This window comes from Hesperophylax consimilis, chromosome 24 (assembly GCF_061612785.1).
Source record: "Hesperophylax consimilis isolate HC1 chromosome 24, BYU_Hcon_1.0, whole genome shotgun sequence".
Classification (NCBI taxonomy): domain Eukaryota; kingdom Metazoa; phylum Arthropoda; class Insecta; order Trichoptera; family Limnephilidae; genus Hesperophylax; species Hesperophylax consimilis.
This window is the reverse complement of record NC_142859.1, coordinates 22,462,129-22,606,307: the sequence shown is the minus strand read 5'-3', so window position 1 is coordinate 22,606,307 and position 144,179 is coordinate 22,462,129. Positions and strand designations below refer to the sequence as shown.

The following is a 144,179-nucleotide window of genomic DNA, read 5'->3' as shown; positions in this document are numbered from 1 at the left end:
TAAGGTAAAAATTGCAAGGCGCAAATGACGCCGTTCTATTTATAAAGAACATTAACTTTAAATTCAGTAAATTTAAATGACTATTTAAGAAATATAAGAATCTAGTAAATAAAAAAATTTCCCATGAGTGCGTTGTTAATTTTAAAATAGGTTTTAATAATTACCCAAAGTAAACTATATATAATAATATTATAAATGTGAAAGTTTATCTTTGTGTTTAAGTGTTTGTAAATTCTTCGCGTTGACACTATATTTAAAAGAGTTATGAATTCGAAATTTGTTTATCTATTAAAATTACAAAAAAAATGTGACAGGTTTGTTTGGTGAAGTATCAAGTAAACTTTTAATTTTATTCATGCATATTTTACAGAATACCTAATGATCCTATATATTTTTAGGTAGGTATAGATTTACCTGGTTGTGGGCCACCTTCTGTAATTGATGATGATAAAAATTTAAATTTAGACACAGCGATACCTGCCGGCCATTTGGCAGCGTCTAGGAATGTATCTATCTTATTTTCCGTATTTCTTGTTTATTTGTTAAAAATAATCAAATAAAAATAAATCTCTTTTAACAATGATTTTCTTTTCATTTATATCATTATATTTATGTAGAAAACTATCTTACTTAAATGAATTCAAAATTAAACGAATTATAGGTCCCACAAAATCGAAACATATTTTTTCCCAACTTTTTTGGGAAATACTAGGGAGCTGGTATCACTCAATACGCCTACAGTGACGTTAAGCGCTTACGTCAACGATATAAGTTGCGTGTACTTGTGTGCGTGACACGCACACAAGTATTTCAAATCTGGCCTGTTCTTTCTGTCGGAATAACAGTGCGACACTCTATCTAGACATTTATATAATCAAAGCTTTTAATCTAAAGCTATATAAATAAAAATGTAAACGTATGTTGATTCCTTCTTAAATCTTCGATTTAAGTAGGAAAAAGTTAAAGTTCTTGACCGATTGCTTTGAAATTTTGACACAATGTTTCATTCGAATACGTGTGTGTTTTTATATACCTATATAGTATAGATGTCACCAGTGACAGGTAAAACATGCTTTTTTAAAAACAGCGCCATCTGTTGGACGTAAAGAAAAACACGCGCTTTTTTTTCTATCTTCACAGTCAGTCTGAGCCACAGTAACGCGTGGTGGGGTACAACTAGTAAGTAATAAAAAGTACATACAGGTTCGACAGTTGCATTTAACTGACCAAATAAAGTAATTTTATAAATTTCCAATTAAGAATATACAATCCAAACTTCTACAATATGTAACAATGTGAAAACCAATCAAAATCATGAGACATCACAAAAATACATTGTTCAAACTTTGGCGAAAATGCGTAATTATTCACTATTGAGTTTGCTAGGCCTAAAATACCTGAAACTTTTCAATCTTGAAAGGATTTCGGTCTTCGGAGCATAGACATTAGTTAAGGTAGGAGTTTTGTCCTTGTTCTACCGGTATTTTAGTGAATGGTGCCAAAGAACTAGCGTAATTGATTCCTTCGGTATAGGTGTCCAACATACATGCACTCACCTATTATGTTAACTAGTTTATGTTCAACAAAAATGACTTGTATCCTCTTCATACATTTAACTTCTTTTTTCCTCAGATAGACTCATCACCAGCATCCCCAAAGATGTCTTAATGGAACTGATTTCCTACACTGTTTTTCCCTGGAAACACATATATCGTAAAAATAAATAAAACTTAAAAGTAATGTCTAGTGTAGTGAAATTCGCACTGCCCTTTCTTTCCAGAACTTCAATGCCAACCAAACTTTTTCCAGTCCCCAAAGTAATTTCCATAATTAGCTATCGACCTATTGATATTATAATTGAGCAAAAACCGCTCTGGAATTTCGGTTGTCTGAAGATAGTCGCAAAAAACTGTTTGCAACAGCAAATACATTCACCTAATGATATGTGTTATCCTTTGTGCTATGCATTAAAAACCCTTTTTTATGAACATTACTTTATCATTAAAAAAATAACAATATTTTACAAGTCAAAATATTTCACCAAAAGTGTAGATATAATATGTCTCGACGCCATCTAGTGGGAAATTTAGCACTTACAAAGCCTTTCCTACAAAAATTAAGTTGGTTTTTTACAGGTGAAAAAATATAATAAGCAGTAATTGTTGATTGAAGTACTAGTGCATTTTGAATTATTTAGCGTGTTGGAAATAAGCCGACGTAGCTCAGTGGTCTAAGACACCAGAAGGCGCGGGTTCATTTCCCGTCGGCGGCATTTATTTTTACTCGGGAGATATTTTCAAATTTGTATGGATATTTCAAGAGGCTAATTATTGTTTATAATAATTTATTATCCTTTGTGCTATGCATAAAAAACCTTGTCTTATAAACATTAGTTAATCATAAAAAAATATTGAATTTTATTTACTTTCAATGTATTTCAAACTTTTTGGGGATGTATTAAAAGAAACCGAAATTTCAAAGAGACAAAAAGACACAAAAACACCACAAAAATTATTATTTTTAATAATAATAAAGATTCAGTGAACCCGGGCGAAGTCGGGTAGTTGAACTACATATTTTTGTTTTATAAACAATAGACGTATAATTTATCGATAAGATAATATTAAAGCCTGCTTATATGTTATACTTAATATTGTATAGAACACCCACATGTCGATAGTGTCATTACTGCGAACACGAATCTCTGACGCAAGCACTTATCGTTGGTAGTGCGCTTACTAGCTGATTATTATTTTTTCAAGTCTATTCATCGGGGATATAGCTCAGTGGTAGAGCATTCGACTGCAGATCGAGAGGTCCCCGGTTCAAACCCGGGTGTCCCCTCAACTATATACTTTTTTTACTTTTTATAAATTCACACAGTTTTTCTAAGAATTAAGGTTCCTCAAAATGATAACATTTATTAATGTCTAGTAAAGAATTTAATGAGATTTCTCGTATAGTATAAAATATGCGTAATATTCGGTTTAATTTGATTTTTATTTTATGTTTTTTTCAAACTGCCATGAACGCTCAACTTGTAAGATAAGATGTTATGAGTATAAATAAGTAAAAGTATAAATGGTGATATTATAATGTCTCTCTACAAAAAAAATAAATAAATAAATAAATAATGCGAGATGCCTATATACTGTCAGATTGATTTATTGACAAATCACAGTCAGCTTTACCCCCTTCGTTCTTCAACAGTTGATTTTACCCCTCACCTTTAATTTCTAGTCTATATATTCATATGTCTGTGGTTGTACCCGAAATTTATATCCTCCTTATATTAGCTTAAATACGTTGTGTTTATTTAATTATATTATTCATTTAGATTTACACACAGTACAATATGATACAAGATATAATTATAACATTTTTAGTGATTATAGATTATTGTACCTTATCAGGTCGAAATTGTTGGTTCCTAACTAGGCAAATTGCCCGTTCCAAGGAACCAAAATATGTGAAAGTAAGTGTGTGATTTGTCTATGTCTATAATATATCTCATTAATGTTTTAATTTGTGATGTTTAATCGTTACAATCTTATGATAGAATCGAACTTGAGTTTTTAGTATTTTACGTATTTTTACAAAAATACATAAGTTACCATTAATAATTGACTGAATAATTGGGATTTCTATAGTTTAAAAGCCCATAAGACAGAAAAATGCATGGGGTCGTCGGAAGACCCACTTGGTTACAGACGTTTTGTTTGGCATCTTGGCCAAACAAGAGTTAAAAAAGACTCCCTACACAGCATCCCAAAATATGACATAGGTCCTGAGGGAAATTATTTTCCTCAGGGCCTCCTGTATGGGGTTAATGTAAAAAAATTTAAAAAGTAAAAAATGTTAACAATATTTTGGTGGGCCGGTGACATTTTTGAGGTTTTTTATTCATTTTAAAACACAGAAAATGAATAGATATTGGACAGTTAAGGTCGATATCATAGTTTTGTTTACGTATATTCCGAATAATGTCGGGAATCAGTTGTTAAAGAAAGTCAAGTAACACCCTGTATACGTCAGCGAGATTATAACGCCAATTTGTCAAAATCAATATGTCGAGTACGCCATGGAAAGTCATTCTAGTTATCATTACTTATTTAGCTTTGTGAGTATCGCACGAGAGTCCCAACTTCTCCCAAACTTCTGGAGCCAGTGAGACTATCTCATCCCTAATTGGGTATGTTGTAAGGCTGAAGGTAGTAGAAAAGAGAAACAAATGGAAGGAAAAGGTGGAGAAGTACCTGCAACTATTCAGATCCGTTCACCAAACACGGATAGAGCAACTTTTTTACTATGAATGGGTCTACAACTGGGGCGATACTGAAAGTATCTACTACTATGGCACATGCCGCAAATATATTATATATTATTTCTAATTAATAAATTGTGAAAAAACACAATTAATATATTAATATTTTATTTGCGAACGCCGGGATTTGAACCCACAACCTCCGGATTCTTAGTCAAGGAACGTAACCACTCAACCATGGCCGTCATAGTGGTCAAACTACGCTTTATTAAAGTTTTTATGCAAAAAGCAGGCAAGTGAATATGCTGTTTTTTTCTTCTTACTTTTTCCTTTTATACGAAGTGAAAACATGAACCATAAGTGAAGCGGAAAGGAAAATAAATGACGAATTCCGAGTGCATTGTTGGCGCAGAATCCGTTGCACGGATTCCTACGACAGTGTAAAGGAAAAATTATAATTCACCAAAGACCTCGGAGTCAGAAGAGATCTGTCTGCATATGCAAACTGTCTGAAGTATGTGATCCAGTTTTTCAGCTGTAGGCATTTTTTCTACTGCCTCATTATTCTCCTAAATCCTTGCATCGCTTCCATATTTCAAGGGTTAAAATTAGTCCTGGGTCGATCATGAACTAACCGATCACGAATCACCAATGATCGATCGGGTTACTTTTTCAAAAAAGATTCAATCGATTCGATCATTCGAGTACCCGTGTCCCGTGATGGGTTTGTGCCGGTGTGGCGAGCGACTATAGGTGCACACATTTTGTACACCCGGCATTTCGAAATTCGTTCTTGAGACAGCCAATAAATCTCTCTTCTCCATGACATTCTTTCAAATGTCAAAGTACCCGATCACTTCTCCAGAAGGTCGTGATTGACCCGGTCATGTTGACATCAGACCTCCATTGTCGACGTTTCATTAGCAACTATTGCATTCGATGCGTTAGCAATTAAAACTTCTGCCTTCACCTTCCAGTCAAAGTCCTAATCCAGCTTTCTCATTCTGAACGTTCACAAATATACTTTCCTAAAACCACCTCTTTCTCCAAGCATTTACTTACCTTGCCAAATTATGAAAGTAAATCCTTCCCTTATGAGATACCTTTCATTAATTGCCTATTAGAAAACTGTTTTCTCTCCGTGAATACTATACGGGTACAATCTAATGTGAGCATAAACCGTCTTCTACTTGATTAAATTTCTAGGTAGGTACACGAACTTTATAACTGCAATTTTTCATTTAAGGTTGTCTAATGGACATTTTTATAGCTCATAAAAATACGATATTGCCAAGGGCCTTAGAAACAACTAACGAGCGATAACGAGAAAAGTTGTAACATTGTTAAAGGGATAGAAGGTGTCAATTTTCAGAACTGAAGCTTTGTATCCAGCTTTTCCAGCGACCTAGTTATCATATTTTATAATACGACCTGCATTAGGTCCAGCGCTATAGCTACACGTGCAGAAGTAAATTCATGTTTTGTAACCCTGCAGCGTTAACATGAAAAAGAAAAAAACAGCAACTAAAACGAAATTATGTAAGAAATGTTAACGTTTGTGTGCAACTTTGTAACGTTTGTGTTTTAGCAAAATACAACATCAATATTCCATTGCTAAACAAGCAGAAGTGCATAACAACAGATATGGAATCACAGTCTACAAACACGAATAATGCACAGACCGACCAGAGGGGAGAAATTCCAGTTCTAATTAAGGATAATTTTGCACCCATGTTCTAAAATTAATAATGTAACACCCTAATATTATAGAACTTCCTTCTTCGTCTGGCGCTAGTAAAATTAGAAAGATTATTTATTGATGTATTTTTAAATGTAAGTATATTAGTTGTAAGTCTCTACGTATGTAAATATATGTATAATTAAGACAGTAGTTATAGGCTTTAGTCGTAAGTCACTAGATAAGTCTTAGACGTTTTAAATCAGTAGTTATGAGCCTTAGTTGTAAGTCACTAGAAATAAGTCTTAGATGTAAGTCACTAGTTTTAAGTCAGTACTTATGAGCCTTAGTGGTAAATCACTAGAAATGAGTCATAGATGTAAGTCACTAGTTATTATGAATCCTAGTCGTAAGCCAGCTGTATGTATTATTTTATAAATATATTGGTACAGCGACCTCGTGGTGATTTTTCACGAAAATGGCGCTGTATAACTTAGCCAAATACTATTATTATTATTATAAGGAATCGTCCTTAACCTTATAATAACTAACCACCTTTTCGTTAACTTCGATTCAGTTCCCTCGGATGACAGCAAAAAGTGGTTAATTTAATCCTTAATTAGAACTATTAGGGCGCTCCTTCGCCAAAATACGAACACACTGTCGCTAAGTTAACACCACTGTTTAAAATATTTTAGTCACTCCGTTTATTTATATGCTTGAAATATCAGACAAATCAGTGGTAAAAACGAGAATCAAAAATAAAGACCGCTATTTGCTAACTGTTTTTGTTCGATGGCACTGACTTTATCACGTGACGCGTCAAAATTTTTCACGCGTTAAGGTTATTGTAGTCGGCATTGCATCTTCAAGCATAATGTTTGAGCAAATAATGCCGAAGAATAATGTGGGGAGATCTTTCAGCAGCGGCTGTGTTTGTGACTACAGATCTGGATTCCAGTTCTCGTATATCTAGAATCTAGAATCTTTCACATTCCACTCAGCATTTTGAACATTATGGAAAAGAATTTTCTACAGAGATATTTGCTGCAACTCTGAAAACTAATGGTATCTCATTTCAATGAGAATCTTGGTTACATAACTGTTCTGGTATTATGTCAATACGGAGTAAGAAAAGGAAAAGAAAGTTATGGGAGAAATATTACGATTTCTAGGCTGTTGTTTGATGGTCACTGATGGGGATTTTCTTTGAAATATTTCAGCCTGGTTTCGAATTCGTCTTATTAAAATAACACGCCGTTTACATTGAAAATAAGCAACCACTTAACCCATAGTGTCGGCTACCAGAACCAGCTTAATCCAAATGTTATCTAGATATGGGTGTCTCTGCCAAAAAAAAATAAAAGAACATAATATTTTTGTCGAGCCATAAAATATTACAAGTTTAAGACTACATGCGACATCTGTTAATGAGATTAGAAACTAGATACCTGATTTTTTTTAAACTGTTTGAGTGAGGAATGGTTTGAAACTTGGCTATTGTATTCTGGAATAAACTGATACTAAATGCGACATTTCGATGCAAGTAGTGTTAATTAACTGAAAGTATTAATTTTCGAATCATTAATCTTCCTATATTGAAACAGTATTCGCAACTGCAAACGCTGTGAATTTCATACAACTTTATTATTTATAGAGCACTTAATTCAGAACTGAGTTTCAAAATACGAAATAGAGCCTTCATTAGTTAAAACCCTCAGGCAGGAACTCCGTGCAGCGAAAAAATATTCATTTCAGTTCTTACTTTTTTAATGGAAGTAATTGTAAAAGTAAAACCAGAATAAATTATTTTATATTCAGGCATAAATAAATAGCCAAGTAAAAACTTTGTGGTTTCAAAATCGGGAAAATGGAATAAAAGTCACAGTAGGTAGCTACTTATTTTCATAACAATGGCAATTCTCAAAAACTCTAATGAATGAATGAATTAATTAATTGCTAAAACAATTTAATTTCTGTTTTGTTAACTACTGATTGAGTAAAGGGTTAATTAAAAAAATCTACATCAGAAACGTTAATAATCATGGTAGTTCTTTAAAGAGAAGACCTTGCGTCCATAAACGATGTTATCGCATATTAAAAATAAAAACAGGATACGTTTTGCAAGACACTATCTTGATTGCATTTAGTTTGAGTTGAATCTTGCTATCATACATAAAGATAGCATCCAACAAAAATATGCGTTAAGAAAATGAAAGTTCTTATTCGAAGTATGATACAGTTAAATATGACCAAAGGAAATAGGGACCAATTAGCGCAGTGGCTCAAGTAGCGCGGCGTCCCAGATGCGCCCGTATTTTTTTTTATTTTTTTGTTTCAAATTTTCGCTTAAGGTGATGCACTACGTCATGTAATATTTTAAATTTAGCCGCTATCAATAACAACCCTTACGTAGATGGCGATAAGGTTTAAATTCCCGCTTAACACCATCCGCCTGTTTTGATTTATGCAAGAAAAAACATGGCCAAAAAGTGCCTTTTATTTTATTTTGAGGATGTTCAGGCATAAATATTTAATTTTTATTCTATCATTTTATAAATAACTTAATTTTCCACATTATACAATAAAATAATAACCGAAAATGGGTTCGTAAGTAGGAGATTTTGAACTTTAAAGCAGTTTTCATAGGACTTATACATTATTTTTTTCTGGGCTTATAAAAAGACTAATCTAAAAAATACTCGATTTTTTCAAAGGCTAAGATGTATTCTACTCGCAGTATTTAATTAGAGCATCTGAAACCTTTCTAGGCGACCAAATTTTCAAACCAAAAACACATGATTTTGCATTACTACGTATGGCATGGCCTTAAGAATCGTTAATTTAGTCTTCGATAATAAAAAAATATTTTATTCAATAAATCAAAGTCAAATATTCCTTACAAATCAGAAGATTTTTAAGTAGATACTTAAATATCTACGATTTTAACGTTTTTTTCTATTCAATTTGTCCAGAGACACGTCACTATCTAGTAACAATTCTTTTTTCAAACTTTCTTCAGTCAGGTAGATCTAGGGTTGCCAGCTCCCGTTTTATGAATTAGAGGATTTGATACGATTAAATAAAGGACATAGGATGAAAATAAAGGACATCAATATATTTTTTTAATAAAATGCTGTTATGGTATCAGTAGTTACATTTATTAATTAAAAACAATATGCACAATGTTAATCGAAGCCAAGTAAGTAGTACGACCTTAATTAGTCATTTTGCATTTAAAGTAATAAATAAAGTTAAAACTTGGTATTACTTTTGGCTGCTCTAAGAGCTTCTTCGTTTTCTATAATGAAATTGTTTGCATTTCATGTTGAAATTCGACTCTATTTGTAGTTCTGCTTTTACAGTATCAATATTTATCTTATTTCGGTTTTTGGTCCACGTATCGTACACAAGGAAAAAATCCTTTCGGCTTGGGAATTAGAAACGGGGATGGAAAATACGTTTTGTGTTATTTTTAGCAGATTCTTGTTTTCATCCGTAGATTTGAGAATCTGAATCCAAATTTCAAGAACATTTTCACACTTCTTATCGTCTATAATTTTCGTCAGGAGAGGCTTTAATATACAGAACTCTTCATACAATGCATCAAGGTTAATATTAGGTATCTGTAGTTTTGATACCATGATGACAAAGTATTGTCCTCTATTGAAGATTTTAAATTAGAGGACAAGATCATTTTTTGGGTCTGAAATAGAGGACGTCCTTTAAAATAAAGGACGTCTGGCAACCCTAGTAGATCCCATAAAAACGCAATCGAAGCTAGTTATCTTGTTAAAGACGGCTTGTTTGAATAATGGAGTGGATGAAGCAGATTTTCTAAACAAATTTACAGACAAATGAAATGCCAAACGGTCGATTTAAAACAATTATTCAGTTTTATATAATTAACTCCATTTTTTCTTTTATATATTCAATAATATTAATATTCAATTTACTAAAAAAAAAAACATTTTTAATTTACTAAAAAGTTCACTATTTTTATTAATATTTTACACATTTTACATATACTAGGCAAAAAAGTCCCGATAAACTTTTAAATCTTATTATAATGAGTTAACAATTACATTTTTACAATTATATAAAACAAATTATTAAAAAAATTACAGAAACACAGCAAAAGAAAATTATGAAAACATAAATAACAATTTTAAAAGCCTTTAGAATAATATATCATTGTAAGCTAATACAAATTAATTCTTTCAGTAAGCCAAGTTTTCAGTGAGTTCACCAATTGTTTGTTTTGGGCACAGTTTTTAATTTCAGCAGGTATCAAATTAAAATAACTGGGAATCATATAGTTTAACGTTCTTTGCCCATATTTATTTGTATGCTTAGGTACAATAAGTCCTTCATTAAAGTTAAAACGAGTAGGTATTATGATTGTGTTCTAGCCTGTTTATATAAGGGGTTATTCATGTGCTGAAATATAATTTTCTACCACAGAATTGCTCTCACTGAAAGAATTTTGAGACTCTGATAGAAGTATGGAATATTATGCCTTTCTTTGTATAATTTTTTTTCAGCTAATAATTTAACCAATAAAATCAATTAACCTTTTTCGCTTTCTGAAAGCATTATCAACCTATTCCTAATATTGTCACTATTTTTGTGTGAGATTGAAACTTTTTATGTATCTTAGTTTTTGAAATATGTTTTCAGGAGCGCTTTGCAATTAGCGCTGAATTCATGACATGTAAATGAGCACCAACCGGTAACCAGGAGAGCTGAATTCAAAGGATGTTTAAAACCCATTACATCATGGTTAATTCCCAAAAGCTTTTACCAGCAGCAGAGGTGGACTACAGAATATATTCGACAATTTCAAAACAAACAAAAAAATAATCTGATTTATTTTTACTCCATTAGTTAAGTTGATTAATTGACTCTGCGTAGTTCCTATATTATGCAGCCCGCTTTTTGTTTTATTATTATCGCACCACAGATTAATAATCCATTTTTACAGTGCACGATTTCTTGTTTTTAGCCCCTCGTCCCATGGGTCTGTAAGCAATCGACATATAAACCGAATGTTGTAAGACCATGCGCAGAAAATTAAGTTCATTGTAGTAAAGCAGTTCAGTGTGGATCTTTTCTGAGGTTTATGTCGATTGCTTACCGACCCGTCGGACGACGGGCTAACATTCGGAACATTTGGGAAGTATACAAAAAGTTTTTTATGTTTTTTAAGAAGTAAATCAATATGTCTACCTTTTTCATAGGTATTTATTTAATTCCTCTTATCGCGCTGTGTTGTAATAGAACATTTGTTCTGTCGTGTGTCGTACAAGTCATGGTAACTACTACGGTAAATAAAGGTAGATATAGTATTCAGAGTTTATATGAACACAGTACTTACACCCATAGATTAATTCCTTTTATACAGCATGTTTTAAGCTTGTTATTAGACTTCAGAAAATAAAATTGAAAAACTGTTAAATAGAAAAAATTATGTAAAAAACGTATTTCAAATTTTACCCAACTGTAAATAACCATGAATATAAGATAAATGTTATAAATGTATGGTAATGGTATATCAGTTGTGTAAAATTTAAAACGAGTTTTATAGTAAGGGATTTACTGTCCATTTTTCGCTGAAAGCAAAAATTCAGGGTAAACAAGTCAAATGGCTGGTTCTCAGTGACGATTCGCAAGGGCATCACCCTCGGAAGTATATACATATTTTTTTTTTTTTATATTAACTCCACACAGGAGGCCCTGAAGAAAATAATTTCCCTCAGGGCCTATGTCATCTTTGGGGATGCTGTGTGGAGGGTCTTTTTGTGGAGAGGAAGGAGTGAACATGGGTCTTGAAGAGTCCCATGTTGTAGGAGGGAGGAAACACAGAGGCCGGCAGTTCGTTCCACAGCCGAGCTGTTGAACTTAAGAACGAATCGTAGAACCGACCCGTTCTCATGTGACAAATGTCAACCGTGTACAAATGTTGGGCGCGCGTTTGGCGTGTATCCCGACTACGCACCGGTGCCGAAGGGATCAATGACGCTAGTTCCTCAGAGCATCTTCCATTGTAATACTGATAGAACAAGGACAGCAAACCTACCTGACGCCTGTGCTCTAAAGATTGCAGTCCGTTTGTTAAGATTGGGGAATCTATCAAACGGACCGCCCGTTTTTGCACAGAGTCAAGGGTTTTTTTCAGGTATTTAGGGGCTCCGGACCAGAGATGGCTGCCAAATTTGACAGTAGGGCGCACTTGCGATTTGTACAGGGTCAGCAGTTGTGTACTATTAAAGTATCTGCGGGCCCTGTACAGTACGCCCAGCTTCTGAGAGGCCAGCTTTACTCTGGCTTCGATGGAGCCCCCGTACCTGAGCTGGTCACTTATAGTTACACCAAGCATATCAATGGAAGGCCTGTTCGGAAGATTGCTTCCGTTGAAGGAGACTAGATTATCATTTAGATCCCTTTTAGACGTAATCAGACAGGATTGGGTCTTTGAAACATTAAATTCGACGAGATTATTTTTACCCCAGGAGGAAATACTCTCGAGATAACCGTCCATTCTCTGCTTCAAAGCCCTCCGAGCCGTTAGAGTTTGTGTGCCCTTTGGGGGCTTGTCAAACAAAAAGCTATCATGAACTGTACTGTCATCCGCGTAACAATGAATCGGTGCACATGTCAAAAGGTCATTGATGTGCAACAAAAACAAAGTCGGAGACAGAACCGATCCCTGCACATATGCACCAGGTAAGGGATTTACTGTCCAGTTTTCGCTGAAAGCAAAAAGTAGGAGTAAACAAGTCAAATGGCTGGTTCTCATTGGCGATTCGCGAGGGCATCACTCTCAGAACTGTATACATATGCACCAATACACGCAAGCCAAGTATGAGTTGTTCGTGTCAACTCTAATTGCGCGAACTATACGAGTTAGTACCCACATTCAACTTAGGTATTTGGTTGGTTCAGTTCTGAGGTAAGGTCTAATACCACTTGATTTACAATGACCTGCTTGACTTGTGCATATTATTTATGTTGTGTTCGCTCAAACAGGACTCCAACTCGTCTTGGAAGGAGTTTAATAATAAAATGATTCTTTATATTAATCAGAGATTTATTAATACTCCGCGTATTAAATTGGTGAGTCGATAGTCGACCTAACAAGAAGCTTGCTAATTGGAATCTGGGCCATAAATGATCTGGGCCAGTGAGATTTTCTGAGAGCCTTTGCACTGGCCACTGGCTCCATCTTGCGGACTTCCCCGCAAGCTCTATGCACTGCCATCTGTGCGTGCATCTACAAAGCTTCCTAACAATTTATAAACAATTACCTCAATACCTCGTGGTAATAATTGTGACCACGACACAAAGAATTTACAAGCACTTTCAATATAGTTTTATTCCTTCTTTTCAAAGATTACACACACGATAAAAATCAACGACTTGCTTCCAATGTTTCAATTTTTGTTTCTGTCTTTTCCAAACAAATGCACTCGATATTTGCAAGTGTTTTTGACATTGTTCTAAATTTTAAATCCTTTTTCCAGCAAGATGGTGGTTTTAGATAGGTTTGCACTGGATAAATGACAATCCGGTAAGAACTATGCATATTGTCATTTCAAAACCAAAACCTTGATCTAATTAAATAAACAAAACGAATTATGGCTTTGCCTATATATTTATGTATTTAACAATCACGCCATTTCCATCCAGGGGATCCATTGTGATGAATCTTTGTCCTTGTATATATATTTCTTTCCATTCACATGCATTCAATGCCTCATAATATCTTTACAGTTATTCAAACTATTAACTGATTGAGTGTTTGATTCTCTTGGTTATCCCTGACTTCTTCTGTCATTCATATTCGCGTCAAATATTTCTTCCTCTGTCCATTCATTCCACATGTCTGAACCATCTATTTGTCCCTTCCTTAATCTGGTTCACTACGCTTTCTTCAACCCTACATTATTTCCGAATCTCCTCATTCCGCTGACACACTCTTGGATAATGCCTTCCAGAAGAGCGAAACAGCTGTCTGAAAATATAATAAAACCATCTTTAAATTACAAAGGAAAAAAATGAGATTGATTGTTAAAAAAAACGTATTTTTTCTTTATTATTCTGCTGTCATTTGGCTAAAATTATTCGCCAAAATGAAAATGACAAAACTTGCAAAGCTTCGGTATTGTCGGAAAAAACTGAAACTCGTTTCCTAAATGGGCTGTGTCATTTTTTTTTTCAAACCTAGTTTGATTGTCAGTTTGGCCCTGATTCTAGGATTATGTAACTGTGGAGGAGAGAATCACGACAACACACTAGAATGTACTATTTTATTATTTGACTGTTAAGGCGAATATAAACGCCAAACCTATTTGGGTTTCTACCCCTTCCAACAGAATATAAAATGTGCATATTTTTTGGTCTTATCTGCACGATACAAGTAATTGCAATAGCCGCGTACTATGTACCTGCAATACGTAGGAAGTAAGTAAGTAAGTCATTAATTTTGTTAAATAATGAATAAAACTATACATTCAAAAGTATTTTGAGATAAAAAAGTATAGTATTTTGGTCATGAATAATAACAATATCACACAAAACTCCCTCACCGTTTGAGAACTAATAATACTCGTAACCAAAATAATGCCGACAAGAAAAAACCGTCGAAAAAACTGTCACAGACCGACTTCCGTTCCGTGCCACGTGCCGCGGACTTCTGTACAGATCCTAGAATGTTTGCGTCTTATATCACCACGAATAGAGGCGACAATTGCTTGACCAGCGGAGTGTGGATATCTTTGACGTAAGCGCCAAAGTGAGTTTTATTTATTTGTTGAATATTTTTATATGAATGAAAAAAAGTTAGTCAATAATAATTATAAAAAATAATCTTAGCCATAAAACGGTATTTTTTTAAAGGTGTTTCTTATATGAGTTCTTAGTTACCTCAAGAAAAAACATAATTATCAGTGGTTTACGTTTATATTTTTTGTAACGCAACCAATAATTTTATTTTAATTCCGATCAATAATAAAGAAAGAAAAAGCTTCAATTTATGCATAATATATTTTTTGGTATTCATAATGTATACCGATTCGTATCAAAGATTAATCTAAATAGTGATTTAGCATTTACCTTCCACTTATTAACCAACATATTTCCACACTCACCCTATACATCTGCCCAGATGATAGACCCTGTAGTGAGGCTGAAGGCAGTGGGGAAAGGAGGGAGTGAATGAAGAGATTATTCAGATCTGGTTACCAAACATTAAAATCATTTCAATCAGAGTTTCCATTCTGAACATCGGTCACTCTGGAGTGGTAGAAGTTTTGGTGAGGACACAATTTATAATAATACTAATGTTGCAACGCATTCTTCGCGATTCTTTCACTACCGCCCAAATCCCGAAATTTTTTCTTCGCGTCTGGATAATAATGAATTTCGGCGGCAAAAACTCTAATTTATGATCCGCATTTCTTACATTTTCTTAATGAAAGGAATATTATATTGACATTAGGATGAATTCTTACATTTTTTGAGTTTATGTAAAATATGCTTCTCCTTTCACCTCTACAGACAAATTATTGGTAAAAAATATCAAAGGAAAGACCATTCTTCAACAAAAATATGTAATTGTCAAAAAATCTTAATTCTTAGTTTGTTAACGTTTTTCGGTGCCGTGATTTATTATTTTCTGGTGAAGAATTGTGTCATAACGTTGTTGGTGCAGTTCTAATCATAATAATATATTAGATCATCTGAATTAGATTTTGACAACGGAACGGATAGGCATAATAACCCAAAAACTAAACATGATACTACTTTTGGCCCCGAAAATCTAAAATCATTTCTTGACCGGTCGGTAGCTGAGTCGGCATCGCGTTTAGGAGTCGCACATTCAATTCCTTGGATGGCTAAGTCCTCCATCACAACACAAGCAATATTTTCTGCTTAGGTACTGTGGTGATAGTAAGAGATTTACAAATATTTATTTTTAAAAAATAAATTTGATACATGATTTCGGCATTGGTAAAGTAGGAACTATTAATTTGTTCAATATTAGCGCCAACTTTATTAAAATTCATGATTGTGCATTTTACCGTGTAATTCTGCGTATACATACGCGAGCCGAACTGAACCGCTATTTATGGGAAAGGAACGAGGCAACCACAAATGGCGAGAAACGCCGCTTGCTGTTTCTTCGTTCCTTTCTCATGATTCTTGGCTCGGGTCGCGTTTCGATTCACAAATGTAGACGCAGCATATCTGTTTACTAAAGTCGGGATTTGCGTGTGCGATCGAGAATAATGATTAATTTCAAAATTAAATATTTTGACTTTTCTAGTCTGTCCAGTTTTGTATTCATAATTTTATATTATCTACTATTCACCTTGACAGAATTCTAGAAAAACATATTGACAAATTGACATAATTGTGAAAAAAACATTACATAATAGCAAATAAATAACTTAAATCTTTCATTGAAAAAGAAGATAATACTAACAATAACATCAAAACCAAACATGGAACAGAACAAGACACAGAAAATTTAAAAAATAACGGAAACAACTAGGAATCGAACCCAAGATATTATATTGTCTTAGGTACCGGGACAGCATCTTAGCCACTCGACAATTGGTACCTAATTATTCAACGTCATATTAAAAAATCAGAATGAACAATATCATATTTCAAATAATTTTCCCATATTTTTGACAACTACATTTTTAAATGATCACAAAGTTCTAATGAATAATTTTGTAACCTAGACAGTGTCTCGAATAAATATCCGATTTTTTATTTATATGGGATATCTATTGCAGATATTTTACTATCAATTCTTTAAAAAAGTTTTGATCATTCAAAATGGTAGCTGCCAAAAATATATTTATTTATTAATGGACTTCGTCCAATATATAACAAAGCGACTAAGCGACTAAGATTTAGGACAAGGCTGCCCAACCTTTTCAACAGTTGGGCGAAATTGGCGATTTTGAATCACTGGCGGGCCACTGAATACCTGACGGTTCCTATTTCCATGGGGGGGGGGGTTGTTCGAGAATTTATATAAAACATAATTCCCCACAAAATGAGTGCTCCCCACAAAATATTTGAAATCCATGGGGGGGGGCTGTGAGAAAATTTCGCTGAGAAAAAATTCCGCGCACCCAAAAACATCATATGTGATTCCCCACGACAATTTTTCGAATTCCATGGGGGGGGGGTGGCTACAGGATTCCATTTCAGACGCAAAAAATATTATATCAAAAACCGGTGTATTTTTGTTTAAAAGTAAGTTCAAAAGGTTAGATATTTTCGTCGCTGATTCTCGTTCTGAGTAGCCTAAATAGCGATAAATCGCCTTCGTTGGCAACACTGGTGACCGCGCGCAAACTGCATTGTTTGTTTTACCCCGGGCCCGCGACACTTTTTCAAATTGGCGGGTTTTTTGAAAATGGTTCACGCGGGCCACTTATAATTCGTTCGCGGGCCACAATGTGGCCCGCGGGCCTGGGGTTGGGCAGCCTTGATTTAGGACAATGTACAATGCAAAATTAAAGGGTGGTATATAAAAGCAGAGACAAACAGGAAAAACATAAGAAATAAGAAATGAAATAGAAGTGACGTGATGTCAAGTGATGAAAATGTGGAAAAAAATAGTTTGCTAGGTAATATTGTTAATTCTGAATTTGAAATATGACGTTTACTAACTAGTTCCCAAAGATCCTGCGTTCGATTCCTAGTTGTGAATGTTATCTTTTTATTTTCTGTGTCTTGTTCTGTTTCATATTTGGTTTAGATTTATTAGTATTATCTTCTTCTTCAATGATATATTACATTGATTAACCTTTAAAAGTTAAAGAAAAGTTGAATAATTAAATCAGCATTTTCTTAATATAGACCCTTTTACTTGAGGGTATTTGAGACAATATTTACAAAATCTAAATCAAAATATATTTATGTTCGTACCACTAATACACACTGTTTATGTATTTCTTGCGTGCTACTAATATTGCAATATTTGTATTATCTTCACTGTTTATAAGTTTGTAGGGATGGGTTATAAGTTATAACCCTGACAAACCAATTTGTCCTTTGAAATGAAAACCGGGGGAAGAATGGTGACATGCAACATTATGGAAATATATATAAATATATATATTTTTTTTATTGTGTTTATTTCTTGCTAGAGCAATCTCGATGAGTTACAGAACTCATTTTAGGGCAGGAGGAACTTACAGTTCATATGTAGGAGGTAGTAGGTACAATTTTACAACGGTATTTTGATATCAAATATAAGTTTCACATTCAATACAGCATAAAAATTAAAAATTAAAATAATGACACGTTAAGTAGAACAAACAACAATAGAAAACAAGTACAGAAAGAAAAAAGAAAAACATGGATAAGATACAACAAGAAATGACAACACAGTTACATATTTTCATTTTTAAATGTAGTTAAAAAATATTCTTTTAAAGCATTGCTTTGCAATTTTTTACTATGGTGGATATGTTTGTACATATCTGGAAGCGAATTATATAGTGTATAGGCAATATAGTTCAGTGATTTTAACCCATATTTTGTAGTGTGTGTTTGAGGAATGCGGATTTTATTGTTATTTCGAGTATTGTGGTTGTGGATGTCTTGATTGTAAAGTGGCTTGATGTTGGTGTGAGTTGATTTTTGGGTAATTTGTAGGATGGTGCTTGTGATTTCATATTTAGGAAGGATTGTAATTGGAAGGATACCAGAAACTGAATAGATGTCCCTAACATGAGTGTCCCATGGAAGTTCAAACACATTTTCGTATTTAATATCGAGTTCAATAGTTGTTATAATGCCTGAGGTAAGATTTTCTAGAACAATTCTCGCTACCATATAAGCAGGTACTAATGGAAGACCGAGATGAAGTTGGAAGAAACAATGAGGATGAATTTGTGAACAAAAGTTGACCAGCACTGTGTAATCAGACGTAATGATTTCATCAAACCTAACTTCTGCATAACTGTTGTTACAATTAGACAACTGTTGGAGAACCGGTTTTTGTAATCTAACATATTTTTAACATGTACGATAACATACCCAATACCTGACACTAAGGAAAAATAAAAACCATATTAGATTGTTATTCTCTGCAGGGTGACCAAAATGAGTAGGTAATAACTAGTTCAGTGAAAAGCGACACATTTCTGATAACTAGTGAAAAAATAAAATATAAAAAAATCGACGCGTAAAAAGTTTTTTTTATAATAATACATTTATTTCCAATTTTCGGCCTGGTTGCGCCATCTTTTGGGCCGGCTAGTTGGCGTACTAAACATTTGTTGTTTGTCTGTTAGTTAGCATATTTATTTATTGATTTTCGGGAAATCGATAGTTTACATTTATTTCAGTTTTTACATAAGTATTATATATCCAAAATAAAACCAATTATGAATTTCCTCCTTGTGACTTATGACCAAAACTGAGACAGCATACTGAGGAATAAGTAAATTAAATTTGTAAGAAAGGAATATGAAATCAAAAATTTATACAATAGCCATGGAGAGAGGTTGTTAATATAAATCAAATTATAATAGAAATATAAACAATAGAGACATAACATTATTCACAAACCATCAGAGAAATATTTTTATGTGGACCTCTTATATTTGTCAAGTTTGCAACTGAAAATATCCACCTTGGATAATAATAATACGCTATTGTAATTATTGCATAGTCTGTTTAGGCAAGAATTATTAATTGCACTCGACTCTCCTATGTTAGATGGGCACTGTAAATAATATCGATTCATATTATATTTAATGAATCTGATGAAAGATTCATCTACACTTTTTTTAAATTAGCGTACCTGCAAAACTGAAAATTGTCAATTAGTTTAGTCACCGTCGATTTTAAAATTTCTGAAATCATATTTCCATGGCCGACCCAGTTTTGCTAAAAACATCGGGTTAGAACTTTATACAAATAAATAAATACTGATAACACTGGTCAACACATTTTTTGTCCCTTTAACGAAAGTAGCAAAATCTGACAGGAAATTTCACGCTGATTTCAGATATGTGATTAGTTTTTTTCTATCACGTCAGGTTTTTATGGGTTTTAAGTTTTACTGAAATGTGTATTAATTCATTTTTATTCGTGAGTTATCATTGATTTTTTGATTTTTGACCATCCATTCCATTTGGTCATGCTGCAAAAATGAAAAAGAACTATGAAAACATGAAGCTGCTGTTAACAAAAAATAAATTCGTAAAATACGAATGGAAAATATGTGGTGATCTAAAAATAATAGGGCTCCTACTAGGACTGCAAGCGGGATACACAAAGTATTGTTGTTTTCTGTGCGAATGGGACAGCAGAGACAGGAAAAACCTTTATGCCAAGAAGGACTGGTCTACTAGAAAGCACCTTAAACCTGGCACGAAGAATTTTCAACATGCTCCCTTACTAAAATCTAAAGATATCTTACTTACACCCTTACACGTTAAATTGGGATTGATGAAATTTTTTCAAAAGGCTTCTCTAAGGATGGAAATGGCATGATTTACTTAAAGCAAAAGTTTCCTAAGGTCAGCGACGCAAAAATTAAAGAAGGAATATTTATGGGACCACAAATAAGGGAGGTCTTGACTGATCCGAATTTTATAACAGTGTTGAGACCAGTCGAGCTAGCCGCTTGGTCAGCCTTCAAGAATGTTGTCCAGAACTTTCTTGGAAGTCATAAAAGTGAAGACTATATCAGCATTGTGTCTGAAATGCTCATAGTCTATAAAAATATGGGATGTAACATGTCACTAAAAATACACTTCCTTCACTCTCATTTGAATTTTTTCCCCGAAAATATGGGAGATGTCAGTGACGAGCACGGCGAACGATTTCACCAGGACATTGCGGATATGGAAAAGTGATACCAAGGAAAGTGGAGTCCATCTATGCTAGCAGACTATTGCTGGACCCTGCAGAGAGACTCTCAAAATACTCACAAGCGCAAATCAGGAGCAAAAAAAAAAAATTGAATTAGTTTTGAAATTTTGTTAAGTAAGTACCCGTCATACTATGGAAGAATTATGTAAAAAAACTTTGTTGAATAATAAAAAAACCTGACCTATTAAAAAAAAAATTGTTTCATTTCGTGTTTATGGATACTAAATACACATAAAAAAAATTAGCTATGCTTAAGGGACAGCACTTAAAAAAATAAATGTCGACCAGTGTAATTGTTGTTTGTAAGATGCGATGTTGACTCCATTTTAATTCATCACCATTACTTCATCACCTCCCTATTTATATTGGAAAACCCATTATTCATGACATGGGAATCAACTAAAATAACGCCTTCATCCTTTTCCTCCGAGTCCTTAAATTGGATACAAAAATATACATTCTCCCCGCTATACCGGCAATAAAAAGATTAATGAAATTTCTGCCGTTATACCTAGAGATGGTACCAACCACAGACATAGGAATTAATAGACGAGAAGATAATGGCGAGGGGTAAAATCAACTGTTGAAGAACGAAGGGAGTAAGGCTGACTGTGATTCGTCAATAAATCAATCTGACAGTAAATAGGCATCTCGCATTATAATATCACCATTTACTTCTTAAAAGTAAAACCTGCTTTTGAATGAATAGACATTTTTACATGGGGGCGCAAATTACTCGCCACGTTATGAACAAATTTGCGAAGTCCAAATTCGGCAAAAAAATTCGGTTGTATTTTCAGAGTCAAATATTTCGTTTAAGTATTTAGTTAAGACACTTTTATAAATGTTCATAATTTACTTCCCAGCAACCAACCAGCTTTGTGTTTCGCGTCCAGACGTTTCTCGATGTGATAGTAACAACTGATTCATATTATACGATGTGAATATGCTTAAAATAAAGTAAAATAATGCTTATATATGGAATGTAATACGACAATTGGGTTTATTCTCTTTTTCACATCTATTTTTACAAGTTTTCATAGTACAAGTCAACATTTTGCCGTGTTATTTCGTAAAATGAACCGATGATGCCTCGACCATAGTTCGCACAAGAATGATGACGTCACGTTTTCAAATTTCACTTGAGGCCATACGCGAGCACAGCCGGCTCCAATGGAACCGGTATGGGGAGTGGGGATAATACGCTTTTAATCACTTAGGGCAGGTCTACTAATATTCATGTGTCTATGGTACCAACCTAACGAAAAGCAGTCAACATTATTTGGATACGTCGCGTCAGAGTCGTAAAATGAGAATCAGAGAGTCACCCTTATTTTGTAAGAACTTTAAGATACGTAGCATTTATTAGTATCTCTATCAGAGATGTGCAAAATGGGTACCCAAAACCATTTGAAATGCAAAATGGAAATGGGTCAAAACTTTTCCATTTGAAAATGCAAAATGCAAAATGGTTTTTAGAAATGCATTTAAAATGCAAAATGCAAAATACCTATTTTCAAAATGCATTGAAAATGCAAAATAGTTTCTCAGGTCAAACAATTAAAATGATTAAAGAATTTTTAAACAATTTTGTCATTTAATAATGGACATCAATGCAGAACAAACATATTACATGATGGTAAATCCAAAAACACCACGACTACAGATTATGAACCACAAAAATTTTTCACAGGACTAATGTTGCCAACGTAAAAACGTAGAAACTGCTATCTAACATTTAATATTACAGCGTCATGGCCCCATGTTCAGTATTATTTGTAATGGTATCACTAAATTGCCAGGGCTCCTACCAGGGAGTAACTTGACAAATGTAAATTATCTCTCATAGCGAGGTTGAGGACCGACTGATATTTGGGGCTTATGAAAAAAGATGAGTGGAGATAGTAGGAAGAATGTTGCAAAAAAGCATTTAAAATGGAAAATGCATTGAGAAAAGCATTTAAAATGCAAAATGCAAAATGGTTTTTAGAAAAGCATTTAAAATGCAAAATGGAAAATACCCATTTTGCATTTCCATTTGAAATAGATTTATTTGAAATAAAGCACATCTCTGATCTATATATACTAAGCAACTAAATTCTCTCGAATAGTGACTTTAACATTGTGAAAATCACACATATTTTATATCCAGAATTTCTACTTCATCGCAACTATTTTCAGCTTGTTTCGGAGTACCTACTCTTGTAGAAGTTTGAGAAATTGATTAAACTGACACAAAAGATGAATTTATAAATTTTCTATCGAAATTGCGGGCAAGGCGTAAAAATGTCTGATTGTGTGAATCAGCGAAAGTTTTCCAACCTCGAGCTCGGGTGTCTTAAAAATTGCACTACTTTTCAAGTCAAGTATTTTTCATGTTGAAAAGACATCACCATCATGAGCTATGGAGTGCTGAAATTTCAAATATGTAAGACATAAAGTCATATTCTCCAACTGTTTTAAATGCGGAAAAGATTTTTAAAAAGCAGTGTTGTAACAGTGTGGTAACTACATACTAAAGAGGTTTATTTATTTTGTAATATGTTTATTTACTGTTTATAATATTAGGTATACGTACTGGAACATATAGAAGGGTTTCAAATTCGAAGATTTAGCAAACCGAAGCTTCAAATTTAAGGTAATTTTTTTAGTGCTTCTAATCAATTTATTTTCGGCTGACTGAATTCATGAACCAGAACGATATGGACGATAGATTTCACGAACGAAGAAGCAGTTTGGTTTGTTCCGGTTGAATCCGAAAAGTTCAGAGCTGGAAGCAAAAACGCACGCAAACCTTATTTTTTAATCGTTTTTTTACAATGAAAAATGTTTTTGAAATGATTACAACAAAATTCGGTCCAAATCTATCTTGTGACAATATTGGGTCGTTTTTTTAAATACTATTGTTTACATGAAGAATATTGTGTTCCAAGAATGGGAGACTTCCATCACTTTCGTCGCAATATTGGTATGAGAATAGTGGATACTTTGAATATCGCCCTAGTGAAATACCACCATACCACTGGACACCTTCGAAAGAAAGGTACTTCGAAGAATCTTAGGAGCGGTGCGAGAGGGAGAGGCATGGAGAATCCGCCACAATAAGGAGCTATATGACATCTACCAAGCTCCCAGACTCTCTACTCATTTACGGCTCCAAAGACTAAGATGGGCCGGACATGTGCACCGAATGCCAAGCACACGTGTACCAAAGAAGGTTCTAACAGGACACCCGGGAGGCAAACGAAAGGCGGGCAGACCTAGGCTGAGATGGGAGGACGATGTCAGGAAAGATGCCAGAGGACTACTCCATGTTGCAGATTGGAAGACGACGGCCGAGGACAGAGGGCGGTGGAGGCTCATGTTAAAGGAGGCCAAGGCTCGAAATGGGCTGTAGCGCCATTGAAGAAGAAGAAGAAATACCACCATTCATATGCGAAAAATTGTTGAAAATGCCTTTAGCTATGTTTTGTGGATATTTAAGTAGCCATATACTTCCAAACCTTCCTCTGACGAACTTATTCCTTTCCCAACTCCCTTCAGACTCACAAAATATCCCAATACGTGATAACATAGTCCCGCTGGCTCCAGACGGCTCGGAGCAGTGTGCAAAAATATGATAATATCCAATTTAGAAAGATTGAGAGCAGCAGTTAATTTTTTTAGGTTTCATATAACTAACTAACTAACTAACCCTCATGCCGTTTCTCCGCAGGGGTAGACAAAGAGGACGGACTCACCACACAATCCTTGTCTCATTCACATTTGTACATCGTCTCATACATACTCTTTTATTATTCTGACTCTTGACATGGCCTGACTAAAGTATCTGATTCACTTGATCGTGCCATGTCTTCTTCGGACATCCCCAAAGAAGACATGGCACGATCAAGTGAATCAGCCTTTCAAATTGCGTTCATTCGATCTACATGCCCTGAACCATTTGAGCGGTTCTTTGGATCTTGGTCATTGCGCTTACACGTGGTTTTATCACACACACGCCTCAGGGATCTCATTTCTACAGCATTCAGTCTAATTTCATCCTTCCTCTCCCAGTTCCATGCCTCACTTCCATACATCAGGGTAGGTACCAGCACACCGTTGTAGACTGCTAGCTTCGCTTCTTTGAACAGTTTTTTTTTGCTGGCACCAACATCGTATAATCATCTATTAATGGAGTTACCTGCATTTACGCTTCTTTAAATATCTCTATCTGCCTTCCCATCTCTCGTAGTATTTAGGTTTCATTTAAGATTATGTTATAATTTATAATACATTAAAAAAGATTGAGATATAATACTTTTAGTCCATACGCTGGCCCTTACTCGGTTCGGACCCCTGGGGCGCTTGCCCAGACCACCGGGCGGTCGCGAGATACGCTACTGAACAATTTGCAATAGAAATAAAATATAGAATACACGCTATATATTAAGATGTTATGATATTTTTCAAAAGGTTCTTCTCCAAATGTCTTGTTCATTGCAAACATTTCAATTCTTGTCCTTCCATTCTGAGCAACATTTATTATCTTTTGAAAATTCCTATATTTATTTGATACTGCGCAATGAGTTCGGAATACGTGTAGCAAGCGGAACTACCTATACCATCTATTGAGTACCATTTTTTTGAATATTGAGAGTCTAAAAAAAGTTGGTTAGGAGAAGGAAAAGGAAGATAGTATCTACCTGGTACCTCTGCCTGACTATTTGGATTATATTTAAAAGCGGCACTAATTTGACATACCATACCGCATACCCAATTTCTACCTTAAGTTTATAAGTTCAAAAAAAAGTTTTTTTAAGATAATATCTATAAATCTGTTATGCCGAAATATTAATTATATAAAATTTCCTCTAAGCTTCAAAAATTATTAAAAACACGTTTTGTTATGTTATTTAATGTTTTATAGGAATGAAAAATATCTTTAAATGTAACTAAAGCATTTGTCGAGAGTTTTTTGCTGTATTTCAAACGAGTTTATTAAATATTTTCACCATTTTCGCTTAATTATTATCGTTTTTTTTATATTAGCGCGCTCCCTCTAACATTAGTATTTACATATCTCCCTTTCAAACCATCTTTAAACGCTTATTACGGGGCCTTAAACCCCCGACTTAAATAGTTGTCTCCATCAGTAATTAAATTGAAATGTTGTTTTTTTAAAGAGCTTTTGCATGCAGCGGAATTCGACGACACACTAGTAGGTACATTTTTATTATTTGACTTACTACGGATCCTTAAGGCGATGCCATACGTCGTGTGACATTTTGAATCAAGCCGCTAACAATAACACCCCTTATATAGATGGCGATAAGGTTTAAATTCCCGTTCAACACCATCCGTCTTTTTTGATAAATACAAGAAAAAAACATCGCCAAAAATTAACTTTTATTTTATTTTGCGGACGTTCAGGCACAAATATTTAATTGTTTTACGATCATTTTATAAAAAAACTTCATTTGCCACATTATACAATAAAACCGTAACCGAAAATGCGTTAGTTAGTAGGAGATTATGGACTTTAAAGCAGCTTTTATTGGCCTGATACATTATTTTTTCTAGGCTTATCAAAAGACTTATCTAAAAAATACTGGATTTTCTAGCAGGCCAAGATGTGTTCTACTCGCAGTATTTAATTAAAGCATCTAAAAAATTTCTAAATGATCAAATTTTCAAACCAAAAAACATGATTTTGCATTACTACGTATGGCATCGCCTTAAATCATTACTCCTATTCTTATTGATATAATTGATAGATTATGTTAAGTAAAAATTACTCGAAACGTTTTTTTATCTACTTTAGGGGCCTCGTCTGAAATATTTAGCGAGATAACGAGTATTAAATTTGACAACGTGTATAAAAAATATCTGCGCTTTCTACATCTTTATAATCTAAAAACAACTCTCCCCATACATGACTGTGTAGGTACCTATCCAATTATTAGTTTGGGAAAGTTTCTTTGGAAATCAAAACGCGGTTAGTTTAGCCAAATACCTACCCTTGTCCAAAGGCGTTGAAAACTATGTCGTCATTTCGGCCGGTCTCATAAGGATTTGCAACTTTTCCGAATGGGTGAAGGCGGGCGGGTTGAGATATAAGAAATATTATTTGGGATTAGTTGGGTATTAAAACTTTTTTGCTATCCTTTCTAGCAAATGAAACTTTGTCACGTCGGCGGTATTTCGATAAAGAGATTGTGTCTCTCTGCATGGAAGCTTTTAAACTTATATTTTAGTTAAAAATACACAATACAATATATTTATCCACCAATTAAAATATTAATTTCGGTTGTGTTTCTGTCCTGCGTAATTACAGTTCTGTGAACATTGGAACTCGGATTTGATTTAAATTTAAGAATCATTTTCAAAATCGAAACAAAATGTGTGAAGAATTTTACAACTATAGTGCAATATTTTAACAGAAATGTATTTAAAGATCAAAATTGGAACTGATGTTTCACCATTTAACCAACACTTATAATAGTTTGCGCTAGTTTAAAATAATTTTACAAATTATGCAATTATTACATTTTAAATTTTATAGCATTGAGAATAATATTTCAATTATTTTAGATCCATTTGCAGTAATTTGTGTTTTTTTTTTCAAATGTTTCTAGCTTTCACCTTTCAAGGTTGTTATAGGGGATCATTTATAATTATAGTGAAAGGGATCTATGTATTAATTTTGTTTCAGTTGGCAAATATCAAAATTATATAGAAGATTGGAGTTGAATTCAGACTTAGAGATGAGATCTTGAATGGAGGTAAGGCAATTTTAAACAAGGTTTGATAGAAGAGAAGATATTTGTTTAGAGAGGGTCAACCAAAAATATGTGATTTAGCGTTCCAACTTCTAGACCACAGAAAGGACAATCTGAGGCTCAAGCACGTGAATTTGATTTATTTTTAAATCCATTTTCTTCCTGAACAAATGAAAAGTATAATTTTAAATAGTACAACAATTTTTAATGGATACCAAAACACTTCGCAGTTCATGATGGAAATATTGAGGTGTATAGATGGAGCGAACATTAGCGTTCGAAATATGGGCCAGAAATATCGGTTAATTGTTGTCCTCTATGAGATATCACGGGCTTCAGTTGGTTTCGAGTATTACCAAAACCTCCTCGATCACAAGGCCGGGACACTGAATCAAATCAGCCTCCTAACTTGTATGGTAACCTCCAAATATGTATTTTTATAAATTAACAAAAACATATTACGGCCGGCGTGGTCTAGTGGTATACGCTTTTGACTACAGATCCGAAGGTCGCGGGTTCGAACCCGGCGTGCGCAAATAAATTTTATTTGATTAATTGATTAATTTGTGTTATTTCACAATTAATTAATTAAAAATAATATATAGTATATTTGCGGCACGTTCCAGAGTGGAAGATACTCTCAGTATCGCCCTGGTGTAAGACCACCATTCAGAATTGAAACGTTGCTTGAAATGGCTTTAGCCGTGTTTGGTGACCAGATCTGAATAGCCAGGTACTTCCCCACCTTCCTCTTCCCCATCTCCCTCCCCTCCCCAATACCCTCAGCCTCACAACATACCCCAATTGGGGATGCCATAGTCTCACTGGCTCCAGACGGGAGCAGTTGGGACTCTTGTGCGGTAATACTGTAAAAAAAAAAAAAAAAAAAAAATATTGATAAAAATATTAAATTGAAAAAAAGAGGTAAAACTTTTTTTTTGTAAAATCCTATACAAGTTAGGAGGCTGCTTTGGATGAGTGTTCCGGCCTTGTGATCTAGGAGGTTTGGGCATTACCGACATGCACACTAAGATAGGGCTCTACGGCGCCAAACGGGCTGAAATTTTGGAATTGTGCTAACAATTATACAGGGTATCGGCACTAACACGACAAACTTTAACCAGCTATTCCTTAGCACATTTGGAGTAAAAAATGTTATGTGCACTTTGCTGTCCGGTAGCATTTTTTTCAATTAAAAACAAAAAATAAATAAAAATTTCCACACTACATCACTGTCATTGGCTTTGCTTTTCGTGTTCAACAGCTGTTATAAGCAAGTATGTCGAAAAGCGTCTTCGCTCTTTCGCACACACTAAATAATAATAGTTAAAAATGAGACGAATGGTGCCGTGCCATTTCGTTGTGATTGTAAAAGCGCGCCAATATAGGTACACACGTGCATTATTCAATGGAATTCGAATAAAATATTGTCAGATGGGTTTTCAAACTTTGACAAAGGATAAAACAGTGGTGACATGTGGTGAAAATATGGATAATAATTTTTTTATTAAAAAAAACGTTACCGGATAGCAAAGTGCATATAAGATTTTTTACTCCAAATATGCTAAGGAATAGCTGGTTAAAGTTTGTCGGGTACGTGCCGATACACCCTGTATAAGTAGAATCAATGACAATCTTTGTATTGTAGCGTTTATGGAAAAATCATCATTCTTACGGCGATAAATGCAGGGCTTGGGTTCAAACTTTGAAAGTCGTTTTCTTGGGATCTTTTGCTCCTAACAGTCAGAAATTTTAGATGCTTCCTAATAGTTGTGGTTCGAACGTTCGAAGTATAATCAATTAAAATATATGCTTAAAGTAACATTTATGGAAAAATTATCATTCTCGCGGGCATAAATGCAAGGCTTGGGTTCGAACTTTGAAATCCGTTTTCTCAGGTTCAATATCGCCGAATGGTACACACGTATACATTAGCGAACCGAAACGCGAACAGAGCCACGGAGCAAGTGGCGTTTCGCGCCCTTTGCGGTTGCTTCGCACCTTTTCCATGAGTTGAGGTTCAGCTTCGCAGTTTAGCTCGCGTATGTATACTTAGCATTACAGACTGAAATTTTGGATGCTTACTAAACATAATGGTCTGAAGTGGAATCAATGACAAAATCTCAGTAAATTATCATTTTTGGAAAAATTATCATTTATACTGGCATAAATGCAAGGCTTGGGTTCGAATTTTGAAAACCGTTTTCTTAGACTCAATAGCGCCAAACGGGCCGAAATTTTGGAATCGTTCAAATAATTATGGTTTAAAGAGGAATCGCAAGGCTATACCACACATATCCTTTGGAGCGGCGGTACCACGCGTCACTTCAGGTCACCAGAAAGTTTAAAGTCCGAAAGTAAGGTACTCAACTTATGAACCAAATTTTTTGTCCATTTGGCACAACAGCGCTTAAGAAAACGGATTTCAAAGTTCGACTCCAAGCCTTACATTTGTGCCTATTGTGTATAATGATAGTCGTTATTTACCAGTTGTGTCACAAAACTGATGTAATGACAGATCTTGAATAGAATCTCCACAGCACTTGAAAATCAACTTTGAAATATCATGAATTGTTCAAATTCTGTGAAACAACCCGTCCTTAAATTTTATGTTTCCAAAATTTAAGTCCGTTTTACGTCATAATGCCTGAAAAATCGGCTTTCAAATTTTGAATCAACTTCTCCATTTGTGCCTGTAAAAATGATGAATCTGAACAATTGTTCGGGTTTTTTCCAAAATAACTGGACCTAGGATTTTGATATTGTTTCTACAACCATTCATTTCTGAATAAATTTAATGTTTAATTAGTGAATTCATGAATTAATCAATGCATTAATGAAAAATCGAACGAATTGACAAATGAATGCATTAATTCATGAATGAATTATCTAGAGGATGAATGAATAAAAACGAATAAAAATAAATGAGAGAATGAATTCATGAATCAATGAATTAACGAATGAATATATCAATAATTAATGAAAGATAGAATGATTGAACTAACAACCAATTGAATTTGTTAATTCATGCATTCATGTTTTCATTCGTTAATTCTTTAATTGGTTAATACAGAATGATTCGTAATTAGAATTGTAATTATATTTTCATTAGTTTTCAAAATAAATCTTCACCATTTATATATTCCTTGATGCTGCTTTTAAAAAAAATCAAGATTCACTACAAAACGATGCATCTAAAGAGTAAATATGAAATTTCTATATTGTTGTCGATTATAAAAACAACGGTTTTATATTTTACGAATTGTAAAATTTTCTTGCAGACAAAATTACACAATTAGAAATAATTTAAGGACTTTGTACTCTTTGTGGTAGATTCCTTAATATTTTTTATTCAATTTTTAAAAAATTCAATTTGTTGGACTTATTAGATGTTTTTACACAAATTTTAATAAAAAGAATCGATCAAAAGGACTTTGTACTCTTTGTGGTAGATTCCTTAATATTTTTTATTCAATTTTTAAAACATTCAATTTGTTGGACTTATTAGATGTTTTTACACAAATTTTAATAAAAAGAATCGTTCAACTATGCCCCACATTTTCTCCTACATTTTTTTTAAATTTCAGTTTTTAATTGACAGATTGTCTCCGCTGCTAGATTGAACAGTTTCTATGGTTTTGCGAAGTGGCGGCGAGAGTCAATAGTGGCCAAGAGCAGCTGTCAAATTCGTATTTTGTCTATGTAATTCTGTTATTTAATCTGCGCAAAAATAAATATTCCGCCGCGGATGTAAATAACAATATCTTTAACCTCTCATTCTAATATTAAATTGAGTTTTGCATTATATGGCTGCATAAACAATAGCCGAAAATGGATGACCAGGCTTGTCCACGATGCAAAACCACAAAATACCGGAACCCGTCCCTGAAATTGATGGTCAATGTTTGTGGACATGCTTTATGCGAAAGTTGTGTAGATCTGTTGTTTTTAAAAGGTATTTTGCAAACTATATCGTATTTATGGAATACTAAAGATAGCCGAACATAACATTATTAAACATTAGCGTACTTGAAGTGAAATGACACTAAACTGCGCTATATAAATGCTATGTTATTATTATTATAGCATAGCATAACATAACCAACGACGTTACAATACATCTAGACTCGTTATTGTCTGACAGAAGTGCATGTAAATAGTTTCTTGTAGTAATTCTTGAAATAAAGTGTAATTTCCATAATTTGTGCCGATTAAAAGTGCAGCGTTTATGTAAATAATTACCGAATGTAATGTACACTCGATGAACAAGATTAAGAAAGGGACTCTTATATTGAGAGCTCACCGTTCAAGAGTTTTCGCTGCTTCATAACTTGCTGCAGTTTTAGTTTTATGAATAATTCCTCTATGTTTGGTTGATTCAGTAATTAAATTTATATTTTCTTTATTTAGGTTCTGGCTCTTGCCCAGATTGCAATGTCCCCCTGCGAAGGAGTAATTTCAGGATTCAGCTTTTTGAAGATGCAAAAGTAGAGAAGGAGGTGGACATCAGGAAAAGGGTTTTGAAGGACTACAACAAGAAGGAGGAGGACTTTGCCTCGCTGAGAGAATATAATGACTACTTGGAGGACATTGAATCTATAATCTTCAACCTCTGCAACAATATCGAAATAGTCGCTACTAATAAAAAAATAGAACAATACAAGAAGGATAATAAAGAGATTATTATGAAGAACAAATCTAGAGCAGGTATATAGTTTTTTATTATAAAAGACAAATATAGTATTCCCAGGCAGAGCTCGTATGCACGTTATAATGGAGCATTCGAAAGGAACATATGAGTCGTGTAATTTCTATACCCGCTATATCAACTTTCATTGATTTGGAGAAAACCGCAAAAAACTGTCACATCTCTAGCGTACATAAGTAATTGCATTAAATTTTTTTATATAATGAATTGGAGTAATAAAATTTCGAAAAGCATTTATTTTTCTATATATGTCTAGCAATAATTAAGTAATTTCGATAAATAAAATGGATAAAGCGGATTTTGATACTCACTTCGTGATATAGAGGCTTTTGAAAGTCAACTGAGCCGATATGGCGGGTTTAGAAACACACGTTTAGATTATTTTGGCATACGAGCGTGGCGTCAGAGCGGCGGCCATATTGTATTTTGGCAAAATAACTGCTTGTGATTGGTTAAATCCGATATAGCGCGTTTTGATAGTAACTTTCTGTATAATATAGCGGATTTGGTTTCTCACTCGCAGTTTTAACATGGTTTTTGGTCGTGATAAGGAGAGTTTTGAAACTCAATTTTAGGCTCCTCTTGTTGCTCGCAAACATGTGAACAAGATGTCATACTCAGATCATTTTGTCAAAAAATCGGATATAGCGGGTATAGAAATTATAGGATTCATATGTCGTAACTTGCTTCTTATTATCTTGATGGGTGACAGTGACAATTCTTCTATAATTAACGGGATCTTTACATCTCTAAATAGTATAAAATAAAGTCGTTATCCGCGTCTGTCTATTTGTACGCTTAGTTCTTCTAAACTACGCAACGGTTTTGGAAAAGATTTTCACTACCATTTAGAAAATTTCTTGCGGATGTTTTATATACATAATGGATGTATATTATTTTTATTGAAAGTAGAAAAGGTCGATGTTTTCTAACCATTGTAAAAAAAAAATTTGGGCGCTTACATTGCTAACGCTGGCTAAACCTTATGAGTTACATCAAAATAATGTACGACGGAAATGTAAATCTTAAAAAGGCCTAAGAAAAGTCCACACTGGTATATACATATATCCTAAGGATAACCCCTAGCAATGCCGGGTAAACGTCAGTTAGTTTATATTTATAATAAAAACATAGTACCTACATCGATGATAGATACATAATATTTTATTTGTAAGCATACATTAATAAATATGTGGAATCGAAATAAAAAAATATAGAAACATAAAATTGTATTGAAGTTAAATTTTATTAGTTACATTTTACAAATAATAAACAAAAAAATTGTTAAATAACATTTTCACAAAAGAAAACAATATGCAATATATTTTTCAAGTGTTTTAAAAATTTCAATATTCAAAATTGCGTGGTCACATTACCATGACATTTGAATTATACAGGGTTTTCCAATAAGAGGTGTTATTTTTAAATTCAATCGTAAAAAATCAATGGTTTCGTTGCTTGTGTGGCACGTAGCGCCGTCTTGTTGAAAGTAAACGTTGTCCAGATCAATATCATCCAATTCCGGCCATAAAAATTCATTAATCATCTCTCGATAGCGCAATCCATTCACCGTAACTGTTGTTCCAGCCTCATTTTCGAAAAAGTAAGGTCCAATGACTCCGCCGGACCATAAACCGCACCAAACAGTCACACGTTGAGGATAGAGAGGCTTTTCAACAATAACTCTTGGGTTTTCCGAGCCCCAGATGCGACAATTTTGCTTGTTGACGAAGCCACCGAGGTGGAAATGGGCCTCATCACTCAAGATGATTTGCATTTGATTCACTCAAGTGAATTTTAATAATTTCAATGCGTTGTTGAAGCGTGTATCGTTCCATTTTTATTAATGGCGTAGTTTCTACTTGTCAAATGTCAAAAAATGACAGCTTCAAAAGTAACATCTACCGAAATAGCAGGCTATTCAAAATAACTTGCTAATAAATAATAGTCAATCAGTGAGAAATATTTGGGATGCAGGCGAATTCTCAAATTATTGTTTTTCAAAATTATCTTTTAATTACTGTCTGTATCTGTGTGACAATATTCATATACCTTTCTCACAAATTTAATTTACTTATTCCATATTAAATTATAAATATATATATACATATTAAGTGTAGTATAAATTAAAACAGTATGACTTGTAAACATTGTACATATATTTATTGTAAAAAACACAAATAATAAACAAAATACATACACAAAGATTATGCTGTCTCAGTAGAGGTAAAGTCACAAGGAGGAAATCCATAATTGGTTTTATTTTACTATATTATACTTATGTACAAACTGATTAAATGTAAACTGTCGATTTCCCGAAAATGAATATAAAAATGAATACAAATAAATTGTTTTTATGGTAAAATTATGAATGAATAAGTAATTAATTTTAAATATCTACCTATGTATTTTATGCTGATTTTTATTACTGGCAATACCATAGTAGTTATAAAATTCTATAGAAACCTACATTCCTACATGCTTAAGTCGATGACGTGCATACAATCTCTGCCTGGGACTAGTATAACTTAGTTTACATCACTTTATTTTTATGTACACAATCTACATGTTTCTTGGACGAAGTCCACTTCTGCAGGAGTATATCACTAAATAGTACAAAACAAAATTGCTACATCTTACACTAGTGCCTCCTTGCTGTGTGAGTTGTGCGCCTTGGTTTTCTTCATACATTTTAATAGATTTTATGTATATGTAATAAATTCTTTATTTTACATTAATAAATTAAAGAAACCAAAAAAAATTTGCTCATACATAAAAAAATTTAATGCAGCCATTAACTCTTGACTTTTTAGGTCGAGAAGAAATAGAACTTGAAGAGATATTGGAGATAGAAAAGGCAGAAGAAGAACACAGGAAATCAGAGCTGATCAGATTAGAGAAAGAAGCCAAAAAACAGAAACTAAGAGAGAAGGAAGCGCTGATAGATGAGTTGATGTTCTCTCAGGAGAACGCCAAAAATATTATCAACACATTTGCACAAAATGCTCAGATTGCCAAAGAAGAAAGTGCTAAGATTGTAGTTCCCACAGTAAAGGTTTGTACATATTTAATTATAAAATAGTAAATTTGTCAAAACCATCAAATTGATTAGCTCTTTGGAGTGTAAGTACATGCGTTACCTGCAGGACTTATATGTATAAGGGAGGGTTCAAACCCCCATCTGCCTTAGTATTCCATATGAAAAAAGACATTAGTAGGTACCTACTCATAGATTACATTCTTAGAAAATACAATAATACTTGCGTAAAAAATTACAGAGTATTCTGAATTCCAATTTTATAAATGAGTGCGGATGAGCCTAATGAGTTCCAATTTTTAAAATTAACCACAAATTCAAAACAAATCCACAGTTCATTTAACCAGAGTTGTAATCATAGACAGACATGAAATTAATCATTTTTAACTAGCGCAGACCCGTGAAAAATCATGGATAGTCTGAATTCTCGACAAATCAGTTATAATAATTTTCTGTTAACCTTCCAGCGGGCGCGCTGTCGTAAAATTTACTACAGACGCGCCATATCGCTTCCCCCACTCTTACCACTCATTCGTAAGCATCGTGCTTCGAGCTATGCTAGAGTCAAATCAAATCAAATCAAATGTCAAACATTTACCGCAAGATATAAGTGTTTTTCTCAAAGTTAATTACGGTCGGGCAGTTGAACCGATAACAGAAGAAGAAAACAGAAGCTTTCCAAAATGCGGTGTTTGTCGGTTATGTGCACTGGATAAGAAAAGATCCTCAGCATCAATGAAGTGTTGTCATTGCCAGTCCTTTACATGCAAGAACCATTCTTCAGTTGAGGTGGTTTGTAACAATTGTAAGGATGAGAATATTGATTCTGACTAAATAAGTCAATAAAATATTTTGTTTTCAAATACTAACACGTTTAGAGTGTTGCTTCGTTTTTTTTAAGAAAGTCAAATATTTTTTTTTAAGTACTGCCTATTATAATTTTTCATAACCTTAAAGAAATTCCCTAACATTTGTATAAAGAAAACACCACTAACATGGAGAAAACTCGATGACGTAAAATTTACGACAAGCGCCCGCTCAAGAGAAATTTCTCAACGCGCCCGCTGGAAGGTTAAAAATTCACTGTCATCCGAGAGAACTGGAATCGCAGTTAATGAAAAAGTCATTAATTTTTAGGTTAATGACAATTCTGCTGCATTAATTTTAAAGTTCAGAACAATTCTACTGTCATCCGAGAGAACTGGAATTACAGTTGTTAGTAATTTTAAGGTTAAGGACAATTCCTTATCCTTAAGTAGAACTGGAATCGCCCCTCAGGTTAAAGCAAAGGAATACGACCAAACATGGGAAAAAGCCCAATTTGCCTATGGCCTGAGAGCTTACGGATCTGTATGAACCGTCTCATTGCTACAACTATTGAAACTTTTTTCTGCAGGCAACCCAGTTCTCCAGTGGCGTCCAGTTCACCCGGGGGCGAGGTGGGGTCCCCCCGATGCCTGTGGTACTGGAGGGGCCCCTATTCCAGTACACAGCGCCCCCAACACCCCCCTTACTGGGGCCCCCACCCCCAGGCACCAAGGATCTGCTGCCCAAGGGTTACATGAACCATGTCAGGTATGCTATTAAACTATTGAGAAAGTAACATTTTTATTTTTGTTTTAACCTCTCGGACAAAGACTATTATTTACCTTGTGTTCCTTTGCGATCTGTCAAAACGTGAAAATTTTTGTGATATTTACGAGTTTTGTTAAAAGCTTCATGACTCACGTTTTGGGAAACGTAGCCTCATTCTAAAAGATGTTTTGGAAAGATTATGAAATTCACTATCGTATTGTATTGTTATACGTAAATATTTGCGTTTCTAAATATACATTTTCTGAAAACGTCAAAAATATGTAAAAATCGCTGACCATTATTTCAAAGCTGTGAAAAATGTACTTTTTTCTGAGTATCATAAAGAAATAACACTTTATATATTGAAGAAATATAATTAAAAACTATTAGTCACCTCAAAATATTAACCGTCCAAACTAAAATATTTTTAATAAATTATTTAGAAACGCAATAAATTATGAACGAACAAGATGACAGATCCAATCGACTTAGATAATGCACCTCTACATTCCATAGATATTCTTGAATACAGACGCGTAGCGTTATTCATTATCGATACTCTGTTTTTTAAATCATGGCAATCCGTATACTAGTGATGGAAATAAATCGATTTTTGTAAAATCTCGCGCGTTTACGTGAAAAGACGTTCTAATGTCTTGACCGCTATTATCATATTTACGTCTTTTGACGTTCTAATGTTCTGAGTGGTTAACTAACTAGGAGAGGTAAGATCCAAAAGTGAAGTGAATGTACAAGGTCGACACTACAATTGCATTGCTTTGATTGTACTTAGGTACAAATCTTCAACACTGCAAATTCCCTAGGGCCTAAAAGAAAGACTAAATGGTGAATCTACATCACATTTGGAGTTGATTGCTGGGGCGGTTAGTGTCAGATGTTTGGTATATTTTAAAATGCGTCGTAGCTAAAGCGTCTGGTGTCGAGCTACTTGAGCGTGTGGGCTCAACGACAAGCATGCTTCCAAGTCAACATGTTCGATTGAACCAAACCGTCGAGCGTGAATATGCGTGTGTAACCCAACACCAAAAGAAATATGATTTAAGATTTTCACGGCCAAAAGTATTTTTGTTATTTGTTTTTGGGGTATTATGCCGTGTTGCGCTAACTCCTTCTTTAGCCAACGTTTCGGACAGCATTGCCGAATTGACCATTGACAGCATTGACCGAAAACTTATAGAGCACGGCTGATTACGGAGACCATTGAAATTCATAAAAATCCCGTAAACATTAATAGAGACGATGGAGCTAAGCTTAATAGTTCTTGGTATCCGGTAATTGACGGCTACACCAGAGCTAAACGAAGAAAACCACTTTAATTAAAAAATGATACGTTAATGTTAGCTCAGAGGGTTGGAGCTGGCAACACGGTATCACAACCTCATACATAAGCTCACATTTTAACACAACCTCAAATAACACATCTGCCCTGATGATGGACACTGCAATGCTGTCCGAAACGTTGGCTAAAGAAGGAGTTAGCGCAACACGGCATAATACCCCAAAAACAAATAACAACAACACCAAAAGCTTTTTTAAACAGTTTAGTTGTCGAATAAAATGTCAATACAGATCTGAATTTTTTTATTTTTTTTGGGTTCATTATTTGACGTAGATTCTCCAGTTTCCCGCTTGTAATGCCTGTTTCCATACATCGTGTATAAATAAAGTTATGTTTATGGTTTTTCCTTTCATCAGAACCGAATCAGAGACGGAAAGAGCTGGAGGTTACAGTTCTCAATTGGCCTGTCTTCGCGCTATTCAAGAAGCCCTCTCAGGACTATACTACTCCAACAGTTAGCTGAACGACCAGCTGTGATACCACCAAAGACTACTTTTACTTTGGGTATGATTTGCTTAGATATTAGGTGTCCATAGTGTCAAATTTAAAATTAAATTAATGTTTATAATAGGGCCATTGAGAAGATCTATCTACTGGAACTGGTTTTGGTAATATTTCCGTACTTCCCTTATAAATATATAAGCCCAAATTATTGAAATAATATTAATAAATTCTTCTTTTTCTGTTCATAAATTTTGCTTTTTTTGTTATTTATTTACTTGTTATTATTATTTAGGAATTTTGTTACTCACTTGTCATTATATGATTTTATTATTTGAGCTTGAATTCCCTCATCAAACACAATAGCCTTTTTATGGTGAGGAAAAGCTATGTATTATTATTCTTAACATGTAGAACATGTAGAAACAATGTTTCTTGTTTTATTTCATCGTGAATTTTAAATTTTTATTACAATACTAGCTTACTAATACTCTTTGACAGCCGGATTTCCCTTCTTCGTTTTCATAATTAAGACTTACCAATAGTTGCATTTTGTTTGTATTCCTTTTACTATGGTCTATATTTGAACATTATTAAAATACAAAACACTGTGAACAGAAAAATAAACAACAAACAACAAAAGAACTAATACTCGCAATATTCACAAAATAACAAGGTTAACATAAAAATAACTTGTGTTTTATCCTTGAAACCAAATAATATTATCGTAAACTTACAAATAAACAACCCTACCTTACATGAATAATAGCCTTATCGATGCGGTCAACCGTTTTGTTGGGAGTGATTTATCAAATTGCGATATCTTCTAAGATATTAAAACAATTTTAAATTAATTTAATTAAATATATGTTTATTTGACTCGTTTTTGTGTAAGATGGCTCTTTTGTGGAAGCTTTCTAGCTACAGGCATCTGTTTTTCCTCCTTATAATCCAGGCCTATTCAAGATTAATAATTCCCTTCCTATAGCCCCTACCTTAACCTGTCTCACCAACCGGGCGTCGATATAGCCTTTACACTGTACAGACAGGAATGCTCTTGTGAGGTGTCACTTTAAAAAATACAGATAAAAGGTGATATTGTATGAAAATTACTCCAGGATGTAAAAATAAAACACATTGTAAATGCTTACGGTCAGTGTATACAGGGAGGTGGAATCCTAGACTTTATAATGGTAATCCATTACTCTTTGTTAAAATCTTGTAAAAACATGTACATAATATTTACTTGACTGACGGACATTAATCTCACCATAATCCAGTAGCGTTGAGGAGCGGGTTCGACTGGTCGATCCTGGTAGGGCATGCCCTGGGGGGTGAAGAGGCAGAGGGCGAAGGAGGACACAGTGATTGATGACCTAATTACAGAAATCTGTAATTCTCACTAAAAACACTTTGAATATACCTTTTGTGCTAAATATCAACATAGTTTTTTTTTTGATATTTAGTGAAAAATATTAACTATTTTCAATTTAGTTGCACTTTTTGTGAATGTACTACCAGAACCAGTAGATATTTTTAGAGAGGGTTTTGCAAGTCGACGACTCAATTATAGATTTGTAAAACTAACTCTGAAATTTTTCGGAAATCTTTACTATGCAAAGAATATGCATTTTATGCTAAAAATCTAAATAATTATACATTATTCTATTGATATTTAGCGAAAAATATTAACTTTACATTTATTTTCAAATTTTTTTTTAAGTATGAACTCCGGCTGAAATCTCGGAGTGGGTTTTACATCTTCACGTAACTTTTACTGAAAAGGTATAAAATTATTTAATTTTTGAAGATAATATTAGCAATTTTTAAATGAAAATTTGAAACAGAAAAACATACGGTCGCATCTAGGACTCGAACCCACGACTTTCGCCTTGTCGGAGCGCTGCTCTACCAATTGAGCTAATGGGACTCTATTTCCTTTGGTAATATTAAACTGCATAACTTCGAATAAGAACTACCAAAATTTTCTTTTTTTCACAGTGAACATTTTATTGACTGCTATTATTATGTATGTGATTACTTGTCCGACTGTATCTTTTTCTGATTTTCATGTTTTAAATTTTCTTTTAAAAATCACTGATATTATTTTCAATAATTAAATATTACAATTTTAGGTTTTACTCATTCAGTTATTTCAAAAACAAAATTATTGATCCTTTTTCAGGAAAATTTATGTCAACCAGTCTTAATACTGATTAAGGGGGCATTTCACTATCTCTGATTATGTTCTGACTAAGCACTAATCCGCGGATTAGTCATTTTTTCGTTTTCACTATATCTGAATAACGCTAACGCTCGGGTTAAAGTTCGATTTGACTAATCAGTGCTCGAACCTCACGTTAGGCGCTATTCCTCGAATCAAAGATGGCGTCAAAACATTCCGAGTTTGACAGCGAAGAAGTGAGTCGAATTTCGTTGCGAATTATTATGGATACCGAGGTTTTTGATTTACAGAAGCAGGTGAAAGGGCGGCGATGCGAAGGCCGCGAGTTTTAAGAGCTCGAATAAATTTGAATGCTTGGATCATACCATCCTGAATTATTTGATTGTGTTCAAAATAAGAAACAATGTATTAATTCGACACGAATCTATCTAAAATGACCTGATAATCAACATAACATAACCAAAAAAATGCACACTTTGATCAAAAAATGACCACAGATCAATTGGCGTTGACGCTAGCATTCCATAGACATTACGGCAAAACATGACAGGCGTTGCAGTAGATGGGGTAACTGCAAACATTTTGCGATGTTGCCAGACTATTTCGAGTGTTATCTATCCGGAAGCTCGGCAACAATGGTGAAACGGTCGCCGTTGAATAACAGCAAATTGAAGTGGTTAGAAAAGTGGCAGCGGCGGCAGGAGTGGACCTAAAATACGGCGAAATTATAGAGGTAAAAAGGATACCTGATAGGCGAATCAATGCACCACCTAAAATACTAGTGCAATTTTCAGATAAATTGACTAGAGACAAGCTTATCGCAAATAGAAAAAACATCAATTATGCTGCAATCAAAGATATTTCAACTGAAACAATTATATATCCAATTATATTTCGCTCTCCGTTGGTGGATTGATTTCCACAGAGTGTCGGTAGCAATATAAGCTTTGGAAAAAGCAACAATAAAATCGGTGTAATTTCAACTTCCACAAAGTGTTTTATTTAAAGCGGAATCTACCCTTTTGTTCTTAAACCTAATTTAAACAATGTTTTTATGTAACAATTATTTTACAAGCAATAATTATTAGCCTAAAACACTCATCCACATTGAAAAATCTCCTGATAAAAGATACATGACGCCAACGGGACTTGAACCCGTGTCCTTTCGATTTCCCGTCGACAGCTCTGACCACTGAGCTATGGCGGCTTATCTCTTATCCGCGAAATAATTCAATATATACTAGTGTTTCATTCAACAATTACTGATTGTTACATTTTTTCACCTGAAAACAACCAACTTTATTTTATATGAAAAAGGCATTGTAACTCTCTCACTAGATGGCGTCGAGACAAATAGTCTACATTTTTTGGTGAAGATAATAGAACTTGTCAAATATTAATTTTTTTTTTTTTGGTAAACTAATGTGACAAGATTTTTTATGCATAGCACAAAGGGTAACAATGATTTTACAAGCAATAATTCGAAATTATTGCTTGTAAAATAATTGTTACCCTTTGTGCTATGCATAAAAAATCTTGTCACATTAGTTTACCAAAAAAAATAATAATGTTTTTATGGTTTCCGTGCTAAGACAATCAATGAAGAAATGTATAAAAGTTTATTATAAACCATTTATTTCTCGGATTAGTACACTGAAATCGCTACTTATTTGCACTTGTAAAAAGTTGGAAAAAAGGTTTCGTTGCTAAAAGAACTGAAACTCTGTAAAATGATTTGTAATTAAGATAAATTGATTTATCGCTGATTTATAAACATATATCTAATATTTAGAAGACATAAGCTGCATAAGAACTAATCCAGCCAGTCATCTGAGTCCAAAGTGGGAATTCATTCAGGAAGGACTCAAATTCAAAGGTCCGCATGGATTCGTGGTGAATGTGGTTTCCTGCTACTCCGAAATCGAGGATTGGGTAGGTTTTTTCTGATGGTACCTGAAACACAAAACAAAAAAATAAGTAAATCATACAATTTTCATTTGTTCATTCTTAACTCGCCGCCGCCTCCCAAAATAAAATAAAAATTGAAATTTCTCCAAGAAGAAAGAGTGTAGCTTTTTAAGCGTGCAGTGGTTTTGAATTACTTCAACTGGTAGGTACTGGCTCGAGCATTGTGCATTATGGGAGTTATTGTGTAATTCATGAGCAATCTGTTTCTCACAATTATTATGATTGTCAGGAAAATTACAGAAACGGACAGAGCCTTGCAGGGATCAAAGAATTTTGTCTATGCTTTGTGTATCATCTGTCATAGGACTGCACCTCACAGCAAAAACAAATCGGAAACGGACTGCACCTTATGAAGATAAAAGAATTTTCATCCATACTAATATTTTTAACAGGTCATTTTTATTTGAAAAGTCAAGTTTGTTATTCCAAATCAAATTGTCTGGAAAACAAACAAACAAAAGCAAAATGATACACCGAAAATTTCATTAAAAAATTTCAGTAATATTAGTTGTGATTATTTAAAATTAGAGGTTTGTTTCCTCCACATGTATACCTACTGTACCATAATCTCACTACCCGGAGAATATAATATTAAATTTCTCAAACAAAAATGTATATTGTCAAGTCATGTCACCAAATGTAAACAAAAAATAAATTAAAATGACTGTAGATAGATGACCAAGTTAAAATACAGTAAGAATGGATAATAAAAATAACCCTATATCTTGCAAGGTTGTCATCGAACCTAATTTGAACACGAGTGATTCCCGCTCGAAACTACGTAACTTTCTTGAACTAAAACAAACGGCTAAGTATTTTATTTCGAGGGGCTGTCCCCGCAATATTCAAATTCATATACAAGTGTACAAATCCGTATAACTGAATGTCTAGAAGCAATAACTCATTGGATGTCTTCAAACAAGCTGAAGCTCAATCCATCTAAGACTGAGTTTCTCTGGGCAGCCACAAACAAACATCAACATTTCATAGACAATTCACCTATTACTATTTCCGGCAGTGATATCATCCCAAAAACAACAGTCAAACTTCTCGGTGTCAATTTAGATTCAGACTTTTCGTTTAAAAGTCAAATAAATAGGACTGTAAGCACCGGTTTTTTTCACCTAAGACAACTCAAGTCTGTCCGAAGAAACCTTCCTACAGAAGCAACAAAACTACTTATCAACTCCTACGAGTCTCACGTCTCGATTACTGCAACGGCATTTATGCCAGCCTTCCAAAATATCAAATTGACAAACTTCAATCAGTGTTTAATGCAGCAGCACGGCTCATAACCGGGGTTTCAAAATATTCGCACATTTCAGAACACCTTCGTAACCTTCACTGGCTCAAGTGCCCTGAAAGAATCCAGTACAAACTGTGCTGGATGGTGTTAAAATCCATCAATGAAATGGCCCCACCCTACATCTCGGAACTATGCATCCCGGAAAACACTGGTCTGAGGCAGTCAACTCTTAGATCAGCAACATCATCAGCTGTAGGCAGACTAATAGAACCTAAGCGCAAGCCAAATACTAAGTTTGGTGATCGCGCTTTCGGAGTATCTGGGCCGAAGGCTTGGAATAAACTCCCTCCGGAACTAAGATCCATAACAAGTCCAACAGAATTCAGGTCTAAACTAAAAACTTACTTTTTTAAGCTGTCATACCCTTAAATTAAATATACCATTCCTAAGAGAAAGTCCAGTTATATTCAATTTTTCAATTAAGTCCTAAATCCTGTATCTAAATTTCGCCAATAAACAATAAGATAATGTTAATTAAGTGTTAATCTCAAGTGACCTACCAGGTAAGTATTGTACTGTATATTTTCTCCATAAATAGTTAAGTAATAACATTGATTCCTGTAGAAATGTATTATAAGTTTGTACAGCGCCCTTGAGGTGATTTTGTACAAAAACGGTGCTATACAAGTCATCCAATTATTATTATTATTTATTATTAAATGGTTGATTCTCTAATTTCCTACAAACGAAAATGCCTGAAGAGAGGATTTGGATTGTCCCCAAGTGTGTGGTAGGTTCTGTGCACTGAGAGATGGACTCGCGACGGTTGCTGGTTACTGCTCGCCGCTAATAAGGTTCAAAACATGGAGCGGAGCGGACACCTATGGCTTAAAAATGATCCGGTATAAATTTTTATATTTTATTTCTGCAAATGTTAATTGCTAGTATCTTTAAAGAATTCATTCATTTTGCCCGATGATTTGCCGGGCTCTGTGTTTCCTTCCTCCTTCAACATGGGTCTCTTCACAAACCAGATTTACTCCTTTTTTTCCTCAAAAAAAACCCTCCAGAGATGACCCAGAAGGAAATAATTTCCCTCGTAACCTGCTCCGAAGCAAAAAAAAATACTTACACTGAGGTCCAGATTAAAGAGGAAATCTCCGGTAGAATTCTGCCTAACAATGTGCATAAGGTAAGCAGGTCTTCCCTTCCACTCCCCTGATTCCTTAGGCTCTGTGTCCAGATTCCATCCTTTCACAGTCACTCCTTCTCTGGGCGCAAAGGTTATGGTCAATCTATCGGGACCTGCAATACATACAAAGGTTATGGTCAATCTATCGGGACCTGCAATACATACAAAGGTTATGGTCAATCTATCGGGACCTGCAATACATACAAAGGTTATGGTCAGTCTATCGGGATCTGCAATACATACAAAGGTTATGGTCAATCTATCGGGACCTGCAATACATACAAAGGTTATGGTCAATCTATCGGGATCTGCAATACATACAAAGGTTATGGTCAATCTATCGGGACCTGCAATACATACAAAGGTTATGGTCAATCTATCGGGATCTGCAATACATACAAAGGTTATGGTCAATCTATCGGGACCTGCAATACATACAAAGGTTATGGTCAATCTATCGGGACCTGCAATGCATACAAATATTTGGTTGCAGTTTCATAAATGAATAGGTGCAATTATTTGATGGTAGAGGTAGCTAGTTCTCTAGAAATGAACAAGCAAATGGGGTAGGGCATAGAGTGGATAGTGATAGGTTGTGGACTAGCAAGGAAAGATGTGAAAGCACCATTTGCAGAATCCGGGCCGGCTGTAGGAGTGGCACCTTGCCACACCAAAATACATACATATTGAAAGGTGGGTCAAATCCTATCACTGGAAGGAATGTGAGAGAGGGCCCGGAGTAAGACAATTGAAAGTACTCATAAATGAATCAGACAAGACTTTTTTGTCTTTAAAATTTTTTTTTTTTTTTTTTCGTGCACCGGTGCATCAGGAATCAATGCTTCTAGCTCCTTGGAGCAGGCTCCATTGAAATACCTGTAGAACATACACAGCATGCCTACATTGCGTCTATGCATTAGAGAAGGCGATCGGTCTGTTAACAACGGATTGTCAATCAGACGGATCGCTCTCCTTTGCACAGATTCAAGCAGGTTTATTAAGTATTTTGGGGCACCAGCCCAAAGGTGGCTTACAAATTCAATAGTTGGGCGGACTTGAGACTTGTACAGGGTCAGCAGCTGGTCACTGTTGAAGAATCTCCTAGCCCTGTACAAGACGCCCAACTTCTTGGAGGCCTGATTTACTCGGGCTTCTATGGATCCTCGATACTTGAGCCGGTCTGATATAGTAACTCCAAGCATTTCAATGGAGTCTTTATTGGGGAGAGTGCTCCCATCAAATTGCACCAGACAGTCATTGATCTCCCTCTTTGCCGAAATCAGACACACTTGGGTTTTTGTGACGTTGAAACTGACCAAGTTGGCCTTACCCCAGGCACGAACCATCTCAAGGTGGTGGTCAATTTTTTGCTTCATGGAACACATTGAGTTTTAATGAAAACTCCTCTGAATCTCTTTCCGGAATTTTGTAATTATTGTAAAGACCAACACTTTTGTTTAATTATAAGGGTACCTACTTAGTTAGATTACCTTTTTAAATGCGAATACCACTCAAGAGTCAAAACTGCTCCCAACCATCTGGAGCCAGTGAGACTATGGCATTCCCAATCGGGGTATATTGTGAGGCTGAAGGTAGTGGGGTGGGGAAGAGGGAGGTGGGGGAGTACATTTCTATTCAGATTTTGTCACCAAACATGGCTATAGCCTTTTCAGGCAACGTTTCAATTCTGAATAATGGTCTTACAATACTGCAATACTGAGAGTATCTTCTACTCTGGAACATACCGCAAGTGTACTATATATTATTTTAAATGAATATATCGTGAAATAACACAAATTATTCAAATAAAATTTACTTGTGCATGCCGGGATTTGAACCCGCGTCCTTCGGCTTGCCTTACTCCTCGACCACGAAGGCAGTCAGATAAAAATAAATTGGTACTCACCGTTGATGGCAAAGTTTAGTGAGCAAACAACCGGTGATTTAGTACAGTTCTGCTCCATTTTCATTGTGACTGGATTTGGAAGGATTGGTGCACCTGCGGGAATCCAACTGGATGCAGCGCTGTAAGAAGAAGAGAATAATAAATCAACCTCTCTGTTTGTTGTTTACTGTTCCACTTCGAAATTAAATAATAATCTCGTACATTGCTTGTTAATATTATAATTTTACATTTCACAATTCAAGATCGCCGCCCCGGGAACCATTTATGTAATGGGTATTCAACACTTCTGCCATAGGTAACCCTAAGTGGTTTGCTACCTTAGGTGACTTAACAGGGGTACCTGGGTTCATGGGGTGAGGTTTGTTCAGGTCTTGGCAGCGGACGCATTCGCCCACCAACTGCGTGGCGGGATGAATCAGGAGAAGCTGGTTGAAGAGACCCTTTCAGACCTCTCCAGCCGGACTCTCAGAATAAAGACATTTTATGAATGATATGCAAATTGAATTTAATAAAGAAACTGAACTAAGTAAAGAAATTGAATTGAATAAAGAAACTGAACCAAGTAAAGAAATTGAATTGTATAAAGAAACTTTATTGAATAAAGAAACTGAACTAAGTAAAGAAATTGAATTGTATAAAGAAACTGAATTGAATAAAGAAATTTAATTTAATATAGAAACTGAACTAAGTAAAGAAATTGAATTGTATAAAGAAACTTTATTGAATAAAGAAACTGAACTAAGTAAAGAAATTGAATTGTATAAAGAAACTGAATTGAATATAGAAACTGAACTAAGTAAAGAAACTTTATTGAATAAAGAAACTGAACTAAGTAAAGAAATTGAATTGTATAAAGAAACTGAATTGAATAAAGAAACTGAACTAAGGAAAGAAATTTAATTTAATATAGAAACTGAACTAAGTAAAGAAATTGAATTGTATAAAGAAACTGAATTGAATAAAGAAACTGAACTAAGTAAAAAAATTGAATTTAATAAAGAAACTGAACTAAGTAAAGAAATTGAATTGTATAAAGAAACTGAATTGCATAAAGAAACTGAACTAAGTAAATAAATTGAATTTAATAAAGAAACTGAACTAAGTAAAGAAATTGAATTGTATAAAGAAACTGAATTGAATAAAGAAACTGATTTAAATATGTAGAGTAATTAAATCGAAAAATTACCTCCATGGAACCATTCTGCCAAGGTAAAGTGGAATTCCGCAGTACATTTCAGTGGCGCAGTCATCAGCCAGGTAGGAGATGGTTCGGTTCTGCAGGGGAACGGTACGAGGGCTGTTCCTGTCCAAATTCAACAGGAAATAACCGGTATCGTGTCTTCGAAGCAACCCACTTTCATTGTAGAATCTCCTGTCGGAATGCTGCAAGAATTGTTATTTTTCATTAGTATTCGTTTCAATACAGTAAGTTATGTAAGTAATGCGTTCCATACTTCTCTATGTAACTTGAATTTTACATACCTAAATCAAATTCCTTTGAATGAAGTTTGTAGCAGTCAACAAGTTAATATTATACATTGCCATCATGCATACCTTGTGTTATAACTTACAAAATGTGCAAAAGCAAGCGCGCTTCGGAATTAGACGAAAATTTACAATTTACAAACGTAATTCAAAGTGTTCCTGTTAGGAAAATGGGAACTTGGTTCTGAGTGCTTTTCCTGATTCTGAGTGCTATTCCTAATTCTAGGGGGCCGCACCAGACATAGTTGTAATACAGTGAGAAACAATTCCAGAGGCTATGCGTGGAGAAGCTTGACGGAGGCCGCTGAAGTAAACATACTGTGATACTTTGGGTGGTGAATTCACGATAAAGAAAAAAAAATCCTAGTAAAAATTTTTAAACAAAACAAAAGTTGTCTAGTGTAATCGCAGCTCTACTTTTGCTAGTAATGCACGGGTATGGATAGCAAAATGGCCACCATCATATTTCAAATCTTAAATAGAACAGCTGACCGAGAGCAAACGAAAAATAATCATAAAGGAGTGTTTATACAAACACTTTTTAATTACACAAAAAAAATATTCATTAATTAATCATTTGGACACTAATGAAAATAAAATTTCAAGTTTCTCAAAGTTTTGCGGTATGAGTGTGGTAAAGTTGCTATTGTTTGAAAATTCCTATGTTTATGTATTGCTATATGATTATTCCTACATTGTTATTGATTAGTGTATGGATGGAGGTGGAATCCAAGATTTTTTATCCATTCAGTTTGTTAACCGTATTTTACTTTACTTGGTAGACAATATTCTCACCATAATCCAGTAGCGTTGCGGAGCGGGGTCGACTGGTCCAGCCTGGTAGGGCATGCCCTCTGGGGTGAAGAGGGTGATGGCGAAGGACGCGACGGTGATGAAGAGCATGAGGAACCACACCACGCTGGGTTTGCGCACCAGGGTCACCAGTGGAACCTTGAATGGAAAATATGTTGTTATAGTTGAAAGAAACATACAGTACCGTCTCAGTAATCTGCCGCTCGATTATACGACAACTACTATGATCCACCATTATTTTTACAGTTGAAAGCATAAAATCAAGCTAATTCTTGTTCCGTGTGCCTCTTCTGAAGAAGAAATAAATCATCTCCTTGCTGAAATAAAGGAAGAAAGCGGTAATTTAGGTCTACTAATCAACAAGGCCAAAACAAAACTATTTGTGATGAAAGGGCACACACCTTTGTAAGAACAGAAAGTGCTCTAACAGACTTAAAAATGGTGAAGGACTTTGTATATCTAGGCTCGTTTATAAGTGATGAAGGAGGCTGTAAAGCAGAAGTTAAAAGAAAGATTTGCATGACAAAAGATGCCATTAGCAAAATGCAAAAGGTATGGACTGACAGAGGTATAATGAAGACCATCAAGATGAAACTCGTCCGGATGCTGATTTTTCCTACACATCTATACGATGTGGAAACATGGACCCTTAGAGCCAACGAAAGAAAGCCAATAGACAAGATTGCGGTGATGGAGAAAAATTCTCAGGATTCCAAGGACAGCCAGGCACACTAATGCATCCATTCTGGAAGAGCTAAGCTTCCACAATAGGCTTTCAACTGTCTGCCTGTTGCTGGCAAACTGAGGACTCCAACTTAGAGAAACTCATAGTCACTGGCAAAATGGAAGGCAGGAGATGCAGAGGAAGGTCACCGATGTGCTGAAGTGACCAAGTATCACTGACGTCTCATCTGTGTCCTTGTCTCTCCACGCAGCGCAGAACAGTAAAGAAGCCTTGTTCACCATTGAAATTCCTCAGCAATGAGGAACCGACTTGAGAAGAAGTCGCATGCCTAGACTCGATGGCCAAGTTTTGTACACAGCCTGGTTGGGTTTTCTTACTCTTACATACTCATTAATACACCGCCATCTAGCTTGCTAGAGCTGCCCATGTTACCAGTCACCGTGGTTCAGTATTGTTGTTTTCGTACATTTCAGTTAGTCCTCTGTGTATACTAACCATTGTTGCATGTGTTTCTATTTGTTTAGTGAAAGTGAGGATATTGTGTCAGCGCTTTATCAGCAGCAGACACATACCTGAACGGATGTTGAACCTCGTGCTGGCGCTGTTGGTGGACGCGATGGACTCTCTCGCTGCAGCAACTGGTCCAGTTTCTTCACCACCTAAGATTCTTGCTGCAGAGTCTCCATCGTCTATCTTCGTGTCACCAGTTCCTGTACTTTATTTTACTTAACTTAACTTCACTTTCTTTTTGTAATATTTATATTTTTTGCTATACCTGCATCAACTGTAAAGCGCCCCTGAGGTGATGTCTCACAAAAGTGGCGATATATAAATTAGCCAAGAATAAATAGCACTTACAGCATATGTGCTTAGGAAGAGTGTAAATACGGCGGAGACGAAGGCCATCCTGACGTCGCCGTTGATAGTGGAGGAGCGGCCCAGGATGGGGATGTAGAAGATGTAAAAGAACAGGACGACGTACATTTGGAAAAGCAAGGCAGGAATGTGGGCGATCAGGTAGAACCAGACCCAGGTGTGGGCTGAAATTAGTCAAAACAAACAATGTCAACTAAATTTACAAAAAGTAATTTTATGATTTGTGAGCATTTACGATAACTTTGTCATTTTAAGAAGAAGATATGATGAACAGAGAAAGGATTATAAAGAGAATATATTATGATGCCAAAGTGAACAGTTGAAGAAGTCGGTGAAGCCCGAGGAAGACACGGCATGACCAAATGAATCAAATACTCAAGTGTGGTCATGTCATAAGTTGGGTTAACAGATTTGTATGTATGAGATGATGCATGAATGTGAATGAAGCAAGGAGTGTATAGTAGTCCCAGAAAGAGGTTGTATGTGACATCATCATACTAGTAACTACTGTCTCATTCATTTTCTTACAAGACATATGAGAAGGAAGAAGATTTCTTCAATGGCGTACATACTCTCTGGAACTACTATACTTCTCTACCTAACTCTCCGGTGAAACAATGAGATGGTTAGTTAGTTAGATGTACTTTGTATGGGATTCGAGACGTTTTTATTCTTAAGATTACCCGCTTTTTACATCAAAGAACACTAGGTAAAATATTAGCATCTCGTCACTAATCGCGTCACGCGCACAAGGCTGGGTTAGGTTAGTTGTGTCTTACCAGTTTTGTACAGTGGAGAAAGTTGGATAAAGATGTTTGTCACAGCGGAGGATAGAACTGGCACCATGAACACAGCGCTCGTGCGGTACCCGTAAAAGGTCAGTATGATCATGATGAGGGAGAAGGGGATCTGCGCGGCTACTACGTTCATCATGGCCACTTCGTTGATGGGCAGGACACGCTGGAAACAAATTTTTTTTAGGTTAGGATTTCAAAATGAATTTGTAAATATCTTTTGTATAGAATATCATGAATATGTGCTTAAAATCGAAACCCTGTTACTCTTCATAGATATGGCTTAGACGTCTACCTAAGATTGGTGTCGGAAGTGTCTATGAGCCACAAAAAATTTGTACCCATTCAACACTGCCGTACAATTAATACAGGCACATTCAAAACATTTTTTCTTTTCATGAGATTTTGCATTGGAGGGGACCCACCCTTTCCCGACGGCTGTGTGAGGAAACTGATTGTTTAACCTCCTTAGCCGCACACGTCAGGACTCTAATTTTTTTGTAAAAAGAAGCTAAATTTATTTTAAAACGATTCTAGACCCTCCAATGTCCCTGCATGCATGATTGTTAGTAACATAAAAATATACAAGCCGCGTATCGACGGCAGTTTACCCCACTATCACGGGGCAGTCCCGGCAAGAATGAGCGTGGCAAACGGCCTGGCCACAACGATCCCAAGCACCCGCGTCCCTTAGCCAGTTTTCCGAGAGTACCCTCGAAGAAATGTAAATGGGGGGAGGGGGGGGAGATACTCCCAAAGACCCTAGGGAATGAAGTGAGCCTCAGGTCACCGGAGGCAGGACGGAAGGGGACCGGGCTCGCGCAAACATTCCCCAGGCCCGCTCATGATGCCGGGGGAGGCACCCGTGGTTCGTGGGATAGCCGCACCGGATTAATGTCACCTTACTGGATGCAGGAACAGGGTCTATCCGCCCCCATGGTGGGGAAATGAACAACACAGTACGATAGAGTTCAGTTCGACAACCTATTCATAAACCAATTTGTTAGTAACAAATAAGAAGACAAATAACAAACGTAGAAAATAAGTTGTGATCAACAACAAATTGACCGTTCATAATAGAAAAAAAAGAAGGGAAAAAAAGATTAACATAGTATTAAAGAGCTAAAACATAAACAGAAACAGTATTATCATTATCAACACGTTCCTAATAAATAAATAAAAGATTTTGCATTGTAATAAATGTTTGTAGCTGGCGGAAATAAATCTTATTCTAACAAAATAACAATAAAATAAGTTTTATGCTTTACATAAAGAGCAGCCATATGAAAAACATTATTATTATTATTTAATGAGCAGGCAGCATTCTGCTCATATCCGATTTCACAATTAGTTTGACAGTAATTAAGTTTAAAAACAAAGTTACTACTGTGTCAATCTTATGTCCACTTAAGGCACACGACGGAGGTGATAGGTCGCAGGAGCTCGCCGTTCCAAATGATAAAATATTTCCAGAGAGAAGACATCCAGTGGCCTGCATCGAGCAAATTTGCGAGAAGCAACTGAGAAGATGCTGTGCAAGAAGAGGTTAGACATGCTATGGACGGGGGACGCTGAAGTAGCACAGGACAGGGACAGGGACACTTGGAGGCGCTTTGTCGAGACAATGGGCTTTGACGTGAATAGGTCAAGGAGAAGTATGAGATGAGAGAGTTTATTTTCAATAATCAGCAACTCTAAAAGCAGCGTTACAACAAGACCTAGGAATTACCATATTACAAGACTTGAAATGCGAACAGCGTATTGCTGGGATGAGAGCAAATTCAATAACATACTTCAGAAAAGTCTTCCTTGATCTAATACTGGACATGATGTTGAAAATATACAAAAACATATGTGCAACCACTCCTGGAATATATGCTTTCCAAATATGGAGTCCACATTCTGCCTAGTATATATCTAATAGAGAGAGTACAGAGACGATTCATAAAAATACCAAGAGCTCTGAAAGACTGACAATATGAAGATAGACTCATGGAACTAAAGTTACTAACATTAACCACTCAGAACATTAGAACGTCAAAAGACGTAAATATGATAATAGCGGTCAAGACATTAGAACGTCTTTTCATGTAAACGCGCGAGATTTTACAAAAATCGATTTATTTCCATCACTAGTATACGGATTGCCATGATTTAAAAAACAGAGTGTCGATAATGAATAACGCTACGCGTCTGTATTCAACAATATCTATGGAACGTAGAACTGCATTATCTAAGCCGATTGAATCTGTCATCTTGTTCGTTCATAATTTATTGCGTTTCTAAATAATTTATTAAAAATATTTTAGTTTAGACGGTTAATATTTTGAGGTGACTAATAGTTTTTAATTATATTTCTTCAATATATAAAGTGTTATTTCTTTATGATACTCAGAAAAAAGTACATTTTTCACGGCTTTGAAATAATGGTTATCGATTCTTACATATTTTTGACGTTTTCAAAAAATATATATTTAGAAACGCAAATATTTACTTATAACAACACAATGCAATAGTGGATTTCATAATCTTTCCAAAACATTTTTTAGAATGAGTCTACGTTTCCCAAGACGTGAGTTATGATGCTTTTAGCAAAACTCGTAAATAACACAAAAATTATTACGTTTTGACAGTTCTCAAAGGAACACATAGTATATAAATGTCTTTGTCTGAGAGGTTAAAAGAAAGAAGAGAAAGGGGTCACATGATTGAGACTTTAAAATTTTATCTGGACATTTTAGTTGCCCTGGTATTCAAGAAATCTTCACCACCAACACAAATGTAAATACATTTTACATCCAATCCTAGCCAACACTACTTGCAAATAGAGTAGGGAAGGACGAAACAAACTTCCACAGCATGTCGTTGATTCTACAAATATAAATCGCTCCATTGGAGAGAGGAAAGGATTAATTTATTTTTAAATTTAAATCAACTCAATTACTATTTAGATTTGAGCGCATCAGAATGTTACCTGCTCATTAAATAATAATAATTGAAAAAGTACTTTGAACTTGCTTACATCAAATCTTCCCATGTTGTCGTAGTATTTCATTTAAAGGAATCATTAATAATATATCAGTGTCTTACATTGTCCTGTCTGCAATTGTTCACCAGGATGCTCACAACTCCGCATCCAACGAGGGTTGGACACCAGAACAGCGGGAATACCAGCCAGGAGTTGGAGTACCATGGCATTGTAAGCACGGCCACATAGTCCACAAGGTAGCCAACACCTACAGTCATCAGGAAACCAAACAGGGTGCCTCCCAAACGCGCCGTGATAGCAAATGACATCTCCACCAGGGCGAAGGTAAGATCTAAAAAAGATTGAGGTTATGTTTAGGAAGGGGTGTGCGAAACCGAAAATAAGAAACAGGAGTAATGTAATATATTATGACCACATAACACTGCCATTTTGTTTTTTGATTAATTTACATACACACGGGACTCGGGTTAATACACACAAATTATTTTTAAAACAATTTGAATCACTTTAATAACATTGAGAAACAAATATTCCAGTTACCAAAGATGTAAAATAATGCATAAGTTATTTCATTAAAATTGATTGTTCACTTGGCGACCAATCTTATTAATGTGAATGTTTTTAGGTTAGTTTTTTCCTTCTCTTATTTAAGCCAAATTATAACCTTAGAACCTATTTTAGGTTCTTAGGTTGATAGTATGGGTTCAATAAGAAAATATATATTTAATTTATGGTATGACGCTACAGCGAGCTTAGAGCATCGTCTGTCACCAACCATTCATACCATCTAAAAACACAAAAAGGTATTGATTGGCATTTTGATGACAATGTTTGAATATCGTTGAAACAACTGGCCCTAACAATTGCGAGTTTTTGTAACTGATACCATTATTATATTTTGTGTAATATAGAAATTTATGCATTTTTACCTTGTGTATCTCCACTTCCGGAAAGCCTCCCTGCAAAATAATACATAATTAAATTAGTAAATATATGCTATAACATACTCATAAATATATACATACTAATAAAGTATATGTTAATCAGTAATTTTAAATACATGTAGGATTACGGAAGATTTTTTAAATATTTATACTGAGGGATCAGTAGGATTTATAGGTCCAATTAGGAGTTATACCGAGCCGAACCCTCTGATATGAAAATATCTGGAGTCGGTGAATTATTTTCCCATTTGATCTCTGGTGAGTTGAAATGTTGTTCTTGTATTGTTTTTTTTTTTTTATTTATTATGCTTATATAATGCACTTGCATAATGTGGATTGACTAGATGATCATTTGCGGAAAAATGTGTGGATGGGTTTAGTTTTTCCTGTGGGGAAGATTTAACCCGGACATAAAGTCGAAAAAAAAAAAATATATATAGGGTGTATCGGCACTAACCCGACAAACTTTAACCAGCTATTCCTTAGCACATTTGGAGTAAAAAATGTTATGGGCACTTTGCAGTCCGGTAGCATTTTTTTTTCAATTAAAAACAAAAATTTTTAAAATTTCCACACTACATCACTGTCATTGGCATGCGTTTCGTGTTCAACAGCTGTTATAAGCAAGTATGTCGAAAAGCGTCTTCGCTCTTTCGCACACACTAAATAATAATAGTTAAAAATGAGACGAATGGTGCCGTGCTATTTCGTTGTGACTAAACGTGTGCCAATATAGGTACACACGTGCATTATTCAACGGAATTCGAATAAAATATTTGCCAGATGGGTTTTCAAACTTTGTCAAAGGATAAAACAGTGGTGACATGTGGTGAAAATATGAATAGTAAATTTTTTATTAAAAAAACACGTTACCGGACAGCAAAGTGCACATAAGATTTTTTACTCCAAATATGCTAAGGAATAGCTGGTTAAAGTTTGTCGGGTACGTGCCGATACACCCTGTATACATACTAATAAATATAAGTTAAAAATCGTCAAGATTGACCAATTTTCAACTTTTTTGCATCTAAATAATAATACAATAAAGTTATTTTTATATTCACATTTACTCGTGTTATTATTATTTTTTTAAACTCAGAATATTTTTTACACCTATGTACGTCCACACAAGTAAATTTTTTAAAAAAGGTATGGGTAACTCCGTCCCGGGAACCATTCGTTGGATAACCAATAATTGGTATTTTTGGAGACTTAGCAGGGGTGCCTGGGTTCATGCGGTGAGGTTTGTTCAGGTCTTGACGGATGGTGCGCCTGCCCACTGGCTGATCGGGAGAGGCCGGTTGAACGAGACCCTTTGACTTCTCCAGCCAGACTCTCTCGGCCCTTCACCTTACATCGCAGTGGGAGGGTTGGATTCATATGTCTGTCACTCCTGGACACACCGACCCTCAAATTCTTACCCACCCCCATACCTTTTTCTTTCCCAGGTGACCCCTTCAAGACCCCTTCAGAGATGACAGGTCCAGAGGGATATTACATTTCTCAAGGCCTCTTCTGTAGAATTATTTATATTAGAAGGTCGTTACTTTACCCGAGAATGAATTCGTATAACTTACAGTCAGAAAGACGTCCAACGAAGATGAAGATACTGATCACGGAAAGAATAAACACTCCGTAGTTTAACTTGACTCCCAGTTCCTCAGGGTAGCTGATCATCTTGAGACCGAGGAAGTCAAAGTAAACTGTGTGGTTGTCGTGGTGTTCCTGAAAACAATAGCATAGGTGTGAATCTTTATATGACCGTGTTCGAAATATGGAGATCCACAAACAATGCACGGCAATGTAAGCATAATGGTTAAAATTAAGAAAGGTAGGCTTCGACGGTTTGGGCATGCAGAACTGATGAAAGAGTGTAAGGGTAATAGATACATATATGATGTGGAAGTTAATGGTAGACGTAGTCAGGGACGCCCTGGATAGACTTGGCACTTAATCAAGTTAATCAAACACTTGTGTCGGGTCATGTCAAGAGTCAGAATAACAGAAGAGTATGTATGAGATGATATATTATAAATGTGTGGCATTCTATCCTCTCTGCCTAACCCTGCTGTGAAACTACTGTTAGTTAGTTAGCTATAAAAAAATGCGGTACAGTCAGTAGGAATCTTTAAGAAACAACTGGATTTTTGGAAAATTTAGAGTTTGACGATTTCCGAGACTTCAACATAGATGCTACATAGTCTAAAATTTAATCTTATTTTCCTTTCTAATCTGGTACTGTGGATTTATCAATGTTTATTCCCTCGCTAACTTTCGTAGAACTCTCTACTCTCTAATTAGACTTTCTTCTTCAGTAGTTAACGTCATGTGTTTCCCACCCACCCACCCCGTCCCCGTTACACGATGGTAAGGATTACTGGAGGTTCATATTATAGTTGGTTAGAATTACAGAGACTACACTGTATCTGTAACAAAAGTAAAATTCCGGAATATTTTTTTTATTTTAGCGACTTTACTTAATTTTAATTCTCCTCTTTCTCGACCGGTGAGAGTTCCGTTGTAACCTTTCTTAAGTGTCTCGTTAATGGAAACGAGGGAGAAGTTACAACAGAGCTGTCAGGGCCTTGCATATTCCTAAAGCTTACTATAAAAAGAAGTGGTTTTTGGGAAGCTCCACTGGCTTATGTCATTTTGGATAATAGATTAAATAAACAAGGGAGATGGACTATTAACCATTATTAGTCCTTCAGATGATTAAAAACAAACCAATCATCCAAATAAAAATATTATTAATCTACCTGCATCACAAACACATAACTTTTATTGAATTTCCCGCATTCCTAGTCCGCAGTAGCATGTATTGCTCTGTGACTAAGGTAGGTTGCTTGTAGTTGAGGTATGGATTGTGGATTATATCATCAGTTGATTGATGTGGCCAACTGGATTAAAGCGATGCTATGAGATTCATCTAGAATGTCTCGCCAATATAAAAAGCATCGTAACCGGAACACGCCAGACATAATGCGAAGCGTTCCTACCTGTCTACGGGCTACCGACGTCTAGAGCTACCTACGACAATATGTTGCGAGTTGGTCTAGCACATTACGCGCATTCGCTAGAAGTTTCGAGCCTATTTCCTAGGCATAATTCCAGTGCTATCGAAACTATCAGACGAATCTCGCTGAAGCGAGTGACCCATAGTTTACCAGCGATCTCGCGCAGCTACTGATGCCATATCTCCGTCTGCTTCTATTATCAACAGGCGACATGAACAACTGCAAAATTAATTGTGTCAATCTGTAGATAAAAATTTACCTCCATGTGTTCAATTTCAGTGGCATAACCGAGTTCATTGAGAAGAGCCAGGATATTGTCTCCCAGATGCTGGTGGCTGCCGGCCAGGAGATAGGAATCCTTGTCATAGATGGTGTGGTACACATAACCGTTGCTGTAGAAGGCAAAATCCAGACCTGAAAGTACAAAAGCAAATATGTAGTAGGATATAAAACTTATTATCTGGTACCAGTGCAGTTCAGCTGCAGCCAGCGGGGTGAACACCTAACCATATGTACTCTGCATTGCCCAGAATACTAATGAAGGGAAATAATTATGCTGAGTCAGTGGATATCTTCAAAATTTATGACTAAATAAATACAAAAGGTTGCTGCTGAGGCAATTCAGTCATGTAAAAAAAGTAAGAAAAAACTGAATAATTATTATTATTCAAAAAGGGCATGATAATTAAATAAAACATTTGTTCCCAGTCATGCATCGCGGATTCAATCATCTGCCGCCAACAAGGCGGTGCAACATTTTCCCAGTTGTTCATCTCTGATTCAATTATCTGTCTCCATCAAGGCACTGCAACACTTTCCCAGTCATGCATCGCGGATTCAATTATCTGCCTACATCAAGGCGCTGAAACATTTTCCCAGTTGTTCATCACGGATTAAATTAGCTGTCTCCATCAAGGCCCTGCAACACTTTCCCAGTCATGCATCGCGGATTCAATTATCTGCCTCCATCAAGGCGCTGAAACATTTTCCCAGTTGTTCATCGCGGATTAAATTATCTGTCTCCTTCAAGGCGCTGCAACACGTTCCGTCTTTATTAGAGTAGGAGGAATTTCAGAAGACAACAACAACAACAACAAACAATTTAATTTTTTTTTTTATATAAAATTTTTTAAATTACAATTTTGGTGATTTTCTCAACTACTACCCTAGGCTCATATCCGTATTATGGTAGTGGTACATGATTTATGTAAGAATAATAAAAATAAAACACAAGGGAAAAGGAAATTGTTACGTTAAAACAATAATTTAAAAAATTCATATTGTTTTAGAAACCATATTAGAAATAAAAATAAAGATAAAACTGGTTGATAAAAAAGATATTATAAAGAAAATAGAAATATATCTAAAAATTTAATTGTTACTTTACCTGGAATATTTCCGAAGTCCCTGAAAATCCTGAAGTCCGTGTCGGAAGGAATGATACCACTCTGGAAGAGCTCCTCAGCAATAATCTGTCCGTGGGGATGGGGGGCTGTGCGCGCATAGTACTGAAATGATATAAGTCCATTTAGTTTTGGTAATGGAATAATACAAGTCGATTTAGATTTGATAATGGGATAATACAAGACAACATGGATTTGGTATTGGGATAATACAAGACATCAAGAATTTGGCAATGGAATAAGAAAACTTAGGTTTGACATTAGCATATTACAGGTCAAGTTAAGTTTAGTAATGCGACTTGTGGGATTGCACTAACCTTCCCACATCCTGGAAAAAAGATTATTATTATTATAACAAATCAACGTAGATTTGGCAATGGAACACAAATATGAGTCATCTTAGATTTGCTACTTGAATATGACAGGTCAAGTCATATTTAGAACCTGAATATTAGATACTGTCTGGAATATGACAGGTCAAGTCATATTTAGAACCTGAATATTAGATACTGTCTGGAATATGACAGGTCAATGTGAAATCTTTGTTGTTTTGGTTTTTATGGATTTACTGATTTTCTCAGCCTGAATGCATTTGTTCATTTGATGTTTCTAAGGCTGTAAATGCATGGACTGCTACAAACAGTTGATTTCAACAGCTTCAAGCAGTGACTGCATGGTTCTCATGGTAAAAACAACATGGATATCCGTGTATTAGTATCGTCAATTTAGACTACTTTTGCAGTCTGTGTGTGCTTTGATATATAATAACAACAGAGTAGCCCTCTAACACGTGATTTTAATTTAAAAATAATACCTCCTAAGAGTAATTTACAATACATAACACAATTAATAAAACAACTCCCCATCGAATTCGGTTGCCTCGCTTCAAAAGCCTAGATATAAATGCAAGTTCTCTACAACATGAAACAGGGCACAAAGTTATTGCTCAAATATAATGTTGTAATTTGTTCATTTTATCCGCCAATAGCAAGCCTGAAAGACATCACGTCACAAGATATAGTGATGAACTTAAACACCCAACTTGATATAAACTTGTTGTAAAAACTTCTAAAAACGTGCGCGAAACCAGTGACGATCGTTCATTTTGTGGCAAAAGTGTTGTTGTAATTTGTTAGAAAGAAAAATTTAACATTTTTATCAATTGTTACTTTAATTGATACGCCGACTCGAAGCTATCCATAAGGAATTTTTTTTTTTTTATCACATATATCTGATTAAATTGTAAATGATAAAATCGACAAATGTAGTTTATTGAGCATTCAGGCGAACTTGCTGGAGAAGAAGAAGACAAATTTGCTCCGTGCAGAACAACAAAAGATAAAAAGGAATCTTTCCACTGCGAGATAATGCACTATATTTATCTATGTTTTCTTAAGCCAATATTTTTGGTTTGGGTGTTAATTTTAAGGTCCACAAGCTTTGTCTGGATAATACTTGGTCGTGTGTCCATTACCCACCCTAATGACAATTGTACAGGTGAAAGTTTTTCATATCGCTATCAACTACACAGTCTTATAAATTAGTGTTTGGTTGAGATAAATAATGAATAATATGTAGTACTAACGTTGAACAGCCAAGCGTTGTTAGGTCCGGCCTGGAAGAGCATAGCCTTTCCACCAAGTCCAGCTGATTCCATGTTGATGAAGACTCGGCAGTTCTGTGCCCATTCATGCTTCAAGAACATGTGGGACCCCTGATGACAAAACAAAATATTATCTGCCTGTACAGAATACATATATGTAAATAATAATGTATGTAAATTCTAAGTCAGCATCACTTTCATTGGTCAAATGCATTGGACACATAGTTTTGTATTAGTGATCGACAAGTCGGTAGATGCAATCTGTTAGCCATCAGTTGATAATAATTTATCTAGTCTATAGATAGCATTGTAGAAGTATATTACATATATGTTTGTACAGCACCCTTGAGGTGATTTTTCACTAAAACCGTGCTATACAAATATCAAAACTTTACTATTTATAAAGAAGAATCAGTTGTTACTAAACACTATAACTTTACAGACAATCTTATTATATTAATAGTGATTCTACAATGCGAGTTGCTTGTACTTTCGTCAGATTCATTTATTGACAAATCACTGAAAGGAACATGCCCACCCAACTTCCCCCGCTTCACACAAATTGGTTTGTTCCCCTCTTCTTTACGGGCAGGTCTATCTTTTGTTTGGTTTGTAGTTGGCCCGTATATACGAGGGTGATTTGAAAAGTTTCCCAGAAGAATCGTCATAAAGTAACTGTAGAAAAAAATTTCTATCGCCGTCCGATAGATGGCTTTGATATATGTAAACTCTAAAAATTTCAAGTCATTCTGATCATTACTTTGTATATGGAACTGTTCCAAAGCTGTCAGCTGGCATTGTTTGTCAACAATGGAGAAAATTGAGTATCGCGCAGTGATAAAATTCCTTCATTTGAAAGAGAAGGTTCAAAAAATAATAGATGAGTTAGATACTCTGTATACGGTGAAGCCTCCCCTTCGTTTTCAATGTTCAAACATTGAGTGGCCAAGTACAAATGTGGTTGTATGAGCATTTTTGACGAGGAATGTTCCAAACACCCAAAAACCGCTACAACTGACGAAATGGTCAATTTATTGCATCAAACTGTGATAGAAGATCGTCGATTGAATGTTAAGGATATTTTTGAGGCATGTGGGATATCATCTGAACGGGTGCACAAGATTTTACATAAAGATTTGGATTTGAGAAAATTATCCGCACGCCCTGTACTACGCTTGTCAACGATTGACCAAAAGCACGTATGCGCGGGTGTCTTAGCCTGTATCAGAAAAATCCAGTTGCAGATTGCATGCATCAAGTTGCAGGGAGTTGCATTGAGAAATAAATTTTGTTTTACTTCGAAATATTTGTTTTTCTTAAAAAGGCTGGAAACTTTTCAAATTACCCTGGTACATAAATTAAGTCCTATAAATAAATTTGATTAAGACTGGAAATAGTGCCATATGTACATCGGTCGCGTACATCAGTTGCGTACAGTAAATGAAGAATTGTAGTGCCACGCTGCGTACGAGTACCATCGGTCCAGCTCGTCAGCGCTACATCGACGGTTGACCGACCGTACGCATGGCACTATTCCCAGCCTAACAGTTCAAGAAAGAGTTTCCATTTTTTTAAATGTTTGATCTGTTTCACCAGAACTATGGAAAAACTGAGCTTCAGATTTTCTTTTTTCGGATTATATGAACTAAAAATAACAAAATATGAAAAAAGGGCCAAAATGTACAATAATAATGCCAAAAAGCACGCAAATGCCTGAAATAAAATAAAAAATGACATATTCCTTTCATTTTCAAATCTTAAATCAAGTTATTGTAGGATTTTCTTTATCAATCATATTCATATCGGGGAATTTTTAATGTTTGTTTTTGATTTCCATGGGGGTGGGAGGTTTTTTTTGTTTTTAAATTTTGTAAATACCTGGAGCGCAGTTTCTTCCGCACCATTGAACAAGAATACGATATTATGCTTCAATCGGACGGGGGATTGGGACAGAACTGTGATCAGCTCCATCATCACGGCGCACGAAATACCATCATCAGCAGCACCTACAGAAAAAAATCATTGTCATATCAATAAAATTTGAAGTGTTACATTTTTAAAGCGACAGATGATTGGGATCCATGGCAACATAAGAATTTTTCAATGATAAGCGTCATTTTGCAATTCTGATGAATGGTTCTGTTAAAAAGCAGACTCTCAGCGTTTGTTTAAATTTGGATCAGTCGTCCAAAATAACCGCCATGTTATTATGCTTGACAATTGATAAAAAAAATTATCAAACGGTGAAACTGGCCGAGAAATAGCAGATAACCAGGATTGTTAAAAATGAATATCACAAATTAAAAATGAAGCAAATTGTATAATGAATGCAACCTTAGTGAATTCTTGATTAGTGTTGTAGCAATTTCGCGATGTGATGTAAAGTTCGGAATAGAGGAATTAAAGTTAGGTTAAATGTAATTCAACGCACCATCGCTAGTTGGCACAGTGTCGTAGTGGCAGTTGACCAGGATGCTATGCTCTGGATGCGTACCCTCCAACATGGCGATGACATTCTTGATATTGATGTAGATGTTGGTAAAACGGGGTACATACTCCAGCGTGTACACTCCGCTGTCTTGTTGAGTCTGAAATACATATTAAAATATAAATAACTAGTGGTTCTGTGATCTGTAGACCCAGCATCCAAAAATGTATGTTTTTCTAAATAAATCAATACCACAATTTCCTCAGAAATCATTAGATTTTAGAAGTAGGTACTTAAATATCAAACTACTTAATTATAAGCCATTTAATATTTTATGTTCTTTTAAATTTTAAATAAGGAATTATACCATTTGTTCAAAGAAAGTTCACCAGGGGGGTAAAACTCCGATCGAAAATTGGAAGCGTGAATATTGTGACGTCATATTGTTGCCTAACTATTTCCACCAATGAAAAACTCTGAAAGTCTATGGAATAAACTGTTGAAAGGTGAGTGCTGGCTGAGTGGAACATTTATGGTTGTATGATATTTTGATCTCGAACTACGCCGTTGTCGTGTAGCTTTGACGGATTTGAATATATTATTTATCCAATATGTATTAGCGAGTTAGAAAAATTAATGGAAAGGATGTTTCCAAATAGAATATATATTACAGATCTGATATAGCTTTAGCTAATTCATTATTTGAATAAATTTGTCTAAATAATATACATAATGTTCAAATACATAGGGTAAGTAATGTGAAAAATTCCTGTTCGAGATGAATGAACTTTTAATTTTCTAAACTACTTATCATATCAGACAAGTGATAAAAGTACGTACCAAAATTATTTCTTGAATTATGTATTTATTTTGTTCAAATATTTGATTCATCATACAAATGTAAAATTAATAGTTAAATGATAAATTTATACTTAAATAATAAATTAATATTTAAATGATAATAATAGATGATTAAATTAATATAGTGAAGATACGTTACTGAGACAATGCATGTGGTTTCACTGAACTATCCAGTGGACATATTTTAGCGGCCCGTTCATAAACATATTTTTTGAATGGGAATCTTTTTCATAGGTGATGCTTCATTTTTTGTTTGATTAGTATGAATATAAAGCGTCTTGAATTTTTATAAAGTCATAATTTTTCAAATTTAGTAACTTTCGGTAGGTAAATTTCTTCTTTTAAAAGGCAATGATCCTGATTTCTGTTTTACAAATTCCACAATTATAATATCCTTGATTTTACAAGGATCTGCGTGACTTTATTATAACTTTCAAAATACACGCGCCCTACTGTCGAATTTGGCAGCCATCTCTGGTCCGGAGCCCCAAAATACCTGAAAAAAACCCTCAACTCTGTGCAGAAACGGGCGGTCCGTTTGATAGATTCCCCAATCTTAACAAACGGACTGCAATCTTTAGAGCACAGGCGTCAGGTAGGTATGCTGTCCTTGTTCTATCGGTATTACAAAGGAAGATGCTCTGAGGAACTAGCGTCAATGATCCCTTTGGCACCGGTGCGTAGTCGGGATACACGCCAAACGCGCGCCCAACATTTGTACACGGTTGACATTTGTCACATGAGAACGGGTCGCTTCTACGATTCGTTCTTAAGTTCAACAGCTCGGCTATGGAACGAACTGCTGGCCTCTGTGTTTCCTCCCTCCTACAACATGGGACTCTTCAAGACCCATGTTCATTCCTTCCTCTCCACAAAAAGACCCTCCACACAGCATCCCCAAAGATGACGTAGGCCCTGAGGGAAATTATTTTCTTCAGGGCCTCCTGTGTGGAGTTAATATAAAAAAAAAATAAAAAAATAAAAAAAACATAATACTTACGGTGTAGATCAGAGACTGAGTTGGATGAGAACCGTTCTGTAATCGCTTCAGGTGGTCTATGATCATGTCGGGAGCCAGCACGTCGTTTTGTGGAGTTCCCACAACCCTCGGTCCCAATCGTGTCAGCTCGGTCAGGAAGGCCTTAGACCTCTCTCCGCTGAAGAGAGTTACATCCTTTATCTGTGAAATAATGCAAAAATCAATTAATTATAAAAATGTCTAATGTCAACCAAACCTAACATATTAACTACCTATCTATAAACAATTGAAATCTCTGTAGGTGGCCAAAAGAGGAACTAAAGACAAGATGTTTTTGTTATTCAACCTTCAAAATGTTTTTGATCCGTTGTCAAGTTTTTAACCCTCGTCTACGAATCCAAAAGACATGGGTTCCAATGTCGGCACAACCCAATTATTTTAATTTAAATACGATTTGGGATTTTCATGTCCAAATTTATTATCGAGACTTATTTTTGGGGTATTATGCCGTGTTGCACTACCTACTTCTTTAGCCAACGTTTCGCACACCGTTACTGTGTCAGAATTGAAACATTGCTCGAAATGGCTTTAGTCATGTTTGGTGACCAGATCTGAGTAGCCAGATACTTCTCCACCTTCCTCTAACTCATCTCCTTCCCATTCCCACTTCCCTTAGTTTCACAAAATACCCAAATATTCGCTTTGGTCCCAGTTAACAGGGAACAGCTGGAACTTTTATGCAGTTGTAGAGGTAAGAACTGGCAAATAACTTTAAATGATAATTTTTATATTTTTAATAATGGAAACATATTTTTATGGATCGCCACCCGAAAACGGAGCTCTCGGCAGTTCTAGCCGACGGCAGCCATTCCTGTTTCTCACGTCCGCCTTGGCAGTTGACAGTTCTTAGCTCTTCATAAAAACCCTTCTGATAAAATTTGTGTTGTAACTAATAGTGTACCGTAATTTCAATAAATATTAACGTAATTATCCAACTACATTCTTTACACTATCACAACCCTTTACACACAGTACACATTTAATGGACAGCGCTATAAAAGGTAAGACTATACAGCCCCCATACAGTATTCAAATAAAAAATAAATTAATATGTAATTGAATGTTTTCCTTACCGCTTGTTCCGTTGTGATGACTTCCGGCAGCTGTTTGTTGTAGATATGCAAGCCATAGAAGGTGATGCAGACGACTGCTAGAATACCGAAGGGCCATGCCCAGGAGAATGTATAGTCAATCTCCTCCAGATCCGTCTGCCGCTTATTGTTCCTCGGAGCCATATCAGGTCTGCAAAGAACACTTGTTAATGGAAGAAGTCGAAGACACGTCATGATGTTATGATCAAGTTAAAAATATTCTTGTATAAAAATATTAACTCTAAAGTTGACTGCCCGGAGTTGCTGAACAAAATAAATTTCCATGCGCCAATTCGATACAGCAGACAAAATACCCTTTTCTACATTGATAGATGCAATACCAATTCCAATCAAAATGAATTTATGCAAAGGACATGTAACTACTATAATAATAAATTTGCAAATATAGACACTCGTGCTGACATATTCACTGCTAGTTACTATCACTACAGAATTTCATTGTATCACATTCTAACTCATATTCACGACTGTTAAATTGATTGTACCTAATATTTTAATATTACTTGCGTGTCAACTTTTCCTTATCCCTCTCCTCCCCTTTCCCGTTCCAACCCAAGTCTATTTAAGTATAGTTATAATCACTTTTATTTATTGCTGTTTATGGTAGGCATATTATAGGTTTATCGTTTGTTGAATTTACATTTGTATTATTATTTTTCTTATTTGCTGCTTTATTCTGTTTTTTTTTCTATTTTTATTAAATATTCTAGTTTACAGGTTAGTTTTATGTTTCTGATTATCTATCTGTGAACATTAATAATTGGTCTGTTTTTTTGTTATCCTCTTATGTATATTGTATTACTAAGACTGTTTATGTTCCTCAAATAAATAAATAAATATGTTAAGACCAAAAAATAATTATTATGGCCATGACAAGAGTCAGTGCAACAGTATAGTTAGCTCAATTATCAACATGATTGTCACCTAGGGTAAAAAAAACTTAGGTACAGACTGGTGGCTGAGTTAGTAGTTTACCAAATATTGTCAGATTAAATAGCCTAGGAATTTTCTCTTTCTTAAAAAAATTAAATTAAATCTATTAATAAGGAGAGTATCTGATCCCCTTGGTGGGCAGCCGCGTGGCGGGCAGCGGCGTGGTGGATACGAGGCGGGAGACGTGGATATATATATTTTTTATTTTATAAATTTTAAAAAATTGCAATTTGGTGATTTTCTCAACTGCCATACTAGGCTCATGCCCGTATTATGGTAGTCGTATGTGATTTACGTAAGAATAACAATAAAAAAAATTTTAGAACAAATAATAAAACATAAGGGAAAAGGACATTTTATGGTTATAACAAAAAAAAAATTAAACTGATTGATAAAAAAATATTTTAAATAAAATAGAAATAAAAATAAAAGTAAGATTAAAATAATGCAAAACTATACCAAATTATTTTATATCATTTTTTTTTTCTTTAACACAGGTTAATCGCGGTCCGTACTTATCAAGAAATGTACCTATTTACGGTCACATTGTCACATTTGAATTTAGCGATATAAAATAAATAAATGATAGAGTTAAAACTTTTTTTTATATACAATCACAATGCACATACAATAATTCTGAGTTTTGAAATTTGGCACACTTGACCATGAAATTTGTAAAAAAAAACTCAGTGTAAAGCCCGGGGACTTTACTAATTGGGAAAGCTATGAATGTGCCGTTATTTTAACGAGACATATAAAAGTCATTCCATTGATTTGTCAATGTCATCATTGGCCACCTTCAAATCAAACGTAAACAAGACTTAAAGCTACCTATCGTGTTGATCTAAAAAATAATTACTGTTGCTGTTATGAAATGAATATGTAAGTGTATGTATGTGTGTATACATGTGTGCATGTAGGTGCATACATGTACATTATTCTTTACTTACAGTGTTGTGTTCATCAATGTTGTGTTTGTCTGTAATTAGCGATAGTATCAACCAAGTTTAATTAATGTAATTGTATTTCGAGAGCTTTGATATGAATCACTGTTGACAAACCTAAAAAAAAAAAAAAAATAAAAAAAAAAATAAGCTAGTTCGGGACTTTAGCTACGACAACTTTACATATTTAAAAACATTAATTGATAATGTGGGCCTCACTGGGTGCTTAAGGCCCCCATTGGCCCTGTGCTGATGCCCCCATTTTACAATTTAATAATACTCAATAAAAAGATTATATATATTTGAAATAATAAAATAAGACAATAATATCGGCGGCAATGAAAAAAAATTTAAAAATCAGCAAATATTATGAGATACGGTTGAATAGTATAATGATGTTTGTATTGTGTATTTCGTATATACATATTTTATTATTTTACGTTGTTTAATCCATCATTCAATTTTGTATCTGAAATGCTTTTTGTACCGAGTGAAAGATTGTTTAATGCTTTTATTGCCTGGTATTTGTGGTGTTACATTTTTATCTTTAAAAAGTATCAAGCGAAAAAGATTCGAGCAAGTCAAGAGTCAATGCAATAGTAAAATACTGTTGGCCTTGATAAACTACAAGTAACAGAGTTGTAAATAACTTCAAATATTGCAATCTTGACATATTTTAAGATCCAAGTATAAATTAAAGAGCCTTGCAGCGACCATGATCAAATAATAAAAATATTCCCGGTTTATGAATTAATTGACAATACTTGAAAAACTTCTGCTGCCATTATCATAAACAGAAAATGTTGCAGTTACTAACCAACCAGTTGCAACATCTAAATACAATTCAAAATGGAATCATAAAATACCCTTCAAATGAAATTTTCAAAAGTTTTCACATACCAAATGTACAACAAATTTAACACAAAAAATATACTATTGAAACTATTAAAAAATACGGAATCCTATACTACACCATTATTTTCCATCAAACTATATCGAATCAAAATGATAGTTAAGACATTCCAAGTTATAAAACCTGACAAAGAAACTAGGTATTGCAACTAAACTCCACAACATTCTTCCCCAAGATATAAAATGAATAGAAAAGTTTAATGAATACAAGTCAAGAATTAAAGTCTGTATGAGAGAGGTCAATAAAATAACTCCACAAGCAAAACTAAGAACGACATAGAAGACGCACCTAATTAAATAACTTTAGTCTGTCTCAGCACAGGACCACAGGAAGAAAAAAATAATGATATAATTATTTACACCATAATATTATCTTAGTATATAAAAATCACTTGTCACTGTGTTCGTACACTCCGAAACCGCCCAACTCGTTTGAATGAAGTTTTGTGAATGTGTATGATTGGTTCCAGCTTGAAATACATGATAGTTTTGGACTCGATAAGTGGCGCTGTTGTCGAGATCAAAACAAAAAAATTTCAGTTTTGTCATCCAAAAATACATACAACTACAAAGTTTAACTTCCCTACACAGAAGGCGGACTGTGGCAGGACAATTTCTACCCGGGTCCACTAGTATTATTATACATTGTAAAATAATAATACAATTTATGTTTATGTATGTATTTTTGGATGAGAAATTAAGAAAAAAAAATTTTTTTTTAAAAATAATATCTAATTTTTTTTTAGGCAGAGAGTTACAAAACAATAAATAATCTAAATATGAATTACGCCACTCCCTTTACTCTAAAATTCTATAATTTGGGTAGGTTTTTCTGAATACGAGAAATGAGTCTATCCCGAAACTTTGAGGAATCCTCCAAACACACAAAGTGTGAAAAAAATTTACAAAAAAATTTTTTTGTATTCAGTTAAGTACTTGAGGATTTCTTGTATTCTGTACCTACTTAAGTGTAAATAATATAGTATATTATTGTACCTACTTAAATGCAATAAATTTGCCACTGAATTGTCCTCCCTCACTTCACCAGAGCAGGACTGTGCTCAAATGAAATGAAAAACTAAAGATCCTAACTATATAATGCAGAATTTGAAGGAAGCAGTAAATCATGCTTAATAGATGATAAGATTGTTTAGTGCTTCTCAAACTCTGAGACTGCAACCTTTGATCAAACTTTGGGGAGCAAAGGTTAAAAGTGATGAAAGAGTTGAAATTATTATCAGATCTCTAAAAAGTTTTAAGCTGTTTCAATTCTTTGCACCCATATTTTTTTATTTTTCTGTTAGTGGGAGCCGGTTAAAAGCATCTTTGCAGTACTATCGCTAGAGCGCGGGACACGCGAAAAGGTGTTTTTGTATAGTTAGCATGAAAACAGCAAAAAAAAAGATTTCTGCTTTTCATCGTGGATTGGCACAAAAATGCCTGCAAACAATGTGTTAAAAGAAAGATAAACATTCCTGAATTACAAATTACCTAACAGTATTTGAAAACCTCTACGCTCATCATAATAATGGGATAATGTTTCTTGTTCAATGATGGATAACTAAGCTAGCAATTGAACCCACGTAACTCGGGTGGGAACCTGATTATTTCTCAACTTATGTTTGAGATGTGACATTTTGTAATATGGCATGTCACAAACCACAAATTTAATCATTTTTATTAAATTTCTACTACCAACCTTGATGTGTATTTATTTACATTGATTTCTTTAATTGAATTTTACACAGAAAAGCGCTTGCAGTTAAATCCAAAATGGTTATGATTGAAACAAACACTTGTGTATTAGACTTGAAAACTTATTATATTACCGTTCTACTCTGCTCCAGAATAATATCGCAGTAAAACTATGTTGATTATACCCAATACACATAGTCAGTATTAAGAGTTCTTAAACGCATATAATAAAAAACATATTTAAAGACATATTAATATTTTTTTTTAAATTTATGTTATGTTTAATGACTATTAACGATTTCATTAAGCACTGTTATTATAGCGAAAATGTTTAACACAGGTTAAAATTGTTTAATTATTCCAAAGATATTTAAGTGTTTCAATCAACCCCACACACTGTCAAACTGTCTCCAATAGTGGGGTCAATTGAACCACACTTCTTTAAGTAGTTATTGTGGCTTACCTGTAAAAGTTGTCGCCACCCAAGAAAAATTTATTTAGGAGCCAGGTAAATTGAACATTTTACCTGCAAATAAAAAAGATACTTCATTACACACAGTTAAAGTAAAATTGTATCAAGCATCCCCAGTCTACCCTACTGTGTTCATAAGTCCGCTGGGATTGCGAGGGAACCTACTCAAAAAAAATTACTGTGACGCTGACGAAATAACCCACACTTCACCTTATTCCGTTAACACTAGTTTTGACCAGTGGCGGCTCGTGACTTTTGGGTGTACTAGAGTACATACTAATATTACTAAAAGGTTTTTTTTTTTTTTTTAAATCGATTTGTGTGAAGATTTTCATTTTCTCCGTGCGGCGCACGGATCAACTGAAATTTCCTAATAATCTTAATACAAAAACTCGAATTTTCGAAAAAAAATATCAATAATGTAATTTTTTGTAATATTAGCACTCTAGTACACCCAAAAGTCATGAGCCACCACTGGTTCTGACCCTTTGATGAAGTTCATCCCATGGTATCATTAGTTACTTGTCCTGGATCCGCAATATAGGTACTATGTATAGTAGAATATTTATACTATTTTTTATAATTATTGTTGAGAATATTTTTCATTGTTCCCCAATGCTGTTCCCCTTATGTAGTCAGAGGCCCATTTATTTCGAGTGCCGCTTCACTCGCTGCCCTTCAATATAAGTCACTTACTGTTAAATCTAATCCAATCTCCTGTATCTTGATAAAGTAAGTCACTAATGTCAATTTCAAATGTGTATACAAGATAAAGGGCCTATCAACTTTGACAATTTGAAATGAAGACACGTCATTTTCACCGGTGGCCTTTTGCTTCTCAATTAATCTGTACTGAAAACAGTGCTTCAGAGTGTTCCAAGGTGTGGAAGGTATTGGAGTCTTGTAGAGCGTCCAGTTGTCATTTAGCACTCTAGATAGAGCCAGTTTCATTGTTTACATCGCAGCATTCAAATTTAATTAATCGCTACTCTTTTATTCCTGTAGGGAGCAATATGATTTTCATAAACTTTTGTTGAATAAATGTATTTTAGTTATGACTTTAAAATTTTGTGGACGGCTTAAACACGGGGAAAAACATTGCAATCGTCCCCACACAAGTTGTTTCGAACATACTCACGTGGCATTTTCCACTTCAATTTAAAAAACAAGTATTTTACATATATGCCACGCAATTTCAATACAAAGATTTTGAAACAGGTAAATAAGCGAATAGATTATAAATTTGTTCAAGCTAGATTAAAAGAAGTTATTAAATAAACTAAAATGTCGTGAGTACTTACTTTTGAGCGCAATATTCGATAATGTTTCCTATATACTGTGTCCTGTGTCGCTCGAAGGCTATTGACGACTTGGGGGCAGGTCCCAAACTGTCTGAGAGACCGTTGTGTGTTGCGTCACACTCGAAGGTATCATAATTTTCAAAAATATTGAGATGTTTCAATCATGACACGTTTTAACTGTCCCCAGTCTACCCTACTTATGCAATTAAAAAGCAATCATTCCACCAGAGATTAATCCTTTTTCAGATATTGGCCATATAGAGCCAATAAATCAATAAGTATTAAGTAAGGCTGAAGTATTAAAGTGTTTGGATAAAGGAAAAATAATTATAATTTTTTTCGGTACAAGCTACGTATGTTTTAAGTAAGGATTTAAAGGAGGATTAAGGAAAAGAGTACACAGTTTATATAATGCACTTATTTAGGCGAGCTTTGTATTTAGTATTGAGTTTTAAAAAATAATTATATAATATGTTACAGTAAAATTCTGAAAACTGTTAAGTTTAACAGGACATAAAAAATGAATGCTCGCAGGAATAGTATTTTTATCAATCATAATAAACTTTTTTAAATCAACTTTTAAAAAGTTTATTTTTTTGTTTCTATAATACAACTTTTTTAGGGATTAGATAGTTGTATTCATAAATACATTTATATATATTTATATTTTTTTTGGTTTGACTGAAGATTGAACCTGCCTTCCCAGGGAATGAAGTCAACCGAGCTAACAACTGAGCCAAATCCTGATTGGGTAGGACCGAGATTTATTTTGTATATTAACTGCTGCAATGTCATCCAATTTCAGAGAAATGCAGATATGTCCGCGTGCGTATGCTTGATTGCCGCCGTCTATAGAATACATTGTCATCAACAACGGGTCTATCTGTCAAGTTTCAGCTCGATCGGATGTCAGGAGGTTGGTTAATTTCCACTTTCAACATTTGTATTCATTCATGAAAGCAAAATCGAAATTCAAATAGAGGTAATTAAAAAAGTTATTGTGACCAAACCTGAAGATAATGGTTTTCTCTGCTTTTGTCTATGCTCCACTACCCCCTCCCCCTCACCATTCTCCACCAAACCTTTCTTTTCATACATTCATAATTATCTCCAATGAGGTTGTCCTCTACAGCAAAATTTCATGTTCTTTACAAATGTATCATTTTAATTAGAGCATACCGAGGACGGAACTTTTAGAAATTTTGGAAAATACCAAATAGTACCGAAGATATAAGCTGTCAAAATGTAAATTTGTGTGACTTAAAAATGTAGATTTGTGTGACTTCACGGGACATTATCGTATACTTTTTAGTAATGTTCACTTTGAAATCTCGTAACTTCATTATTTTTGAAGCTATCGAAAAACTAATAATTACTGATTTTGATTTCACGTAATAAAAGAATATTATTTATTTTCATTAGGGGAGCAATAAATAAATGAGGATAGGAAAGGAGCAGAATATGAGTTCATATGAGACACAATAATGTAATTTCTTTCAGAATAGTCTTAAGAATATGAGCATTAGGAACCATAGAACCCAAGATATGGGCAATCAACTAAATTTTGTAGGTTCCCACGAAACCACGGGGTGCTTCGGAACACAGTGCATATGCACTTGAAGAACAATCATTTGGCCGGAGATTAATCCTTATTCAGATATTCCCAATAAATCAATCAGTATTAAGTCAGGCTGATGTATTAAAGTGTCTGGACAATGGATCAATAATGATAATTTCTTTTCGGTACATAACACGTATGTTTTAAGAAAGGATTAAGGAGAGTAGTAAACAGTTTAAATAACGCACTTATTTTGGTGAGCTTCTTGTATTGAATTTTACAAAAATACATTATATAATATTCAGGGTGTCAGGGGGTAAAGTGCACAAACTTCGGGAGGTTTCTACATAATGGCAGAAGTAAAAAAACATAAAAACAAATAAGTTTTTTCGAAATTCCATGTTTTTTTTCCCACAAAAAAATATTTTTCCATAGAAGAAAATTATTTTTTCCATACAAACAATTTAACTTTTGAAAACTACCTTAAAATGTTGTAAAAGTTTCCTATATTTACAAAGTATGCACCCCAGGTACCCAGCATGTTACAGTGGAAGTTTTAAAACTGTGATTTCACAGGGTGATTACTACAACTAGATAACTTCGAAATCAGCTTTTTCGAGTTACACACAAAACCATACTTACCTATATTTCCTCGCACATTTGTACTACAAACATAAAATGATGGGTTTGTAGGATATTTTTAAATAAAGGTAATAATAATGTAATAGATCAAATATTGGAATTAGGCAGTTGTAGTAATCAGGTACCCCATGAGGAAACAAAAATTTTAAAAAGTTTTTAAGTAAAAATTTTATAGCATATTTCAAGGATTTCATAAATCATTTTCAATACCGTCATCTGGTGTAAGAGAACAATGCAGAAATAAAATAGGTACTGCAGCAAATCTTCATTGATGCAGATGAAATAATAAACCAATTAATTCATTCATTGATAATAATATTTCAGACCAAACTCTAAAGCTAATAAAACACATTCAAATACATTCAACCATGCATAAATCAAACGCACAACGTCAGTTTCAAGTCCAGGGTATCAAAAAAAAAGGATTTGACAAATATTATTTAGATAAAAAGAAAAAAAACTGGAAAATTTTAGTCAGCGATTAATCTTATATGTACTTTGATCATGCAGTAAATCAATGATTTGACCTGAAGTTAATCTATTGGAGAGTTAGAGGAGTTTAAAATTGTTCTGCATCATAAAATGGCTTAAAAATTAATATAAAACCTCTAGTATCTTATCTTCGGGAATTTACTTCAAAATAAGCGATCTATTAATGTTGTATATTGCTTGTTGGACAGTATAAGACTATGATAAGACTATATATAGCACAAAGGAACTGAATGATTTTATTGTTGTCGTTAGTGTCATCTAACCCTTTAAATGCACAGTGTTTTTGGGTGATGAATATCAGAAATGGCATAGTTTATATTATATTTGTTCATATGAAGCAGATACTTTGTGATGTGACATTATTATCTCTAAATAGTATAAAATAAAGTCGCTTTCCGCGGCTGTCTGTTTGTGCGCTTAGTTCTTCTAAACTACGCAACGGATTTTGATAGGATTTTCACTATCATTTAGAGAATTTCTTCCAGAAGGTTTATGTATATAAAATACATGCATATTATACAGGGTTTTTCAATAAGAGGTGTTATTTTGAATAGCCCGCTATTTCGGTAGATGTTACTTTTGAAGCTGTCATTTTTTGACATTTGACAAGTAGAAACTACGCCATTTGCGTAATTGCGTAGCCCAGTGAGGATGCTGCGTGTCCTTGTGGTGGTCATGGTGCATGGATGAAGCGCTGGAACCACGGCGCTGAGATCCGAAGTAGCGCTGGGCAGGGACGGCGGCCGGGGCCAAGGCGCTATGATGATGTCCCGATGGAGTCCATGAGCAGAGCCGGGAATATTATCCTTTGCGCGATGAAGGCGCGCGGATGATCACTCGTTGAGCTTTGTTAACTGACGGCTGATTGATGACTGACTGACTGCTCGCTGCGTCGGGCTTATTTATACGGTACAGCCGACGGCAACAGTAGGTAGGCAGAATCGCAAGTAAAACGGAGACACTCGCTCAGACTGGGTCCTACTGGAACTTTCGGTGGCGCTGCTATTACGCATAGGCGATAGGCTAGAACCTTCTAGCGAGTTGGCGTGATGTGCCAGACCAACTCGCAACGTATTGTCGTAGGTAGGTGGCGTTGTTTATGATTAGTTCTCGGTAGTAACTTGCAAGTACTTAGGTAGGTCGAGCTGTTTACTATTAATGAGACGATCTGGATCATTCTCTCAACGCCACAAAACCAAAATCCCCTCCGAAATTATAAATATTTGCAAATAGAGACCTACTTACTAATTATAAACTATAAATATTTTACCTAACTTATTTTAAATCAAATTAGGAACTCAACAATTTTTCCAAAGACATGCTGTTAGTGACATCTCTCTTTTCAAAAAATTTTCTGGCCGGTAGGTACCATTATATTGATTTTTCCGATTTGACAACTCATACATAGTAAAAACATGGCAGCAATTTTGAACCGAAAGGTTCAAACATAACAAATGAATTTACAGATCGATGAAATGCCAAATAGTTGAGTGAAAACAGAACTTCGCTAAGGTCTCAAATATGTTTACTATATAATAATATAAACTCCAACGGCTCGGAGGGCTTTGAAGCAGAGAGTGGACGGTTATCTCGAGAGTATTTCCTCCTGGGGTAAAAATAATCTCGTCGAATTTAATGTTTCAAAGACCCAATCCTGTCTAATTACGTCTAAAAGGGATCCAAATGATAATCTAGTCTCTTTCAACGGAAGCAATCTTCCGAACAGGCCTTCCATTGATATGCTTGGTATAACTATAAGTGACCAGCTCAGGTACGGGGGCTCCATCGAAACCAGAGTAAAGTTGGCCTCTCAGAAGCTGGGCGTACTGTACAGGGCCCCCAGATACTTTAATAATACACAACTGCTGACCCTGTACAAATCGCAAGGGCGCCCTACTGTCGAATTTGGCAGCCATCTATGGTCCGGAGCCCCTAAATACCTGCTTAACAAGCGGACTGCAATCTTTAGAGCACAGGCGTCAGGTAGGTATGCTGTCCTTGTTCTATCGGTATTACAATGGAAGATGCTCTGAGGAACTAGCGTCATTGATCCCCTCGGCACAGGTGCGTAGTCGGGATTTGTACACAGTTGACATTTGTCACATGAGAACGGGTCGCTTCTACGATTCGTTCTTAAGTTCAACAGCTCGGCTGTGGAACGAACTGCCGGCCTCTGTGTTTCCTCCCTCCTACAACATGGGACTCTTCAAGACCCATGTTCACTCCTTCCTCTCCACAAAAAGACCCTCCACACAGCATCCCCAAAGATGACATAGGCTCTGAGGGAAATTATTTTCTTCAGGGCCTCCTGTGTGGAGTTAATATAAAACAAAAAAAAATAGAGTGTGCTGAAGTAGACATTTTTGCTGACAATGGCCGCTGAGAAAATAATTTAGTTCAGGGCCTACATCATGGACTATTTGTCCGTAAATAAATAAATAAATTTTTGGGGATGCTGTGTTGAGGGTTTTTAAGAAAACGATGGAGGAAGTTCTTTGAAGGCAAAGTGTAGGCAGGAGTGACGGAAGTATGAATTCATCACTCTCACTGCGGTACTAGGCAACAGATCGAGAGTCTTGCTGGAGAGGAATAAAGAATCTTCCGATCTGGTCCGCCATGTAGTTGCAGTTGTGTGTAGTTGTAGAAAATGATTGCTGGTAATTTTCGCCAAATTATCCCAAGAACAAAGATTAAATGTTGCTCAGCATTCAGTGGGTTAAAATTTTCTAAGATCTAAAGAAGCAATAATGAACTTAGAACATTACACACTTATATAATTGGAAATGATGTTTTGTGTTATTATGTTTGGACATTGTAACGGATAAGTCTTACAGTATTAAATAATAAAGTGTCTTGAGTATGTATAACAATAAGTAACCGAATTTTTACGTTGAAACCAGCTGAAAACTTATTGATAAGACATTGTTCTAGTATCTTCCGTCTTTTTCATTTTCATAAAAGACGTGTGAGAAGGAAGAGGACGGTCGTCGACGACGTAGATACGAGTTCTCTCTGGGACTAGTTTAAATTGAACTCTTTATTATTATTATTATGTACTGTGCTGTTTTAAATACATGTAAGCTTTACTACAGGGTTTTCCAATAAGAGGTGTTATTTTGAATAGCCCGCTATTTCGGTAGATGTTACTTTTGAAGCTGTCATTTTTTGACATTTGACAAGTAGAAACTACGCCATTAATAAAAATGGAACGATACACGCTTCAACAACGCATTGAAATTATTTAAATTCACTTGAGTGAATCAAATGCAAATCATCATGAGTGATGAGGCCCATTTCCACCTCGGTGGCTTTGTCAAAAAGCAAAATTGTTGCATCTGGGGCTCGGAAAACCCAAGAGTTATTGTTGAACTCCTATCTATCCTCAACGTGTGACTGTTTGGTGCGGTTTATGGTCCGGCGGAGTCATTGGACCTTACTTTTTCGAAAATGAGGCTGGAGCAACAGTTACGGTGAATGGATTGCGCTATCGAGAGATGATTAATGATTTTTTATGGCCAGAATTGGATGGTATTGATCTGGACAACGTTTACTTTCAACAAGACGGTGCTACGTGCCACACAAGCAAGAAAACCATTGATCTTTTAATAACACAAAAATAACACCTCTTATCTAATAAAATATTTAATAAAAGCAAAAGATTAGATAACTTAGAAGCTATTTATTGTTTTGGTGTTTAATTCGTAGAACTCCATTTAATTTTTTAAATAAATTTAAAATAAATCAAATTTAATAATGTTATAATAATTATTTAAGTTCTGCAAGTATTTCTGTTACAGTTCTGTTTTTACAGTTTTTAATGTGACTGTTGCTGTTTCGGCTTTTGAGGCCATTATCAAACTGTGAAAAAAAAAAAAACAAAAAAAAAAACTTAGAAGCTCTTGAAATCAAAAAATCCCTAAATAATAACGCTAGTATATTGAATAACCAAATTAATTTATCATTTAGTCCCATTCTAGGTATATTTCCAGTAAACCGCTCTGTTATTGCTGGAATTCCCCCAATTACCCGTCCCCCTTTGTTAACCTTCCACTCAAACACCTAAATTATATTTTTTGTGTATATATCTGTCAACATTTTGTGTCATAGGTTAGTTTTAATATTCTCCTGACGAAGGAAGGGTGCTTCCGAAACCGGTAGAGTAAAATTAAAATTAAAGTGGTCTAAAACAAATTTATAACTTCTATTGTAGATAATATAATATCTGGATTTTATTTATTAGAAGATTAAAATATTATATTGAATTTACACACTTTATCACGTGCGTGATTTTACAGGTAGTAATTAAATATACTAAAATCGGTTGTTGGTGCAAGTGTAAGTAAGTAATGTAAAATATTTCTGCATGATGAGTTTCGAACTTCTTATCATATTAGACAAGCGATAAAGAAGGTTCTAAAATTGGTACAAAAGGATAGTACATTATTTGTTAGTGAAATAATTCAATTCCTGGAATAAGAGTTTTTATGACCGTGAAACCTGATTCGAAACTCTTTCTCCATTCCGCACCCACTCAACTCCTATGTGCAAGCGAGCGAGAGATGTCGGGCGTATTTAGATAAAGCAGGTGTGAGCAAATACCGATACACGGACCGTAATAAACATATAACAAAATTAATTGAGTTGCATATCAAATAATATTCGATTTTCGTTTAGTACTTTTATAGCTTGGGTATGCTGAGTTACTACGTAGAATTTTTTATTTAAATATTTTAATTATTTTTGAAGATATAGCGATTTAATAAAGACAAAACAAAGCTGCTGACTGTAGGCCGAATGCAACATCAGATGAGAGTAGAGATGGCAGGAGTTCCACTAAAGAACACCAAGGAGTTTGTCTACCTCGGGAGCAAAATAACATGGGACGGTCGGTCTAAGAGCGAGGTCGACAGCCGTATACATCAGGCTAGGCTTGCATTCAATAAAAGGTCGAAAATAATAGAATCCAATAATATAGACCAAAACTGAGAATACTCCTCATCAAGACCTATGTATGGAGTATCTTGATGTACGGCTGCGAAACATGGTGCCTATCCGAAAGAGATAAACGGAGACTAGAGGCTTTTGAGATGTGGTCCTATAGAAGACTGTTAGGAATTTCCTGGAGAGACCATGTTACAAATGAGGAGGTTCTCCAAAGAATCGAAGGAGGAAGGCACCTGCTCAGGACCTTGTCCGAAACGCGTGCAAGATGGATCGGCCATGTTATACGACAAGAAGGCCTCTTGCATGTCATAATAGAGGGTATGACCGAGGGGACCAACTCTAGGGGACGCCCACGCCGAGAGTACCTGGAGGACCTGCTGGTGGACATGCGCTGCTCATCATATGCAGAAGTCAAAAGAGCCGCACAAGACAGGGAAGAATGGAAGAGGAGATTAGATAAAATTGCTGCAAACAAATCCCAGGATTGAAACCAGAGAGAAAGCGATTTAAAACAAATTCAAGAAATTTGCACTGGACCTTTATATTCGCCCGGACTCAGCATTAAGTGTTTTGTCTAATGTTTTACATTTACCATTATTTTATTCCCTTTAGTTGGGTTGGTGACCCATTGCTTATGCTTCTTCAGTGGCCTCAGTCCATTACAGTCCCAGTCTTTTCATACACAGCCTCTGGAGTACTTTTTTAATAGATAAAAGGTTATTTCAAACATGTACAGTGCACTGCTTATTAACCTGTACAAACATAAAAGAAAAAAACACATTCGACCCGAAGGTGGGTCAATAGGGTCTTCCATATATCGCGAAGCGGTCATGTCTCTTAACGCACCTCATACAGACGAAAACAAGAGCCCCTCTCGAAAAAAGGGTTTTGGTTTTAAACCACTATATATTTGTAAACAATAGCTTGACCGTAGCGAAGTCCTGTTTTGACTTGACCACCTTTAATTTCATCCATCTATAGATTTGTTTGTGTGTCATCAAATCCAAGATGGTAACCGTGTTTAATAGTATCTTTTTATTCCACCAGAGCGCACGAGCGTTGTGACTATTGTCTTGATGGTATCCGTTTAGATAAATTGGATATTTTACACATATTAATGAGAAATTGTAAATTTTAGAAACTAGAAAGAGTCTAAAGAAGAATTTAAATATTACCTATAATCAGAAAATTCCCCCACCCCTCCCGCTCTCGATTCTTTCGCCCACTACATCTTTAAGTCTACATTATTTGTAATTTTTCAGTAAACCCTGAAGTGGTTAAAAACAAGTGATTATTATTTTTAATTAAAATGGTGGCACAACATAAATGTGCTGTGTTTAAAAAAGAAATTATTTTGTCATGAAAAGCCACGTTTAATCACACAGTTTCAGGATAATTTGTATAAACCACATTTAACTAGGTTTATAAATATTGTTTACATCATTTTCTTAGATTATAATTAAATAACAATAAATTCAAAGGCTATCTATCAAATAACATAAGCAGAATACGAACTGATCCACCCAGTAATCTGAGTCCATTCGGGAAATTCATTAAGGAATGCTCTAAACTCCTGGGTCCTTTCTTTCTCGTGATGGACAAAGTTTCCCGCAAGGCCTATGTCCAAAATAGGAGCTGTCAGATTCGAAGTCACCTGGAAAATGAATAGAAAGAGTTGATTAGAAAGGGACAAGATGGTGTGAATATAAAGATCAAATAGACGAAGAGAAGATGCACAAAGCGCAAGTACGAAGAAGAAGTCGAGAACACCCCAGGGACACAGATAAAAACTATGAACTATAAATATACCCCTTACCTGCTTTACATGCAGTCTAAACCTAACCTGATGTGTGGCAGTAGAAACGATATCTTTGGGGAACGTTTTAATATGTTGCATAAACCTCAGATAAGTTCCACGCGTCCGCATATAGACGTACCTGAGGATTTTTTTCTGGATTTTTTCCAGCATATTTATATATTTAGTTATGTGGAGAGTGCACACACACTAACATACTTCAGCTTACTTCTTATAATGCCATTGAACAAGGCTTTCAATGTATCTCGGTCATTAACCTGTTTACATGTTCTGATGATAAACACCAGGAGTTTTTTGCTTGCTGGAGTGAGCCGTGATATGTGGTCCGAGAACGTCAATTTGGAATCAAAGACGATACGGAGATCTTTAACGCTATTGACTCGGCATAACGTTTGCATTTTAAAGGCGGATTTAGACCAAACGAACATGTGTAGAGCTAGAGCTGGAACAAGAGAGTTCTTTCCTGATCTTTTAGTGTAAACGGTTATACGTTTTCACCATTTACACCAAAAGAATAACAAAAATAATGAGAACAAGAAGTATAATTCTTGGAGATGCTCTAGGGCAGGTTCTAAGAACACACAAACACTTTGAAGAGACAAACTCAAGGAGCGATCGCATCCAAACACAAAGAAATACTTTAGGCAACTGTTCGAGCGCGCTTGCGGCGTTTACATTGAACAAACGAGCATTCTTAGAGCATTCTACAAAGTTTGGCAAATACACTCAGAGCACCAAAAGAATGCTCTATAACTGTTTACACCAAAATAATTTTGGAACAGCGGACTATAATCATTCGCTCGTTTGGTTTAAATCGGCCTTAATGCTATACTCAAAAACTATGGGCTTCTGAGAGAGGGTATGGGTCATTGTTACTTTTTTTTCTGACCATTTTGCAGTCTCAAGGTCGGATTGCATTTATTTTTCATTTAGAATACAAACAGGAGTGCAAAGAAGATAAGTGTTTTGTTGATCGAAGCCAAGTTTGAACATTTTGAGTTGTAAAATATCATGATCAACTCGATCAAATGCCTTTGCAAAATCCGTATACACTACATCTGTCTAGTGTCTCGAGTCCACTCCGACGGCAACCAATCGCAAAAATGTCATCAAATTAGATACTGTGGATTTTTTGGCATAAAACCGTGTTGGTTTTCTAATAGAAAAGGCATAAAATTCTTATAAATAAAATAGTTGACAGTATGGCTACAGGTCTGTAATTCTTTGTATCAGCCTTATCTCCAGCTATGAATATTGAGCTTAAATTCCTACTATCTCCACTCATGCTTGAGTTTTCAAGAATGGGGGAAACAATCAATCAAATATTAAATATATAGGTCAGTGGATGACTATTGGTCTTTTATATATAAGTAATTATACTATAGGGGGTTCTTTCTGGGCCTGCAGCTTTATGACCGAGATATACATACATCTCGGTCATACGCAAATTATGAAATCCCTGAGATAATGATATCTCAAAAAAAATACCCCCATAAATTAACGACCTAGCAATTTTTTCATATGCACCTCCTCATCCAATGATCATTAATTCAGTATGGAATCATTGGATGGAGAGGTGCATATGAAAAAATTTAATCCTATAAAGGTGATACAAAAACTAATTATTTAAGTAATTTTGAAAAAACAACCAACATTTTTCAATATTTTTAAAGTACCAAAAATTGAAGACCTTTATAAAAAAGACACAATATTACAAATTTTCAAAGAAAATGTAATAAAAAAAATTTAAGCTTAACTCATCATTGAGGCATAAGCATAACATCCAAATTCCACTATTTTCAACACAACAAATGAACAATAATTATTTTTACAAAGGCATAAAATATTTTAATAGTCTTCCCGAAGAAATAAAAAAATAACAGATTTGGTATCATTTAAAAAAAAAGATCAAATTATATTTTTAAAAATTAACAACCATAACATCACCAATCACTTCATTTCATGCCACATTATAAATTTTTAACGTTAAGACATCCTGTATTTAAGATTATATTTACTGTACTTCACTATTTTATAGTATCATTGTACATTAAAATGTAGTAAAATTATGAAAAAACTCCTACACCAAGCTCAAGAGCTAGCTCTCTTAATTGGCGTAGAATCCTTGTAAATGTATTTCACTATTTTGTTTTTGCCATATATTATGTTTATTACTGTAAGGGCCCGTTCCCACTTCCGTTTTCAAATCGGAGGCGGGTCCCGTTTTAAAAACGGATGCCCTAGTGGCTGTAGTGGATGTATGGAGCTGTTCACACTTGTCCGACACGATTTGAAAACGGATCCGACATTTTTTGTCGGATGGCTCGCCTACGCAGCGCGTCCGTTTTCAAATCGTGTCGGAACACGCTCGCTCATAGTGTTGTATGGAGCTGTTCACACTTGTCGTCCAGTCGTTCCGGCAGAGTCCCCGCCAAACCCCGACCCCTCCCCGCCCGCTCCCTGTCGCAAGGAAGCAGGCACGCTGCGTGCTTGTATTTGGTTATTTTGTTAAGTAAATAAATCAAAACTACAATAATGGATAAGGAAATAAATCCCGAAAATTTAATACCACTGGTCGAAGAAAGAGTATGGTAATATTTTATCTTTAACTAAATAAAAACAAAACACTTGGTGTACACAACTTTTGTACATCAAAATTTTTATTTTTATTTTTTTAAGTTTACTTTTTTTAAATTTTAAAGCTTTAATGAGATGCACGGAAGAGCGTATTAGTTAAATAAACACATAATAAAAAATATTTGAGAGTTTATTGTTTTCTTACTTTAAAATATCGATAGCCTTTCTTCAGGACAAATGCACTTTCTCAATTTTGTATTTTGATATGTTAAGCTCTCTGAAACTCATTCCAGTAGATGGTTAAAGGAAGTGATAGACATTCTCTTAAGCCATTAAGCGCCCTTGAGGTGATTTTTCATGGTGAAAACGGCGCTATATAAATAATCCAATCATTATTATTACTTTAAAATAATTAAAGAACTTTAGTTCATCACTTCTCAACTCACCAATTAATACTTGGAAAATTCCTACAGAAAATCATTCGGCTATGATTGGGTGTACCCAAAATTTTCTTTTCACTTTTTTCCTTCTTTTTAATAAGTACAACATGACAACAAGAGCTTCATCGTCGTCCATTGCGCACCATTACTGAAGAATGAGCAAATAACATGTTTTTGTTGAATCGACAATAATTTTTTTTCGTAGAGTATGGTCCGTTTTTAAAACGGATCCGTTTTTAAAACGGAAGTGTGAACAGGGCCATTGGCCATCCGTTTTTAAAACGGGACCCGCCTCCGATTTGAAAACGGAAGTGGGAACGGGCCCTAACAATGTTATAATTTAATCAATAAAATTTTTTTTTTTAAAATCACATTTTTGCAAGATTTTTGCACACCTGTAAAACATTGTTCTTTCAACGCTTTCCGAGGAGAAAAAGGTGTAAGGGAGAAGGATCATTAAAGACAGGGTTCTTCAAACATTTATCAACTGCAATACATTACCCTTGCTTTAATTACACTACATTGAATTAATTGACTGGCAGACCACAAGATTTACACAACATAAATACGGACAAATTGTTAAAATTATGAAATGAAAGAAATATAAAAAGGTTCAGTTTCCCTGAATTGCCTTGCCACACACAATTAGTGGAAAGATGTGTGTAATTGAATACAGATAATTGATTTACAGGCATTTTCTTCTGTTGCTGGCAATGGTCGAAAAGTGTATATTTGCACCAAGCTAAATTCTATCCATCTTACTAATTGGATTCTTACACATCCGTTCAACGTTGGTGTGGTAAAATTTGAACTTTTTAACCAAATAAACGCCTTGGTAGTAAGTCAAATTTTTCACTGTTCTGACCTTAGTCGCCGCATATTATTTACACCAAGTTTTTTTTAGTAGGGCTATAAATATAAAGACAAAATTTGAATTATATTTTTAATTAAATTTTAAGGAATTCTGTCATTATGCTATGTTAACATTCAAATTTGTGCAACAATTATTTTTGTATTGTTGTACATATTTTTTTCAAAAGTATTGCTATACGTTATTGTCATGTTTCTTGAATTTGTCACAGAAAATGTGTTATTTTTCCTTTCAGATTTTTAATAAATAGATCTCCTATATTTCAAAAACATACTGGAGTTATACAATAAAAATTAAGTTGTTACAGAATTTAAAAAATAGACCCTTTATTTTATTTCTGTAACAAACTTAATCTAACTTCTTTTAAAAGTTCGGACCATTTAGCGAGCCAATAACAAATGTCAAATTAGTTTATTTTTACATTTTCGAATAGCTACAGATCATACGCAACTTTTGAGACCTAATGCGCTTAAAAATAATGCACTTTTTTACTATTAATGGAGAGCGACACACCCTACTGTAGAAGTATGCATAATTATAATATTTAGCTACTTACACATAATGTAAGGTATTAAAAAAAAATTACTTATCACTCGTGATGCCGCCGGGTACCCGGTTCTGACCCGTTCCCACAGGACCCGGTTCTGACAACAAGAACCGGCTCTAATTTCAAGACGTGTAATTTTTTTGAATTGTTTACGTGATGAATGCTGTTCTATTTATTTACGACCTCTTGATATTTATTTTAACTGTAGACACAATAAAACAATGGTATAACGAGCTGTCTCGGTATAATAACACGATACGTCATCCCACACTATGCATCCGGCGTTGTGAGTCACTGTTATTTGTTGTGACTAGACTGCTGTCGACTGCGAGCTAGCCGCGTGAACCGACGGGCTGCATGTCTCCCACTACCCCCACCCGACCCAGTCATGCGCATAAACCAAAACTCGTCTACCACACGCTCGCCCAACGTGTGCTAATTAATCAGTGTGTTTTTTATAATTGTCGAGTGATTATTAAAACAGCAGCTACAATGACGAGTGCAGTAAAAAGAAAGGTGTCATTTGTTTGGGATTTTTTTAAAGAGCTACCAGAAGAACAAAAAGTGCTGTGCGGTCTTTGCAATTCGAAAATGCTTTACAGTGGATCGACAAGTGCTATGGGCAAACACCTAAAAATATCCATCAAAAAGACGAGAACAACGAAGTTGGCTGCAAGAAGCAGCCAACACTTACTTCCTTTGGAGTAACAAGTGGCAGGACTTGTGATACCAAAAGACAAGAAAACATCACTAAATTGACTGCTTCGATGATTGCGCGGCACCACTTGCCATTAGAAATGGTGGAGTAGCCTGGTTTCAGGGAGCTAGTAGCCTATATGGAGCCTAGCTACAAACCAGTGTATTCCGACACCATTCAAACATTGGTTCCATCCTCCAATACATGGCAGCAAAATTCAAATACACGCTACAGAAATCGGCGGGGTTTTTGAATGTTTAAAAACCCGGGTACCCGCCCGGTTCCTCAAACGGGTACCCGGTTCCCGAAAATGAGACCCGGCGGCATCACTACTTATCATTGCAATTAGGGATTTCCAATTGTTAACGTTTTTTTTGCATGAGATACACCAATATGTTTAGAACAAACAATAGGGTGTAGTTTTTTTTAATTTTTAAATTAGTATAACTACATACATGGCTTATGATTGAATTGATGTTTGCAAAGATTAATGGCAGAAAACTAATTTTTAATATTCTTTTAAAATAATGAAAAAGAAAAATTAACTAAAAGTGAGTTTTGTGGACAAATTTTAAGGTTTTTTTGTGTAAATGTACACTTTTTTAGAGCATGTTTAGTGAATATTTCCACACACATTTCAAGGTTTTCAGTGCACATTTTCTACTTTTGTAGAATAAATTTCAAGGTTTTTTTATTCACATTTTCTACTCATTTAGAGAGCATAATTCAGGATTTATGAATTCATAATGTCTAGAGTGATAATATTTTTATTGACTTTTCAGCAAGGAAAATACCTGCTTTACTGTAGAAATGTTTAAAAAAAAATACCTAACTAACCGATTAACCTTCATGCCATTTACCGCAGAGGTAAGAAGAGAGGTTGGACTGCCACACAACTGTCTCGGCACACACACCTTGCTTCATTCACATTCATACATCATCTCTTACATACTTTCTGTTTTATCCGACTTTTAATATAGCCCAACTTAAGTATTTCATTCACCTGATCGTGCCGCAATTTCTACTATTCACATTAACTAACTAACTAACTAAATAACCATCACGCCGTTTCCCCGCAGGGGTAGGCAGAGAGGACGGACCGCCAAACAACTCGGTCTTGGCACACTCTCATTGCCTCATTCACATTCATACATCGTCTCATAATACTCTTCTATTATTCTGACTCTTGACATGACCCGACTCGAGTATCTGATTCACTTGATCGTGCCAAGTCTTCCTCGGGCGTCCCCGACTTCTGCTACCATTCGCATTTGCATCATATATCCTCCTTACACTCCTATCTTCGCTCATTCGCTCTACATGCCCAAACCATCTAAGCGTCCCTTTCTTAATCTTACTCATTACGCTTACATCAGCCTTGCACTCTTTGCGGATCTCCACATTCCTCACACGATCAAACATGGTTTTACCACACATACGCCTCAGGGATCTCATTTCAACAGCATTCAATCTACTTTCATCCTTTCTTTGCCAGTTCCATGCCTCACTTCCATACATCAGGGTAGGTACCAGCACTCCATTGTGGACTGCTAACTTCGCTTCTTTGGAGAATTTTTTGTTAGCGCCAACGGCGTTCAGTCCTCCATTAACGGAATTACCTGCATTTACCCTTCTTTCAATATCTCTGTCAGCCTTCCCATCTCTCGTAAACATACTTCCTAAATACACAAACTCATCCACCTGCTCCAAGTATTCCTCATTCACAATTATATTGCACACTGTTTTCGTACTCTCTCTTTCAAACACCATTACTTTAGACTTACTTACATTCATCATTAACTCATTCTTCATGCATACTTCGTTCATCCTAGACACGAGAGACTGTAGATCTTCTATACTATTAGCAATCAGCATACAACAGGCAACATACTTTCCAATTATTCTCGTGATATAATTTCCTTATAAACCCCACACTACTTCTACCAATTAAAAGTTGTTTAGGCTTACATTGAACTGAAGGGTGAGTGCGTAATCCTCCGTGATACCCTCGCTGACCACGTTGATGAAATAGGCAGGACGTCCCTGCCATTCTCCGGAGTTCAGGGGGACTGTGGGTAGATCCCAACCCGCCAGGGTGACCCTTTCTCTAGGGGCAAAGGTCAGGGTTACTCTATCCGGACCTGCAAATTAAATGAAATATGTACTTCAAATAAGTCACTCAAGCGCCTATAAAGTGTCAATTTTATTTTACAGTCTATTTTTATACAATTTTGATATAACACGGTCACCATAGTAACAATAATATTTGGATGATTTGTATAGAGTCGTTTCGTGTGACTCACCTTTACCGAGAATGTACCGTAATTTTAACGAGACATATAAAAGTCATTCCATTGATTTGTCAATGTCATCATTGGCCACCTTCAAATCAAATGTAAACAAGACTTAAAGCTACCTATCGTGTTGATCTAAAAAATAATTACTGTTGCTGTTATGAAATGTATATGTAAGTGTATGTATGTGTGTATACATGTATGCATGTAGGTGCATACATGTACATTATTCTTTACTTACAGTGTTGTGTTCATCAATGTTGTGTTTGTCTGTAATTAGTGATAGTATCAACCAATTTTAATTAATGTAATTGTATTTGCGAGAGCTTTGATATGAATCACTGTTGACAAAACTAAGAAAAAAAAAAAAAAAAAAAAAAAAATGGTAATAATTCATTATAATTAGAACCCCTCAACTCTTCGTGTCTGCCAGTGGCGGCTCGTGACTTTTGGGTGTTCTAGAGTGATAATATTACATAAAAATGAATTATTGATGTTGTAGCTGAAATCGATTTTTTGTATGAAGAATTTCAGCGAATCCGTGAGGCGTACGACCAAACAAAAATTATTATGGTGACAGTGTTAGTAGAGGTTATAGAGAAACAAAAATAAAAGTTTTTTTTTTCATATTCTAGAGCATGGGCTCTCAACCTTTTCGACAGTGGTAGCTACTTTTTATCCTAGTTTTCATGGGATGGACTTTCAACAAGAACTTTTGCTGTAACTTTATTTTAGTTTTCAAAACATTGACCATCAACCTTTGGAACACTGAGCTTCTGCAACCTAATACCTCCGTTATGTGTTGGCGTTAAATAATCGAGTGCGCCAGAAGATTCTATTTTTGTAATAACTAGTTTTTTTTTAAATTACGCATTTGTAGATTACACCGTCATACCAGATAATATTTATAAAAATAGTATATAATCTACCGTAAGTAGTTTGCCCAGCTATATTCAGAAAAATGTTATTTTTAATCTCTAACGTCATAAATAAATATTTTAAAGAACAACGAAAATATTCTTGAAGTTTTATTATATTTTCCATGAAGCTAAATAATCATATCAGGCGCCTCACTATCATAAAACTCACACACAACCTCTTTACATTGCGCAAAAACTAATAATTAAAATAATATTAAAGAAATCATTTTTATATTCATCTGAACTCATATTCAAAGAATTTAAAGTCAGAAAATTAAATACTCTATTCCTGTATCACTCAACCTTACAAGTAAACAAAACCGTACCATTCAAAAACACAGCAAATCTCAGGCAAAAATACATGTTACCAATTCCAATTTGTAAAAAAACTTTGGGTCAACAAAACTAAAAATACTTAGGAACAAATTTCTTCAATAAATATTCAAAACACAATTAAAAAAAATTACAGAAAACCTTAACAACAAAAAAATTAATAATAATAATCATAAAAAAATAATAATATAAAAAAAAATTATAAAAAAAAAAAAATCTAAATAATACCTCATCCCATACACACAAGCAATTGCTTATTATGGAAGAACATTAAAACATAAAAAATAATCATGGTATAAAGTGGTTTTTATTTTATACCTACCTTTACATATTATTTAATATTTTTTTATTTATACTTGCACCTTTTGAGTTATATTATACTTTTTATTTCTACATTTAAATAAATATTTCTACAAAAAAAAAAAAAACAAAATTGAAGAATGACGCAGTAGTAACTTAGTTATTATTTTTAAATGGCTGCTCTTTACGAAACGAAAAGTAAGAACTCTCGTTGTTTCTCTCTCTCTGTTTTGTTACCAATTGAATAAGATTTATTTAGCTACAAACATTTTGTACAGTGCAAAATGCCATGAAATGAAAGAATGTTTTGAATGCAAACGGTCGGTGGCCGAGTTGACATCGCGTTTGGGTCCCACCCAGGCGTAGTGTGTTCAATTCCTCGACTGGCTTAGTCCTCCATCACAACACAAGCAACATTTTCAGCTTACTGTGATGGTAGTAGGAGATTTTCAAATATTGTCAGGTTATTCGTAACCCGGGAATGTTCGTCTCTCTTTTTAAAAATTAAATAAATTAATTAAATTATTTTTTTATAATTTTTTATATTATAGTAATGTTATGATTCTATGTCCGTAAACTGTAAAATTCACCCGCCATAACACAGGGTCATCCCTACCATGGAGCGTTAAATATCACAAAAAACCACATGTACTCTCTAAATCATGTATCAATAAAATTAAAATAAATAAAATGTGTCTACCGGCCCCGGTGGCGTTCAACGGGTACAAATTTTTCGGTTCCGTGATATTTCATCAAAATGACAATTCAACACACCTATAAAAAGTGCTATAAAGTTACGAAAAGTGATGAAACAAAAACTAGGTTATGAATATGAAACAAATTCATTTTTAGAAAATGTATTTTATAAAATATATTATGATAAAACTATACTAACAGACCGAACGATTAGTCATAATAGACCCGATATAGTTTTACATGACGAAATTAAAAAATAACTTATATCATTGATGTCGCTATTCCAAATTACTGTAATATTCAAAAATTTGTTTCTGAAAAAATAAGAATATGCACAGAAGGAAATGAGATTAAAAGATGTTGACATTATCAAACTATAAAAATATTACCATTTGTTATTTCGGCTACTGGCACTATTACCTAGCTCTCTTATTCAAAATTTAGGCGTATTAGATCTGCCAAAGAATTTATATATAAAAATGCAAAAATCAGTCAGTTTAAATACATGTAGGATTACGAAAGGTTTTTTAAATTTTTATATTGAGGGATCAGTAGGATTTTTAGGTCCAGTTAGGAGTTCTACCGAGCCGAACCCTCTGATATGAAAATATCTGGAGTCGGTGAATTATTTTCCCATTTGATCTCTGGTGATTTGACGTGTTGTTTTTGTATTATTTTGTATTTATTATGCTTATATAATGCACTTGCATAATGTGGATTGACTAGATGATCATTTGTGGAAAAGTGTGTGGAAGGGTTTAGTTTTTCCTGTGGGGAAGATTTAACCCAGACATAAAGTGTATGGAAGGGTTTAGTTTTTCCTGTTTGGAAGATTTAACCCGGACATAAAGTCGGAAAAAAGGAACATTTATTTGATAATAGATTGTTACATATTTATACATCTTATTTTCTTTAATCATATTGATTCTATTGACAAAAAGGTCACAAGGCTGTACATTCCGGATTTATATATAATTAAAATAAAAACATATTTACATGAGGGTGATTTATACTCTGGTTCCCATTTGATTATATTAATCAATGAATTATTTTAACATAAAATTATGGCGTATTCCTTTGCCTGGTTTGATAACGCGGCAGCATTTATATAACATCCGTTAGTCATAAATTTAGCAGCAGGCAACTGATAAAGTGGCAAACTACTGAATCAGATAATTCCTTACCGGATTACTTAGCCCAACCTAACTTTGTGTTATTCATCATAAATCAATTGGTTATCCATTAAATCTCTTTACAACCTTTCGGGAAAATTAGTTTGTGTTTTTTTTATTTTTTTTTTATTGGTTTTCAAGCTACAATCCTGTTAAACTGCAATAAAGCAGTTTGTCAACAGGATGTTAATGATCAATTACATACATACACACATAATATTATTACTATAACTATACAATTAACACACCTAAATTAATATAAACTATCTCTATTTAGTAACCATTGTTTCAGCATATATCTCAATCTATTTGTAGAATCGCAATTTTTTATATTAATGGGTAACATGTTAAGCATTTTTAACACGTTAAATTCTAGCGTTCGCCGTCCGTATTTATTATTATATTTTGGAACAAGCATTCCTTCATTCTTTGTAAACCTTGTATTATATTCATGTTTCACTTTCCTTTTATAATCAGACTCAGATATATGTTGAATCAATATTTTGTACCATAATAAGGCCTGCACCGGTAATATTGTTAAATTCCGATAAAACAATGATATGTTTCGTCTCTGTGAAAAAATATGTTTTTGAGCTAATAACTTAACCATAAAATTTTGTACTGATTGCAGGTGGTTTAAATTAGTTTTACAAGAGTGACCCCAAGTAGTTAAACCATACCGTAAAGTTGATTCTGCGAGTGATAGGTAAATAATTTTTAAAATATTCACCGGAACGAAACATTTCAGTTTGTATATCCTACCCACTATCGCTCTCAGCCGCTTGCAAGTTTTGTTTATTTGTGTATCCCATTTGAAAAGACAATCAACAGTCACCCCCAAATAAACATATTCATTTACCAGTTCAATACTTTCACACATACAGGGCTGTAAAATGTTTTGATGAATACATATAAAGTTATGTGAAATTATTTTAGGCATGATCTGAAATGAAGCATGTGGAGACCGTATGTGCATCAATTTAGTTTTCTTGGTATTAATGATTAGACCTGCGTCATGTGACCATTTTATCAGGGACGTAAACTCATGTTGCATATATTTAATCGCAATGGATAATTGTTCATCATATATGACAAGAGCAATTGGTAATCAATTGGTATTCAATTGGTTATCCGTTTATTAAATCTCTTTACAACCTTTCAGGAAAATTAGGTCATATTGCCGTGTGACAAATGTTCAATTTTGATTAAAAAAAATTTCGCAATATATATAAGTCGGAAATTTTACATTTTTACTTAGCACACTTCATGCGGGCGAAAACAAGGGTCCCATTCGAGATAATGGATTTTATTTCAAACAGGCATTGAAAATATTTGTAACGTGTTCTATTACACGTAAATGAACCGTAAATCAAATCCACAATAAACACGACAATGAAGAACTCATTCAATTGGTTTTGAATAAATCACGGGAAAAAGTGGAATGTAGGAACAGCCTACCTCAAATTCCCCAGAATCCCCGCAATAGGGCTGTCGACGAACTTGCACTGTTCACGGGGTGAAATTTCATCCGAAACGAGATAATCTTTAATATGATTTTGATATTTAGCACAAAGTATGTGAATAATACAACGAGGGCACTACGATTGCACCTTCTTGCTACACGACACAAATTCGACTGCTGTACTTGCGACAATTTACAATGCAACAAAAATCTTCTTTTATAAGCAATAATTATTAGCCTGAAACACTCATCCACATTGAAAAATCTCCTGATAAAAGTTACATGACGCCAACGGGACTTGAACCCGTGTCCTTTCGATTTCCGGTCGACAGCTCTGACCACTGAGCTATGGCGGCTTATCTCTTATCCGCGAAATAATTCAATATATACTAGTGTTTCATTCAACAATTTCTGCTTGTTACATTTTTTTCACCTGAAACAACCAACTTTATTTTATATGAGAAAGGCATTGTAAGTGCTAACTCTCTCACTAGATGGCGTCGAGACAAATTGTCTACATTTTTTTGTGAAGATACTAGAACTTGTCAAATATTGATTATTATTTTTTTGTTAAACTAATGTTTAAGACAAGATTTTTTATGCATAGCACAAAGGGTAACAATTATTTTATAAGCAATAATTCTTAGCCTGAAACACTCATCCACATTGAAAAATCTAATAATTATTGCTTATAAAATAATTGTTACCCTTTGTGCTATGCATAAAAAATCTTGTCTTAAACATTAGTTTACCAAAAAAATAATAAAAATCTTCTTATTTTCAAGTGTCGGTAAGGCTGTTTTTAAGGAAGGAAATGGATAGTAGGTATGACAGTAGGTATATGATGGTAAAAATGGTAGATATTATCCAAAACTCTTTCAATACTAAACAATATTTTTTTTACATAGTACTGATCAAACAACCCCAATGATAAAATTATTGTCCGAAATTAAAGCCTACTTCACTAGGGAACCGAGGTATGGAGAGGAGAGACAAAGTCCTCATCCCTCGTGGGGCCTTCAGGGAGCCAAGGAGGAGTGGAGAGGAGAGCTGAGGCCACCTCCATGAAAAAATGGGAGATAACACAATGGGCCTATGGTCTAAGTACTCAAGGGAACTATACAGGGTGTATCGGCACGTACCCGACAAACTTTCATGAATGGATGTCAGGAAAGATGCCAGAGGACTACTCCATGTTGCAGATTGGAAGAAGACGGCCGAGGACAGAGGGCGGTGGAGGCTCATGTTAAAGGAGGCCAAGGCTCGAAATGGGCTGTAGCGCCATTGAAGAAGAAGAAGAAGAAGTATTAGTGATTGGCAGAAAGTAAAGTATGTCATTCCGAGTAAATCTTTATTTAGTATTTATTTTTTATATATTCAATAATATTGTTATTAGGTTTATAAAAAACAGTTTATTTTTAAACAAGTTCTGCTGTGTAATTATTATTACGCGTGACAGCTGTTTCGCCCTCTGAAGGCATTATCAAACTGTGGGTAGCCCACTTACAGACGATACATTTATATTATTTGTAGATAGGTATTTTAATTTCAATTACTGATTTCTGATTAAAATGTTAGAAATTATTAATGGTTATCACCCCAGTAAAGTTTGCCAATTACTGTAATGTTTAAATTTGACTGAATGTCTTTATGTTAGTTATTCCCAAACGATGACTCATAGGGTTATTTTAATAGCATAATTAAGTACTTCATAGTGCACTCATATTTGCACTAGGTTTGAAGATATCTAGTAGGGGTGAACAAATTATATTTGTTTGTTCATTAATTAGAATAGCTTTCGGATTATTAGAGTTTTTGTTAATTTCTAACTGCTCTAAAAGATTCAGTTTACAGCCTTTATTTTGTATGTGTAACGGAGTTGGTTTATTATTATCACTAAGTGAGTGATTTTCATCTAGGAGATGTTTGGCAAATTGTTCTACAAAAGTTCTACAAATTAAATTTAATAACAATAAATAAATACTTTATTTAGTACATATATATATGTCTTAGACATCTAAAGATGTATGTTAGTTTCCTCACTCTGTCTTTGAATATGTTTAGGTATTATATTTTTATATCAACACAAACTGCAGTTGAATTTGAAGTGGGTACATAACTGCTTATTTTCTCAAAACAGTGATTATAGAGTTAATGTGTTTTGCCAGAATACCTTCAATATATAAATATATTTATCAACAAAAATATGAACAATCCCATACCTTAAGATATTATAAACGTGTGTTGAATTATGAAAAATACGCAACAAACAATAATATGATGTCGTCTTGTTGTATTTTATGACAGTTGACATAGTGCAAATTGCAAAACGACTTAAAAATACTTGCATTGAACTATAAATTCTAGGCAGAAAAGAAACACTGCAAATTTCATGATGCCAGAGCTCACCGTTTGAGAGTTTCTTGTGATTCAGCAAGCAGAGTTTCGGTAGGTTTTTTTTTAATTTTCACAAAAATAGTTGAAAATTATTATTAATCGCCGGATCTGCCCAAGATTCAATTGAAAAATATGCAAAAAGCCTCCACATATGGAGTAAAAAAGGATATTTCAAAACTCCTTAGTCATTATGCAAATCACATAACGAATTGAAAATCGTTTCCTTAACTTAGAAATTCTGTACAAAATACTTAGTAAATTTCATGCCGCCAGAATCTTATCTTATTTAAAACAGTTAAATGTATATTTTAAAGCTCCGTAGCTCATAATGGATTTGATAATACAAGTCAAACATCGTTGCACTGCTCAAGAAAATCAGGAAAAAAAAAATTTTTGCAATATTCATGACACCATTGCGTTTTACAATTTTAAGAAAGAAAGTTTTGACTGCCGAAATTTAGAGATTTCCCATTTTAAGACAGTAAAATTAATAGATTACTTACGATAGTATAAACTAAAATTGTTTATAAATGTACAATAATATTTGTACGAGACAATTAACCGTCTGTACAATTACTGTATATGCATAGGAGGCTGGGTATACTTGTCAACGTTTCAGTCTCGGGTCTCGGCGAGTGTGGTGAAAGTTTGGGGTGAAGTTTGAAGCCAAGTTCAGAAAGGAATTTATTTCCAAATCTGAGCTGAAGAAAAGAATTTATTACTGGCAAAGCTGAATTTAGTACTAACACTTGAAAATATTTCTTGGAGACTTGGTGATGGTTCTTCAGTTGAGAGGATTCCCTTTCAGAGCTGGTTGTTGTTGAACTGACTCTGCGTAGAATTCGGTTCTCTATTTATAAAACAAATTCAAATAGGGCCCTCTCGGAGGAGGTTCCCCTCTTTAGTGAGGAGTAAATTGGTTAGGTATTTTTTCCTCTCAGCAGTTGGCTTTCTGAGAGTAATGTAATATTGTGTTGTGATACCGTTGTGTGATACGTGTTGTGATACCTTTAACCAAGTCAGTTCAATTTACCTAAACCATCACCTCAAGTCTCGTTTATTTATTTTATAATAAAATTTACAAATTTTCATATTGAGTTTGAAGTTATATATCTTTGGTTTGAACATTTCCCAAAGAGCAATAAATATATTTACGTGTGATTTTTCATGTTATTATGCTAGCATATAATCATGTCTTGAAGTTGATATTTGTTTCGTGGTTATATTTACGACCATTTTCCCGTAAATTGAGTCTGATGTTATCACTAATAGTCACTTTTGAATTTGTAATTATTGTTTGATTAAAATATCAATGGGCTATGCTGTGCTGTGATTGGTTGGAGGCGTCGGCCATCTTGGAATTCCCTCTGGTGAGTAGTGGAGGGGGATCAACATAAATACTGAGTCGGTTCCTTAGCGGTGGTCATTTCGTTGACTGGTGGCTCCGAGTGAGGTGGTGGATGTTTATTTTCAGATGTGTTTCATGTTCTGCTGCTATATCACTATGTAATTCTCTTGTTTAATCACATATAGCATATCATTTGATAGAGTAATTGTGATGTAAAGATTTTTAATTGTGTCGGCGACACAGTATCAAGCGGCTTCGGAGTTTGAGTGTTTTTGCAGTTTTTACGTAAATACGAATTTCATTGAAAAATGCTGGATACGTATAATACAATATTTATAATTTGCAGAATTTTTCAAAATTTCTTTATTTATGATTATTGATTGTTTTTATCAATACCCCACTTGATAATTTTATAAGACGGCATATAAATTGGCTGGCTCATTTGAATTGAACGTGATTAGATGCTACTTACCTATAAAAACATCACACAAAGTTTAAAGATATCATTTTATCAAACATTGTGATTATTTTTCCGCTCGGTGAGCAATTACATATTACATAACAAAGAAAAAATTATAATCACACATGTCTGTACTTGCAATAATTGTGATTATGTATACATAATTTTTGTATGACAACCAATAACTTCATTGTGAAATTTTTGTCATCTATGGTTATGTAATATTAAAATCAGTAATTAGTTTCTCCAAAAATAACATGTGTGCTTTACTTTGGTCACTGAGCAGTATGTTGCTAAAGTATGTCAAACAGCATTTTTAAAGATAGAAAATGATCCAAGAATGATTTCAGAACCATATTAATTTTCTACTTCCGTACGTTAGTAGTCAAGGTTTATGCAAATGGCGGAACGCCGAGGCTGTGATGTCTGAACTGGGCGCCAGATGATGTTGGTATTCCTGATACTATAGGAGTCATTAGAAGAGATGTTATTACCATTTTCTATGTGCAAATTAGGTAGGTACTATTTTGGCGGAACTTGGAAATAAAATAAAATTAACCGTTTGAGTGCCAAAAAAATTTATACAGTTGCTTGTAAAATGCCACCAAAAAAACATTATTTTTTATGAAACTATATATTTTTTTTAAAACCCCATAAATTCTTTGAATTTTCAAGGATTTCGATGATTTTTTCGGTGTTTTATTAAAGAATATTGGTTTAGAATCACGCGGGAGGAGGATCCCGAAGTCCAGGCGTTTCGAAAAAATGAGAATTTTACGTAGAGACGTACGCGCGAATCAGAACACGACTGACGGAAATCGACGATCGGCAATCTTCGTTAAAACACGAATCGACGAAAATCGACGATTGGCACCCAAACGGTTAAATAAAGATATTTAGGCATGTTTTTAAAATTAAAATAAAAAATTTAAATAGTAAGGTTATTATAGGTTAGGTTAGTATAAGGTTAGGTTAGGTTAGGTTATTGTAGATCAAGTAAGTATAGGTTAGGTTAGTTTAGGTTAGTATGGGTTAGGTTAGGTTAGTTTAGGTTAGTATGGGTTAGGTTAGGTTCGTATACGTTAGGTTAGGTTAGTAGGGGTTGGGTTAGTATAGGTTAGTGTAGGTTTGGTTAGGTTAGGTTAGATTAGAAAAGATTGGGTTAGGTTAGGTTAGTATATGTTAGGTGTCACGAAGTAGTTCTCAAAAGCCCCGCGAATCTAATTAAACGGAGATGGTTGGCAACACTGGCGGCTTGCGCACATCGCACGGCGCAACCCACGCTAAGCTCGAACCGCTTCTCGGCCGCCGCTAGCCGCCCTCACTCGGAATCTAGCTTTGGCCTTGACCACATGTGTGGATGTTTTGCTATAAACCGGTCTCGAACGCGAAGTGCCGGCTACATCATTGAAGTCTGATACGCGCGCGATGGCGCGTATGTTTGAGCACCACCATGGTTATTACTCCACCATGACTGTGAGTAACGCCACCAGGGTCTCTCAACTCTTGCATCACCCGGAACGGCTCATGTAAGCACGTTACTTGGATTCTCATAACTCTACGCTGAGCTGCCTTTCTAACAATGCCGCCACAAGGAGCTATAACGTGGGGAGCTCCATCCCTAACACTGGCGCCCTACGTAATCCCCCCATTTCTAACATAGGTTAGGTTAGATCAGGTATGTATAGGTTAGGTTATGTTAAGTTAGATTAAGTTTCTTTACATACAAAATATTTAAAAATTGTTAAAATATAAATTGCCTTAATACCCTAATTCAATTTAATTTTATGTCCGGTGCCTACCAAATATGCATTAATTAAATGGTACTAATATTTCTTTTAGCCCCGCATGTAGTATTGAGAGTACCAACATATGAATGTATCATTGACGGGAATTTCAGAAAGTGTAAGTATTGCTTTATTAAATCGTAAGGCAGATACAAGGATTCTCTATAAGACCATACGAGTTGTTCCTAAAAGCCAACAAATTAGCCTGAACTGTTAACCAGTAAACATTAAGTTATGCAGGTAACATAAAATATTGCAATCAACAAACACACTTAAGTTTCCAGTAAATTCTTAATTCCAAGGTTCATTCAAAGATAGATATTCAAAGGCAGCGTTTATGTACTTAAAAGTTGCGTCGAATACTACATTCTATATCACGGGTATGATTGAGATGGCAACATGCTTACTCGCTTACACTAAGACGAATTCCAAATGTTGTACAAGACAACTTACTGCCAGTACGTTGTCATTCTTATATGCTCTGTATATCTGTATTCGCTATCTCACTTTCAAAAAATTTAAATAGTTGTGTTATTTATAATAAGAAATAAGCATTTATTTACGAATTAAATTTTATTTCTTAGATTTTACTACGGTTTGGCATGTAATGGAAACACTTTCTCATGAGAACACGCTTGCTCGCTTAGACTAAAACGAATTCGGAACGCTGTATGAGATGACTTACCAGTAGGTTGTCATTCTTGCACTTATGTGTTGCTATGTTCACTATCTCACTTTCTCTAATGGCGCTTAAAATCTTCAGGAAACAATTGAAATAATAATAATTTTAAGTATATAATGTTATTTCTTGACTATTACTAGTGTTTGACATGTAATGGAAACACGTTCTCATCACACACGAAGGCATTTTGGCGCTCACTCTCATCAGTGTTCAACGCCGCAGCAAGGCTTATCACCGGGGTAAGTTTTCGCACATTTCGGAGCACCTCCGAAATCTTCACTGGCTGAAGTGTCCTGAAAGGATCCAGTACAAGCTATGCTGGATAGTGTTTAAAGCTATCAACGAAATGGCGCCACCGTATATTACTGAGCTATGCATTCCGGAAAATACTGGTCTAAGGCAGTCAAGTCTTAGATCAGCGACATCATCTGCAATTGGAAGGTTGAAAGAGCCTAAGCGAAATCCGAACACTAAGTTTGGTGATCGTGCATTTGGAGTATCCGGCCCTAAGGCTTGGAATAAACTTCCTATGGAATTGAGATGTATAACCAGCCCAACAGAATTTAGATCCAAACTAAAAACTCACTTTTTCAGACACTCATTTCCATAAATCCGTCATTCTATCCAAATATTTCTTTTTTTTTATACTGTAATTGTTACATTATCTAGCAATTCTGTTCATTCAATTTTTCGATTGACTTGCCTACCAATGGACAATGGACAATATCAGCGGGAACATAACAAGTCAATCGGTTTAATTGTTGGCAGATGAATCACCTAAATGCGTTTAAGATTGACGATTGATTCTATTCATTAATTTCATTCATTTAACCACTCAGAACATTAGAATGTCAAAAGACGTAAATATGATAAAAGAGGTCAAGACATTAGTACGTCTTTTCACGTAAACGCGCGAGATTTTACAAAAATCGATTTATTTCCAACACTAGTATACGGATTGCCATGATTTAAAAAACAGAGTATCGATAATGAATAACGCTACGCGTCTGTATTCAAGAATATCTATGGAACGTAGAGGTGCATTATCTAAGTCGATTGGATCTGTCATCTTGTTCGTTCATAATTTATTGCGTTTCTAAATAATTTATTAAAAATATTTTAGTTTGGACGGTTAATATTTTGAGGTGACTAATAGTTTTTAATTATATTTCTTCAATATATAAAGTGTTATTTCTTTATGATACTCAGAAAAAAGTACATTTTTCACAGCTTTGAAATAATGGTCAGCGATTTTTACATATTTTTGACGTTTTCAGAAAATGTATATTTAGAAACGCAAATATTTACGTATAATAATACAATACGATAGTGAATTTCATAATCTTTCCAAAACATTTTTTAGAATGAGGCTACGTTTCCCAAAACGTGAGTTATGAAGCTTTTAACAAAACTCGTAAATATCACAAAAATTTTCACGTTTTGACAGTTCGCAAAGGAACACAAAGTAAATAAAAGTCTTTGTCTGAGAGGTTAACATATATATCCAGCTAACAATAAAAACACCCTAATATAATGGAACTTCCTTCTTCTTCTGGCGTTAGTAAGATTAGATTGTTAATATTAATTTTAGTTGTAAGTTGCTAAATATGTAAATACTCGTATATATGTCGTTAAGATAGTAGTTATAGGCCTTAGTCGTAAGTCACTAGATATAAGTCTTAGAGATAAGTCAGTAGTTCTAGTATTAACTATTTAAGAAATATATTTGTACAGCGCCCTTGAGGTGATTTCTCACGAAAACGGCACTATATAAATTAGCCAAATATTATTATTATTATTATACCTTTGCATATGCTGAAAACACAATTGTATCAAGTCATGCTGAAAGGGTGATAGCCCTTAGCTTTATATTTGAATTAAATAACTAATAAAGATAACAATTGATAGTGATCATACCTTTAACGAGGAGTTTGACGGTGCACTTGGGAGGGTTTGGAGTACACGTCCGTTCCTTGATGGTGAAGGCAGTGGAAGAAGGAAGGCTGGGAGCTGATGCAGGGATCCAGCTGCTGGTCCGACTACGGAGGTGAAACATCAGATTATCGGTTAAAACATTCCATATTAATAGTACTTACGTCATCGAATTGAAAAGAGCATATAGAGAGATAATTCCTCAGGCCTATTCTGTAAGAAGGTCGGAGTATTTTCACTTTGCAATAAAATCCAAATAAATGGAATATTTCTAAACGTAACTGAAAACTGTTATTTAAAAGGGTGACACACCTATAAAAAGTGTTATAAATTTATGAAAAGTGATGAAAAAAAAACTAGGTTAAATAGGTTACATATATAACTATTTAACATAGTTTTTGTTTCATCACTTTTAATGACTTTATATCACATTTTAAAGTTGTGTTGAATTGTCATTTTGAGGAGTTATCATGGAACCAAATTTTAAAATGGTTCACTTTACGTTTTTTGTAAATAAAATTACTGATAATGAAAAACATAAAAAAACACTCTTATTTTGTTAGATAAATGTATAATAAATATCAATTATTATATTCACTTCACTTTTTTGTTGTTTCGTATAAAAATAATTAGTAAAAAATAATTTTGAAGAAGTCTCATAAGTTTTTTTATTAAATGCGGTCAGAACCTTTGTTTTCATGAAGGTGAACATTTTAATTATACTGTGGTTAACTTTTAGATTTGAATATAAAGCATGGTATTTTCTCTTTCTAACACCGTTTAGATCATATTTCTCGCCACAACAGTAAGATTTCTGTGAGATCATATGAGTTTACAAATTAGCTTGAGGGGTTAAAGTGGAAATTTTGCTACATTTCAAATTTATGTACTCGTAATATTTCAAATAATTTTATTTATTTATTACAAAATAATACAAGATTTCAAAGTATAACAGTACGCAAAATAAATATTATAATAACTCCAAAGAAATTTTGAATCAACTTTTTTCGTAGTAGCGAGGCCCACTTCCATCTCCGTGGAGAGGAATAAACAAAACTTCCGGTACTGGGCTGAAAATAACCCATGCAACTTCACTCCCTAAAAGTGACCGTGTGGTTTGTGATTTCCAAATTTAGGGTAATTTGGCCTTATTTTTTTTGAGGAGAATCGACGAACCGTGACTTTCAATGCTCAACGTTATGTTTCCATGTTATTATTAATAATATTTTCAGATGTTTTCATTAGTGTGCAACAATAACCATTCTTTTTTCGAACTTTCTTCAGGCAGGTAGGTACCATAATAAGTCAGTCAAAGTTAGCCACCTAGTTCCAGAGATGTGCTTTATTTCAAATAAATCCATTTCAAATGGAAATGCAAAATGCAAAATGGGTATTTTCCATTTTGCATTTTAAATGCTTTTATAAAAACCATTTTGCATTTTAAATGCTTTTCTCAATGTATTTTCCATTTTAAATGCTTTTTTGCAACATTCTTCCTACTATCTCCACTCATCTTTTTTTCATAAGCCCCAAATATCAGTCGGTCCTCAACCTCGATATGAGAGATAATTTACATTTGTCAAGTTGCTCCCTGGTTGGAGCCCTGGCAATTGAGTGATACCATTACAAAAAATACTGAACATGGGGCCATGACGCTGTAATATTAAATGTTAGATAGCAGTTTCTATGTTTTTACGTTGGCAACATTAGTCCCGCGCAAATTTTTTGTGGTTTCATAATCTGTAGTCGTGGTGTTTTTGGATTTACCATCATGTAATATGTTTGTTTTATATTGATGTCCATTATTAAATGAAAAAATTGTTTAAAAATTCTATAATTATTTTAATTGCTTGACCTGAGAAACCATTTTGCATTTTCAATGCATTTTGAAAATAGGTATTTTGCATTTGAAATGTTTTTCTAAAAACCATTTTGCATTTTGCATTTTCAAATGGAAAAATTTTGACCCATTTCCATTTTGCATTTCAAATGGTTTTGGGTACCCATTTTGCACATCTCTGCCTAGTTCAAGTTAGCCATCTAGTCAAACTGCTTGTTTAAATAATAAAGTGGATGCAGCAGATTTTTGAAAACGCAAATCCGCCAACCATTTAGTCAAAGTTAACCACCTAGTCAAAGTTAGCCACCTAGTCAAAGTTAGCCACTTAGTCAAAGTTATCCACCTAGTCAAAGTTAGCCACCTAGTCAAAGTTAGCCACTTAGTCAAAGTTATCCACCTAGTCAAAGTTAGCCACCTAGTCAAAGTTAGCCATCTTGTCAAAGTAAGACTTGAATAAAGAGGATTCAGCACTTTTTCGAAACCGGAAATGGAATGTACAAATAAATTTTGCGGACAAATGAAATGCCAAACGATTAAGTTAAAATACTACATTCACTACACTCAGTTAATTATTCCCGTAATTGTGGATTTAGCTTGAAGAACTTACCTCAAAGGAATCATCCTAGACAGGTACAAGGGGAGTCCGCAGAACAGTTCCTCGTTGCAATCGTTGGTCAGGGGGGATATGGAGCGGCCCTCCGCCTGTGGGATGGTGCGGGGACTGTTCCGATCCAGATTCAGCACAAAGTAGCCCGTCTCGTGCCGACGAAGCATGTTACTCTCGTTGTAGAAGGAACGCTCAGTATGCTGAGTGAAAAAAAAAACATTTTGGTATTAATCAATTATTTATAAATACAGGAAACTCCATTTACTCTTGGAATGCTAGCGAATCTGTAGCGGATTTGCTAAGAACTCACATCACCTCAATTTTTATGGTATTTTGAACCTTAAAACATGCTCCTAGCATACTAAAATAAATTTTATTCATTCGGCAAGGAAATAATGTATCTGTAATTATAAGCAATAATTAGTCGCCTGAAATATCAATATAAATTGAAAATATTTCCAGAGTAAAAATAAATGCCGCCAACGGAAATTGAACCCGTACCTTCTCGGTCAGGTGCTCTGAAACCACTGAGCTATGTCGGCTTATTTCCAACCCGCCAAATAATTCAATATGTACTAGTACCTAAATATTAATTTATTTTTAATAAATATGCATAAAACCTTTTCTTATAAACATTAGTTTATCATTAAAAATAATATTATCGCCATTTGCAAACATTGATATTTTATCTATGAAAAAGCACTTCGCAAATTCTGTTTCAAATGTCATAATTTTTCATTTTTAAGTCATGGTACAATATTTATTTACAAGAAAGCCTTATATGACTTATTCTTATTGTGAATAAAGCTTATTTAGCTGGAAAACATAATAAAACTCAAGAAAATTTTCTTCATTAGAGAGAGATAAACATTTCTCAGAATATAAGTAGTTATCCTGGGGAAACTACATAGGATAGATAATATACACCATTTTTTTATAAATAAAGACACATTATCTGGTAAGATGGTGCAATTTACAAAAACATAATTTTGCAAAAAACAAGTAAGTTATTACTAAAATAGTGTCAGCCGATGCATGGCGGGCCACTCGGCAATTTATCCGACACACTAAAGGTTAAGTAGCTTATTATTATTATTTTATTTTTTTTGGTAAACTAATGTTTAAGACAAGATTTTTTATGCCATGTATCTTTTATCAGGAGATTTTTCAATGTGGATGAGTGTTTCAGGCAAATAATTATTGCTTGTAAAATAATTGTTACCCTTTGTGCTATGCATAAAAAATCTTACATTAGTTTACCAAAAAAAATAATAATTAATATTTGACAAGTGTTTCACCTAAAAATATAGACAATTTGTCTCGACGCCATCTAGTGAGAGAGTTAGCACTTACAATGCCTTTCTCATATAAAATAAAGTTGGTTGTTTTCAGGTGAAAAAATGTAACAAGCAGTAATTGTTGAAGAAACACTAGTACATATTGAATTATTTCGCGGATAAGAGATAAGCCGCCATAGCTCAGTGGTCAGAGCTGTCGACCGGAAATCGAAGGGACACGGGTTCGAGTCCCGTTGGCGTCATGTATCTTTTATCAGGAGATTTTTCAATGTGGATGAGTGTTTCAGGCAAATAATTATTGCTTGTAAAATAATTGTTAAGTAGCTTGACAACTCCAATTCAGAATTTATTTTACAAGTTATTAATTTGAGTTCAGAAAGTCTGTTAGGATAGAGATGTCCATACCATGATCCAGTATCTCTGTGGTGCCGGACTATCGGGTCCCGCCTTGTAGGGCTGCCCCACTGAGGTGTACAGAGAGACAGGGATCATCAGGAGGCAGAAACCCAACAGAACTCCCAACACAATTCCAGGCCTTCTTACTAGGCTGAAGAGCGGTACCTACACATTAAAATACATAGTTACAGATAATAACCTCTTAGGCCTCTGGCAAATTCTGACAGAACGTGATTCTGACCAGAGATGTGCTTTATTTCAAATAAATCCATTTCAAATGGAAATGCAAAATGGGTATTTTCCATTTTGCATTTTAAATGCTTTTCTCAATGCATTTTCCATTTTAAATGCTTTTTTGCAACATTCTTCCTACTATCTCCACTCATCTTTTTTTCATAAGCCCCAAATATCAGTCGGTCCTCAACCTCGCTATGAGAGATAATTTACATTTGTCAAGTTGCTCCCTGGTAGGAGCCCTGGCAATTGAGTGATACCATTACAAAAAATACTGAACATGGGGCCATGACGCTATAATATTAAATGTTAGATAGCAGTTTCTATGTTTTTACGTTGGCAACATTTGTCCGCGCAAATTTTTGTGGTTCATAATCTATAGTCGTGGCATTTTTTGATTTACCATCATGTAATATGTTTGTTCTACATTGATGTCCATTATTAAATGACAAAACTGTTTAAAAATTCTATAATTATTTTAATTGTTTGACCTGAGAAACCATTTAACATTTTCAATGCATTTTGAAAATAGGTATTTTGCATTTTTCATTTTAAATGCTTTTCTAAAAACCATTTTGCATTTTGCATTTTCAAATGGAAAAGTTTTGACCCATTTCCATTTTGCATTTCAAATGGTTTTGTGTACCCATTTTGCACATCTCTGATCCTGACACAGTATGTATTTTGGTTTTGAAACTGTTTTTGATAGGTAATGAAATACCCTTTCAATCTTTATTATTAGAAATAAAGAGATGTGATCTATTTTTGCTAGTTTTGTACGATATTAACTCGGGACTTGAATAAATAAACGCCAAATGTAGGAAAACGATTATTCGGGGAATAATCGATCGAGAATTCACATTCATCCTACCTCTATCATTTCCATGCCTTACCGCCCTCAAGGTAGTCAACTAAACCTTAGCTTGCATACAAACGACGAAGACGTTACGACAAGACCTAGGAGTTACCATATCAGAAGACTTGAAATGGGAACCGCATATCGCTGGGATTGTAAAAAGAGAAAACATATTTAATCGTGAAAACCTTCCTTGACCTAACACGGGACTAACAGATATGAACGCATCAGAGAAAACTGCCGGTTCATTAAATAATAATAATATTATATCAGCATTCCATTGTAAATTTATTGCTTTGCGTATCTTTGGACAATTTGTTTTCGGAATGATAAATATACTCACGGCGAAACCGGTACAGTACACAGCGAGTATCCAGGTGATCACTGCAATTACCACATCTCCATTGATGGTGCCAGAGCGCCCCATGCTGGGGATGAACAGCATGTAGCACATCTTCATCACGTAGAGCTGGTACACCATGCAGGGGACGTGCACCGCCAGATATACCCACACCCACTTGTGCACTGCAAATAGAAGCATGTTATTATCACAGTTTCATGATCATTGGCTACCGTTTAATGAACAGAGACAGATATGAACATTATGGGGAAATGGACTTTCAATAGTTATTCATAATATCGTGGCTAACGAAAAAGGAAAAACAGAACAGAATATGATAAAAAAGTAGGATAGGTTAAGTTTGATTTATTTTTCTTCCTTTTTGTCACATTTTGATCTGCCTTCTTCTTCTTTCGTATGGTGGGGGGGCAGAGGGGGACATCTAGGTCTGTGAGCCAGTCTAGGGCCTCAGGCGTCGCCATGTGAACCTCTTCAATCCCGCCGGGGAATGAATGGAGCGGGCATTCGTTGCCCACATGTTCGGTGGTCTGCACCGCACCACATTCACACATCGCCGACTCTTTGAGGCCCCATCTATGCATCATGTGGGCACAGCGGTTATGGGAGCACCTTAACCTATTGATGGTGGACCAGGTTTTGCGAGGCAATGAGAACCCAGGCTGTCTCTCGGTGGAGTCCTGTATGAGATGGGCATTTCCCACGTTGGCCGTTTGCCATTCAGGTTTCCACCTATCTTCTGGGGTGAGAGGTAATCGGAGGAGCCTCTTTCCTTCCGCCCAGAAGGGTTTTCGGGACTTCAAGCGGTATGCCGGGTGGGAGACGACATCTTCGTGCAAAGGTATTGCGCTTTTTTGCAGCGCCTTCTTGTATTCCCTCAGTGTTGCAATTTCTCGTCTGATGTAGTTTTGATTTGCCATATGTTGTATATCGTCGACGGCAATGCGCGATGATACTATTTTCGCCGTAGTACTATTCTCTTACATTGAAGAAATCCTGTATTAATACTGTAGATTTATTTCCGCCGTAGAATGGCATTACAGGATGACTTACGCAGTGATGCTGCATACGCGGTGATGGATTTCCATCGACGATATGTATATATGGTATTCGGAAACTCGTAGTAGAAGATGGAAACTGGTGAAAATACATCACATTTGGAATCGTTTTTGTGGTATAACTTTATTGAGCTTTCGTTTTCAAGTAAATCGAGTATAAAATGTTTAAGGTCTAATTTTTAAAAAAATCTTTTTTTTTTAGCTATTTAATGACTTTTAAAATACGTTGAAGCATAGATCTGGTTCCAAAAGTTTTTAAGCCCTTTATTTGCTTTAAAAAAAGGGAAAAATGTTCAACAAAAAAAATAAACGTCGCAATGCTCATATCGAAAGTGAAGTTGATTCACCAGTTTCCTGCTTGTACTACAAGTCTCCGGATATTGTGTATAAAGGTTATTTACCTGTACGGTACAGCGGGGTGAGATGTATTGCCAGGTTAGCCAGTGCGGCGAACAAGACAGTGACCATGGGAACAGCGGTGGACCGGAAGCCACCGATGGTCAACAGCAGGAGCATGACGGCCCACGGAATCTGGGCGGCCACCAGGTTGAGCTGTGTAGCCATGGATACAGATAGTCCTCGCTGTAAATAGTATAGTAATTTAATTATTTATTTAATAGAACAGAGGGAAATTGTCCTGCGCTGGTATCACCGAGTCAGTCACTTCTAATGACAAGGGGAAAACAATGAAATGAGATTTATTAGCGCAGCAAACTCAGTGCTGCAATTTTATCAATACTCAGTCGTTTGTCAGACATTGGCTGATATAATATGTATTATGTTTACTGCAGTGCTGCATAGAGCTTTCAATTCCGAACCTCTGTAAGCACAACAGTAGAGGAAGACAATTTAAATCAGTCCCTACAAGAAAAGTTCGATAGAGTTGATTAATAATGAACTTAATTCCAAAATCTCTTCACATATCAAATATTATTGAGAAGGAGCTAATAAATTTAGAATTCGAAACACAGCATAGATTAAATCTATAAAATACACTAAATCTACAAAATAATAATAACTACACACAACATTCATTTTTAAGGGTATAATATATTTTCAGACGCTAATATTTTCCATTTGTCGTGTGTGGACAAAAATAAATTTCGAATTACGAATTAACGAATTTCGAATTAAAAAAACATTTTGTATGAAAAATTTTTTCTGTGGATATGTTTTTGGTGAAAATTTCGAATTACGCGTTTTTTCGAATTATCGGGGTTTGAATTAACGGGGTTCTTCTGTAATACCTGAATAATAAAAATAAATAGGCCTCTTGCATCCCATTTTTTTATTTTATTTTCCGGTTTAGGCAAATATTCTAAGACATTCTGTATTTTTTTTTTTTTTTTAATCGTATTTTTGAAACCATGGCGATTTTTTGAAAATTTTAATCCGAAAAATCGGACCATTTTTTCATAAACCGGAAAGACGGAACATAATTTATGGGTGCGAAAACAAAATAATTACATAGCCCAAAAACATTTAAAAAAAAAACGACGCATTTCACACGAATGGCAGAGGAGAATAACGAGGCATACCAAAAATATTACATCTCATAAATATTTTTTTCCTTGAACCTTCTTATTGATCATTAATCCTTATTAATTTATTTAAAGTTTTATTCCAGCAGTACTGGGAGGATATTGCAATCTCAGTCTGCCATATTAAATGAGATGACATATAATATAAATATACTTATACACAATATTATAGGATTGATGAATATATACGATTATAATGTTCAGTCACTTAATCCAAATATTTTACAATAAAACCTAATGTACATAAAATTAAATGAATTAAAGGGGAAGGTTTATCAACAATATGAAATATATAAACAAGTATAAAGAAGGTTCTCATAAAATATATTTAGTTGGTCGAAGTACCTATATATTCTATATGTACCAAGGTTGGTTTTTGTTTTTGCAATGAGACTATTTTTAACAGCTGCACATTCTAGTTATATAACATATAACTTGATATTGTACCTCTTGTTTGATACTATCCAAATGTTGCGATTTAAATTATTCTTGTACTCATAAACTCATAATAATATATTATTAAATTTGATTTTGTTAAAATCAGGACCATCACCATTATACTTCTAAGACAGCCGCCACGGAAGGATAATCTGTACGATTTTCACATCATAACATCTGTCACTTCTGAATAATATCTGTCATGTCAAAACGAAGTACTTCCAATTCTAACGCTGCGTTTTGTTACTGTTTTGTTATTTAATTAAACATGGATTCGTGTAGTAACCGTAGGATCCGAGATCGTAAAAATAATTATAAATATTGTATGGTTCCTTTGTGCCCAAATACTTCGGCGACTACTAAGGAAAAAAGATTTTTCGTTGTACCGCGAATTTCAGCAATTAGAAAACAATGGTGTATTGCAATTCATAGGTCCAGTCAATTGGGTGAACTGTCAAATAAAACCGTACGATATGTCTGTGAAGATCATTTTAATGTAAGTATATTTTTTACAATATTATTGTTTGAACACAATATTTAAAAAATACATATTTTTCTTTGTTGCATGCTTCACGAATAGTTTGCTGTACAGTACAGTAGGTTGAGTAGGTGGGTCTATTACCTAGTGACAACAAGCCTACACACATTACAATATTGTTACACTTTTGCAGGCTATTCTCAAATGAAGATACTTATTATATTTGCATTGTTAAGTTTGTATTGAATAAATACAATGTCTCTTGATAAGTTGTATTTTTATTTTCAGTTAAGCGTGGATGCTCGGAAATGGCCCCAACATCTAAGTAAAAGGGTGCTTTTAAAAAAAGGAACCATTCCTCATAAATTTGAATGTCAAATTGGAGCTGATGGGCGAGATCTACTCAATGTGGTGGATCAGCATCCAAGCTCATCTAAAGGCGGTGAAGTGTTTGTTGCAAGTCTCGAGCCAATGTCTCCTTGCCTGTCTGATGTGGATGAGTCTGTGCCACAACAGATCATCAATCAACCTCAAGACTACGTTGAACTGGAAGTGTCGTTTCCTCTCGAGAAGCCTCAATGCTCTGGACTCCAAATACTTCAACAACATGTGGATGGACCACAAGATACATCAAGCTCCGAAGAAAACTTTCACATGTTGATAGTTGAGAACGCAACTGATTCGAAAGCCATTCAATGCAATTTGAAAAAGAAATTCAAAAGTAAATTGACAAATACAGGAAAAGAACACAGTAGGGGTCCAATCGAGTGTTTAACTACTCGTGACGTAAGTACTTCTCCTGTGAAGCATAATAAAAATACCAAGAATGTACAACTAAAGCATGTCACTCTTCAGCCAGACAGTTCTGCCTCGGAATCGGCATCTGGTTCAGAATACTCCCAACAAGCTACGTCAGATTCGTACGTTGATAGTAGTTCAAATAGTGATTTCAAAAGTCTGTCATTGAAATTAACTCTGCAGCATATTGAAAACAAACCAAAGCTGTATTTAGGAATCCTTAAAGATTTTTATTGGATTGTTAAAACCCTAGCACTCCTTGAAAATATAAACATTTTAAATGTTTTAATCGTTTTAAAAAAAATTAAATTAAACTCTAGTTTCAGCATTTTAGGTGATGAATTTGGCCTTTCTGAGGCTCAAGCTTCAAGAATCTTTAAGCAAAGTTTACCGAAGTTATCTCGTCATCTTGCAGAACTGGTATTTTGGCCTAAGTCAGAAGCAATAGAAGCCTTACTACCAATTCCATTCAGAGCAAGATACAAACATGTCGTATCAATCATAGACTGTTTTGAAATTCAGATAGAGAAGCCATCAAATCCACTGCAGCAGGCACTAACTTGGTCAGAATATAAAAAATGCAATACACTCAAGTACCTAATATCAATCACTCCTGATGGCTTTATTAACTTCATTTCAAAGGGCTTTGGTGGACGTACTACAGATATGATGATTGTGGAAAAGTGCGGCTTCTTGGACAACTTGTCTGAAGGCATGTCGGTAATGGCAGATAGAGGTTTTAAGCAACTAGCTACTATTTTAGAAGGCAAACATTGTCAACTTGTGCGTCCACCAAGTGTTGTTACAGGTGTAAATAGCACTAAAAGAGAGGTGAAGTTATCCAAGCAAATAGCAGCCCTGCGTATACACGTTGAACGTGTAATAAGCCGGCTCAGAGAGTATAATATTCTAAAGCCACATTCTTGTATAGACTTCCATTTGACTCAACAAGTTGACCATATTGTTATGATTGCATGTGGACTCATAAATCTACAAAAACCAATAATTTGATCATATTAGTCTTATTAATATTATTAGTCTTTTAGTGTTTTGTGCTCTACGCTAATGTTTAGTTTAAAATGTTATGTGCGCTTCATTATCATATAAACTTTAACTTGAATATAAATATTCATAATATGTACCAGTGTAATTTTGTTTATCCTTCATGTAATGTATATAGAATAAGTCTAAAGTGTATAATATTATGTAATTATAGCGCCAGTATGTGTTTTTTATAAAAACATATGTTGGAGCTTTTACTTAGAGTTTATAGGCAATGAAGCCACCAAAAGGGATAATATCAAATACTGTAGAATAATTTATGTATAACACCTTCAACTTCTTACATTTACCATACATTCTGATTATGCTATACTAGCGCCTCCTAGCCCCGTGACTTCTGTGGGTTGGTTTTTTTTAATGCATGTTATTTGAAATGTTTTCTTTATTTTACGTTAATAAATTATATAAGTCGAAAATAAAATATTTAGTAACCTACATACGACCTTACTGTTCTTATGCTCACACGTAAAAAGAATATTAAAGCCCGCCATTAGGTTTGTATTGTCCCGAAGAAATGCAACATGCTACACTAGCGCCATCTAGCGGCCAGCGTTACCAGTCAGTGCAAGTACTGACTATAATAATGCTTCCAATATTTTACTGAGAGTGGATTGATTGCTATTCATTCATTACGCCTTACTTTTACATCAAGTTTATATAAATACAGTTGTGTTGTAGCAAAGTGATCATGTTCCACTTTTTAATACATTTCTATTTGTGTTAGAATTTCCACTTTGTAATCATTTTCTTACTTCCAATAATAAATACAAAAAAAATCTATGCGATAATACAATAACATGTGTACGTATTATCAAATAAATACTAGGTATAAATGTAAAAATATGTCTTATGTAAACTTTTTGTTTTTGTTTTTCTGTCACTTTATACAAATACATATTATACTATGGTGGATGGGATGAAAATAATATGATGCTATTGTACATAATCAATATAATCATGTATTATTATGAATAAAGAAGCGAGTGTAGTGCAGTAAATACGTGATTTATTTCAAATAATGTATACCTATACATTTTTTTTAAGTACAGGAAATATAGCTCTGGACCAAAACAGCATGGCTTTATTAATAGCTTCGACACAGAATTCTTCATCGTAATCGATGTGGAAAACATTTATTTTGCCAGATGATTCAAAGTTGGGTTCAGCAACACAAAACACTCCCTTGAATTTGTTCAGTACAAACATTTGTATTTGCATTTGTGCATAATACTTTCTGGCAACAACACCCTCAAAAAAGTAATTTTTCATTGTACTATGTTTGACTGGACACTTGACCTCAACAATATAATCATCAGTGACTGCATCCGGGGAGCCACCGATAATTGGTAATTTGCAACTGATTTTGAAACCACATTCTTTATATTTGTGTCCCAGTTGGTTTGCTAGTACCTTTAACACCAAAGGTTCTAAAAGCCGACCTCGTTGCATAGCCTTTGTGTCTGGAATCTTGGCTGCCCCTAAGATGACTTCAGTCAATGTTCCATCCAATGTTTTGCAGTTAGCTGCCTCGTATAGTTTGGATGCAGTAATTCTGCCATATCGCATTTCGTACCATAACGGGCAGTTAGCCTGCTTTCTTGTTAATGAAAAAACTTCCTCGAAGATATTTGGAGGAATATTTAGATCACATGTAATAAAATTGATGAAATCTGTAGCACTTGTATTGTGCAGGTTTCGTGTTTTCTTAAAAGCAGAAATCATCCTGTGCATGGACAAACAGTCAGTGGGCTTCGGATCCATGTAAAGTTGAGTCAGTTGGCATCGAAGCCCCTCCTTAAGACTCCTTTGGAGTACTGCTGCCAGGAAATCTCCATTACCTTTTTCCACGCTTTTTACTGCGTTCTTGCCAACTTGGGATGCCAGAATGAACTTTTGGGAGGTTCCGACACACGATAACTTTGATTTTCTCCAATAACAGTCGACAGATGTCGACGCTGGTTCTTCACTTCTCCTATGGAGCCATGTTAGAAATGCCAGTGCATGTTTACAGCCACCTGAAAGCAAAATGTTCCAAATATAAATTATTTGTCAACAGGTAGCTGGCAGAGACCCTCGCAATGATTCTGTGTTTGTTACATCACACAAGAGTTTGCTCTTCCCCACATCTCCATAGGGTAGAAGAGTGTAGAGGTTAGAGGAGAGAAACATATTTTACAATATAGCGACATACAGTTCAACTAACCTCTAGAAGCTGCACAGTCTTGACATTCTAAGACTTGTATTTCATCTTCCATCTCATCACACAAAAGTACAACAGAGTATGCTTTTTGGCGGACACGGTGCTCGGGGGTTATTTTTGCTTTCACTGTGCAGATAGGACCTTCTCTTTTTACCTGCACATACCCGATAGCATTATCACCATAACTTTCACGTGCAGACCTTTAAAATATATAATAATAACACGTTGAAAACAAAAGACAGTTGCATATAACTGAATGTTAACAATTGTCTTAATAATAATAATTGATGGAAACATAATATATAAGTACATATTAAATGTTGTCAAAATATATAACATAATATTCGTATATTAGAAGATACAGAAAAAATACTAACCTTTTTGTTTTGACATTTCTAATTTCGCTTCCAATGAAATTCATATTATTACTTAGAAAAGTAGCCATCATAAATGAATCTATGTTCGGCAAATTGTCAGACTGACCCTGAACAAAACCTACTTCAATCATTTCCAAATAATATATGCTTAATTTCTCAACAAAGTTAGCGGACTACAATACAAACAGCCAAACCCCAAACAAGTGTCAATATTCAAATTCACAAGTCGCCGGAAATCAAGGTGTTGCCATATAAAAAAAATAATCAGTGTGGAATTTTACAAAAATTAATTCAATAATATTGGAGACGGAACATTTTCAAGTGGTGACGTCACAAGCCAAAAATAACAGATTTATTTATTTTATTTAAAAAAAACTATACATTTCAAAATTTTTTGAGTAACATTTTCGTAATCTTAGTAGAGAAATCTATCCACTCATTTTTTTCCAAGTCATTAGAAAATCCTTGCAAGTGGCCTATTGTTACAACTCCTATTTTTTATAATAATTTAAACATTTAAATTCCCAGTGCCAGTACCAGGATCCCGAGATTGAAAGCCCTAGTACTACCATACTGTATGTTCGAAATCGAATCCACCAACATACTTGTCTTCTTTTATTTTTGTGTATATATTATTAGACATGATGCATAACAATAAACCAATAAAACGCCACTCGGCAAACATTCGCAAATAAAAAAAATATTCATCTAAACGAAATATATTAATTTTTTTCCTACCTTCTTTTCTCTCCAGGAATCCACCCAAATCAGTACAATCCCGCATTCCAATAAACAGGGGCACCAAAACAAGGGGAAGAGGAGCCAAACGTTGGAGTACCACGGCATGGCCAGGGGCGCCACCATGCTGATGAAAAATGCGACTGTGACGGTCGCAAACAGTCCCGCAAACATTCCCACAAGTAAACCACCCAGTGCGATAGCTAACTCTTTCAAGGCAAAACCTAAAAGTAAAACAGAAGAGATATTATGGAAGCAGTAAAAAAACAGAAGGACTGCGAAAATTTTGGATTATAGTATGTTAGATAAAAAAATTAAATTAAACAGCTGTCTGCTTAGGAAAATTATATATTATGAACTGCTTATATATAAATTATACTTAATGAAAGTGACACTGCTGACACTCCATCTTTCAAACTATCTAATACGGCACACTTTTGCACTATGGTTAAAGTTTTATGTTTTCGTTTTGGCATAGAAGCTATGTTTATAACCTAAAACACCATGTGACGCACGTGCAGCCCAGAGTAGCGTGGACAAGGCGCAAGAGCTCCTACGTAACTACAGAAAAGCATAGCGTACGCAGTACGGTATGAGGAGAGAGAGCTCGTTTGGCTGTTCGAATTACATTGGGATTACCCTTGCTTCAGATTATGGAGGCTCTAGCGTAATATATTTTTTAATTCTATCTATCTGCATCTCTGTTCCAATCCATAAGGGTCTAAGTCCCAAATAAATACTATTCAGGTGAGCGCAAACAATGGTTTTTTTGTGTAAACGAGAACAAGTATCTATTTTTTAACGAATTATAATATCATATGTAAATATCATTTTTCTCTAACTTATGGTAATAAAATATAATTACTTTCTAAGATTTACTTTCATTTTTTCCGCTCTCCTGAAAAGTACCTAAATATATGTCACTTTGGCCCTTTTGGCTTGGAGTAGTCTACAAATGTATATAAATGGATTTGCAGTAAATACAATTTAGTTGTGTAAAATTTAAAACACGGTAATTAGTAAGGGGGTAAGAGTCTAACCTTGGTTTATCCGTACAATGAAAACGGCAGTACTAAGCATTGATAGCAGGAACACTCCAAGGTTGATGATGGTTCCCTGCTCCAGAGAATATCTGATCATGAACCATCCCAGGAAGTCAAAGTATACAGCCTGGCCTTCCTTGTTCTCCTGGTAATTAAAACAAATTAATTCATAATCCATCAAACTAGATAAAATCGAAACTACGTAAAGAACATTTATGATATTTTAAAAACAAAGTTATTAAATCACATTCGGACAAAGAAACCACACATATTTTGCAACAAAACTTCACAACATCCTTCCTCCAGATATCAAACGAATAAAAAGTTTAATGAGTTAAGAATTAAAGTTTGGCTTAAGAAGATCGATGAAATAACACTAAAAACAGCACTAAAAACGATACAGAAGATGCAACTAATAAGTTTGTCGCTAATAAAAAATCTAGTATAAATACAAGGGTTAATACAAGTATTAATACAAGAATAAATACAAATACAAGTTCAAATAAAAGTATAAATATGTTATTTATATCAGATATGCCTATGTATCTACTGCACTGTTTACGGTATTCTTCACTAAGCGGTCTAAATTCGCCGCTTAAGCCTTGATAAGCGGCAGAACAGTTCTTTTTTAAGACGCCGTGGTGCTAGTAGTCACATGTCAAACTTTTACCTACGTAAATAATTGCATACTTACATCTCACCGAAATATACGTAAATTGCCTAAATTTATTAGTATGGACTATTATATTCACCGAGCGATGAGGAATATTACTGTTATTAATTGATAATCAATGGGATTTTAAAAGTTTCAACGTCAAGACAAATTGGTTTTCAGTGGTTAGTTAGTAATAATTTCAAGAAGAATGCTGATTACAGCAATACAAATACTATTTAAAATTCCTTTGCATGCTGAATGAAGTGGGGAAATTTATCAAAAATTAACTCGACATCAAATAAACTGCTGTCGTTGACATCTTGAAAGGTCGCGATGACAGTAAAAATATAGATATTCCACTCACATAGGCAGTAGTTTGTTTTTACTAAGAAAAAATAAACATATTCCTCATTTTTTTTTACATTATCTCCACAGGAGGCCCTGAGAAAAAAAAATACCCTCAGGGGATATGCCATCGTTGGGAATACCTTGTGATGGGTCTGGAATCTGGCGTCAAAGTGTCCTGGAGTGACGGACTACGAATTTGTATGGTGCAAGGTGATGGGTCGAGAGAGTCCGGCTGGAGAGGTCAAAAGGTCTCCCTCAACTTGTCTCTCTCAATTCGGCCCACCACGCAGTAGGTGGGCAAATGCATCTGCCGTCAAGACCTATGCAAACCTCTCATGAACCCGGGCCCCCTGCTAAGTCACCTATGGCAAGGGTGTTGGCTATCCAATAAAAATGGAGTGGCAGTACCCATACCCGCCTCCCAAATTGAAAATCATAGACGATATGTAGCGTCGAAGAGAACAATCCAGTATTGTCTCATTAGTAATAAACAGCTCGACCTACTTAGTACCTACCTTCGAGTTACTACGGACAGCTCGGATCGTAAACAACGCGGCCTACCTACGACAATACGTCGCAAGTCGGTCTGGCACATTACGACAACTCGCCAGAAGGTTCGAGCCTATCGCCTATGCGTTAGCGCAGAGCGACCGAAAGTTCCCGAAACACCCAGACTGAGCGAGTGGCTCCGATTTAGTTGCAATTCATCTACCTACTGTTGCCGCCGGCTGTACAGTATAAATAAGCCCGACGCAGCGAGCAGCCAGTATTCAGTCTCTGTCACCGCCGGCCACGTTCAATCACGCTACGAAAATTTGACCCAGTTTCGCCCGCATTCCATAGTATTGTAAATTGTGAACGCGTAAATATTGCGACTGTAAAATCGATTTTTTATTTATCAATAAACGCTGTATCAGAGTTGAGAGAGATTTTCTATTTGTACACCAAGATAACTACAGATACATAATATTGGTGATATCTAACAACCCATAAACGGATTATATTCCAAAACGCGCTAAGCCCGACATTCCAACCAAGCCGAGCTTAAAATCAACTGATATGTTGTGTAAACAATGTAAATGTATATGTAAATTAATAAATAAATAATTTACTTTAATGTTTTCTATTTCGGGTGCATGTCCTATGACCCTGAGGTATGACAGGATGTTTTCTCCCAAGTTCTGATGGCATCCCGGAACTATGTACATCTCCTTGTCATATTTGGTGTGGTACAGATAGCCATTCCGGATGAACGCTATGTCCAGCCCTGTAATTATTAAAAACAGTATGAGTAATTATTAACCTTAACCGGTCGAATGCTTTTAGAGCACAACCATTTTCATGACCGTGCTCTTCAGTTGAGCACATGTGCGCTCTTATACCATCCACGCTGGAATTTTTTCCAATGGGACTTTAACCTTTATGCTTTGAAAACTGTGTATAGGACAAAATAAGAATCGCTTGCGCTAATTTCACTGTAGATTCTAGTTTTTATTTCATGAATGTAGCCTCTATGACGGCTTAGGAAATAATTTGACTAGAATGTTAAAATTTATTAATCTAAAATGGTGGCGCAAAAATTAAAATATGTTTTTTTTTAAATTTAATTAAAATCAACTTACTAACTAACCATCACGCCGTTTCTCCGAAGGAGTAGGAAGAGAGGACGGACCGCCAAACAACTCGGTCTTGGCACACGCTCCTTGCCTCATTCACATTCATATATCGTCTCATACATACTCTTCTATTATTCTGACTCTTGACATGGCCCGACTCGAGTATCTGATTCACTTAATCGTGCCATGTCTTCCTCGGGCGTCCCCGACTTCTGCTACCATTCACATTTGCATCATATATCATCCTTACACTCCTTTCTTTGCTCATTCGCTGTATATGCCCAAACCATCTAAGCGTCCCTTTCTTAATCTTACTCACTACGCTTACATCCGCCTTGCACTCTTTGCGGATCTCCACATTCCTCACACGATCATACATGGTTTTACTACACATACGCCTCAGGGATCTCATTTCAACAGCATTCAATCTACTTTCATCCTTTCTTTGCCAGTTCCATGCCTCACTTCCATACATCAGGGTAGGTACTTAAGGTCAGATGAGAAAGCTGTCCTTGTTCTGCCAGTATTTCAATGGAAGATCCCCCGAGGAACTAGTGTCATTGATTCCTTCCGCATAGTCAGGAAACATGCCAAAAGCGTGGACATCATTTGTACGCGGTTAACATTTGTCACATGAGAAAAAGTTGTTTCTACAACTCGTTCTTGAGATCAACGGCTTGGCTGTGGAACAATTTACCAGCCTGTTACCTCTCTACTACAATATGGATCTCTTCAATATCAAGTCATAGATTCAAGCCTCTATGTTGGAATTCAAGAAGATCTCAGTAGCTCAATTGGTAGAGACGCTAGTTTCGGATAGACTAGAAGTTCTGAGTTCGAGTCTCAGTTATAACTTTTTTATTTTCTGTGTCTTCTTCCATCTCATATTTCCATTTAGAGATAATGATATTATTTTCAATAGTGAATAATTTCATACCTGGTAAATTTCCAAAGTCCCTGAATATTCTGAAGTCTGTGTCTGAAGGGAGCGCTCCACTCTGGAACAGTTCCTCCCCCATCACGTGTCCGTGCGGGTGCGGGGCGTGCATAGCGTAGTACTAAAACATTCAACCAAAAGTTACAATATAAATAAATGGGAAAACGGCAAGCTACAAAAACCCTGGATTACGATATTTTATTAATGGCGGGTAATCTAGAAAGCTCGAAGCAGTTGACGCTAGTGTCGTCGGTAGTCATTTGCATGACATGCAGAGATGTGCTTTATTTCAAATAAATCCATTTCAAATGGAAATGCAAAATGCAAAATGGGTATTTTCCATTTTGCATTTTAAATGCTTTTCTAAAAACCATTTTGCATTTTGCATTTTAAATGCTTTTCTCAATGCATTTTCCATTTTAAATGCTTTTTTGCAACATTCTTCCTACTATCTCCACTCATCTTTTTTTCATAAGCCCCAAATATCAGTCGGTCCTCAACCTCGCTATGAGAGATAATTTACATTTGTCAAGTTGCTCCCTGGTAGGAGCCCTGGCAATTGAGTGATACCATTACAAAAAATACTGAACATGGGGCCATGACGCTATAATATTAAATGTTAGATAGCAGTTTCTATGTTTTTACGTTGGCAACATTTGTCCCGCTCAAATTTTTTGTAGTTCATAATCTGTAGTTGTGGCATTTTTTGATTTACCATCATGTAATATGTTTGTTCTACATTGATGTCCATTATTAAATGACAAAACTGTTTAAAAATTCTATAATTTTTTAATTGTTTGACCTGAGAAACCATTTTGCATATTCAATGCATTTTGAAAATAGGTATTTTGCATTTTGCATTTGAAATGCTTTTCTAAAAACCATTTTGCATTTTGCATTTTCAAATGGAAAAGTTTTGACCCATTTCCATTTTGCATTTCAAATGGTTTTGGGTACCCATTTTGCACATCTCTGATGACATGTCAGTTGTGTGTTACGGTTTAAAAGATATTGCTATAAGAATTTAAAGGCATTTTCGGTAAATGGTTGATAAATATGGTGATTATGAAATGCAAGTAATGAAACGTCTGATGAAAAGCGTTCAAGAAAGATTAAAAATTGTCGAAGAAGTGGAAAAAATCCGACTGAAAAATGCGTTTTAGTAGCGAAGCATTTAGGAATCGTGGCATTTACACATTAATTTATTTTAATTTTATTTATTATATTACGCTTTTACATACTTATAACGATTTTAGTGGAACAGAAGATATTGTGGAGTAAATTTAGCTAATATAAATTGAAATAGTACGAGTGATATAGAAGAAAAATGTGTTTACATTTAACTCTTAACTACCTTGCCCTTATTTTAGTCACATCACTACTTATTCTTGGTCTGTGAGACGTCAGCGATATATCGCTCTTGCAAAAACAAATGGAAGTGGGAAAAATTTGAAATAAAACTAATTATTTTAGGGGTTTTACTAGTTATTAAAAATACAGAAACATAAAAATCTATTTCAAAAATATTTCTTACATAGATCAAAATATCTTCATAAATTCAAGAAAAAATCTACATATTGAATGAGATCCATGATCATAGAAACTTCTCATTACTAATTTTCATAACTAAAACTTACTATCTACCCCGGTCTCACAAACCGGTGACGAAAGTATTTTACTCACCAAATTCAAACGCACGCACATGTGCCCTCGATAAGCGCAGGCGCGGTACTTTGTAATTGTACTTTTCCCCTCATACGTCCCCTCGACAAGCGAAGTCACGGCACCTTTTGTCGAAATGTAAAGATGCCTGCACGCTTAGTTATTTACAAAAATAATATCGCTGGTGTCTGTGAGACCGGGGGTAGATAGTTAAAGGTTAAGTATGAATGTAGGTTTTTTTCTATATTCATCCATACTTTATTTTAATAAAACCCTTCAAAAACTATAGAGCTAGGGTGCTCAAACGGTCGATCTTGAGAAAAATTTCCTATTTAGTAGCGTGTAGCGGACTGAGTTACTGAACGGAGTGTTCTGGAACAGCTGGCAAATTTCGTATTCGCTGTGAGCTGAGAAAGTTCCACGTGCTGCGGAGCGCGGGTATGCACTATCTCTGGACCTTTCCACTGAGTGCCGATATATACACTGCGCCGTGGGAGCAGAATAGTGGGAGTCAGTAGTCAGTCAGTCCAAGTCAGTCCGAGTTGTAACTTGAAGGCGATATGACTTTTTGAATAAATATAAGTTTTTTCATTGACTTTTTAGTGCATACCTCCACCTACCTTGACTAAAAAAAATTCATATTGCGAACTAATTTCTGTCGTTCCTCTAAATTCTATGTGGATTCGTGGCCATGCAATTATGCAACGTCCCTACATATACACTTATACCTGCGCCACGATACACCCTACCTACATAGACGACAATCCTGCATCACACATACTTGCAGCCTCTCAGAGTCGATCGATCGGAATCTAATAATATTTATTTATTTATTTATATATATATACGCCTAAAAAGGCTTTTACATAGAAGTGATACATGATGCAGTACAATAAGAGAATATGTATTATACAGGAGATATTGACAGTAAATAGATGTAATCCATTTTAAAGAAGGTAAAAAATACACACTTGAAAAATTGTGATTACAAGTATAATGAGAAAATATTAAAAAATATGAAGCAATATTAGTAAAACGTAAGAGTAACATAAAGTAAAAAAGAAATTACAATTGATTAATAATAATAATTAATATTGAGGTAGATTAAAAAAGAAATTACAATTGATTAATAATAATATTAATTAATAATAATTAATATTGAGGTAGATCGCCAGAATTTCAAGTTTGAGCACCCCTGCTATAGAGGGAGGGTTCACTATATTCGGCAGTTGATAATCACCAATGATAAATTTAAGTACTTACATAGATGAGCCAAGAATTCTGTGGTCCAGACTGGAAAATGATGGGTCTTCCCCCTACTCCAGCAGCCTCCATGTTTATGACAATTCGAGCAGGGGTGAACCATTTGTGTTTCAGGAACAAATGTGAAGCCTGGAATGGAAAGTACCGTAAGATGGGGTGGGGTGACTTTGATCAATGTTCAATTTGGAAAGTAAATAACTTTTTGTTACAACACATTTCAGAAAATTTTATGTCATACATACTAGCTGAAATCCCCGAAATCGCATGAAGACAGTAATTTTCCTCTTATTTTGAACGTCAACTGTGCAAAATTCTGCTTTGAGGGTTGGGAAATGGAGATGAGGGTGGTTTTTACGAAATATCATGTTGACAGTGACTTTCCTCTTATTTTGAAGGCAAAATTTCGTCAAACTCGGAAAAAAAACTGTAGATTTGTATAAAAAAACAAAGCCACACCACCTGCTACAGACAATCATGTTTAAACTATTGAAATATATTTATATGTGTTTGGGTCAAAAAACAATATGGTGATCAAAGTTACTTGGGAGCGACATTGATATACCATTTTTCAAAAGCTAATTTTACAATGCCAATCCCAAAAACAATTGTAAAAAAAGTTGAAGTTTGAATACCCAAGTTGTTATATATATTATATCGATAGCCATTGATGTACTTTACAATGTAAATGACAAGAAACAGAAACTAGGTTAAATAGATTACATTTTTTTTTTTTTTAAAGAAAGACAAACATTCCCGGATTACGAATAACCTGGCAATATTTTAAAATCTCCTACTACCACCACAGTAAGCTGAAAATGTTGCTTGTGTTGTGATGGAGGACTTAGCCAGCCGAGGAATTGAACACACTACGCCTGAGTGGGACCCAAGCGCGATGTCAACTCGGCCACCGACCGGTTACATAGGTGACTATTAAACCTAGTTTTTGTTTCATCACTTTTAATGACTCTATATCACTTTTCAATTCAATTCAGGTGTGTTTAATTGTCATTTTGATGAAGTATCATGGAACCAATGACGGCTCAATTGAACGACGGCTCAATTGAACGACGGCTCAATTGAACGACGGCTCAATTGAACGACGGCTCAATTGAACGACGGCTCAATTGAACGACGGCTCAATTGAACGACGGCTCAATTGAACGACGGCTCAATTGAACGACGGCTCAATTGAACGACGGCTCAATTGAACGACGGCTCAATTGAACGACGGCTCAATTGAACGACGGCTCAATTGAACGATGGCTCAATTGAACGACGGCTCAATTGAACGACGGCAGACATGTTTAGTTAAATAAATAAAATATTAAATAATTAAAACAAAAATAATAAATACATGCAATCCACTTTCTTCAGCTCCATTGAAAAGGAATATAAGACTGTGTTTGAGTCGCACATTGGACTGTGACAGCACTCTGATTAGCTCTATCATAATCGCACATATAAGTGCGTCATCGGATGCACCTAGTAAAGAAAACATACTAAATTACATAAACTAAAGCATCAAACAATGAGGAATAAGCCACTTTCGGGAATCGCTATTTGGTGATAATGTTCCCTGTCAAAATGTTCTCAGAAAAAATGTCCCCAGATCAAATGTTCCCCACCAAAATGTTCCTAGTTAACAAAGTTCGAGCAAATCGATTTTGCTTTAAACCGCTCTATTTTTGAAAATAATAAATCTTTATTTCTGCTTGTATTAACTTTGTGTAATATGTAATGTGTTGTAATTTTTTTTTTTTTTTTTTTTTTTATATTTACTCCACACAGGAGGCCCTGAAGAAAATAATTTCCCTCAGGGCCTATGTCATCTTTGGGGATGCTGTGTGGAGGGTCTTTTTGTGGAGAGGAAGGAGTGAACATGGGTCTTGAAGAGTCCCATGTTGTAGGAGGGAGGAAACACAGAGGCCGGCAGTTCGTTCCACAGCCGAGCTGTTGAACTTAAGAACGAATCGTAGAAGCGACCCGTTCTCATGTGACAAGTGTCAACTGTGTACAAATTTGAAAGTTTCAAAATTGAAAAAGTTATACACAATATAATATAATACGCCAAAGAATTTTGCAGTGTTGAAAAGTGGCATTTATTAATTCATAACTAACTAACTAACCCAGTAGAGGTAATATCCAAAGTCAAAAAAATGCATAAGGTCAACACTGCAATTGCAGTACTTTGTACCAAGCGTGGGCACTATTCTTCAACACTGCAAATGAAGGTATCTGGCCCCTAGGGTTTGTGAAAACAATTATTTAAAATTTTACGCAACTGATAAACAACCATTTACCATACATTAACCAATGGAACGCCGATGGGTCTCTGGAGAACATGCGAGCATTCTAATATGATCCTTATTAGAATAATTTGCGATGCAATTTCGACCTCAATGCTGAGAAAAATGTACGAAACCCAAAATCAACATCGTTTGGGCTAATAAAACGATAGGTTCCACTAATTTTTTTGTGTTACGCTTCGGCCTTCAACAGATCAATGGTTGTTTATAAGTTGTGTAAAATTTAAAACAAGTTTATTATTAATGCCCCCGTGTCCCGAATAAGAGACATACTTCAGTAAAAAATAATATAACTCAAAATCCCCAACATTCGCCATTTTAACTTGGGACAATGAATTGTGATTTTTTCTATGTAATTCTGTCTCATTTATCGACATCCAAAAATGGTATTAATAAAAATAACGTAATAATACTAACCATCGCTAGTTGGTACAGAGTCATAATGACAGTTCAACAATATTCCGTGTTTCTTGTTAGATCCTTCCAACACGGCTATGACATTTTGTACTCCGTTGTATACATTGGTAAAACGTGGTTTGAACTCCAAATTGTAAGCGCCACTACCTCTTTGAACCTAAAAAAATAATATAAAATCAATTATAATACCAACTGCTGATCCATGTTATTATACAATATTAACTTAACCGCTTGAATGCCGGTGTATCCACTTGACATAATTTTATAACCTTTTATTCGCTTGGCAAAGAAATAATGTTTCTAAAGGGTATTCTCAAAATATATTTACAAACTTCACACCGATAGATGGCGCTATTTTCGAATAAAACACTTTTGAAATGATATGCTTTTGAATATGGAGATGAATTATTTATTTTGCACCCGTTCATAAAATAGATTAATCAGAATAAATTGTTTTTCTACCTATAATGCTCAGGTCTTAAAAAGCGGCATAAAAACATACAATTTGATCATAACACTAACTCGTAAAAAATACATTTTCCTAAACTCGCGCGTATGTTTGTATACAAAAAAATATTACCCAACTGAAACATATTTGCGAAAAAGAGTGCATCTCAAAGTTCAAATGGTATAAGGCATAAGTTGAAAAGAGACGGACATGGCAGACAGAGCGCAAAACGTCATTTTAACACTGGCACATGATAAGGGTTTGTATTTGCGAAATATTCAGGGACCTAAGTCTCTATCTTTGAACACATGACCATTCCATTGGGGCACCTACATGGTTGTGATTTTTGGTCTCCTATCATCTGGCATTCTATCTGCATGTCTAACCCATCAAAGTCTCATACGTCATCATAAGTTCTCATGTTCAATTAGATTAGATTTTTTGTATATGCTTTATAAACAGTCTTTGCACATTCATATTTTACAGTGTTAGGAATTCTTTATGTTTGTAGCATCGAGAAGAATCCATTGAATAATTAATAATAAGCAGCTCGACGCTACTTAGGTACGTACTTGCAGTCGAAATCAAAACAAAGCAACCTACTTACTACAAGCACCTACTTGTCTACCGGCGACAATACGTCGCAGTCCGTCTTTCACATTACGAGAACTCGCCAGAAGGTTCGAGTCTACCGCCTAGGCATAATTGCCGCGCCGCCGAAATTTCGCGAAAGGCCCAGACTGAGCGAGTGCCTCGAATTTAGTTGCAATTCACTACCTACTGTTGTCACCGGCCGAACAGTATAAATAAGCCCGACGCGGGGAGTCAGTCAGTCAGTCATCAATCTGCCGCCAACGATTTACTAATCTCACGAGTGACGATCGGTTCGCCCCCCCGCCCCCCGCGAAGGACAAGATACCCGGCTTCGCCCGTACCATCATAGACTCCATCGGGACATCATCATAGCGCTTTGGCCCAGATCGCCGTCCCTGGCCAACGCTACACGGATTACAAGCGCCCTGGTTCCAGCGTCTCTGACCAGCGCTTCATCCACGCCACCATGACCACCACGAGGATACGCAGCATCCTCACTGGTCTACGCAGCTCCCGCTCAACCGCCTACAAGGTCCGCCGCACCTTCGGCCTTCCATCAGCACTGGAGTATTGATTCCCCAGATCGCCAGTGCCTGGCAGTCATCGAGTCCGGTCTCAACGCGCCGTCGCCAACTACCGCCTAGACCACATCATCGCAGCAACCGGAGTATTCAACATCTGTCCTACATCATCTCCTCGTCACGGCAACTGACTCAATAAACACTGTGACCTTCACGACACCGCCTTTTATTTTGTGCCTCTTACTACCTGATCCTGGAAAAAAGTCAACCTACCGTCATTGATTACACAGATAGTGAATACGCTCCACATTAAAACTTCCAAAACATTAGAAAATTGCAAGTAAACACAACATAAAGTGTCGAAGTAGTTAAATCACTTCATCTTCGAAATATTCAATCAGTTAGATTTTTAAATTATCGTGTGTGCTGTGCAGTGCTGTGTTTTAAAAATATTAAAATAACAATTTTCAACTGGTAAACATACCAAACGCGCAGGCGCATTATCAGTCCGTCATTACTATCGCCATTGGTCGAAAGTGTCGTCACTTTTGAATAGTGCTAAACAGTTTGCGGGAAACAGGCGTTTGTGTATAAACTAATTACGAATAAAGTTAACATATTTTTAACTCTTTTTAAATAAATTTTAATATGGATTTAAACGAGAACTCTCTTAACTATATGACCAAGGCCAAGGATCTACTCTGTTCGCTGATAAAAATTATTAATGACCCCGGCAACAAATTTACGAAGGAGCAAATGGGTAAAATTACCCCGATAACAACGGATCTGTTAGGAACCACAGGATTGATGGCTGTTCGTATGGGAATGTTGGAAGGAGAATTGTCAACATTAAAAAGTGTAACGGATACTCAGTCTATTGTTACTAACCCGACAAATACTTCATCTTCAATAAATGATTTGCTCGCAGAGGCCGAGGAAAGAAAAACCCGGTCAAAGAACATTATTTTATTTAATGTTCCCGAAAGTATTTCAGAATCAACAACAACAATTATTAAAATGGACAGCGATAAAGTAGTTTCAGCGATTAGCGATATAAATAATGAATTAATACCGAGTGTGGTTAAGTCGTACAGACTTGGTGTAAAAAAGTCCAACAAAATTAGACCGATTAAGGTCGAATTCAATGACTCTGTCTCGGCTCGTGAGGTTTTGACCAGGAACGCAAAACTGAAAAACGGTATAAAGGCCAGTAACGACCAAACACCATTGCAGAGGACTCAACTTCTAGATTTACGCCAACAACTCGAGACGAGGAAGAACAACGGTGAAACCAATATAACTATCAAATATGTGAACTCTGTACCTAAAATTATTGAATGTGCGCCAAAAAACTGAAACAACAAAAAATAAAATGCTACTACCAAAATGTGAGAGGGATCCGCACTAAACTTCCCATGTTGCTGACTTCGGCGGCAACTATCAGCAGTGATATCTTCATTTTAACCGAAACATGGCTCGACTCAGGAATCAATTCCGCCGAATTAGGCTTCCCTAATTTCAACATCTACCGTATGGATAGGAATTCTAAAACAAGTGCCAAAACGAGAGGAGGTGGTGTAGCCATTGCTATCTCAAAAAATCTCAGTTCTTCAAAAATATCCACAAAAAACACATCCATCGAGCAACTATTTGTCAATGTGAACACTTCTAGAGGTAAAATAATAGTGGGATGTGCATACTTACCTCCGAATTCTGATGTCCAAAGCTACAGCAATCACTGCGACGAGGTTGAATCAATTTGTGCTAAATATCCTAATACTAAACTACTTCTAGTTGGTGATTACAATCTGCCACATTATGATTGGTGTAATATGAATTCTGTCAATTCTTGTTCTAATGTTAATATTCGTGTTATTAGAGATATGGCACTGTTCTTAGGTCTAACACAGTGTAATAATGTTCTTAATATAGGAGGTCGTACGTTGGATTTGGCACTGTCAAATGTGTCTGACATCTGTGTTGTGAGAAGTACCGAAATTCTATTACCTGTCGATGTTTACCATCCACCACTAGAAATATGCATGTCCAATCTTAAACCAATTCCTATCGTAAAAAAGGTAGTAGAAACTCGAAATTTCAAAAAAGCTGACTATGTTAAAATTTCAAATTTCCTTAAACAGACTGACTGGTCATTCTTTGATAGCGACGATGATATTAATGTACACCTTAAAAAATTTTACTTCATCGTTAATTCTGCAATTGAACAATTTGTTCCTTTAACGACTTACAGAGAAACTCTATACCCAAAATGGTTCTCAAAAGACCTGATAGACTTAATTTACCTCAAAAATTATCTCATAAGAGATTCAAACAAAGTCGCCTGGCCATCGATTATACTGCGTTTCAAAAATTGAGGGCAGAGTGCAATAAGCTCTCCGCAAAATGTTACAAAAATTACATTAGTGATGTCGAAGGCTCTATCATGGACGACTCAAATTTCTTTTGGAAATATGTTAAATCCCAAAAAGAAAATGGTACTTACATACCTAGTAGTGTGTCATTCGATTCTAAATTATCCCAAAATCTTCAGGAAACTGTTAATCTTTTTGCTGATTTTTTTAGCGGCGTTTACATTAATGCAAGTGAAGACAGCAATATTTCGTGCTTTGATTTGGTTGAAACTCTTGATATATCTGACTGTAATGTAACCATAGACGATATTATATCTAAGCTGAAGAGTCTTGATTCCCGAAAATCCGCAGGACCTGATAATGTTCCGCCCAGGTTTTTAGTAAATTGTATGCATACATTGTCATATCCTATTCATAAGTTATTTACAAAGTCACTCTCATCAGGTGTATTCCCGGACCTTTGGAAGTTTAGTCTTTTAACGCCCATTTTCAAAAAAGGTAATAAGAGCGAAGTAACAAATTATAGGCCAATATGTATAATGTCTACTTTACCCAAACTTTTTGAAAGCCTAGTACTAGATAAGTTGATATCCCGAATCAATCGAACCATCTCTCCCCTTCAACATGGATTCATTAAAGGTAGATCTACTCTTACCAATTTGATATTGTACACGAATGATATTGTTAATGCCCTTAATGCATCACATCAAACTGATTCCATATATACTGACTTCAGTAAGGCATTTGATAAAGTAAACCACAAAATATTATTACGTAAACTAAAATTGTTGGGAATAAGAGGGAGCATGTTGGAATGGTTTAAGAGTTATCTATTAGGAAGGTACTTAGCAGTCAAGATAGATTCGTTTACTTCTTATACATTTGCTGCCTCGAGCGGAGTACCACAGGGATCTCACTTGGGCCCAATATTATTTTGTTTGTTTATCAATGATATTGTTAATATTTTTACTAATGTTAAAGTCCTGTTATTTGCCGACGATCTGAAGATATACAGAATAATCAAAGACGATGACGATCGCGCAATTTTGCAGTTGAACCTTAATAAACTATGTGCGTGGTGTTCTGTCAATGATTTGCAACTAAATTTAGGTAAATGCCAGATTATCAGTTTTTACAAAGGCAAAAATCCACTTAATTTTTCCTATTTTATGAATGGTGCTAATCTTCTTCGTGTATCACAGATTCGTGATCTTGGTGTTATATTCCACGAGAGTCTACAGTTTAACGAACACATCGATGAAATAACAAGCGATGCGATGAGAATACTAGGTTTTATTTTGAGAATGGGAGCAAATTTTAAAAGTATGTCAACATTAAAACATCTGTATTGCTCGTTAGTACGAAGCAAATTAGAATACAATTCCACCGTATGGTCACCGTACTACAAGGTCCATTCTCAATCATTAGAAAAGGTACAAAATAAATTCCTTCGGTACATTAATTTTAAAATGAAAATTCCAATCGAATTTATAAATTACAATAACTTGCTTGCTGAAACTAAACTTCTTAAATTATCTGATAGAAGAGTGTTAATTGATTTGCTATTTTTATTCAAAATTATTAAATCTTTAATTGACAGCCCTAATTTGTTGGAACTTATTTGCATTAATGTTCCTGCTAGGCAAACTCGCAGTAAAGATACTTTTAAATTTAACAAGAACCTCAACACTAATTATTCTATTTTTTCACCAATTCCTAGAATTCACAACCTTGCGAATAAATACTGTGAACTTATAGATATGTTTGGTTTTGACAATTTTGTGAGCTTTAAAAGGCAACTTATTTCGATTCTATCGGCTAATAATTAACTTTTATAGCTTTAATAATTTTATTACATCTTCTCCCATTCGAAACCTTTCAAGTAAATTATATCCATATTTGTTTGTTTTTTATTTGCTCTACTATACACTTATAATTGTATGCATATACCTACTAACTACTTTTTATACATAACACTATGTTCCATCTCAGATCTTATTATTTCTTATTCATGTCGATATTGCTAAATTCTATTAGTTTTTGCTTTTTACAGGTGCAACTCTTATTTTGTTATTTTTTTTTTTTTTTTTTAAATCTCTGTTATAATGTTCTTTACCTCACGAGTAAGTTACACTCTAATTTATATTGGTTTATCGATTTGTTAAACTCACAATTAATACTGGGTTTAAACACACCCACTTACTTACTTTTTATGTTGAACTTTCTTTTACTTACTATTTCATGCTTGGGTATATTTTATATTGACTCCATCTTATTAGTGTTTTGCTAATTTGCACAAAATTTTATTATATGTGTTGCTTTCTTACAATTAACTCCATTTATCTTCTTATGTTCAATTATTGTAATCAATGTAAATGTATATTTTCATGTAAAAGCCCATTAGGGCGTAAATAAAATAATAAATAAATAAATAAATCCCCAAATATCATTGACCAATAAAATAATGACATTTAGGACAAAATTTAAAGGAAAAAAAAAAAAACATAACAATATAATATAAGCAGTTATGATAAAGTGCAACTACTTAAAGGTACAAAAGTGTGGTTGTTTTTGCAAATGTTCGAAGAATTTAAAGAAAGCCCCAATAGGTAAATTTTAAAAGATGAAGAAAAGTGATAAAAAAAAATTTTACCTCGTATTGTAAGAATTGTGAGGTATGTGCATTTTTTTGTGCTTTTTTTAATTCATCTGTAATCACTCCTGGCGCCAAAACTCTGTTTTCATAACTCCCAACAACCCGGGGTCCCAGCTCCGTTAGTTTGACAAGGGTGTTTCGAGATCTTTCTCCACTGAATAAACTAGGGTTGATTATCTGAAAAGGAAAAAAAACATGCCATGTATTACCTAATTAGTCTAATTAAATATAGTATAATCTTTTCAATGCGATACTAGTTTAGGAATTCATTAAATGTTATTGATTCAGCATTGATGGGGGATGTGGCGATGAGTACAAAATGACAACGCATCTGTTTGGCGAAGAAAGCGGTAATTAACCGAGCCGGCAAGAATATCCAATAAATTAAAATACATTTTTGTTAAGGCCAACATGTAGACAATATCATATTTGATAAAGTGACATTTGATTTATGTTTTTAACAAACCCAGTAGTAGTTTTTTTTTTTATATTAACTCCACACAGGAGGCCCTGAAGAAAATAATTTCCCTCAGGGCCTATGTCATCTTTGGGGATGCTGTATGGAGGGTCTTTTTGTGGAGAGGAAGGAGTGAACATGGGTCTTGAAGAGTCCCATGTTGTAGGAGGGAGGAAACACAGAGGCCGGCAGTTCGTTCCACAGCCGAGCTGTTGAACTTAAGAACGAATCGTAGAAGCGACCCGTTCTCATGTGACAAATTTCAACCGTGTACAAATGTTGGGCGCGCGTTTGGCGTGTATCCCGACTACGCACCGGTGCCGAAGGGATCAATGACGCTAGTTCCTCAGAGCATCTTCCATTGTAATACCGATAGAACAAGGACAGCATACCTACCTGACGTCTGTGCTCTAAAGATTGCAGTCCGTTTGTTAAGATTGGAGAATCTATCAAACGGACCGCCCGTTTTTGCACAGAGTCAAGGGTTTTTTTCAGGTATTTAGGGGCTCCGGACCAGAGATGGCTGCCAAATTCGACAGTAGGGCGCACTTGCGATTTGTACAGGGTCAGCAGTTGTGTACTATTAAAGTATCTGCGGGCCCTGTACAGTACGCCCAGCTTCTGAGAGGCCAACTTTACTCTGGCTTCGATGGAGCCCCCGAACCTGTAAGTAGTAGTAGTAGTGTAGTAGTAATATCGAAAGGAAAAATTAATGTATAAGGTCGACACTGCAATTGCAGTGCTTCATGAATTGCGTGGGCACAATTCATGAAGCATAGTTCCCTCACCTCTGTCAGTGAAATTAATGATCTTGGTGTGATTTTTGATTCAAAATTTAACTTCCTTTCAAACATAAATTCAGTTACCAACAAAGGATTAAAAATGCTTGGTTTCATTCTTCGAAATGGCAGAGACTTTCGTAATATTTCATCATTAAAAATCTTATATTCTTCTTCAGTTCGTAATCAAGTCGAATATAATTCTTCTGTCTGGTCCCCTCACTTCAAAATTTACTCTGTCTCCATTGAAAAAATTCAGCATAAATTCCTAAGATTAATTAACTATAAACTCGATCTACCAATTGAAACAATAAACCACAATCACTTGACGAAAAACTAAACTTATTAAAACTCTCAGATAGAAGACTTGTTTCTGACTTGATTTTGATTTATAAAATTGTTAACGGTGTTATAGACAGCCCTGATTTATTAGGTCTAATTACCTTCCATATACGTATAAGAACTAGTCGATCCAAAACCTTTTTTAATTGCAATAAAAATATCATGACTGAGTCATTTAGATGCTCGCTTATACCTAGATTGCATGCAGTTGGCAATGTTTTCTCAGAAGTAGTAGATGTGTTCAACTGCTAGTTAGATAACATATGTATTATTTTATTAAAAATGATTATTTCTTATTCATAAGTATCATTCGCTGACAGCCCTGAATTGTTAATGCCAAGTTGCGATACCTACTCAGCTATTCCAAGTACAATTAATTTTGTGGGTAACAATAAACTCACTTCTGACTATGTATTATAATAGTATATACTTCGACTTATGACAGGTCTTATACAAACCTAGTATAAAGTAGTTAAACTATTGTTACAATGGTACATATTTATTTTGAATTATGCATTGTCTTACAGCACTTATATTAAGAGCGGGAGCACACAGAGAGCGGTCAGAGTTCTGCGTTCTAGTGACAGTTGACCGCTCAAGAGTTCCAAAGCACACAAGCGGCGATCAAATTCTCGCGTTCTAGTTTCGTTTGGGTCTTTGCATATGCAACGTGTCACTAGAAAGTTCATCATCCGATGAAGAATTATTGCTCTTGTGGAGCTTAGCAGCTTCTAAAAAGAAAGTGAAGTATTGGGTGCACCCAATCAACACAACGCGAGAAGAACAAGGCGAATTTACTAATAATAAAATTTACTTAAAATTTAAATTTACTACTAGCAATTTCAAACCAAGCTTCGGCTTTTTAATGCAGGGCTCTTGCTCCTACGGGTTAAGTGTTGAAGTGGGGGGAGAGGACTGGTATTTTTAAGTAGAGTAAAGACTTCAAAGATCAATTACACACAGGTCTCCGTTGGTAGGAGGTGAACATATTTTACAACATAAAACAGAAACTGTGAAATGAAAATATGTCGTAGTGTTTTACATTGTATTATATGTATTATGATAAATCAAAGTAAGCACTTTATATGTGAATACCGCACAAGAGTTCCAACTGCGCAGGGGCCAGTGGAACTATGGCATGAATGTGAATCCGAATGAACAAGAAGGGAGCAATTTCGACTGTGAACGGTGGTCTTTCACCAGGGCGATACTGAGGTGTCTACCACTAAGGTTGGGGCGTTTCTACAGAAATTCAAATTTAAGATTGTCATCAAATGACTTATTCGCGCCATATCTTTTTTTATTACATTTAAATAAAGGTCTCCGTTAAACAACAATTCTAGGTTCATTTTAGCGTTTGAACAAAACGTGATCAGCATAAAAGCATAACTCACGTATGTTGCTAGTTATCTGATCGCAAATTGATGAACGATTAATCAGAGGACTAATTTGAGCTCTGTTCAGAAAGATTGCCAAAGGCGCACACATTTAGTAAAAATTAAATTAAATAAATTAAGTTTCCTATACAACAACAAAAAAAACAAATTCATAGTCTGCTGCTATATACACATGTGTGCTTGCATGCACACATATTAAAAATTATATATATAATTATGTACATTTTTACAATCTAATGCTAATTTACTTCTTTCTCCTTTCTAATTTCTATCTTCTACTTTTTATTACAATTTTTCCAAAATTTTAGCTTCATCTATAGTTACTAATTTCATATGTTTACACTAGATTTCATATTTCATACAAAGTAATTACACTCAATTGGTCACCATGAAACAGGCAGCCGCCTAGTATGGTGATTCATTATATCTACTTTATGCAGAGATGTGCTTTATTTCAAATGGAAATGCAAAATGGGTATTTTCCATTTTGCATTTTAAATGCTTTTCTAAAAACCATTTTGCATTTTAAATGCTTTTCTCAATGCATTTTCCATTTTAAATGCTTTTTGCAACATTCTTCCTACTTTCTCCACTCATCTTTTTTCATAAGCCCCAAATATCAGTCGGTCCTCAACCTCGCTATGAGAGATAATTTACATTTGTCAAGTTGCTCCCTGGTAGGAGCCCTGCCAATTGAGTGATACCATTACAAAAAATACTGATTCAAATACTGACCATGGGGCCGTGACGCTTTCTATGTTTTTACGTTGGCAACATTAGTCCCGTGCAAATTTTTTGTGGTTTCATAATCTGTAGTCGTGGTGTTTTTGGATTTACCATCGTGTAATATGTTTGTTCTATATTGATTTCCATTATTAAATGACAAAATTCTTTAAAAATTCTATAATTATTTTAATTGTTTGACCTGAGAAACCATTTTGCATTTTCAATGCATTTTGAAAATAGGTATTTTGCATTTTGCATTTGAAATGCTTTTCTAAAAACCATTTTGCATTTTGCATTTTCAAATGGAAAAGTTTTGTCCCATTTCCATTTTGCATTTCAAATGGTTTTGGGTACCCATTTTGCACATCTCTGACTTTATGTAAATTTCAAAACAATGTAACATGTATTAAATAAATAAAAAAAAAAAAATTAAAAAATTAAAAAAATAGTTACCGCTTCTGATTCAGTCACTACTGTGGGCATAATATAATCTATCTCTTGAACCACGCACAGGATGATTGCCGAAGCTGCCAACGCAAACAGAGGCCACTTCCATGATATGGAGTGAATGCTGTGACGGACAAGCGCCCGGGAATACGACCTCCTGGTGTCCCGATATCCTGTGGCGGTTTTTGTGTCCAAAAAAGCGCCATCCGATATATCCAAAGTGTGCTTGCTACGTTGAGACATGTTTATTACAAAATTTTGTGACGTTACTGTGCCGTCATGGTGATCTGGAAATTAAAAGTAAATTTATTAAAATACATAAAATTCTACGCCTTTGTCCGTCTACAAAAAGTATACCATCATTTTGTCAAAGTTTGTACATTGCGTTTGTCGTGTCCAACGATTTTGATTGGTTTTTTCATGGTTACCTATTGTAGAAAATTGGAAAGTTATATATTTTTTTACATGCAAATTTATTAATTTACTTTATTTAGTCAGTTAAATACAACTGCCGAACCTGTATACAGGGTGTCCGGAAACTCGTAGTACAAGCGGGAAACTGGTGAATCTACATCACATTTGGAGTCGATTTTGTAGTATATTTTTTTTTTATTTGAGCTTTCGTTATCGAGTAAATCGAGTTTGAAGTTGATTTTTTTTTTTTTTTAATCAAATTCTTATAAATTATTACTGAAGATCAAAGTACCCAACTAATTAAAACTATTTGAAAGTAAAACAAATGAAGAAACTCGGATTTGAAGCATTATTTTGAAATCACCCTTCATTTAACCCGGTGTAATCATAAAATATTTCTGCTCTGCAGGGTTAAAACATCTTTTATTCAACCCTAAACACCAGAAAAAACTTTAACCCTAAAATAGCCGAAAAAATTTTTTTTTTGGTTTTTTTTTTTTTTTTTTGAAAATGCTCAAATCAAAAAACTTTATGTTTTTTTGGGTTCCCCATGTGGTGTAGATTCTCCAGTTTCCCGCTTGTACTACGAGTTTCCGGACACCGTGTATAATTTTAAATAATTATTTAGATTAAAAAGGAAGCTGGTTTTACAATGTCGCATTTATAAATAAGTTAACCTCGATACAGGCTTAGTCCTCGTGAGGTTAATTTTTAATTCCAGCTATTAGTAACTTCAGTAAGCGCTATAAGTAATTTCAGTAACCAGCTATTAAAAACAACTATTTCAGTAAACAAAAATAACGCATTTTAACAGCTATTTAGTTCAAAAAGCAGATTATTTTGATATCTTTTCATAAAACTTTAGCCTAACAATGGCCACCAATGAACAATCGATTATAATTTAAATGAAATCACTATTAAAATGCATTACCTTTTTTTTCCGGAAACTGAAATACTTACGTTTCAACTGGTACACTTTTCTGTACATTTACCTTGTTGTTTACGTAACATACTCTATAATTTAGGTTTTCCATTAAAACTATTCAGTAATTGATGTGCAGAAAAAAATTATCCGGTTACAATTTTTTTAAATATATATTGTGTTCCACATTTATACTGCGAATATTTGGGTGGTAGTTATTAATGACAATCTAAGAAAAAAATTTGAGTAAATTTTTTAAAGAGCAAAAACTTACTCAATTGTTTTACAATTTTATATAAATAATTACATTTTACATGTTGCCAGTGAAGTTTCCACTTTGTTGAATCCTACAAATTATAGTAGTTAGTTGTTAATGTAGTTTCAGTGATTTGTCTTATATGTAGTATTGTTCTAGTTTCTACTTCCGATTTTATGTCCGGGTTAAATCTTCTAAAAAAACTAAACCCTTCCACACACTTTTCCACAAATGATCATCTAGTCAATCAACATTATGCAAGTGCATTATATAAGCAAAATAAATACAAAACAATACAAGAACAACGCGTCAACTCACCAGAGATCAAATGGGAAAATAATTCACCGACTCCAGATATTTTCATATCAGAGGGTTCGGCTCGGTAGAACTCCTAACAGGGCCTATAAATCCTACTGATCCCTCAACATAAATATTTAAAAAATCTTTCGTTATCCTACATGTATTCAAAATGACCGACTTTTGCATCTTTATATATAAATTTTTTGATAGATCTAATACTCCTAAATTTTTAATGAGAGAGCTAGGTATAATGCCAGTAGCCGAAATAACGAATGATAATATTTTTATAGGTTGAGAATGCCTAATTCTTTTATTCTCATTTCCTAAATCTGTGTATTTTCTTATTTCTTCACTAAACAAAATAAATAAATTTTATATTACTGTTACATGTTTTAATAATATTGTTTCATATTCAGTTTATCAGTTAACTGTTATATCATGCTTTAAAAAAAATTGTATAATTTTCAATAGCTCACTAGGTATATTGTGTTCATAAAATCCATGTAAAAGCCCATAAAAGGGCATAAAACCAAATAAAAAAATGATATAACACAATGTTTCTTCTACATTATTGATTTTAAATTTTATTTGACATAACATCTTATAAAAAATTATTTCTTTATATGTGATACATTACAAAAATACAAAAAAAATATAAAAAAAACACTTTTTAACAAAACAAATATTTTGGAACAGTTCCCTGGCAGGTTCAAAATCTACAAATAAATATACACCTATTTTACACTTATTTATAGGACTTTCACAAAAACTTAAATAAATAATATTACGAAAATTTACCAACAGAGATATGTATTGTACCCACAAAACTAACATAGACTGAGAATAACCTAAATTGGATTTCTGAGTTTTTGTTTATCAGTTTCATCAACACATATTAGATAAGATAAGAATTATGAAATGTTTATTCATTAACCCACTACACCTCCATTTTTTTTTTTTGCATTATAATATTTTATTTAATAATTATTATAATCAATCCTGAGTAAGTACCAAGGTACCCCATAAAAATCCGGCACCTACTTTTAAAATGCTGTTCCTCGGCCTGTTTTAGCTATAGATCAAATCGTGATTATCTGAAAAGCATAACTACATGACCGCTATACTTTACATGTGATCAAAATCTGATGTAAAGCATAAACGGGCCGATAATCAGCAATTAACCAGCACAATGGTCATGTTGTTATGCTTGTCAGATGATCACAGTTTGATCAAAAGCGAGGGAATAATAGAAATATTATTTTCTTTAATTGTCAGTTTTATGGTTGAAGGGTTAAAAATAATACTTTATTATATTTTAATCAACACACATTCACCTGATTTGGCAAAGGATTATCAGCTTTAATATCAAATCTGTGTACACAATTAATCTCTACAACCTCGGTAAAAATAATCATTACACATTAACTGGATAAAAATAGCACAATTTCATAAATTGAGATGGTTCACATGTTTCACTTGATAAAGCCAATTAAAGGCAAAGTTCAAGGCAAATTATAAATTATGCAATCAAATAATGCAAGGGCATATCAATCAGTGAATACAATACCTATATAATATGTATTTAATAAATAAATAATAATCTTATTTATAATTACCATTTGCTAAAAAGTGAATATCACCTAAGGCGACTCTAGAATTCCAGGTGTGGTAATTTGAAAAAAATTTGGCAAAAATAAGGTCCCTTCTGAGAAAAATGATTTTGCTTTAACCCTATACTGGACGCGTGGACTACACATGTAATCAACCCTATACTGGTCGCTTTAACCCTATACTGGTCACGTGTACTACACATGTAATCAACCCTATACTGGTCGCTTTAACCCTATACTAGTTGCGTGGACTACACATGTAACTAACCCTATACTGGTCGCTTTAACCCTATACTGGTCACGTGTATTACACATGTAATCAACCCTATACTGGTCACTTTAACCCTATACTAGTTGCGTGGACTACACATGTAACTAACCCTATACTGGTCGCTTTAACCCTATACTGGTCACGTGTATTACACATGTAATCAACCCTATACTGGTCACTTTAACCCTATACTAGTTGCGTGGACTACACATGTAACTAACCCTATACTGGTCGCTTTAACCCTATACTGGTCACGTGTATTACACATGTAATCAACCCTATACTGGTCACTTTAACCTTATACTAGTTGCGCGGACTACACATGTAACTAACCCTATACTGGTCGCTTTAACCCTATACTGGTCACGTGTATAACACATGTAATCAACACTATACGGGTCACTTTAACCCTATACTAGTTGCGTGGACTACACATGTAACTAACCCTATACTGGTCGCGTGGACTACTCATGTAATCAACTTGTGTGCACAAATACATTATAACGCGAATTCTTTTTTTTATTTTTAATGTGACACCTCACAAGAGCGTCCCTGCCTGTGCAGTGTACAGACAGGGGAACTATGTTACCACCCGGTTGGGCGGCGTTGTGAGGCGGAATAAGGTAGGGGCTGTAGGAAGGGATTTGTTAATGCGGGCCTTGAAGAGGCTCGGATTATAGGAGGGAGGAAAAACAGATGCCGGTAGCTCGAAATGATTTGCCCATTGAAAAGAGAAGTTGTTTCATTTTAGTCATTGGATTTGCCTTACATTCAAAATGCGTCATGATTATGATTTGTAGCTATGGAAACATAAAAACCACTAAGTAACTAATCATAAACCTGTATCGCTCCAGGGGTAGGTAGAGAGGTTAGACTGCCACAACTCAAATCTTGGCACATACTCCTTGCTTCATTCACATTCATACACCATCTCATATGTAATCTGATTTTATTCTGACCTTTACATGACCCGACTCAAATTTTTGATTTATTTGGTCATCTCATGTTTTAACTTCTTCTGCCATTCACTCCTGGCTCTCTCCGTTCATTTGCTCCGTATGTTGAAACCATCTTAACATCCCTTTCTTAACAGGTTCACTGCCAGCTCTGGACAGTGAAGGCTTGGTAAAGAAAAAATGCGACTCTTATTCGATTTCACATTAAAAAAATTCAAATGGCCTTTCAGTACCATTTTCTTTTCTGACAGTTGAAAGGTCCTCATTAAATGCTGATT

The 144,179-nt window shown here is 34.9% G+C and overlaps 4 protein-coding genes and 1 non-coding gene across 5 annotated transcripts; 2 read left to right on the top strand and 3 right to left on the bottom strand.

The window, feature by feature from the left end:
• Positions 1–2,772: 2,772 nt before the first annotated feature.
• TRNAC-GCA (transfer RNA cysteine (anticodon GCA)) lies at positions 2,773–2,844 on the top strand. Its single transcript has one exon. It is a non-coding gene; the product is annotated as a tRNA-Cys (tRNA).
• A 28,442-nt stretch (positions 2,845–31,286) lies between these two features.
• Positions 31,287–39,136, top strand: Mat1 (CDK-activating kinase assembly factor). The gene is made up of 5 exons (XM_089646569.1): positions 31,287–31,571; positions 32,027–32,323; positions 35,138–35,379; positions 36,758–36,936; positions 38,653–39,136. Exons 1-5 carry the CDS (start codon positions 31,448–31,450, stop codon positions 38,753–38,755), a joined length of 945 nt encoding a protein of 314 aa, XP_089502695.1. The 5' UTR covers positions 31,287–31,447; the 3' UTR covers positions 38,756–39,136.
• A 3,464-nt stretch (positions 39,137–42,600) lies between these two features.
• Positions 42,601–61,921, bottom strand: LOC149412101 (endoplasmic reticulum metallopeptidase 1-like). Its single transcript, XM_089646433.1, has 13 exons — positions 61,826–61,921; positions 60,225–60,345; positions 59,097–59,251; positions 57,398–57,545; positions 55,806–55,835; positions 54,978–55,207; positions 51,873–52,053; positions 51,076–51,257; positions 49,515–49,670; positions 48,421–48,617; positions 47,235–47,353; positions 45,269–45,441; positions 42,601–42,875 (listed from the first exon to the last, which is right to left on the bottom strand). Exons 1-13 carry the CDS (start codon positions 61,895–61,897, stop codon positions 42,711–42,713), a joined length of 1,929 nt encoding a protein of 642 aa, XP_089502559.1. The 5' UTR covers positions 61,898–61,921; the 3' UTR covers positions 42,601–42,710.
• A 993-nt stretch (positions 61,922–62,914) lies between these two features.
• LOC149412100 (endoplasmic reticulum metallopeptidase 1-like) lies at positions 62,915–67,406 on the bottom strand. Its single transcript, XM_089646299.1, has 5 exons — positions 67,245–67,406; positions 66,133–66,312; positions 64,275–64,431; positions 63,722–63,849; positions 62,915–62,947 (listed from the first exon to the last, which is right to left on the bottom strand). The coding sequence occupies exons 1-5, from the start codon at positions 67,404–67,406 to the stop codon at positions 62,915–62,917; spliced, it is 660 nt and encodes a 219-aa protein (XP_089502425.1).
• Positions 67,407–82,548: 15,142 nt separating this feature from the next.
• On the bottom strand, positions 82,549–141,886 carry LOC149412099 (endoplasmic reticulum metallopeptidase 1-like). Its single transcript, XM_089646369.1, has 17 exons — positions 141,863–141,886; positions 139,179–139,459; positions 135,022–135,201; positions 128,434–128,590; positions 127,065–127,192; positions 125,711–125,839; positions 122,786–122,906; positions 121,345–121,499; positions 119,227–119,374; positions 118,187–118,410; positions 110,956–111,136; positions 109,482–109,663; positions 108,058–108,213; positions 106,355–106,554; positions 103,893–104,014; positions 90,093–90,265; positions 82,549–82,830 (listed from the first exon to the last, which is right to left on the bottom strand). The coding sequence occupies exons 2-17, from the start codon at positions 139,413–139,415 to the stop codon at positions 82,666–82,668; spliced, it is 2,658 nt and encodes an 885-aa protein (XP_089502495.1). The 5' UTR covers positions 139,416–139,459; positions 141,863–141,886; the 3' UTR covers positions 82,549–82,665.
• Between the last annotated feature and the right edge of the window lie 2,293 nt (positions 141,887–144,179).

Excerpts from the sequence above, each read along its gene's own strand:
- LOC149412100 (XM_089646299.1), bottom strand. The coding sequence starts at position 67,406 with ATGGCTCCGAGGAACAATAAGCGGCAGACGGATCTGGAGGAGATTGAC. Across the intron at positions 64,432-66,132 it reads CTCAGTCTCTGATCTACACC|ACTCAACAAGACAGCGGAGT; the intron begins GTAAGTATTATG and ends TATGTATTTCAG. Across the intron at positions 62,948-63,721 it reads CGGAAGAAACTGCGCTCCAG|ATGATATCCCACATGCCTCA; the intron begins GTATTTACAAAA and ends GCACCCGTTCAG.
- Mat1 (XM_089646569.1), top strand. The coding sequence starts at position 31,448 with ATGGATGACCAGGCTTGTCCACGATGCAAAACCACAAAATACCGGAAC. Across the intron at positions 32,324-35,137 it reads GAAGAACAAATCTAGAGCAG|GTCGAGAAGAAATAGAACTT; the intron begins GTATATAGTTTT and ends TTGACTTTTTAG. Across the intron at positions 35,380-36,757 it reads TTGTAGTTCCCACAGTAAAG|GCAACCCAGTTCTCCAGTGG; the intron begins GTTTGTACATAT and ends TTTTTTCTGCAG.
- LOC149412101 (XM_089646433.1), bottom strand. The coding sequence starts at position 61,897 with ATGGAATCAGCTGGACTTGGTGGAAAGGCTATGCTCTTCCAGGCCGGA. Across the intron at positions 49,671-51,075 it reads TCTTCCTAAGCACATATGCT|GTTCCACTGGTGACCCTGGT; the intron begins GTAAGTGCTATT and ends TTTCCATTCAAG. Across the intron at positions 45,442-47,234 it reads ACTAAACTTTGCCATCAACG|GTCCCGATAGATTGACCATA; the intron begins GTGAGTACCAAT and ends TATGTATTGCAG.
- LOC149412099 (XM_089646369.1), bottom strand. The coding sequence starts at position 139,415 with ATGTCTCAACGTAGCAAGCACACTTTGGATATATCGGATGGCGCTTTT. Across the intron at positions 128,591-135,021 it reads CACAATTCTTACAATACGAG|GTTCAAAGAGGTAGTGGCGC; the intron begins GTAAAATTTTTT and ends TTATTTTTTTAG. Across the intron at positions 109,664-110,955 it reads CACCCCGCTGTACCGTACAG|TGCACAAGTGGGTGTGGGTA; the intron begins GTAAATAACCTT and ends TTCTATTTGCAG.